The sequence below is a fragment of the Cupressus sempervirens genome, chromosome 5 (genome assembly GCF_028749045.1).
Source record: "Cupressus sempervirens isolate cs-2001-9-10 chromosome 5, ASM2874904v1, whole genome shotgun sequence".
NCBI lineage: Eukaryota > Viridiplantae > Streptophyta > Pinopsida > Cupressales > Cupressaceae > Cupressus > Cupressus sempervirens.
In genome coordinates, this window is record NC_143122.1 from 519,217,574 (window position 1) to 519,361,752 (window position 144,179).

The following is a 144,179-nucleotide window of genomic DNA, read 5'->3' on the forward strand; positions in this document are numbered from 1 at the left end:
TTCTACTTGTAAAGTTACCTCTGAAATTTCTTTCGCTTTGACTAGTTTCTTGCTTTATCTCCTTATGATCTTCGTGGTTTTGTCCTCTTCTTTGGAAATTTCCTCTTCCCTTTTGATTTCTTCCTCTTCCTTTGCTATTTTGTTCTTGCTTTCTTTTCAATTTGGCTTCCACCTTCAATGCTAGTTGATAACACTTCTGTACTGTATTAGGACACAATGAATTAAGTTCTTCTTGAATGTTCAACCTCAATCCATTGAGATATCTAGCAACTTTTACACTTTTACATTCACTCTGCTTTGCCCTCAGGTTTAATTTTTGGAATTCTTCAGTATAGACAGTGACATCTAGCTCCTTTTGTCTTAAACTTTGTCTCCTTCGATGAAGTTGGATTTCATAATCCTCAGATAAATATATTTCTCTCACCTTGGCACACATCCTTTCCCATGAAGTTATCATGTTCTTACCTTCTTTGACCCTTTCTCCTTGAGTGAAATTCCACCAAGTGAGGGCTGGTCCCTTCAACTTTGACTTGGCAATTCTTACCTTGTCTTTTTCTGATATATTTTCACATTCAAAATGGTTGTTCAAGGTTTCTATCCAATCCACAATAGTATCAGCATCCATCTTTCCCGAGAAGATGGGTAGGTCACCTTTGGGATCCTTCTTGCCAACTCTTTCAAGGGCTTCTATGAAGTATCTTTGGTTTGCAGGTAAGTTAACCACCTCCTACTCAGGGGTATCCTCTTCTTCCCCTTCTTCCTCTTGCTCTGAGGAAATCTTTGCTCTCTTTTCCATCTGGCCCTTTAGCTTCTCAAATTCATCCAATGACCACTTATTGATCTTCTCATGTTCTTGCATCTTCTTTGCTAGTTCAGCATTGGTGACCAGGTTTGATGTTTCAAATTCTGATTCTGATTCAGACATAAAATTTAATTTCCTCAGGAGCTTTCCCCAAGCTCTGATACCAAAAATGATGCAAAGATAGACTCAACAGAAGCAAAAACAAAAGGAACCAGCACCAGAAAGAGATAGATAATAATATTCTTCTAATTAATTCATCATCTGAACAATATACACACTTGCTCTCCTATAGATTTCTTCTCCTCATAATTTCATATCCAAAAACTTGACTTCAACCTAAACCTAAACCTAAAAACTCTATTTATACTTGCTAAGACGGTTTGCAAAACATTGTAGATTATTACAAAATAGGAAGAACAACTTACAGAATACTCTAGATCAATATAGAATAGGGAAGAATGACCCCACAATGGTCCGAACGAATCCCAAGAAAAGATCTTATCCTAATGACGAAATCGGGATAAATTCCTTAGGTCGGCTCGTGCAAAAATCACGTCCAAAATATTTTATGTGAGTGCTCCTGCACCACAATTGTTTCTAACTTTTTGTAACAATTTCCTAGATTGGTGATCATTGGTTTCTGAAAATTTGTTCTACATTATTTGTTAGTCACTCTTTCCTTTTAACAGAGGAAACGATAAAAGTAGATTGAATAACACTTTTTCAATGTGAACTTGGCAAGAGGGATCACAAGGATCTGAGCTGCAGAATTAGAGTCCTTGAATTGGTATGTTTGCTATGTTTTTTTACGATTTTCACGTGTAACATGGTTAAACTTGAATCACTGTTCACTTCTAAATGAGCCATAGAGTATGTCTATTGTAGAGAAAAGAATCTTTGAAATATTGAGTGCCTTCCAGGGGCATTTTGAATGAAATACTATCTTTGGTCACAAAATTCTCATGATGTGGGTGCTGTTCCAATATGTTTTTGGAAAAAGTAAGGGATGCATGTAAAATAAGTAAACCCCACCTTTCCAATTTATCTCATAATTTTCTTGTTTTGCAATTCTTCACTGATTAGAGCTTTGCATATGACCTAAGCCGGTATGAGTGATATATAATTTTTCCCCTGGTTTTGTATTGCAATGAAAAGAAGATTAATGCCCATTGGCATTAATGGTGGGCTCCTTTAGGCCCCTACATTGAAGAAGAAGAACATTATCGTAGCAGGAGAAAATCTTCCCCTTCGAGGATTGAATCCTCACCTTTAAATTCACAACCTCCACAATTGCCTTTTCAATCTTGTTAAGAAAAAGAAGGGTCATTCATGGGTTGGCCTTGAAATGTATAACAGTTTATTTCCCTCCGAATCTCAAAATCACAATAGACTAACAAATAACCACATGCATGGAAAGGTGGATATCTTCTAAATAATGTGCTAAGCTTTAAATAAATTTAGGATATTGTTTAGTAGTGCACTCACCCAAACAAGTTAATAGACACCCAATCGTTTCGTGGTTAAACTTTCCTTGAAGCTAAAATAAGCTTGGAAGAGGCTATCTACAAATTCAATAGTCTTGTGGAACTGACATCTTTTCCATTTCCATTCAAAGAATCCAATATTGTTTAAACAATTCAAGATAATGAATGGTGTTTGGACACCAAGCAAGTTGGAGGGTTTGGCCTTGAAAAGTTAAATATTTTGTTTCCTTCGAAATCACAATAGACAATCAAATGAACCATGTGATTTAAAAGGCAAATCTCTTTAGAGAAATGGACTTAAGTATTTAATAAATCCAAGATATCATTTAGGAGTACACTTGCCCAAGAAAGTCTTAACACATACCATTTGCAAGCATCCACCAAAGAAAGGATACCCTAGGAAAAGATGATTCATAGATTCTTCCTCATTCTCACGTGACGAAGCACACTTGGAGGAACCATTGTAATCTATATTAAATTATTTTAGCGTTAAACTTTCCTCAAAAGAGGCTATCTATGAATTTGATAGTCCTGCAGAAATATCTTCCATTTCCATTATATGAATCCAACATTGTTAAACAATTTAAGGTAGTATACAACCTTTGAACACTAATAGAGTTGGAGCAAAATATTACTTGTTTCAATTCTTAGAAAGAAGCCATGATTTGATGGCCATTGCATGAGTCCTCGTGAAAATAGTTGATTTACCATATAGGATTTTCCCATTTAACATTTTTTGAAATGATATGTCTGCATTGAAGTAGTCAGATACACTCTTACCCATCCTTTGGCATGCATATCGAAATGGACATGGATATGATAAGATACAGATAGACGCCAGATATTGTACCCATGCAAAGCTTAAAAGACCTTGATTTTCCAATTATGTTGAATACCATGCGATTTGGATCTTTTAAAATTTGACATAAATCTTCCTAAACTTACTTTAAAAAACTTCAATCATGCATTTTTTTTGGTATGAACAAAATCTACACCAAATGAGGAAGACATATGCAATGTTTTCCTATTTTAGTGACCCATATTTTTTTGGTTATCTTCCAATGCAACTCTAATAATTGGCATATTGTAAATTGTTAAACCAACTTTAATAATTTATTTAGTAATTTTGGGTCTATATTGCTTTTAATCAAGTTTAGATGGAGATGGGGTACTTAGGGTGTGGGTTAGGGGATGGGGGTACTTGGGTACATCAAACTTGTTTTTTAATATAATTTAATATTTATAGAAAAGTTGAAATTATGAGTCATGACAATGGTTTTTTCAAAACAAAAATAGTGATAAAGTTATAAATGTAATGTATTGTTTTCAGTTTTAGACTTGCAATATGTTTGTGATAATAATATATGATAAATGTTTAGGTACATAACAGAGAAGGCAGACTTTAAAACATGAACATGAAGATCATAAGTCATATAACAATGTCATTTTGCAAATGATAAACTTCTGACTTGAATAGTGATAAATTCAACAAGCTGATACACAACCAAAAAACCAAAACCAAAATCAGGAATCTTAATCAATGTCCTTAGCTATGATGCTCTTCATTGACTACCCAGTGCTTGGGGTACATGTACCCATTACTTGGGTATGTGGGTATGTGTATCAGGAGTGTGGGTACGTGTACCCATGCAACCTAGCTTTTAATGTATGAAAAACTCTAATAACTTCGAAAATTGTGTTAAATATGTATTGGGGTTCCTAAAAAATGGACATATCCATATCTAATATTATATGCGTATCTATTTAAATATTTGTGTCTATGCAACACAGGTCTACATCAAAGCAAGAAATTTCAAATATTAAACCCATCAGAAGGATTATATATTGGTTGGATTTTGACTAGAGTGAGAGAGACCATATATTTGCTTTGCAAAATTTGTTGAGCCTGCTTCAAGAGGAATCTTGAGAACATACCCCAAATGAACTTGGCCTTAGGTGCCTTATTGTTGAATATAAAGTTTCTAATGTTCATCTTGCTTGCTTCTCTGGGTTTACACACCATATCTCAGGCCACCAGATGAATCTTCTTCTCCCTGGATTTACCTTGCCCTAAAAAACTATGCATTTTCCAACCCACATTAATAATTTAACTGCCGAGGATAATCACTTCCCTTTCCAAGAGGTCAATTTGTTGAAACAAGAATCTACTAGTAGATCCAAAGTACATATTCTCACAACTTTGAACATTGGCACCCCAAGATGTTTGTTGCGAAGAATTCCAGATTTGAAGCCCAAATTATTTACAATTTCTGCTTGTGATAATTTCCGAAAAAGAAAAATATTTCAGATTACATTTATTTACCTCTTGACTGGAAGTTAGGGCATATTGTTTGAGAATTTTCTTCGTCATTCTTGCATCACCTTTGCTTGAGATCCCAAACCAAAATTTTCATCAGCATATTGCTGATGTCAGGAAGCCACTTGAGTATAATGATGGAGGGCATTAGCTTCTTCATTGTTCTTGCTTCATCTTTGCTTGAGATCTTAAACAAAAGAGTATCATCAGCAAATTGCTGATATGAGCAAGCCACTTGAGTAGAACGAGCCAGGACCTCAGTAGAATGAGCCAGGACCTCAGCCATGATCATAAGCAAGAATGCGGAAATGATGTCACCTTGGAGGGGTGATTTGAAGAAGGGAAAAGACCCAAAGGACTGTTATTGACAAAAAATGAATATAATGTTTTCTTACTATATATTTAATTTATTTTTATTTTCATTTATATTAATATTTTATTTTTATGGTATAATTTAATATTATTAGTTTGATATAGAATTTAATTATATTAATTATTACTATAAAATAATGGGACAGGCTAATCTTTAGAGAAAATGCACTAAAGACGAAACAAAGTCAATTTTTTTTTTCCAGATTCACGAAAATGGTGTGATTTTTTTCCAACATTTTTGCTGTTTTTGAATACAAACTATGCAGATCATGAAGATCAAATGCTGAAATTTTCGGAAAAATCCATGATGTTTTTGATTTTTTGAAAATTGGTCAACTATACAGTTTGTAGGGAGGATAGCTGCGTCCTAAAATAATTGGATAAAATGTAATTTTTAAATTGTAATATAATTGCAATTTAACCTTATTGCCAAAGATGACATGGATGTGGCCTCATCTTCCTAGGAATGTTCTCTTGGAAATGAAATCTTTGAGATAGTTCATATTGTGTACTGGAAGTACACTTTCAATATTTCTTTCCTGCTGTGCCTGGTGTGGAGACTTTGTTCCTAGTTGCTGCTCTGTCTGGGCTCTGAGGGTTTTAGATGATTATTTTGTGTCGAGTGTTTACACTCTAGGTTAGTACCCTCATGCGCAGACTAGTTATGCCTGTGTTGCAACTCTTGAGTAATAGTGTGGAGGAATGCTCAAGGGCTACTGCTAAGGGGAGCGTGCAAGGGAATGGTTCTAATGCTGCTTTCCTGCCCAAGCCATGAAGGAAGGGAAGATATTTCTTTCCTTGTTTCTCTTATGGATAAATCAATTGCCTTGAAACTATTGGGTTGGGAGATTCTGCTGTAATCGTTCCATTATTGGTGCTGTTAGAAGATGGGTGTCTTGGATTTGGAAACTAAGAGGCCAAGTAGAGGTTGTCATCGTGCTGAATAATTTTTTCTTATATTTTTTCCTTTCTTGGAGATTTCACTTTTTAAGGAAGGCCTTTGGTTTATGGGGTTAAGTTGCCTTTGTCTAAAAATTGGTCCCTTGGGATTAACCCTTTAAATGGTGACTCCATCAAGTTCCCTGTTTGGGTTAGATTGTCAGGTCTACCATTGGAGCTCATGGATGTAGAGGTTTTCATGCTTATGCCAATTTTTTTTGTTTTTGACAAGGTCACTAAATTCAAGAAGCATTTATTGTTTGCTAGAGTTTGTGTGATTGCAAGACCAAGGTGTTCCCTACTCAAATCACTTCATCTTCCAAATTTGGAGTTTGGCTGCAGGAAATTGAAATCAAGGGCTCTTCAGTTATTTGTCAATGTATTTGTAAAGTTGGTCTTGCTATTGCTAATAGCTTCAGCATAAAGAAACACCATCTTGTTTGGAGGAAAATGGAACATAAGCCCGCTGCTGGTGAGTGCACTACTTCCTTTGAGAATATGCACTAAAGGGCAAAATTAGTGAAATGGTTCTATTGATTGTACAGGAGAGGATTTCTCTTTAATGATTCAAGAGTTGGATAAAGGCTCTGTTCATTGTTGTTTCTCTTGGATTCTTTGCTGTGTTGTAATGTTTAAAACCTATCCTCTCTTTAATGATTCAAGAGTTGGATAAAGGCTCTGTTCATTGTTGTTTCTCTTGGATTCTTTGCTGTGTTGTAATGTTTAAAACCTATCTTTATTGTTTTTTGTTTTGTACAAGGGTCTCCTTTAAAAATTCATGCTTAATAAAAAATTTTTACCAAGCAAGGCTGGCCTTCGTAACAGTTTGGTTGACCATATTACCTCTCACTGCCACATATTCTACTATTATCTTTCTTTCGTTAGATATCGTGTTTGAAAATCAGTTTTTCAGTATTGGCTTTACATAGAAATTATTCTTTTGTGTATAGTCTTGGCTCTTCATATGTAGTTTAATGTCCATGCCATATTCTATTATAGGCTTCTTGAAAAACTATTTTATCCTGACAAGAGAGACTTTGCCAAGTTTGATGAACTTATTTGCTGCCTTGTTTGGATTGATTAAGAAGTAGAAAGTTGCTTTCTTGTACACCCTAAGAATTTTAAACCATCCATGCATATGTGACATGATCACGAGCATGCCATATGTTAAACACAAGTACAATAGAGCCTCCATAGTTTGACTGGACTTGAAAAACCTTGGAGGAAGACCATTGTCATTCACAAAAAGAATAAGAGAGCTTAGTTTGAAAAACTTCACCAAGTTTGATGAACTTAATTTCTGCTCTATCTGGATTGATTAAAAAAGTAGAAAAGTCAAGTCAGAAAAGCAATTGACATTTGTATTTCTAATTTACTATTTAGCATTCATTCCACCACTTCATAAGCTGAGAATATCTAACAGATCAACTGGTTCCATTATGCACTCTGTTTTTATTTGAGTTGTTATCACTGAGATCTGCACTCCCTGAAGAAAACTAGCTGCTAAAGAGAATCTGTCCTGTCATCACAAACCATTGAGCTAGGCAGGGACAACAGGCTTTGAATGTCTTTTACTCCACTCTTCAATCCATGATGGATACCAAGCCTATCAATTCAACTTCCTTGCATCTGCAGACAAATGGATAGGTAGAATTGATCAACTGTGTGATTTTTTAGCTCTTCAGGATGCTCCATTTAAGGCATTCATGCATACAGTACAAGAGCATGCCACACATTGAATACAACTAAAACAGAGACCTGGAGACAACTGCATATAAGTGTGTTTAAAGCTACAATCGCTGGCCATAATTGTTTTGCTAGGATTTGACCTTGGTGAAAGATAATCCTCATGCATATGAAGAATCAGAGAAAACAGAAAAGTTAATCAAACAGATGAGGAGCTCATAGGTATATGTCATTTTGCAATACGAGTGCCAAATACAAGCAATGCCATGCCTGGCATAGGTTAACATAGCACTATCAAGTCAGTCTCAATCACAAACATCTTAGAAATGGCGTGTTAAATCTTCATACCTCTTCTCATAGATTTCTACTCTTTTGCGTTTAAATCATTTTCAATGAAGCTCTCCTTACATTGCATTATCATCTTTGTTTATTGTCCTTTGCTTCACCTTTTTGTCTATCACCTAGTTTCAATAGAAATTTCGTTCTGAATTGCAGCATAATCCTTGGTTGTAACTTATTTTCCTTTGCCTCTGTTAATTTCATTTATATATCACTTGGAATTTTTGCAATTTAGTGCACTGTCCATGGGATTGTCAGTCAAAATCCACACCTTTAAGCTTTGATCAATATGTGCAAGGTTGATTAGTGCGCTTTAGCTACTCTAGCATTTGTAGTATAGGCTGAAAGCCTAAGAATATGAGTTTTGTTATGAAGCTTTTTATTAAAAGTTTCTTGCAGGAGTTTGCCAATTTTGTCAAATCTTATTTGCTAGAGCTTGTTACCCTCTTTCTATCCATCAAAGCGTAAAACCTCATCAAATGAGAGCAAGCCTAGAGAGAAGTTCAAAAGCACTTTACTCTGTCTCTAGAAGTGTTAATGTTACTTTGTATGGGGAAGTTTTCAATCTGTGTGGTCAGGCTCAAATCGTGCAAATGTTAGAGGTGTTAGCAACAACAAAGATCAAATCATGTATATAAAACTTAAATACACAAAAAATCCTCACAACATCTAATAGAGCCTAAACAAGTGCACTGTGAAGGCTTCTTTGATTTGATCCCTTTTGGAGATGTAGGTGTGCTCTCTCTGAAGATACGAATACTTAATCCCTAACTGGTTCTTGATAAATGAATGAAAAATGCAAAATGAAAGCTAATGTAAAGATTTGAATAGCTCAAGAACTAGTCTCAAGCTCCTCAACAATGCATATGATTCAAAGATTAAACACTAGTATGATAATGCTAGATAAGCTAAGATTGTTTCATTTCAACCAATATGATAATGTGATCTTAGAAGTAAACTAAGAACAAGACTTCTATACAAAATACTAAAAATGCTTAAGAAATTTCAGTGCTAAACTAGCATGATAATAATGCAATTCTAATTGATGGATTTGCTCTTGGCAAGGGCTCTATTAATAGATTTTTGGGAGAGGTTGAGGGTTTGGATGAGGGGGCACCCATGTGGCCTTTACATAGGAGCCAAATGGAAGACACATAGGCTAGAGGGGATGGCCATGCAAAGAAGTCAGCTTGAGAAAAGATGGGCATTTAAGGTTTGAATGGCTCAAGGTTGCTCACACATGTCAACAACTTTAGGGAAATGTGTGGGGTATAAAGATGTAAGAGGTGTAACAAGAATTTAAGGAAGCCAGTGACTTCCTTGGGTTGAGTTGCTCACGCAGGGGAGCAACCAACTAGGCACTAATAGCATTGGAATCACTGTTTTAGGGGGCCTAATATGGATCAGTCCAAAAAGGTAGGCTTAGTGGGTGGCGCGATGGGCGCAAACTAGGTTTTAGGTAGGGACTATTTAAAAGGGGATTTGGAAGGCGGGGGGGGGGGGGGGCGGGGGAGGGGGGCGGGGCAGGGACATGTATTACATTCAATTTAATACATTAGAGAGGGAGGTATATAAATTAGATTTAAATACTTTAGAAAATGAACTTTGATTTAATTAAATAAATTTACTTAAACAAGTAGATGAATATAACACAAATTATTAATTAATCAAAATTGACTATTATGCTATAGAAATTATTTATTAATAAGGTCAATTTGGATGTCTACAGTTACTTATGATCACGTAAAAATTGACTACAAAGAGATTCTGAATTTGGTTGAGACTTTTCAGAAAAGATGAGCTGAAGCTGAAAGGCTTTGGACCTGATTTTTTCAGCAACTATTTTTTTCAGACCAATTGTCATGCCAGGAGTCACAGACTTCCTTTTTTTTCAAAATTTCGATTGTTTCTCATAATGATCAGTTCATCTCAACTTGTATTTATTCAGGTCTTTGGTTCTCAGCTAGGTACATTCAGAACCCTCTGGAATATCTTGTTTTAAATTCCCCATTTGTTCTGTGTAATTTTTGCTTTTAATGTTTGGTCTGCTCTGTCAAATGTTTCCAAATTGTTTTAAGTCCTTATACATGTTGGGACACAACTCTGGCTGAGATCCAGTTTATTCTTTTGTCTTCTCCCCTTTCCACATTAATCCCACATAGGCTTTATCATAGACAAAATTTTGAGGAGTTACAAGGATCCTACATCAGATGATGGGGCATATATCGCTTATGTTGTAAGTAATCTATTAAAAGAATTTATCACACTCGGGGTCTAGTCCTTTTGTTAAACTTTTATAGCCTTTGATTAACAATCTCTCTCTCTCTCTGAACTTTTGTAGACAGGTAATGATCTCTAAACTCCATTTAAAATTCCTTATAATTCTTTGATCCTGTAGTGGTATCAACTCAATTACCAGAAATTTCGAAGCATCTGTTCCACAAGTTTTATATGTTTAGATCCTGATCAAATACACTAATATTATGACTTTATGTTCAGAAAAAGTTATAATTGTGGTTCTTGCAACTTGAATTGCTTATGTTTGGTAAAAAAGATAATTTCAATTTTCTTAATACCAAATTCTTATGAACATCATGATAATGATATATAGAACTTAAATTGAGCTATTCAATGGGAGGATGCTTTCTAATTGGGTTGTATCATAAGTGAGACAATTTTATATGCAGATTCAATCTTGAATCCATTTATTGAAGTGTAGATTTGAAGCATAATTTCTTGAAATGTGCCACTACTAGGGGAATTGGGAATTATTGTTTCATTTTTTTTGGAATAATTATCACATTCTAACATCAAGATGTCTTTTAGTTATAGTCAATTTGATAGATTCTGTGTAGGGCACATTCATGAACAACATTTACTTTATTATTTATTTAATATTGTACAAAATTACTTGTTGAAAGCAATGTAACTAGATTTTTTATTTCATTGAACCGAGATTCATCTTATAAAAGGATCTTTACTCCATACATTTTTACTTTTTAATATTTGGAATTGAAGTATAGAGTGAAGTTCTGATCTAGTAATGTGAAGATTCTGGATATCTATTGGTATTTGGCAATTTGTGACTTCTGATCTAGTCATGTGATCTGTGGGCCACTACAAATTGCCAGAGTGTGATCCATCTTATTTAGACTTGATTTTACCATCGGTTTATGTTGCACGAGATGTCTGAAATTGACTGCTGGTCATTATGTGAAATTAAATGTTTAATTTCAGTCAATACAAATGGGCAGTCGAGTACTCGGTTCATTCTTTTCTTTGAAGCTTTGGGCTTTTGTTTCTAATTTCTTTTACTAAATGTATGTGGCAGTCTTCTGAGAAGCACCTTTTTTTGGGCTTGGTTATTCACACACCATTACTGCTACAAATGCATCTTTTTCTGATTTGTAGTGTCTGCATATTTATTTGTATTGACGTGACTTTTGATCTAGTCATGTGAGTTAGTTCTAGTTTTCAGAGGCTGTGGCCCGCTTTAAAATTCAAGTGTTTGTTCATCTCATTGAAACTAGATTTTGAGGTGATTTCTGTTACATAAGATATCTGTGAGATTGACTGCAATTCATTTTTAGTTTCAGTCAATCTGAGTGGACGCTTTAGTGCTTGGTACATTCTTTTATTTGAAGACTGGGGCTTTTGTTTCTATTTTATTTTACTAATTATATACAACAGTCTTAAGAGAAGTGCATTTATTTGGATTTTAGTATTCAACCAATCATAACAATATAAGTGCATGTCCATTGTACAGAAATTTGAAGTGAAATTGTGATGCTTACAAAAATGCATGCAAGGAGAAAAGGTAGTAAGCGGCGTTGTCAGATGCATTTGTAATTGTGAATTTTAATGGAGATTGATCCTAAATATCTAATTTGCAAATATCTTAGCAAGTTTCTTTCACGATTCTAGTGATTATACATTTTTATTCTTGATATTATGTGTATTAACATGTCTTTGGAGATCATGCCACACAATGATGGCAAAGTCTCAATACATCTAGAGATTTGAAGTCTGTCCAAAGTCTGTCCATATATTTGATTCTCCAAATGTGTGCGTAGTTAGATTTTTTGATTATTATTTTTTGTTGAAAATTAATTGATTTTTGACTAGTTGCCCAAAACGTAAAGACAAACACTATCAACAGTTCAAGAATTCACTATTGCATTAGTAATCTTTCTTTGCGTTTGAAAGGGGCAGCTTTTTCAAATAACGTAATTAGATTTTCTGAGTATGCTGTTAACCTTAAAAGAGAAAAAGGAAAACTAACATTTGTACATAGCAATGCCATGAATGGAATTGTAGGTAAATAAATGGAAATCCACCAACATTTTTGCAGACAAACTAATAGACCAATGGATGGAGGAATAATTTTGATTTAAAAATTTACTAATCCCCAGAAGACAAGAATGGTGCTAAGACGAGTATTATGTCCACAAAGGGAAATGGCATAAAAATAATTACACAACTCATAGAATTGAAACAAATATTTAAACAAGAGATTCAATTTCATATATATAAAAGACAAATGAACTCTTTTAAGAAAAAAAAAAGAGCTCTTTGAGTCCTTGCTTCTACGGAAACAAATTGGACGTAATATTTAAAATTATGGTTTTGAAAGGAGAAGTTATAAACTTTAGCAAATTTAATTTAGATTTTTAATTAATATTTTTAATTTTAGTTTTATAGAATAATGTGGCGACTAACCATTGTCTAAAAATATACAACTTAATGTAATGCATTGTAAAATTAGGAGATTTGAATTAATAGATTCTTAACTAATAAATTTATTTTTTAAAGACTTTTTAAGAAATCTAATGAACTTGTGACAAATATGCAAAAGATAAAGTTGTAATTATTTTATAAATCTAATGAACTTGTAACAAATATGCAAAAGATAAAGTTGTAATTAATAATGAATTTGTCACAAATATGGAAAAGATAGAGTTGTAATTAATGAATTCATTAATGCATGTTAGAAAATATTGTATTTTTTGAAGTGGAAAAATAAAATAAACCCGACCAAAAATGCAACGGACCAATTAGAAAAAGGCAATAAATCAATATAAATTAATTTAAAAATATAAAGTTTGTTGAACTTTAGAACTTAGTATTTTATTTGAGTTGCACAAATTAGCAGGGTAAACAAAAACATTAGTACCCGGCCTATATATAGACAGGGACTAATAAATAAATTGTATTCTCTCTCCTGCATCAAAGTACAATGGGGATCCGAAAAAATCAGCCCCCCTCAATAGCATCTTGAATAAATACTAATAGCATTCAACTAGCTACCAATGTTATGTAACTAGCTATTTTAAAAGAATAAATTTTAAAATAGTCTTTTGAATTTAATAGTTTAAAAGAAATGTACTTTTTGAAATGTAAAGTATAGCATTTATTATCCATCTACTCTTGTGTCAGCCACTAATACATTCTATGCAACATGGGTAATTTCAATCATTTTGCTAACTTTTTCAGCCTCATAAACATGTTCTCAAACTTTCTCAAATCGCTAGTATTCACTTTCTTCGTGCTTCACTCTTCTTTTTCTTTGTTGTAACTCTACTTTCCGACATAATTATCTACCTCTCTCAAGCTTCATCTCGATTTCTTTTACTTTTGGAAGAAAAGTTCTTTGTGAAGACTTCATGAACTTCCGCGAATTTTATCAACACTTTGAATGGCCTCTCTCTGAAACATTTGTTAGCAAAACTTTCTCAATTACTAACAAAGTTAGCAAAACTTAGCCAATTATCTACTATAAGAAAAACTTTGAAAAGTGTAGACAACACGCAAGCAATCTAAAAATTATTTTTGTTGGATATAAATAAAATTTTAGAATCATGACAAAAATGGGTAACAAGCTTCAAGTTTCAATGGGCTACTCAAAGAACAATGCTTTTCATCCTCACTTTGGCTTACACCTGAGACACTCTTGCAAAAGAGAATTTCAATCACTTTTAATTAAAAAAGAATAGGTGAGGATTCATAGCTAATCTACATAGTACATCAACTTGGTTTGAAATCTCAATGCCCAATGAATTATAATCACACATTATGTATATGTCTATGTCTATATACATGGACACATTATCTCTCTTGCTTATATAAGAAAAAATGTGTATAGAAACCCACTCCTCTACACTCCATGGAGAATCTTGAAACAATATCAATTTTTCTTACACAACCTTAGAGACTTTGGCCTTAGTTATTTCTAGTTATCCAATGGTGACTTAATTTTTTTGTTGTAATTTCCATACAAGAGGTTGCCATGAGTCTTGGCAACAATGTATTTGACAATAGATATTTTCTTAGGCATCATATCATTGATTAGGTCCGTGGAGCCTGTTTTTATGCTCTAAGATCCATGGAAAGAGGAATATGCACCACTAAAATAGCCCACTAGCATTCATGCAGAAGTGGAAGAAAATAATAGATTTGTATGTTAATTTTGAAAGAATTGATATGAAGTTGTCAAGAAAGTCTCCATAGTTTGTAAAGTTGACTTATAAAAAAATATAAAACAGAAATACTAGTCTAAAATGAAAGATTTGGTGAAGATATGTTCCTTTAAAAAATAAAGATTTCCCTTCGTGGCATTCTTTTATCAGCTTCATAACACTTTCTAAATGAAAAAGAGAAAGCCCACTTTATTTTGATAATATAATGAAATTTATTACTCTGAGTATTTTCTAAGTTAATTTTTTCCCGAGTGATTATATTTTATAATTTGACTCAATTTCAAAGTAATTTATTATTTAGATTTGTGGATTAAGATATATAATAAATTTAAATATAATAGTTATACTTATTAGTGTGTTTTTATGCTTTAATGTAATATGCATTAAAAATATATAAGTGATTATAAACTTAAAATTTAACTTATGTTAGGCTCAGCAGTGAGCTTTTTGCTTTTCGCTCATGACTTTGACAAGCGCTTGTTGGTAGGTATGTTGCCTCTTTGGCTCCTCTAGGAAGTTGCATTCCATCCTCCTGGTCTGGTGCACTAAATATAAGACCATGACTCAATTTGAGAGAAATAACTATTTCTTTTCTTTGATGGGCGATCGTCCAGCTTCAACGAAGAGGAAATATACCTTGAATAATTTTCTTGATAATATGATCAAAGATTCAATGAATTTCAATGCTAAAAGGAGAAGGGTCGAGAGGGATGATGCCCATTATGGTAAATTTGGAAACTCTAATGGCCTCTCTACAAATGGTCGAATTTGGGTTCTTCCCATAAGTTCATCCATGAAAGTGACGGGAGAAAATGCTATATCCCTTTGGCCCCATCCAGGCAACATAAGGGCTTTCCCTCGGTTCCTCCTTTTCCATAGAAGGCCCTGATTCAATCAGTTCCTCCCCCAAAAAAGGAGGAGGGTATTAGGGTTAATCTCCCTAGGGTTCCAAGAAATTCACTTGCAAATGAACTTCAAACCCTAATCTTCAACGACATCTATAATAATGGGCTATGGGAATGTTGCCAATCAAATGACCTTTTCACCAAATGGTGTGATATGGATCCCTCTAGAACCCTTGCTCAGGATTAGAACCCTTGCTCAGGATTGGCTTGAAACCACTTTCGAGAATTGGGTAAGAATCTCTACTGTTAAAAATAATGTTCTTTTCCTAGATTGCTCTACGATTGAATTAAGGAAAAAATATTGTATGGAGATCCAATTTTTTTGAAAGGTTATAATCTAAAAATCATATATGGGAACCTAATTTTGATTCGGCTTCTTTTAATAATATTAAAGTTATGAAACGGGTTATGTTTAGAGATATCCCAGTAGAATTATTGCAGAGCGATATTCTTAGTCATATTGGAAACTCTTTGGGATTTTTTAGAGGTTTAGAGGATGATTTTGTCTCCTCTAACAATGTTTAACTTTTGATTCAAATGGAATTCTCAAAAGTCAATATTAAACACTTAAGGATAATAACGAATAATTCTTTATACTATCTAGAACTAGAGATTTTCACTGGTAAGATCTTTGATAATATCATATGGCAGCCTCAACCATGCAAAAAATGTAATAAATCAAAAGATTCTAAATCTCTGAATACATCTAGGGTGTTTATTTCCAAGCATGATCTTGAAATTTCCTTTAATCCCAAGGGTGGAGGTTTTATTATTTTAAATAGAGCATCCCCTCTTGCAGAATGTAATGCCTCACTCGGGAACCCAAAAGAAATAAACTTAATATGTTACAAAGTTTACTGAACTATTTTAAAAAAAGTTTAAACAACATCAAAGTATCAATAATGCGGAAGCAATATATACATACACATCAAGAACACATAATCAATTACAAATATAGTTTCAATTCCTCAAGGATTCCTTCACGTTGAGTCACATTTAAGAAAGTTTTATTAATAAGTTTAAGTCTCAATTACAATGTCCATAATCATAAAATGAATAAACACATGCATAGTCATATAAGAAAATGCATAAGTACAACTAATAATTTGAAAGCACATATAATAAATAACATCCATTGCACATGTCATAGGGTATGTGAAAATAGATACAAGTACATCAATATACAATACAATATCCCGTAGGATATCAAAACACATGATACATAGATACATCAAATGAATAGAAGTTTTCAAGATAAGAGGAAGAATGATAATGGTACCACTGTATCAAGGAGCATCCAACATCTGTCAATCTGAGTGGAACCCAAATGGTAAGAATACATTAACTCTCGACCACATGGTCACCTAATCAGGCTTCCACTCCCATCATGTAGGATAGATAATGTATAATCCACACAGAGATAATCAAATCATAAAATAATCCTAGGCAAGGAATCTTGATAGCCAAAACTACCTCAAAGGTAACACAAACTACTCAAGAAGAAGAGATAATCAAAATCAAACACCACATACCAAGTCAACATGCAAATTCCAAGACCAAAAATATACAACCACCTCAAAATCAATGTCAAGTGTCACAAGCACAATGACCAACAGATAACAATTGTCATCAATAAAAGTAAACTACCAATTGCTAACTCCAACAATAAAAATACCACCAATGAATAACTAATCATTCATTAATAAAAGTCAACTGTCAACAATAAATGACATTCAATCAATAAGTAACAATTCACAATAAATACACCATCAAAAGTAATATCCAACAAGTACACCACTAGAGGCAAATATAAAAAAACCATGAAGGAACCTCAGGCTACATACTATGGAGTGTCATCACATGAGCCAATTCTAGAGTTACCCTGGTAGTCTCTCAAGACCTTGATCCCCTAGTGACTCTATGTAGAACTAGAATACCCTCTCATGATGATGAGGAAACTAGTCATACCTCTCAAGGTATCATCTCTATCTTGTCCTTAGTCTGTACAAGCACTCAAGGCATGGACGAGGAAAAATCTCTAACTTATCTTTTTAATGTATCTCAAGGAAAAGGGCTAGGCAAGATATTTTAATTACTATGTTATCACTTGTTACACAACTTATAATGAGTTACCCTGGCAGCCACTTTGGGCCCCAACCCTCATTGCAAGCCACTCCCATAGACATGCACCTAAACTACCATCCCAAAAATCGCAAACCACAATAGTGTCCCATACGACAAAAAGTAATATTGATCGAAATTGGTTCCTTAACAGGCAACCCAAAAAATAACATTCACTAGTACATTTGACCCCATTTTTGACCCAAGTTGGTTGAAATTTGGACCAACCAATTTGTCGAAGTTTTTCCCATCAAAATTTTGACCATCTTATTGGTTGGTCAAAATTTTGACCAATACATTGGTCAAAAATATCCCAGAGTCGTAGCCCAGTCTACACTAGGCGTTGGTCAAATTTTTGACTAATGCTTGGTCAAAAACTACAGACACTGGTCAAAATTCTTGACCAATACCTGGTAGAAAACTTTTAGGTAGTGGTTGAAATTTTGACCAATGCCTAGTAGACAATTTTTAGGTATTGGTCAAAATTTTGACCAATGCCTGGTAGAAAAAATTTGGGTATTGGTCAAAATTTCGACCACTGTCTGGTAGAAACCTTTTAGGTATTGGCCAAAATTTTGACCAATGCTCGGTCGAAAACTAGTAGCTGATGGTCAAAATTTTGACCAATGCCTAGTAGAGAACTTTTGGGTTTGGGTCAAAATTTTGACCAATTCTTGGTAGAAAATTTTCAGGTATTGGTCAAAAATTTGACCAATGTTTGGTCAATATTTTTTGAGGCATTCTATAAAATAGTTCACATGTCTTGCCTATGATTTGACATTTTGCATGCATCCTACACTCTCTCATCCTGACGATGGATTACAAAGAGTGATATGAAACGATGATGCTAAAAAACACACACAATCAAATCCAAAACAAACTTGCATTACAAATGGATTGTGGAAATCTGATATTTTTAATTTTGCATGCATGTCTACTAGGAAAATCACAATTATATATCTTTAAGTTGTGATTGTCTTGGTAGACATACATGCAAAATTAACAATATTAGATTTCCACAATCCATTTGTAATGCAAGTTCGTTTTGGATTTGATTGTGTGTGTTTTTTAGCATCATTATTTGAAATTACTCTCTGTAGTCCATCATCAGGATGAGAGAGTGCATGATGTATGCAAAATGTCAAATCATAGGCAAGACATGTGAATTGTTTTATAGAATGCCTCAAAGAAGCTAAGAATATTGAAATACTTACAAGGGACTATTCTGTTGCTCTAAATATTATAGGCTTTTTTGTCTTCCAATCATAAGGATATTTATGTTTGTACACTTCTTCCATGATAAGACATGAGTGTTCATCTAAGATCTTGACAATTGTCACATTTAAGTCATGGGCCCCTCCTCAACTTTCACGCTTTTGGGTAGGTACAAGTACCTTCCTAAGTATCAAGGCATGTTAGACATTGTTGGTTATAATTTTTTTCATTAACAATAAATGTTATCACTTTTAGCTATATTCAAGATACTCAGGTACTACTAGGAACATCCTTTATAACTACAGACTGCCTACATACCCTATATCTCTAGAATTCGTGTTCACAGCAAATGTCAACTCATATTTAGTGCACATGTTTAAAAACTTTTGGATGTTTTGATTAAAAGGAAAATACATGTTGAAACAGATTTGGATCTTGGGTTTTTTTTTGCCCAATTAGTAGATTTTAGAGAGGAGGAGAAAAAGAGAGAGTTTGGCAAATTAATAAATTGCATGAATGGGAAGCAATACAAGAAGGAGATACCAACAATCAAAGAACAAACCTAGATCTATATACATGTTACATGTTTTTAGACTGGCAAGAAACACTCTATACATATCTAGGGATGGTCAAAAAATGATTATCGCAAATCAATACTAACTTACAAGAATCCTCCAAGAGGAAGGCTACAAGTACATAGTTCAATTGAATTCCTAAAAAAATAGTTCAATTGAATCCTCCTCCTGGAGGAAGGCTACAAAAAATACATAGTTCCATTGAATGGTCTATGAATACCATCAAGATCAGCATTTTGAACAATCCATGGCTGTTGTAAAAGCTTGTGTAAAGGCAACCTCTTTGAGGAATCTTTCTACAGTAGTTGTGTAACCATGATAAAGTGTTACCATGATAACCAATAATTTATATAAGTAGTGAGACAAACATATCTAACAAAATTGTCTTCAAAATATCAAGGCAACATATACTAACTTGAGATATTAGATCTTTAGCTGTAGCATGAACAAGTGGCTTTAAAGGAAATTTCAAATCCAGTTTCATGATCCTGCATAAAAAAGCTAGCCATGGTCAAATCCATGCTTGAAATAAGAAAATATAAGAACCCTTCAAATATAAGGCTTGAATACACACACACACACACACACACACACACACACACACACACACAAAGAACTAAAACATAGTATGGCTTCTCAGACCTTTTGTAAGTGTATGAATTCTCCTTTGCTTCAAAAGGAGGAACCCTATAAAGAAACTCATAACACAAGATCCCCAAACTCCATATGTCTACCCTAGAATCATGCTCCCTATTTTCCACTAGAATAGACATTTGCAAATATGTAAATAATCTAGAAGGTGGCAATGAAGAGAAAAGTAAATATTACACACTAACATACCCATTTGAGGAGGTAAGTAATCCAAGGTTCCACACATTGTTTGCCTTCTATCAAAAGTGTGCATAGACCAACAAACCCTAACAAGTGAATTTGTTAATAATGTAATGATCAGAAAGACATCCTTGCAAGTTTAAACTGAGTATCATTATAAATATATTCATCCTTGGCACTTACTTGTATGCCAATTAACAAGTTCTATGGCTTGATATCCTAGTGTATGACATGCTTTTCATGGCAATATATCAAAGCTTTTGAAAGAGACACAATGTACTGTACAAAAAAAGTCAATAGTTTCTAGACTAAAAATGAAAAGTAGATTATTATAAGCCATTTCAAATTGTACTTACAGTAGTTGACCGCCTTTCACTGAAGCATTTACAATGTTGGAGCTCTTTGTAGAACTCACCTTTTGTAGCATATTCAAGAATAAGATAGACCCTACTCTGAATAAATTGATGAATCAAAGAATCAATTAAAGAAATACCAGGGAAGGCTTTGATGAAAAGTAAATGTCACCCAAAAGATTAGAACATTACAAGATATGCACCTGATCATAAAAGTATCCAAACAATCGAAGTATATTTGGATGGTGGAAATGACTCTAAATTTCAACCTCCCTATGCAATTGGTGCTCTACCTGTGACTGCTAGAGCTAGTTCTTGAATAGAACTTTTAAAGCTACAACAAATTTATTCTATTCACACAAGTGAAAATAGCTAGTGAATAATTAAGTGATATTCCTTCACAAAAAAAAATTATGCCATTCAGAATCTTACTTCTCTTACCATATGATAAATGGGAATCATGCATTAAACTTACTGTGTCCCTTGGTTGTAAATGGGAATCTCACTATTTATGATAAAAGAAAATATAAGAAACATTTTTTATGGATACAAGAGAGCAAATATAACTCCATGGCTGGGATTAAGCTACAGGGATGTTAGTGTCACGCTGTGAAGCACCCCTCAGGCATATTTCTAGAAGCATTTTTTTTTAGCAAACAAACTGGGATCCAAGCTACAAGGATATCACTGTGGATTGAGGGTTATGTGTTAGCCTAGGCCCCATTTTGATAAGATGGCCATGATTAGCTCATTAGAAAAATATAAAGCCACTGAGGCTGAGGCTAGGTTTGAAACTCAGTTTATGTTGATTTCAACATGGGTATGGAATTGAGTTTCAGTTATGTGATAGCCTATACCGATTAAGATGGCCATGATCAACTTTTTAGGTAGAATCTTAAACCAATGAGCCTACTCGATTTCAAAGCAACATTCCCCACAAAATCACAAAAACATTAAAAGACGTTGGCCAATTTTACCATTGGATTTGGGATTTGCATAATGTAGTTCAAATAATCAAATGTCAAGACAAAAATGCATTGACAATAACTGAAAACTAAAAGTGAGCTAAAAATTTGACTATGGTTGAATCAATGAATTCTACGAAGAGATTCAAACTTTCACTAACACTGCAATTTCACCCATAGAAATAACTTGTTAGATAAAATCTAAAACCAATGATGCCATGTTTAAAACTCCATGTGATTTGCCTTTTCTTCTGTCAATGTCTATTTGGGCGGGGATTGAATTATGTGTTAGCCCAAGCCCCTCATACTGATAAGATAGCCATGATCAAAAGATTCCAGATGAAACAACATGCTTTACCTTACAGACCTAAGGAGTGCACATCTAAGTATCGTAGAAAAGCCTGCATATCATCAATGAGCATAAGTACTAGTACCACACATAGATATGAACACCTGAAAAAACTTGATTTTGTAAAATACACCAACAATCCAGGACCAGGTTGTATGTCAGAAATAAAATCTGTTTTAACCCACATAAGGAACAAACTAAGTACTATTTCACTGATCAACCATCTGACTACAAAATCACGAGAGATCGCAACACTGCCAGTTAACGCATACCATTTCCAACATAAAATTATAGTGTCGAGGCATGTTTAAATTGTAAACCCTCCTAAACCATAAAGAAATAGAAACAAGAAATAGAAAACAAGAAACAAAACACCCAAACATTAAAATTTCTTCATATCTTAGCCGCCACAAGCTATTTGTAGATAGAATTTTAACTTTCATCTTCGGTTGGGCAAGATAATATTGGCATAAACAATAGATAGATGTGAAGACCAATACATGGATCTATTTGCATTGTGTACTTGTTACAACAGAGATCATAAATAGATGTAAGCAATTATATTTACATAATATAATTGTTAACATTAGTGGATTGCTGCACAACCCTGTTTGCATTGTGATACTTGATACAACATAGATCATTTGTGAAGTATCTGACATCACAGATAGTTGAAAGCACTGTTACATGAATATCTTATGTTTCAACTAAGAGTTTATTTGTAGACTGAGTGCACAAGCATATTCTTTACAATGCATGGTGTTCTTCAACTATTATATTTTGAAATGAATGTGCCAAAATTTGGTGTTAAATACATTTTTATATTCATATCATCTTTTGTAATGTGCTGTTTAAGTTCCTGTCATAGAACTATATGCAAGAGACTATTAGCATTTAACTTGTTATTGAAAATTACTTTTCTAACAAATTATATATAAGATATTTGTCCCATTTCAAAGTTTTTTGACTTAATTTATAGTCTCTGAGCTGACCAAGGCTACTCAACCATACTCTTGAGCCAAGTCTCACCAAATCTTGGAGAGTACCCAGTTAAGTCCTACTCCAAAACTTTTGAGTCTTAGGCTTGCTCTGAGCCTTGAGATTGGACAATTCTGATACCTGAACATAACAGCCCTAGTGATTGAAATTTCAAATCTTGAGAGTTAAGGGTCATATGATATGAGTAAGATTTGAATTATATGACAAATTGATAGTCAAATTGGATTTTTATGCTCTCTAAATGATTTGATTTCATTTTGTGCTTAATTTTAGGGTTTTTGTTTTGTTGATTTAGTGCTGAGTTTTTATATCAATTCTATGTTGTGTCCTAAGTTTGAGTCAAAAATTTGGAATGCCAATCAAGTCTGAGTCCACATCTTCGAACTATGCCTTCTTGTGCATTTCAGATAATTTACATATTTGATACTGAACAAAGATCTACTGATTTTTACCTCAAAATTTGTGATTCAATCATGACTATGTGATGAGACAATTTTACATATAGGTTCCAGTAAAAATACTTGAGACAAATTGATGGAACCAAATTTCTTCATGCATTGACAATAAGGTGACTTAATGAAGAGAAGATGAATATTATCATTATGTTTCATAAAAAGACAACTAGTCAACAAACTTCCAATTGTTTTCAAGACAAGAATTATAAGAAATAGAAGTTCTAAATAATGCATTTTGCTTTAACTAACAAGCTATGAAAGTCACATTTCTTTGAAATGAAGACAATAATGGAGGAATGAATTTGCACAAAGCAGATATGGGAATCATATTTAAATTGGAAATAAAACACATTTCAAGCTTACGAATAAGGGATGTGCCTTCAACATTGTTATCATTTTTTCTAATATCCTGATTCTCTGCTGTCAAAATTGATGAGGGAGTTTTAACATCTACATCGTTTTGATCCAACTATGACCTTGATAACAATGTCTTGTTTTTAGCCCAGAAATGTAGTATGCATCACAACAACTCTTGCTGTTACAGAACACTGGGTTATTGCTTCCTGATGTATACAACCCTACTAGGAACATAACTGGTTTTACCAAATAGTTGATCAAGCCTATTTATTTATTATATTTATTTTTAATTTATACATTTGAAGAATGGCTAAGAGATTATTTCCTAAAATCTTAGAAGAATACCATGTTGCTCATTGATGAGGGTAGAATTAAATTGAAATATTTAATAAGCTACCAATTAAGTCTAAATACTATGGGGAAGTTCAATGAATTGAGAGCAATGAGAAAAACATCCCAATTGTTTAAAATTTTTATAAATTCAAGAAGGAAGTAAATGCTGATTTTTTAAAATAAGAAACATAAAAAGAAGTGTACTCTTATAAAACCTATATTTCAGGAAGCATCCCTGTATTATATGCAAAAACAAGATTTGCTGCAGTGCCAATTGAGCTAAAAAATTGGTTGCCTTTGTGCCATGAATCTTGTAATCCCTTGTCAGGCTATTGATACCTAAATATCAAGAGTAACAAAATATTCTTATAGATAATCCAAAGAGCCAATGATTCATATAGATAATCTAAATAAAACTACCATAATTCACCTCAAGAGTTTTCTTATTTCTTAAGGCACCTTAGAACATAAGCTTATACACCAACATTGACTTATTACAAAAGAAAGTATAAAGAATTTGAATCAAATGGAACACTTGGTATCCACTTGATTATTTTTTTTTATAGCTCTATCATGATTTTTTGTCCTTTTTGGTAGTCATTCTGGTTATGGGAAATTTTGTTTGCCAAATACTTGGACCACTTATTGTTTCCACATAAAAGACCACATAAACAAATACAATTAAAAAACAACTACTCAACTAAATCGGATTTCAAGCCCTATAAACTACAACTCACTAAGATTAGCAACTTACTAGTCAATCAGTCACTTATTATCCTAGACTTCTAACTAGTAATTGGGGATTTTAAGCTTATTAAGACCACAACAAGTCAGTTGGACTTGTGTTCTCAAAAAAAGAAAACCTTTAGAAACAAAGAAAAATGGAATGCAACTAAAAATAGCTCTGAAGGGAGAGAGAATCCAAATGAGCAAGGTCAAAAGAGTAGACACAAATGAATAGACACCTAAAATAGAAGAAAGAAGGATATTGTGTACAAGGGAAAGAGGGGGGCTCTAGATTAGATAGTTTTTAGCTAGAAAAAAACTACACTGACTGTTTATGTAAAGTCCACTCCCAAAATGAATAGTCGACAAGCAGTTGTGCAAGATCAATCCATTAAATTGTGTTCTTGTTTATATGAAAATGACTTAGGGAAAGTTGAATCTAGCTCAGAAATGTTACGATTTAAGATGCATACCTACTTATTCGATGATATTCCTTTTGATCACCACGAAAATATGTGCCTCTTTTAATTAGAAGCTAAGCATAGTCCACAACAACACACTAGTTTCCCCAATTCGAAGAAACAACCTAAACAACAAATAATGAAAGAACTATCAAATTAAGATCTTAACTTCTTATTACTCAAAAATTTAAGTCTAAAAGCTCAAAAAATCCCTAAAATAACTAAATCAATCGCCCAAATTAATGATTCAAAGGTTTGGCGAAGGAATTGTACTTGTTGTAGAATGATTTCAACTCGACTCATCTTGACTTGAAATAGGTGATGAAGATTGAGTTGAACTCTTACAATTTTCTTTCTTGCTACTATTTTTTACCTGTTGAAACTTTTTCTTATGATGGGTTCTCCAAAAATTCTTGATTGTATTGTCTGTCCTGCCTAATAAACTTTCTACTATTCGAGACCACCTGAGCTTTGAGAAAGAGATGTATAAAATCATCTAGTAATTTTATTAGAGGTCAAAATTAAGATTTATTATTATTATTATTAATAAAATTCAAATAGACTAGAATCCAAGACCTTTTGTATAAGAAACTCTCAAATTAAGATTGTATTATAGACTAAAATGTAACTCTTAAATGTTATACATTAAAAAAATAAATTAAATTTGAAAAAAAAATTAATAAACATAAGAAAAAATTTTGAAACAATTACCAACAATTTTAATGAGTTAAGTTAATACCCGTTTCCCCATTGAGCATGAAGGTCAAGAATCAAACATTCTTCCTCTGGAGTTATATTGGTGTGGTTCAAATCAGGGCAAAGATAGTTAAGCCATCTTAGTCTACAACTCCTCCCACTTATGTTTAGGTCCGCCTCATTCTCTAAGAGATTAGATAAGAAAAATTCAAAGGGATATAGAAGAAATTTAAACAAAGATAGAAAAAAAATTTCTTCAATATCATGCAACTCCATGCAAATAAGGAGCTCCTAGTTTTATCCTTATACATTAATGCCATAGGACATGGGAGGAATTACAATAATACTCAAAGAGATATAGATAGATAAGATTATGGCTTCACTTTACGTACCTAAAGCTTTGGCTAGAAATTCCCAACTCCCTTCACCATGGAGAGTGATATAAGAAATGAGATGAATGTCCTCCTCAAAATTCTAGGGTCCTCTCTTTCTTTCATCTTTCATCAACCCACCACCACTTCTGTTGGCCATTATATTATGATTTTCTACATATTTCACCAAATTAAAATTCATCTTTGTAGTTGATAAAGTTAAAATGAAAATATTAAATAAAAAAAATTATATATAAAATTAATATCTATATCCATCTATCAACAACCAAAAAAATGCATGATTAAAAGATTAAATTGTGCACAACATTCATATTTTAAAAGCAAATCATTTGCTGGAAAACAAAGTTGATGTAATGTATATTAGTTTCTGCATTTTTTTCTCTATGTTTATTTTTCATCCAGTCACACTCTATGATTTGTCATCACTATGATTTTTAAATTCATTCTAATGATGGATTACATGGTGTGATAAAAAAAAAGTTTATGCAAAGAAAATGTCTACAATTTAATCTTTCAAAGTTCTATCATAATATACTTGCTCTACTGTATGGTATGTCTGTGGAGAATTATGTATTGAGTAGGGTTGGAGCCCCAAACAATGCAGACTTGTTGCTAGAGTTGTTTGAGTTGGTACTCATGTAAGATTGTGTAAGTTCATACTTGTAGTGTATAAGAGCTAGAGTTCTCAAAGAGAGGGGTTGTCGCTCCTTAGGGTTGAAGCCCTTAAAAGTTGTAATTGGATTGAAGATTTGTGAGATTGGATTAGGGCAGTCGATCGTAGTAGCTATTATCATCATTGTTTTCTCCCTCATTGGGTTTCCACATCACATTATTGCATTTTGTACTTATTGATTTCATAGTGTAATTTTCTATTGTTATGGTTAGTGCTCTAGAGTACAAAACTGATTAAAGTGAAGAAGCTTGAATTTGATTATAAAGTTTATTCACTACTAATTAACCCTCCTCCGTAAGCCCCCCCCACCACCCCCACCACCCCCCCAATACTCTTAGTAGTGAGCACTATACACCAATGAAAGTGATGTTGAGTCGCTTATGACATGGATGATAATTTTGGTTTATAGCCTTACCATAGCATTATACCTTCTTTACAAAATTAGAGCTAGGAATCCTTCAATAACCCATTGCTTGAGATGGAAGTTGAGCAGTCATACCATTATATGAGATAGGTGGAATATCACTTGGTTCTGGCATTGCACTTAAAAGAGAATACATGGTATTAGCTTGGATAGATGACTCCGGCCACAGGTTGAAACATGATTGCAAACTTGAGGGTGATACCATTAGTTACTCTCCAAGGACACCACCACTTGTGATATATGCAAATGAAGAGGTAGACTAAGAGTGTATCACGCTTAGAAATGTAGTTTCTTCATGTGATGCATTGGTCTTGGGGATCAATCTTGGCTGGGTGTCAATGTTGGGATTTCTCAACAAGAAGTAATGGAACTAGTTGGGATTCATTGGAGTGACCTTGGAAGATATAAGGATGAAATTTTCAGATGTTTAGGTGTTATTCACCATTTTACTAGTCACTTTGTGTCCCCGTTTCATCTAGAGATTGATTGGGACAAGATTCTCAATAAGGATTGGAGCATTGATCAAATTGGTACACTTGAGATTGCTGCTTGGCAATCCTTGGTGAAGGAAGTCTCATTTCTTTAATTGTGAACTTATTGGTTTCTTATTGGTTTGTTGCAAACCAGCCACACCACTCTATGGTTTTCCCTAATCCTAGAGAGTTGGAAAGTTCTTCTTGGCCAAGGCAGGGAGAGTTCATAGTCTCAGACTCGTGCAAGCTTCTTCTAGCCACTTATGAGGAAATCTAGACTGAGGCATTACTCAAAATTCATGATAAGACTATAGGCCACTCCTATGCTTCAAATAGAGTGTTTAAATTGGTGATATTAGAATGTATTTCACAAATTCATGTTATGGACAACACTAGTCCTAGATCATTTTAGACATACCACATGTAAAGTGTCCATTTTATGTTAGTTTGAGCTTCACTTGATTTCAAGAATACTATAATATTCTCTACTTAACAAGGCCAACCGCGTGAAGGTGGAAGCTCATTTGGCCTCACCCCCCTTCCCCTAACATCAATCTAAATTATCCATTATCATCTAGTTATATACTTCATTCATTCATTTATGAACTATAACATTTAATCAATACAATCACATAACATTCATTAATATGATATAAAATTCATTAATACACAATACTAATCAAGACTTGATTAACACATAACAATATTCATTAACATAAAAAAAAATTCAGTATTAATATGCATCATTCATAGATAATTACTTAAAAAAAAGTTCTTTCATTATCCAACAAGGTATCAAAGAGCATTTTAAAAACATCATTTCTTCTTTTTGTTTTTCTTAGCTTTGTTAAGAAAAGCACTCATAGGAGCATCCATATCTGCGTCATTCTCCTCCTCTTCTGGTATGTGTAATGTCAAATTACGATGACTCCTTCTCTTTGGAGGAGTAGGAGGCTACTGCACTAAAGGGGGCTCTGTTGCAAGAACTAGTAAATGGGATAAATTGGCATACTCTTTTTCTTTTTTTAATTGTTACAAGTTTGTAATTAAGTACTAGTACAACATAACATGCATTTTTCCTACCTAACAATGCCACATCATTTACATTAACATTTTCATCCATTGCCATGTCAGTATGTTGAACACTTGGAATATGCTCCACTCCTTCAGCATGATGTTCAACATGCTCTAAAAAATTCAAAAAAAGGATACACGTCAAATTGAAATTGAAGATGTTAAATTGTATTCATAATTGCATAATTAATTTCCAATAGCAGATTAATACCTCCACCACTATAATGCACATCATGGCCTTTGTCATGAGCAAGTTTTGTGGTAGGATATGAAGGCTGCAATAAAATGTTATGCAGTCAATTTACGTTCAAAACTAATACCAAAACAAATCTTCTCAACTATTCAATTTCATTTACTTTTCATCTGACCAATTTATCTATGAGATATCATTTGGTGCACTAAATTCTTGGGCAAGGCTTTTAGATTCTTTGCGTAGGCATGCAACCATGACTTTATAGCCTTCCTTCAAGGAAAATTTTCTATCTTCATCTATTAGCTCCACATTGAATTCTGTGCCCTATATTTTTTTCTTAATATGATCAGTTTTCCATGTATGGTTTCATTAGACAAAATTGTTTGCAACATTATATATAAAAATAAATATGAAATTTCATTGCTCCTACTTACAAGTCGAGACTAGAGATTCATATAGCCACCAAAGCCAAGTTTGTGTTGGCCAAACTTTTCTAGTCTCGCTTTTGTAGCCACAAATGTGTCCTGCAATCTATGAACAATTTCAAACATCTTAGATTATATATTTAAAAATATCAATAATTAGTGCATGATTACAATGTACTTAATACTATCACGACATACCCTTTTTTGTCCTATGCTGCTTCATTTACTCTATTTTCACATAGCCTTTTCTCCTTTGTATCTTCTATTATTTCATTCTATTCCATTGGTGGAATCATAGGAAGACGATTGTGATTTGTGTTATCCTTAAGAGCCCTTCTATATTGATCTCTCACAGTCTTTATATGCTTTGGTGCTCATTTGAGAAGTAGGCTAGTGTCAAAAATGTTTTTTTTTCCAAAATTCTCCTCAAAAGATGCAATCAACTAATTTTTTAATTCCACAACTTTTAAATTCCACCCTTTTATAAATAAATAAATTGTTAGATCAATAACTTTAATATATTACAATAAATGGAAGAAAAAAAAGATTATGTAGCAATGATATGAAACTACGTACCTTTTACGTATGGTGGGTCCAAATAGTCTCAATGTCATATGAAAAACATGATCAAAGAAAGCATTATTACTTACAAAAACATAAAGGGTTTATCAATCCAAAATGAGTAATGTAAAAGTAAACTAAATTTACACTTGAAATAATAACAATTTTAAAGCACCTGAAAAATTTTGTTCTTTTAACGAAAACATAGTTTTCTTGTTCAGCAACAATGTCCCTTCATATGAACCAATACTAATCACACGGATTGCTCCAAGAAATGGATTAGCTTCAGAAGTACTACTCTCTGTTGCTCTATCAACTGAAACATCATGACAATTAAAGTAGACACCAAATGAAATGAAAGATAGAGAGATGCCACCAATCACACTTTTATCAAAATTACAATCTAGATGTACTAAATGATGAATTTTATTTCTTATTGCATTCATAGTAGTAAAGAACATCTATTGAGCAATAGAGAACACCTATGTGAAAGAAAGGAAATAACATTGTAACAATAATAATCAACATTTGCATCATGAAAAGAATCATAAGTTTAGTGCAACAATTAATGTTCGAAATTCACAACAATAATGAATACAAGTAAAAAACAAACCTATGCAGTGAATATCATGAAATTGAATGGGGCTATTGATGTTCATTTTGATCGTGAGGCCTAATTTTCAAAGTTCTGGGAGACTTTATTTTCAATGCTTTATTCATATAATTTGTTAATCACAACTAGTATAGTTAGGAAATTTTGTAATAAGGAGAGTAATGAAAAAAAGTGCCTTAGTGGAGGATATTATTTTTTTGAGAAATCCTCCATGCACTCTAACAATACTCTTGTTCATTTTAACATATAGGACATCAAGGCAACCACGAAGAATTTTCATAGAGATAATATTATTGGTGTTGGGGGGTATGGGAATGTTTACAAGGGGGTTTTGTTAGATGGATCAGTTGTTGCTGTGAAGAGGTCCAACAACCTTATTTTCGTGTTTTCTTCAAAGATTCTTGTGGTGTTTATGGATGATTAGCATTGACCTAATTTTCCAAGTGTTGATGCATAAGAATCTTGTTTTATTGCAGGCTATTTAAGAATATTTGATTTTACAAAAGAACAATTGATATGTGGGGGTAAAAGCTATTATGGTGCACTTCTATGCTGTGCTTGTAGGTAAAATAACTGTTAAAATGAAATAGATACAGTCAACTAGCATTAATCTAAATATCACCATGAAAAGATTTTGAATTAATTACTAAAAAAATGATTTTTTGTAATAAGCATTCTTTTGTGATCAGTGCTAATATTAAATTTTAGCAACATGTGTCAAACACCATTTGGGGTTTGAGAGTAGACAATATTATAATAACCTGGGTTTTGTTTTAATTCGGATTGGAAGTCTACTCTAGTTGTTCAAAGTGACTATTGTAGCCATTCATTTTAGATGGAATATTTGGCATAGAGTAGATCGGAATTTGGAAGGTCCCATCTTTTGCATATTAATTCTCTAGAGTCTAAGTGGAGTAGAAGAGAGAGGGTGGCATATGTTGCCTTATGCAGACACAATGAGTAGTGTGTCCTCTCACTGAGCCTTTTAGGATGTCCTTGGATTTTGAGATCTTCTTCTTTTTTCTTATTAATTGTCATAGAATTCTTTGCACTAGTCTTCCTTTAATCATTAAATGCCTTTGGGGTTATCATTCAAGTTTGAGACTCATAATTCAATGGGTTTGATTGGTTGGAGTTGAATGAGTATGGCCTGTCTCATTTGTGTCTATTTGTCAAGATATGACTAGGAATAGATGCTCTGCATCGGTCTTCCTTTAATCATAAAATGCCTTTGGGGTTATAATTCAAGTTTGAGACTCATAATTCAAAAGGTGTGATTGGTTGGAGTTGAATGGGTATGGCCTATCTCATTTGTGTCTGTTTGTCAAAATATGACCAGGAATAGATTTTAGCATAGCCACCTTGTCTTGAAACTGCCAGTGTTATGTTCATGATTTGGCTAGGAAAATAAGTGTCATTTAAGGAAGAGGATAAAGTTAACTGCAGAGCTAAATATAGAGGTTCTAGGAAGGAGTTGTGTCAAAAGGGAGAGTAGCCACTAGTTATCTTTTGAAAAGATGCCAGGAGAGTATCCAATAATCATCCAAAATATTCTAAATCAACAATTTGCAACCCAAAGAAGGAATAAGGCTCAAATATTCAACATGGGTCTATTAAATGTCTTTCCACATGACCTCTAGGAGCAACGTCTAGGAGAAATAGGGTAGGAAAATGGTAAGTCAAGGCACAGGAAAGACATATAGGCCAAAAAAATCAGGAAGAAACAAGAAACTTGTTAGAAATTTATCTTTAGGTGTAAAATTTTACAGGAGCCATGGAATGTTTTATGTCAACTCTATAGGTAGAAGAAAATGTGGTGTAAGTCTTGCAGCACATATTTTAGAAATTTAGGAAATGGAAGTCCATGTTTGGCAACATCTGATATAATCATTCAAGTTGCCTATGTTCTGATATGGTTGGCATGCGTGCTTCTGTAGACATCATTTAAGCACTGATATGCTAGTTCGTTGTTCATCAACTTGTAGAAATACCTCTCTACCTATCCCCATGTCTCTCTATGTGTGGGTATATGTATGTATGTATGTATGTATGCATGGTATGTGTATGCAGGCTTCTGCAGACATCATTTAAGCATTGATATGCTACTTTGCTATTCGTCAACTTGTAGAAATACATTGCAAAATATAACACATTACAAAATATAGAAAAATAATGTTTTACCAATTCTAATGGGCATAGACAAGGATGTTTGTATGGTCCTTAGTGCTGATAATGCACCAGGCAATACTGGACTGCCAATGAAAGGAGGAGTCTGCACTTCATCATGAGCTAAAGAATACAATATTGTTAGCAAAGAAATTTGCAATGGATAAAGATCAAATAAGATACTAGCTAGAAGCGTCCAACAAAAAAAGGTAAGTGTTATAATGTTGATGAAAACAAACAAAGAAAGTGTTACTTACACGAAGGTTGTGCGCAACAACCCTCACCATGTTCACCATGTGATGTCACAACTGGCACATATGTCTATACAAGAACACATAAAATTAGAGACCATGATCCATAAGATACTATAAAATATTAACATCTATTGAACTTCTATTATTGCTTTAGTCGAATTATTGCTTACCTTCAAAGATTGGGTTCTACGGTCCAATTCTTTTCTCAGTGACTCTTTCTCCTTGCTTCTACCACCCTCAATGATAATGTTAACAAGATCATCAATGTATCTTTGTTTAATTTTTTGGTTGATGAACATAGAGTCAACACTAAGGGTGATGTCATGTAGAAATGACGCCTATATTTCAAATCACATTTGATCAACGAGCATTCTAGCTTTTTCCTATCATTTATGACATCAAATATTAGTAAAATTTCATCAAAATAACTCCAAAGCTATAAATAAAAGAACATAATAATATGACATTTTTTTCTATATTAACATTAAAAATTACAATAATTAATGTTTGCCTCCACTGAAGGTGTCTGAGATGGTGCATCCATGTCACCTTGTGAAAAAAATTAGTAAGTCTTAGAAATCAATAGTGAAATTAAAGTAATAAAATTACCAAAAAAAAATATTAATAATAAATTAGATTGTATATGTAAATCATTTGTCTTAAGTTAGGAAAATTTTTGGAGTAACTAATGTGTATATCTAAAAAAATATTTGACATGTTCTACTGAATGTTTATATTTGCACATATGGTTTGGAAAGAAAAATTTGGTCGTACATGACCCCATCATAGTTGACATTGATCCTACTTGGACATTTCATTGATCATCATGATCTTCATCCATGTCATCATCACCATCACCACCATCATCGTACTTGTCATTTTGATCATCGTCGTCACCACCACCATCTTCATTGCCATCATCATCATCATCATCATCATCTTGATCACCATCATCATCATGACCATCATCGCCATGGTCTTCACCATCTTCATCACCATGATCATGATTGTCATCAGCATCATCATCATCATTATCACCATTATAGTCAGCATGACCAAAATCATCACCATCTTCTTCTTCTTCATCATTGGGTAACTGTCATTCCTGATAATCATTTACTTCGTCTTGTGCTTTTTCAATATCTTCTTCTTCCATCACATTATACTTTACTGACCTTCCTCTTGGGTCATGTCTAACAACAAATGACCAACTTGGTTTGTGTGGAACACCAAAGTAAAACACTTGCTTGCATTGTCTTGGAAGAACATAGGGCTCATCTCTAACTGGCTCAAATGACCTTGTATTAATCATAGTAAATCCACTATCATGTTCAATAATAGTTCTATCAGGATTATTTTGATTCAGTCATAACCTAAACCATTTGAGGACAAATAGAACTATTTTGAATGAATTAAAGTTGCATTCAAGTATATCATCCAAAATTCCATAGTATCATTTTTTAGATTTTTGAGGATGTATGTTAGTTCTAGATGAAATATTGGTGACCACAAAGACAAAACTTATCCTAGAATCACACATTTTCTTCATTTTGTCTAACTTTTTTGTGCAAAATTTATAGCCATGGTAGTACATAGCTTTGTGGTGTTTCACCTATATTTATTCAAACATGTCAAAATTATTTGCATCGATCTATGAGTTGATATTAAACTTATGTCTCATGATTAGTAATCTTATGCATACCTTTGTATCTCTTAAGCCATATATTAGATCAAGTACCATTGGCATAACATTGGGATCTTCATTACGATGAACTTTTTAAACCAACAATGCAACACCATCCCATGTTAATGAGTGACCATTTTCTTGAGATTATTCAATCCATAGCATCATTCAATCAATATTGTTTGCAATATACAAATGTAGTGCATTCCACTCATGACCAACTATAAAGAAGACAATTACACCAATTAGAAACAAATTATACATTTTGATGATGGATAAGAATTATTAAACTACAAAAAAATAACTTATAATTACCTCTCACCCTCCTCAATCTACTTTTCCCCGTCATGTACTCCCCTTCGAATTTGTCATTAGAGTTGGGATCCGAAATGTGATCTACATGGATATTTGCTGCAAACTTTGGAAGATATTCACTAATGTACACCATTTTCTGGTATACCATATATCCCTCTATCATAGAACCCTTAGAATGTGCTCTTTGTTGAACCAAGCCCTTCATAAATTTTAAGTGCCTCTCAACCATTCACATTGACCTAGTTTGTACAGGTCCACACAATTCAATCTCCTCAACTTGATGTATGAGGTAGTGTTCTTGAGCATTGAAAAAGGTTGGAGGTAAACACTTTTACATTTCACACATAAGCCGTGGAATTTTTCTCTTCCAATATTTTATATCTTTTTTATAAATTTATTTAGATGATAACCACTTAAAAGAGATTCAACACGCAAAAACACATAAATGAGATTTCAAATAAAATTATACAATAGATTTCAGATAAAAAGCTACAAATCTAAGAAAAAACACTTCTAACCTCATGTATTTTCCAAGATCATATATAAATTTTTTAATACTGTTGTCAAATTGGTGTGGAAGGGATAGAGGTAGGAAGTACTACAATCATTAAAAATTATTATTTCAATATATTATTAAATAATGCAATAGGTAGTACATTCAATTTTACAAATATACTATAAATAGAGAACATGACTTACCTTGATGAAGGTATGCCAATCATTTGTTTTCAACCTTGGCCCAAAATCACCTTTCTTTGATAGAAGAGTGCTTATATTTGCAGCAAATCCTGTTGGAAATTTTTCTTTTTTTATGACTTTTTTTAATGCATCACTTTGTTGCTCCATTAATAACCAAGGAAGGGCACTTGTATTTATGTAGTCTCCATTGCTATTTGATTCAATGAAATCTTTTAGTGCATGATTGGATTCATGAATGTTAGTACAAATTTTGACAATTTTTTCTCTATCACGCCTTCCATCCAACATTTTTCATAGTATCTCCGTTACATTCTTTTCAATATGCATAGCATCAAACAAATGCACGATCGGGATATCCTTGTAGTATGGTAACCTACTAAATTGAGTAGGATAACTTTTCATTCCTCTAGGAAGTTGGTCATTGATGCCTTGATGACCTTCACAAGTATCAATTACAACACTAGTAAATATAAGACAATATCAAAATACAAATTTTAAACTTCAGACGACAAATTGGATATTACCTTGATGATTTATGTAGTGCCTACCCCTAAGTCGCATTTCTGTCATCCTTGCCAAACTCTTTTAGGCCAATTTTATGTTTGATGATTAGTATTATTATTTTAGAGATTATCAGATGTTGTTTTACACTCAGTTTATTATATGATGAGATTACTTGGTACTCTATATTTCATGCATGTATGATGATGATTCAATGTTTTCAATTATCGATAATGATTAGTTAGATATTTTATTATCACATGTGCTTTCTTATGGATACTTACCCCATACTGCATGTGTATGGTGCGCGTGTTTGTTTTCTTTATGAATGGTGTTTCTGATGTGGTTAAGGAAGGGAGTCGTAGTCACCTGCTAGTCAGGATCTACACGATGCACCATTTCCTGCCATTGTCTGTTTAGCTTAGAATATTGTGTTTGTACATGCGTGGATTTTATGCAGGTTGCAGGTATCGGGTATCAACTTCCCTGAATTGCCAAGATGAGCGTACCCTATCGCATTATCTCAATGGTAAGAGAGGAGAGATAAACTCTTAAGTCCAAATCCTAAACCCTTTAGCCAATTGTCCTAATTGATAATTAGGACAAGTATCTGAGTTAAGTACCCTCTGAATGCATCAAATGATGTAATTTCACGATTATAACCCTTTTTGTTTGATTTAGTATGTGTTTTTCTATGATGGGTTTTCGTATGTTGCTTTATGAGTCTTTGATGTATTTTCTATTAATTAAGTCTAATTAAAAAGATTAATTAATAATTTAATTTAATGGAGAATTAATATGATATCTTTAAATATTTAATTAATTGAGAAATTAATTAAATTAAAGAATTAAAATTTGGAGATAAAAGTTTAAGGATAATTTAGGACATGATAATATTAATTTAATTTAATAATAATATATTTAGAGTTCATTTTTAAATAAATGCTAAATATTATTGTTATTTAAATTAATTAAATATTTTATCAATTAAGTTTCTAAAATAAATTAAAAGTTGAAAGATATTAATTATTAAAGTTTCTAGATCGCATGATGTGAGCTTGAGTTGAAAATAAAAGAAATAAATTAAAAGATAAAATAATAGAAAATAATAATGTTGTTTTAATTTCATAAAGTGCACATGAGATTAAAGTAATAAATTAATTTAAAATAGAAGTCAAGTGGAATATTAAATAAAGTTATTTAATAATTCAACTTAATGTGCATTAAAAAGATAAAGCAAAGATTAATACAAGTTATTTTAGAGTTAACTCAGTGGAGCAAAGAGTCCTCTCGGGTGAACGCACAATTAGTGCCCCAATTTGAGGAGAAAACTCCTTATCACAACTTTGGGGTTCATTTTTGGGAGACAAGAATTTTGGGAGACAATTTTTAGAAGCGAATTTCAAAAGGAGAATTTTAGAAAAGATTTTCAGAGGAAAGATATTGAGAAAGAGCGAATTCTCTCATAGGTTTTCGAGGACTTCGCATTAGCATTAGGATCAGGTAGGGTCTTGTGCTTTGATCGTAGATTAATTTCATAGTTATCCTTTCATGTCTTCTTCGTGTCTATGGATTGTAAATCCGAATTCTCTGTGATGAAAGTTTAAACTTTTCAATACTGTAAATTATTAATTGCTTGTCCATAATTTCTGTGTACATGAAGAATAGTAGAGTTATTAGAAACCCTCATTTTCTAGAATAAAGAAAATTAGGATTTAACTTGAGATGGGTTTGAAATTAAGAATGAAAATTCGGTTGGTTAATAATAATTTCTCTATTAGAGTAATGTTGAAAACAATTAAATTAAAATATACTATTGGAGATATGTTTTATTTAAATTTTATAATTGATAAAATTTAATAAAAATAAATTTAATTAAAATCGATATATAACAACTTAATAAAATTTATATTAATAATAACAATTATTATTATATATATATGTTTTAGAGAAGGAGGTTTTGTTTTGCAAAAATGTTAAATATAATATAATTTTAAAAATTATAATGAAAAGTTTATATTATATATATATATTTAAAAAAAAATTAAATAATAATAATTAATATATAATATAAGTGGGGAGGGGATTGACCCAACCCCCCCCCCCCCCCCCCCCCCCCCCCCCCCATGTACTTGCTTCTGGTTTGCGGCAGACTGTGCGCAGGTCTGTATTGCGAATTCATAGTAGTACTTGCCGCATATAATAAGTGCCAACAGGCTTATAAATAGCTGCACAACTTCCTTTATAAAAGGGCGCCAGTTCCATGTTTTATTAGATGGTGATTTGTTATAATTTTTAATAATATTAATTGTATTTAGTTATTATTTTAATTAATAATATTTATTAAAAGGTTTTAATGATATTATTAATTATTATTAAATAATATTATTAATAAGATTATTAATAATTCTTAATTATTATTTAAATGATAAGTATTAACAAAGTTTTATTATTGTTTATTTAAATAGTAATGTATTTAAATAAGTTTATTAATAAAATTATTAGTAATTATATTTATTATTAATAATTGATAATTGTTGAGTTAGTAAAATACGTACTTAGTTTGATTATCATTAGTTAATTTAATTAAATATTAGTTTAATTAAAATTAATCATTGATGAATATAGTTAAATGAAAATTGTAAATTTATCCTAATATTATTTTAATAATATTGTTTAGATTTAAACTACTTATTTATTTTGATAAGTAACATGTCTTTAGATCATTTTAGAAAATTTGATTAGGGTAATAGTACCTTTTTATTCAAGTACGGGATATGGGCTAAACTATAAGGATTAAAACGCACCTCTTTAAATTTGAAAATTCACACTAAAATGAAAATTGGAACTTTTACTATGAACTATGAGATTGTGATGCTTTCTATGTTCTGTTTATGTTTTGGGGTTTAAGGTTTGTCCTAGTGTTGGCCAGTTTAGGACGTTTACCAGAGGCTCGGGGGTTGTGTGATTGTGATGCTATGATGATGATTTGGTCTCGATTTTTCTAAACCCAACCATGGTAATGTGATGGAGTGCTCTATGATATGGATGTTTTTACTAGTTGTTATTGCTTTCCAGTTTCCTTGTGTGAAGCTGAGGTGTATGTATTTAAGTTACCTGACTTAACCATTTTTGAGTCATCGATCAGTTGTACTTGGGTTGCTTTCCAGTCGTCTTGATGAGACTGAAGTGTTATTGCTATGCTCTTGATGATGTCATGTTGTGACATGTGTGACTTGACCATTTTGGAGTCTTCGATCAGTATTGTGATTTATTATTGGGATACTTTCTGGTTACTTGTTGGAGAACCTTTGGATATTGTGATTTATCATGGATGCCTTCAGTTACTGATAGAGAACTGTTGTGATCATCATGATTATTATTTGATGCTTATCAGTTGCTCATGGAGAACTGATGTGATTATTGTGGATTATATTTATGATGCTTTCAGTCGCTTGTATAGGACTAAGGTGATTTTCAATTGTGCTGTCATGAGCCTAGGGTAGGTTATCTATGTGTAGTGTCGGAAAGTGGCTTGCAATGAGGGACACGAGACCCCAAGTGGCTCTGGGCATGACTCATTGTAAGTTATTTATTTTAATAAGTAAAAACATCTCACCTAATTACTGACTTAAATGAATCTAATAAGATATCTGTATGTTCTCTCCCATGCCTCGAGTGCTAGTATAGACTAGGATGGGGTAGAGAGAACGCTTGGTTATGACCTTGCATTCCGTAGTATGCCTCGTCAACATGAGAGGATACTAGTGGCCGTAGGATCACAGGGGACCCGAGATTCCTAAGGGATTGCTTGGGTAACTTCCAACGTGACTTTTGCGATGACACTTTCCCGCTTGCATAGCAGGTTTCCTACGTGTCTTTGTGTGCCTCTGGGTCTAGATGTCTATCTGTATTGGAACCTTTGAGTTAGTATACTTTTAGGATTTCCTAGACTTAGAGAGTACTTGTGATTATGTGATTTGATATCCTATTTGGGACTTGAGACTATCTCCTCAGCGCGGTGGGAGTGGACCATTTAGGTTCCACGCGGTCGAGTGGTAGTGCTTTTACTCTTACCATTGAGATCCGTCCGTAGTCGCCGTGACTGGAGCTTTCTTGGTTGGTATTTACCTTCACTATGTTTTTGGATTATTATGATGGATGGTTAGATTTTATGATAGATGTTTTGTCATTATGGATGTATGGATGTATCATGTATGATGGAGGATGTCATTTATTTTACTGTACTTTGTATCATGGATTTGACGATGATGTATCTTTATTTTTACATATGTATATTCTTTTAAGCCTTTCATACCCTGTGACATGTACAGTGGATGATTGAGCATTCCGAATTAATTTTCCAAAAGGCATTCATAACAAATGTATATTATGGACATTGGACTTTAGTATTATTCTTTCATGTGGATGTGGTAGTTGTTAGACTTAGAATTAATTAAATTTAAAAGTGACTCAACGTCTTGGGATCCTTAAGGAATGTAACTTGTTATGTATGATTGTTGATGATTACATGTTATTACTTCCACTACTATGTGTTTGTTGTGTATGTTATACATTCTTACTTTAAAAATAAAAAAAAATGTTTAGCAAACTTAGTAAAACTTTAGGTTAATTCTTTTGGGTCTCTTGGCGGGGCGTTACAATTTAGTTGATTGTTTTCCAACTTCCATAGATGTGGTGTCATTCTTCGTGGCCTTGATGATGTCTCTTCTTTCCCATTGAAAAAATATTTTTTGATAATTCAATACCTATGATTATTGTGGAGAAAGTGTCTAAACTCATTGAACACCTACTTTCCTAAACTTCTCGAATGACAAGATTTCATCTTCAGATCACAAACTAGACATGCAAAATTTTTCTTTGTTTGAAGACCTAAAAGATCATTTACAATTGAATCATGTACAATTATCATGCGCAACTTAAGCATACAAGAGTAACGTGTAAGCACTATAACAGACCAAAAATATGTGATCTTAACAATATAACATACCAAAAAAATGAGTTAGCCTAGGGGCATCATGTATTATCCATAAAAGCATTGCATGAAATTGAAATTGGTGATGTCCTATCAGTCTAGAGATGTCATTCTATAACTTCAACAACTCATCAATTAAAGGCTCAAGATGCCATTCTATAACTTCAACAACTCATCAATTAAAGGCTCAATATACACATTCATATCTTTAACTTGGTACTTACTTAGTAATTGAATGAACATAAACATTACATAATTATTATGACCATTTTCATGCTCTATTTATAAATTAATTTAGATAACTATAAAATGAAAAAATACTTGGCACAATCATTGACAACATTATGTGCTCCCTCTTTATGGACATCCAAGGAGGAATGTTATTGTTAATAATAAAAATAGGCCACACCGAGTAAACAGATCTCATATCTCCATATGGATTGACATCAGCCACTATCAATGAAAGCTTCATATTATGAGCTTCTTTGTTAAAGTGTGACCATGTTTCTTCTATCTCTTTAAATGCAGAACTATCGGTAGGCATTCACATAATGTCATCTTGACTTCTATTGTGTGCATGGTAATCCATAAATTATGCCAAGCTAGCTCACCTAAATAATCATTGAAGATGTGGAATAATGAGAATGCATCGAAGAACCTTGTGAGGCACCTTTTTTGTTATTTGATCTGATCGATATCTACTAATATGGAAATCAAGGCATTCTATTGTAAATTCATGTTGTTTATGATATAGAATGTGATAATTGGGACATGCATGTATTGTCTGATACTTCATTCCAATCTAATTCATAATGTTAGATAATTCTTGGTATGAACAAGGAAAAATGTTTGATGGTGGCAAGAAAAACTCACTAATCAACCTACAACAACAAATATGCATTGTTAATATAATGAATAGTAATTGTATGCTAACATTGAAGATGATAGAAATGGCATACCTTAGCATATGTGACATTGCTACATTGGATATACCATTCATAACCTTTAAGTTCACCAACAACACTATAGCCGAGAGTAGAGTTGTTTGGGAGCCTTCGTATAAGGGCTTGTGTGCCTTTTCAAGTAAAGGTATATCAAGACCATCTTCATCATCATTATCAGATTCAATAGTACCATCATTGTGAGCCTCTTCATCACTTGCCCCAATACCATCTTCATCAATCATGTCCTCTGGCACATTATCATCTTCTTCCATGGAAATGTTATCCTCAGCTTGGATATTCACACCTCCATGTTCCTTCAGTAGGAAATTCACATTCAGCAATGGACAAAAATTATGGCCTCCTTCAACGTGACCATGTTGCCTACAATGACTTTGGGCTGTTGTGATTAGAATTCTTCGATTCTATAAGCCCTTACACTTTTTGCAAGGACAATAACATTTATTAGGGTTTTCTTCAAAACTAAGCCCAAAACGCAGCCATTATCTCATTATTTTTTTCTGGATTCATATTGTCAGGTGTCATCTTTCTTCACAAGAAAATATATCTACAAATAAATTGGACATGTTGTAGTTAATGTATATATCTACAGTTATGGAAATTGTTGATTAATGTTTTTAAATGTAACTAAAATGATCCTATAATTTTTAGAAGGCCTAGATGTTTGCAAAATGTGGAGTTATAGATAATGTATCTTAATTATTTACAAAATGCCTCAAAGAGATGTCACAAGGTGAAAGTTACTTAGGTAATATTAGTAGCATGCCTTGACTAATCCTAATAGCAATGAATAATGTGATTAATACATCAACTAATGAAGATGACTAAAAGATCAAAAAATATTAATGTATAGCAATGTTTTTCTTGAGGAAATATATACTCTTCAATAAGATATACAAGGAAATATGAATTAGATGTGATCTATGTGTGCTCCAGGCAGATGGACATTACCTTTTGAAAATTGTTCAATAAGGGCAAGCGTGTTCTTAATAGGTATATTTATTCTTTATATGACTGTACTCTCTGATTATAAATAATATACTTCTTTTCTCAAGTAATACATCAAATTTACAAGGGCTGGTATATTACATAGCAGTAGTTAGCATTACATGGTGGTCATATTGGTGGAATACTTTTTGTAAATATCAAAAATTTAAAGCTACAGTACAAAAATTGTTTGTTATTTAGTTTCAAAATTACTCCATGCTTTATTTTAAAATAATCAAATGCTTTTCACAAAGAACCTATGCAAGTAACTAGCCTAGTATGACTCCTAACTCTCATGCAGCAAAGGACAAAGCTTGTGCTAACTAAAAAAGCTAAATCCTTAGATTTTATTTGAAGGAAAAATTAGTTGGGTTTTCACAATGGTAAAATAAAGCAAATTGTTTGATAAAATTTCTTAGAGTTTAGGTTACAAAAAATTCAATATGAAACAGAGCAACTTCCTACATTGGTATCAAAGCACAAAACATCCTACTAACCTGTGTGTAGTGATTCAATATTAGAGATGGCTAATGTGGGAATAAGTCTTTTAAACAATTAAGTGCAATAAATTATTCAGAGATGTTAAATCTGTACCTTCAAATGAGGTTCTTGAAGTGATTATTATGCTCTTCCGTTTGGGAACCTAGATGCCCTCTACAAAAATAGTTGGTGGTTCTGATCATCCCACAGGAATAGAGGACTCAAGATGTCAGTATGCTAAAAAAAAGTCTAAAATAATTCCAATTGCATTGCTTTAGTTTGAAGAAAATTAAATTTGGGTTGAGAAATCTACCTAACCCTTGTGTCAATATGAAAAAACCTTGAGAAATTTTGTGTAGCCATCCTTTGAGAGGCCTTGTGAGGACAAATACTTTTAACTATCATTCATATGTAAGTGGTAACATATGTGCTCCTCACAGCTGCAAGATCGAGGCCTCTTTGAAACACAATATCTATAGCCCTCCTAAAAACAAGATGCTTCAAATCATTGTGGAAGCAACACTTGTAAATCATTAAATTTTAATTTATTTGCTTTGTCATCATACTTGCATAAAAGAGATTGTGTTCCTAACAATGTAGGAAGGACTTTGTAGCTTACACTGAAGTTTTCTTTTAAGAGTTTGGTGATAGAGCGAAACACTATATCACTTTAAATGAACCTTATGCCTACGTGGCTATGGAGCCATTAAAACCATAGGAACCATTGAAACCATGAACCACACAACAAAATAGTCATTGATTCCTTTTTCTCTTGTACTTTGTAGGAACCATTGAAACCATTAAAGTCTGACAGTGAGTTATACTATTTAAACCATACTAAGCCACTATACAAGCATAAATCAATACAAAGTCACATTCGGAAAACATTATCGGTAATAAGTATTAAATCTTGGGAAGGTAAAAGATAATTTACATAATATAGCTTCTATTTTTAAAAAAAAGATAAGAGCACATTTAATGATCCCCAGAGAGGTGTAATAGAAAAGGATTAGGTTTAACTAGCTCGCTGAAGTTAGGCACAGTTCAAGAGGCAGTTACAATATTCCTCTAGTTTAATTCTTCCTTCTTTCAAATGCATTGCATGAGATGAATTTTAGAGACTTGCATTTATATGTTTCAGTTGCTTTGCTATCTAACAACATACTTGTGTAAATGACTAGTATGAACAAGTTAGGAAATTTGGTAGGCTGTAATGATAAAATATAGAACATATGGCAAGCTATAACAATAAAATATAAAACATACTTTCATTCTTTGTAATTTTTCCTTAATGATGTCCTACAAAATGCATATCAAGACACAATCGATAAGGTATAGGCCCAATCAAGATTGTAATAGTCTTGTTCAAGAGATAACTGTTGAATACTACTATTAATTGTTCAGAAAGGTCACTCTTGATTATTTTCTTATTCTCTTTTTATTTTATATTCAAGGTTTTCTTTTAACAATCAAGATTAAATAGAAAAGGGATAAGGCATTAATCTATATTGTTTTTTCCCAAAAATCATGTTTAGGCTTGAATCTATTGAATACTAAGGATCATTTATATTTTCTATAGCTAGTTAATTCTTCAATTGGAAGAAAAGACACTGAGGACTTACAGTATGTAGGTATTCACAAATCATTAATCTTAGTTTATGTTTAAAAGTATTGATTACCAACAAGTTATCCTTACAATATCCTTCTTTTTGTGTTGGCATAGTAGGGTTAGTGGAGGAACCAGACTGAGTTGTAGGATAAATATCAGGCAAAGACCATAAGTGACCAAGGCTACTAGCTGCAAGCTTTCATCTCTCAAATACAGCTAAAATAAATCTATATTTTTAGGAATTTACTATTCCTGTTGATTGTAAACTTCTAAACATTTGGCTAATGAATGCAAAAGATATCTAATTCCTATTTAAATTATTCTCTTATAATTTTCTTTTGAAAACAATTAAGATGGGTTTTTGGCTACATAGTGTTTAAAGTGTTTAACATCTTTTAGTAATTTTGGATATGGCATGGATATCATGATTCATGACAATGTTGTATCTACACAAAAAGGGCACTGTTACAAAAGAAATATTTTTGGGGTACAACTGAACACAATATCCAAGCCATATCTCATCTGTATCATGTCCACATCCATATTTGGTACAACAGAGAGGAGGTTGGCATATCATTTAACCTTGCTATTATCTCGACCTTAATTTAAATAGAGAAGAGGATTTTCTAAAACAATCTTTAAAATGAATATGAAATGTCTATCTATTTAGCCAATTTCATATCTCTGATAATTTGGGATACTTCAGTATACATGATAAATTTTGCCACAACTTCTTCTATTTCTTTGTGTATGGTATTATATTGCTGCATAGTTTTTTAATTACATCTTGTTTATTTATTGCACCCTTTGTAACCAGAAAATGGAAATGTGTACAGAAATAGAAATAGCAAATTCCCTAGTGACCTTCAAGAAACAAAGAAGTGCAAGAATGTCTATGCAAAAAGTATAATATATTTGCATTGCCAAGAATTTTTGTACAAAAAGTATAGAATACTTGCATAAAGAACTAAGTTATTTTTGCAAAGAATGACTAAAAATACCTTGGAAGATCTAAAAAAATCAAGAAATATCAAATAACGACTACGAATTTTTTCCCAAGCGCAATGACAAGTAACACATCAACACATGCAAACACACTTAAAAATTCTATTAGGTCTTTCAAAACCTGAATCAGAGTGGGCTTTTGATAGCCTAAAATTTTGCATGCCCTCAATAATGGATGTGAAAGATTCAATTCAACAAATGAATTTGCACTAAAAGAAGCCCCTTCTGATGATGCAAAAAAATCATTTGAGCCTTTCTTATAACTTCCAGTTTTTGTAGCTTTAGTTTCAATATTCTCCTGACATGAAAAAGAAATAAAATCTAGCAAATTTATCCTCAATTAAAAGCTTTCTTAGTAGATGAAAAAATAATCAGCACATTTCTAGATAAAAGAAAAGATTTACAACTGGGCAATCATAAAAGAAATAGTAATCAAGACCTGCCTTTGAATTTCAAGTTATCAAATCGAACTATTTTCTGTACAATTACAAAAAATAGTACATAAAAGGAAACAAAGCCAAAACACAAGAAATACCTTTAAGACGCAAAGAAACATAACAATATTGAAAGGGAAATAATTACTTCAAAGAAAAGAAACAAAATATTTTGCCCAAAAATTAAGATAAACAATAATAACCAAAATAAGAACTTTAAGATATAAAGAAACACAATAATTTATCCTAGGAAACCCCTCAAGCTTGAGGGATAAAACCTAACCACACCAAAACATATCTCTTTTAATAAATAGAAGAAGTTTGAGTACAATGTTTTCAGTTGAATACATGATAATCACACATGAGTACAATGTTATCAACTAAATACATGAGTACCATTTGCTTAAAAATCTTATTCTAGAGCCAAACTCTTTCCTTACCTAATAGTTTGATCTTCATGTTTTCATATTTTTCCTATTCTTGGCATTATGAAGCCAATATTCCAAATACATTTGCATTTTGAGACTCTTATGCCTGTAATTGTATGCATTCAGATTATTTGAAATGGTGCAAAATTGGCAACATCAAGCCAACTTTGTAAAAAGCATATAGAAGGATGGCAATACATAGTCTCCCCATATTACTATTTCTATTGTAACATTTGAAGGATTATATAAAGCTGCTCATAATTTAGTATATTTTTCAGCTAGTAAACCAAACAAACCTTACTTGTGCACCAGTTTTGGTGACAATAAAGAGATCTTAAATGATAAGCCAACAGTGAGCTATATGTTGTAGTAAAGTGTCAACTAGGAGCTCAAGGTCAATGGCATCCTACACACTCCATTTAAGCAACTCGATAGATTAGTGAAAAGGTTATAATATCATATTGAAAACTCAATAATTTGGTCCTTGAGGCATCAATTGCTCATCTATTCCATCATTGTGCAGAATATAAACTGGAAGATATTGAGAAATGCCTCAAAAGTATCAGAAGATGGGATGATGTTTAATTTTCTTGGAACTATAAAAAAAAATAGAATATCTTAAAAATTATAGGTAATGTCCAATAAATCAGTGAGAAGCTCTATCCAGATGGGCATAAGTCCTTTTCCTTATGTTTCTAGAATATTTTCCCCTAATTTCATTATAGACATTGATTTTCACTGTGGTCATGTTCACTATTCCATGAAGTACTATTTGTAGGCGTCCATAAGGCATATATCCTACTTTATGATGACAGATGCTTCCCTAGGTGTGTCATCTCTTACACTATATTTCTTGGTGTGACAATGCAAAAAAGGCATTGGCATGACTAGGCTCCAGGATCTCTTAGCTCACCTTCAATAGACCTCCACAAGCTTTCCCTTTCACACATACCACTTGATACCTCCCAGTAAACTTCACTTTCCCTCCCACCCTACCATCTACATGTTTGACCATGGTCAAACACATCACAACCTCTATTTTCACATTGAGAAGATGCAACATAGGAGATGACAAAATAAAGGAATTAAGTTAGTATTTATCTTCATCAAGCAATAGGCATACACATGATAGTTTCTAAACTGTAAATTATGTTGTCTTCAATCAGAGGTTGATGTGGATTTTGTTTATGAATTACAGAGCATTTTGAGTATGGTTGGATTATCACTGACAAAGAAGACTGAATTCATAATCCTTAAGAGTGTCAGTGGAATGATAAAGCCATCTAGGTGAAGCAGCTTAGAATTTACAATTGACTAATAGAAAGAATAAAAATAGGAGAACCAAATCTCATTACTTTTGTAACTAATTGAGTATTTGGTGCAGAATAAACCTATTATTAGGTCCACCTAGAGCTGGAAAGACTACTCTATTGTTAGCATTGGCTGGAAGATTGGAAAAGGATTTAAAGGTTTGCTCTAGTCACATTTATAGGTATTAATTTAAGATAGTTTCTTTCTTTTTCTCCTTACTTGGTTATAACTGTCGATGCATGGTTGTATAACTTATAATGGTCATTCAATGGAGGAGTTTGTCCCTCAAAAAATAGCTGCTTACATAAGCCAGAATGATTGACATGTGGCACTGATGACTGTTCAAGAGACATTGGATTTCTCTACAAGATGTCAAGGTGTTGGAAGTAGATATGGTGAGAAATCCCAGCCACACCATATTCTTAGAACATTAGTAGTTTTTTATAGCTTTTAATTGCGCAGGATTTTATGTCTCTAAACATAAAATAACAAATCTTATTGGGTTGAATTTGCGAATAGACTTGCTAAGTGAAGTGGTTAGAAGGAGAAATAAACTAGAATTTTACCAGAGGCTGAAGTAGACCTTTTCATGAAAGTGGGAATTTTCATTGCCTTCTTGTGCTTTTAAAATTGCACAATTAATCAAATAGAATCTTTTGATTGCAGATAGAAAGAAGAACTAGAATTAGTTTGTGAGATTTTGATTTCCTATATGGCTGCATAAAATATTGCTTAGCAACTGTGTTGGTAGTGATGTTGGGCCGAGGCCTAACAAGATTGTATAATTTTCCTCTTTCCACAACACTTATTTTAATTATATTATTCTTTGTATTTGCAAGCAACATCCCTTGGAGTCCATAGTAGTCTTCAGACTGATTACACTCTCAAGGTAGGTGAACTTGTCATCGAGGTGAATTGTTGGAATAAGAAATTGGTACAATCATTTTTAATTTGATGATTAAAATTATCTTCAAGTTCAATATAGGAGTGACTAATTAGATCTTTAGAAGGTCTTGCAAAGAACCAAATTAGTAAATTAATATTCCTTTCCCTCTTATTTTTTTCTCTTATTTCTCGTGTCACTCTCCTGACTCCACATCACCTCTACACTTTTTAGTTGGTTTAGATTCACTTCTCTTTTCTAGTTTACTATCCCAATAATAGATCATAAAGTATGATCTAAAAATTGATTCAAATAAGATACACAATTTAAATCTAAATCTAGAATCCTTCAAGCATATTATGACTAGATTAATATCATATAAACTTATTCTTGCTCTCCTTACCAAGTTAGAATAGAAAAATATTATTCTCTAGGCAGCACATGTTTGACCTAGTTAATTCTTGGTATCTTTACTGACTCTGAATATAAGACCTAATTTTCTGAGTTACGAAATATAAGATTACTTTTAACTAATCCCAATTTGGAAATAGATTTTTGGTTTGGATATTTGTGTAGGTACTATTGTAGGAGATGAAATGTTTAGGGGAGTTTCTATGGACAAAAGAAACATGTTACAACTGGTATGCACCTCAAGCAATGTACTCAATTGTAACTTCCAACGTTTTTCTCTGTTTTAGATTGCAATCTCTAAAAAAGTGATTAAATCTTGTTTGATTGTAGGCAAGATGATTGTTGGGCCAAAAACTACTCTTTTGATGGATGAAATATCCATAGGCCTAGATAGTTCTACAATGTATCAAATTGTGAAGTGCCTATAGCAAATTTGTACACATATGAGTGCAACTATTCTCATGTCTTTGCTTCAGCCTACTCTAGAAACATATGAATTATTTGATGACATTGTGGTCCTTTCAAAAAGGAAAATTGTCTATTATGGACCAAGAGAAAATGTGCTTGAGTTTTTTGAAAGTTGTGGATTTAAATGCCTTAAAAGAAAGGGCACAACTAAATTTTTATAGGAGGTATACATATTTTTAGAACATCAGTATAGTAAAATTTGAAATTCATAAAGAATAATTTTTTTAAAGATCTGATTCTATCTAATTTGGTGATGGATTTCCATATCCCAAATCAAATTTTATTTGTTTATGGATTGTGTGCCTTTTTCATTGTTGATATGAATGCTTAACCAAAAGATCAAACTAATCCTTTACAAGGTTTTCACTTCCATTATCTTTCTCTAATGTGTGCATACATGACATACATGAGCTTTATAGGTAACTTCATTAAAGGACCAAGAGCAATATTGGGTGGACAGAGATATAACATATCGCTATATCTTTGTGGTGGAATTTGGGGAGACATATAAGAGATTTCATTTAGGAACAACACTCTCCAGTGCATTAGCTTTGTTGAATAAAAATCATTTACCTTGTATTATAGTAGCTGAAGCTTGCTTTGTTCAATCTCAATCTTTATCATTTTGAAGTGTAAATTTCCTATGAGCAGCAAGGACTCCAACTTGAGACAACCTGTTCGCATGTTGATGCACTCTTCTACTGAGCTACTATCTATTGTGCTATATAGAGTGTGGATTGTTTTGCAAACATCGAGATTTGATTTTAGCTAAAAATTGATTACTTTATTTATTGTTTGATTTTACATCTCTTCAGAGTAGAGCATTAAGCTAAGCCATTAAAAACCCATCTGAGTGCAAATAACTACTTTAGTTTATGAATCTTCAGAGGTTGAAAGCTTTAGGGAATGTTTGAAAGTAGCATCGAGTAGGTGAATTGGTATTTTAAGTCTAGACGACACAAATTTTTTATGGTTAAAGGGTTTGTTGGGTTGGAGTGGTTTGCAAAGAACAAAATATTTTGAGAGTATATGATTATGTATGGAAATAATTAGCTTAGATTTAAAGTAGTTATGGATATGGCTAGGTCCAGGTGCCACTTTGCTTCAATCATAGTTGAAGATTCATATGCTCCTAGTAGTCAAATCATGGAGAAGAAGTTAGGATTGAATTTCACTAGATTGTTGTGCATTTCCTTTGTTTGCTTCCTTGTGTTACTAGCTCTTGTTACATTGAGCTACAATGATATTTCTCAAGATTCCCCATCAAGACCTTCTTAGATATAATAAATGTTGTACAATGTAGCTTGCTTTGTCAAGGAAATAGATGGCATGGGGACTCAAAGTGAAGAAATTGAATTAGATGACGAGCAAAAATAAGAAATTTAAGTGTTGGCTTTAGAAGAGGACATTCAAGACATCATGACAATGAACCAAGGTATTATCACTAGATCCATGTAGCTATTTTGTTCATCCATATGGTTTTGTATATCTACTTTGAAATATGCATATGAGAAATCCTATTCTACAGTAGTCTTGGTAGTCAATAGGATATTAGTAATAGGATTGTTGCATTTGAAGTTTGAACCTGTAGCCCCTCTTACAACATACAACTTAGCTTTCAGCTCTTCTCCTTCATGTGGTCATAATGTAAAGGACTCTTTATTGTGCACATCTTTCATTCTTTGGTTATTGCACCAAATTTTATATTATTGCTAATATTAAATGAGAAAATTGTGGAAGGGCATTTTATATTTAGTTATAAACTAGAATGGTTGTACCTGTTTGTTAGTTTGATAGGCACTTTTTATTTTTAGTTCAATTTTTAATGTCAAGGAATATTAAAGCTTTAGGCCTTGTACTTTATTTTTAATCATAACAAAATTTTTATCTTACAGGGTTGAATGATAGCTCTTCTCAGGAGAGTGCTTAGAATATGGATCCATCATTAGATGGTTTGCTTGCTGGATGGGTTTAGTTCAAGCAGTTGCAAGAGAAGGGATTAGGTTTATTTTTAATCATAACAAAATTTTCATCTTACAGGGTTGAATGATAGCTCTTCTCAGGAGAGTGCTCAAAATATGGATCCATCATTAGATGGTTTGCTAGCTAATGGGTTCAGTTCAAGAAGTTGCAAGGGAAGGGATTAGGTGTATCGCTATTGAAAAGATTCCAAATATAAGCCATAAACCTATTTTCTAGAGAAGCTTCAGAACTATGAAGCACTCCATAGGAAATGTGGCCCCAATATTGAAATTTTTAAGAGAACTTTGGATGATCTTAAGTTTGGAAAAATAGTAGCAGATGCATACTGCTAATATGTTGTGTGGGTTTCATACAATGGACTTAGGCAATAGGATAGTGACAATAGCTGCTACATTTCTTTATGCCTTCCTAACCAATAGAGCACTTCTTATAGACAAAGGTGTAGATATGACTGATCTTTTTTGTGAGCCATTCCCTAATACATCATGGTTTCTACCTCCAAGTTTTCCCATGGCTTGGTTGCAACCTTTAAATAAAAAATATATGCATAAAAATCATTACAATTGCCAACAAGAGGTTTCAACATTAGATCCTTAGAGAGAAATATTAATTGAAAACAAATGGTAAATATTTTAGTTTTTAAAGCAAGAATCCAACTTTGAAACCAAGATCCAATCCTAGATACGATGAAGCCAAAACAAAAGGGACCAAATGAATTTGGTGCAAAAGAAAACCCTTAATTATGGCAACGAAGCCAAGGGTGTGTTGTTTTTGTGGTCAAAAGAAGATCAATTAAAATTTTAAAAACAAAAACACATCTTCAAAATATCAATCTCTCAAGCATGATTTAGGGTTCAAATCCCCAAGTTAATATGGTAGTATACTCCATGAATAAAGGTTGATTGCATCACGTGATTACCTATTACATTCATCTAATTCAACACCTAATTTTTGAAACCCTAGCAAAAATATTAGTGATTACCTATTACGTTATGAAGCTCCTTGTAAGCATTCCATGCATAAAATGAAAATTTCGTGGTTTCTACCAAACAATTAGTAGTTGCAATAGCAAATTATTGACTCCAAAGCATTTACTTGCTCTCCACAACAATAAATTTGTCAAGATTTGCAAATCTCTTGCACTGCTCGACAAGTAGCAGCATAATTCCAACGTCTACTAAATAATAATAATATGGAAAGAAAAATTTGCATGCGTAATAATTTGGGGCTTCCTACTATGCTTCTAAAGCTAAAATAGTATAGATGACAAAACTTACACGGCTCAAAAACACGATGGGGACTTGCACATTTCTTTCTTGAAACCCTTCGAACTGTAATTCCTCATTCACCATTTTCACGTGATCAATCCATGAAAGAGAAGAGATGGACACCCAACCGCGCAAAGCTAATATACCTTTGCACCAGTGCCCCCAAACAAATTATTGAGGGCCCACACATGTGTCTCTCAATCAATGATAGAATAATCGACCCTAACTTCCTAACTCAAAAACAATATTCATTCCTCAAAGCGGAGATGAAGAGATTGATTACTGGTCCTCTGCAGGAAGGCCATGTTCACAATGTTGAATGGAGTGTTCGATCATGACCATCCTATTTAGCTCGATCTAGTACAATATAGAGAAAGGGCTTATTATAGGTTTTCCATGGAGGTATATGGCATTCAAGGCTGGATCATCAATTGAAGTTGGCTAGAGAAGGACAGACAAAATGAAATAGGGCGACCTACAATCTTTTTCATTTTAACATTATGAAGCCTGTGTTGGTCGAAATTTCAACCAATGCGGGAATGGATTTTTAAATTTATTTTTTCTTGAATATTGTGACCAATCTAAAACATTTAAATAGAAGGTCAAAAATTTTGGTCTAAAAATGAGGTCAAATGTACTAGTGATTGGTTCTCAAAATTGCTCAATAGCATAAAACTCATAAAACATTAACCTCAATTCAAATAACAAAGTTTATCATGACATTTAGTCAAAAAATCATAAAAGAATCTCAAAAACTACCTCTAGTTCACATCCTAACTTGGCCAACTAAACAACCCACAAAGAAAAACCATCATAAAAATAAACATCACAAGACTATAAATAGAATATTAGAAAACACAGTTTTCAACCACATGATTTAATTCCACCAATTTCTCTTGTTTAGTTTGGTTCATAAGGATGTGTTTATAAATTAAATAAGAATATATACATTAATATAAATTGTTATGCTGATATACTCAATTAAAATAATAAGTATTTAAATATCCAATCTTTTTGTGCATGTAAAATATCGTACAACATTATCATGTTATTAATTTAAATAACCTTAAATCATAAATGATCTAATTAATAACATAAATGTATATTATTATATTTAAATATTGGTATTAATTTCAATTTCTAAAATATTAATAGGACTTTTATTTAAGTCTAATATTAATATTTATTTTCTCTTTAATTCATAATGCAACTATACATAAAATTATAAATTATAAATTTCTCTCATAAAGTCAAATAGTTATTAACTAAATGATTACAAAGTGAACTCTAACATAAATTCTATTAAAATATAATAAAATTATAAATATATATTTATTAACTTCTCTCTTGTATTAATAAATATTAAATTATTTATATGCAACTAAGAGTTTAATTTGAATTAAAGAATCACTAATATTACTAACATTCACTTTAACTAAATGAATAATATTTATTTAAATTTTAGAAATTAATAAATTATTTATTTATTTATTTTTGATTAATTAATTTTTTTAAATAAATAAATTTCAAAATTAAATTATATAAAATAAAAATACATCTTCAATTAGTATTTTCGCATGTCTTTGATCTCTCAAATCATCCAAACATACTATACTTAGTTTTCTATTTTTAGAATATTTATTTTCACGTGCATGTAACCTTACTATACTTAGCTTTTATTTTTAGCATATTTGTTTTCACATGCATGTAAACTTACTATTCTTAGTTTTCTATTTTTAGCATATTTTATTTTCACATGCATGTAAGCATACTATACTTAGCTTCTATTTTTAGCATATTTGTTTTCACATGCATGCATAAGTTTAGTTACAACATGTTTTCCTCTCAATTAATCTTATGCTTTCCAAATAATATTGCAATTAAATTATTTTAGATATAAGAATAATATTCATCTATATTTAGAAAATTCATGATAATCACATAGTTCTAATAACAAATTTAAAGTTGAAACACTAACTATTCAATTTATTATTTTCTTCCAATTTTCAATAATCAATTTTTTTGTTATATTAGAAATGGGTTTATAAGAATACAGTCACAATAATTTTTTACAAATTTTTTCTATAATTTTTTGCTTCCTTTTTAAAAATCTACAGTATAATTTCTTATTCAACAATCACTACAATAAATTAATAAGCAATAAGAAAACACATAGGAAGACATCAAGTAGACAGATCTTTCAATAAAATTCTACAATGGGTTTTCAAACTCTACCTCAAAATCACAACAATAATCTGAGACAATCTATGAATGCATGCAAATCCAAACCCTTTGAAATTTTCAACAATTCTTTTTATCCAATTCTGAATTTTGCTCCCCAAAACCTGTGCATCTAGAAATGAGCTCTAATTTCCCCAATAAAGAGTCCCCCCCCCCCCCCCCCCGCCCCCCCCAAATCAAGGCTTTGATCATGCAATCATGCAAAAAACCCTTTGTCTTCAATTACTATACTTTAATTTTCATGGACACACTTTATACAATTTAATTAAAATAAACTTTATTAAATTAAAGCTTTCTCTCCCTTATTAAATCATGTGATTTTTTTAATATAATATTTATATTAATTTAACTAATAATATTATTTAGAGTTTATTAAAAATAAAACTCCTAAATAAATTATTATTAAATTAAATAAATATAAATATGCCTAAATTATAACTTTAATCAAATCTTTTAAATTTAATTCTTTCATGCACATTTAAAGAAATTTTTAATTAAAATATTCTTTTATATTTTATTTTCCTCCATGCAAGCACTAATTAAAATATAGTTTATTATTTAAATTAATAATAATAATCAAAGCTTATTGTTTAAACGCAACTCTAATTTAATTATTATTAAATAAATAATAATTATAATAAAGCAATATTAAATCTATAATATTTTAATATTTTAATTCTTTTTTTGTCCAGCTTCTTAAATTAAACTAAAGTACATATTTAATTAATTAATAATTAATTAAATATCCTCATACTTTAATTTTTTTTTAATCAAATAATATTTAATAATTCTTAATATTATATGATTAACTTAAATATTATAATTAAATCACATAGCGAAATCCACATAAAAGCAACATTATCAAAACATACCAAAACTCAAAATCAAACAACATAGACAAAGATAAATTCATAGGTTTTAAAAAGGGTGGAAAGTTAGTTAGGAGTCCTCCTTGCAAGACAAGTATTTAGGCTATGGCTGGGATTGGACCTAAACATTATCTCCCCATTCTTACCATTGAGTTATTATGATAGGGCATGCTCATCTTGGCAATTCAGGGAAGTTGATGCCTGGTACCTGCAATCCTACATAAAAGATGAGCATGCACATATGCATATATATCTAAAATAAATAGATAATGGTGGAGAGTGGTACATCGTGTAGGTCCCAACAAGTAGGTGACTACGACTCCCTCCCTTAACCACATTAAACATGACAAAAATAAAAGTAAAACACACACACACACACACACACACACACACACACACATGCAACTATGGGGTAAGTACTATAATAAATCTTGGGTATAAATCATCACATATTCAAACATGAAAACTCATCATTTGATATCATCCTGAAAGCAACCACATTTATTAAATAAGAACCATTAAAGCATTATTAATGTGCTAGTAATCATAATCAATAATCAACATGTGAAATATAATTAACTAAGTAATCATCGTTGATATATCTCTAGTCCAAGTTATGAAATAATATCCTTGAAACTAACACATCCATAAAATAGGCATAAAAGAGTTTAATAAATATAATAGAAAAATAAACTATGGATGAGCATTACACAGAAGGTTTTGTGGGTCCCCCTTTAGAACCCATTATAGAGGAAGGAGAAATTGCTGAGGATTGGACTAGAAGAAGTGACTCCCTCGACCCCACCATCCATGACCAATAAGGATCAAGGGTCATAAAAAAAAAAATAAACACTATTCTAGAACCTGTTCTGGATAACAATAATGGACTTGAAAGGGATTTTTGTGCTATCCCTTCTCCTCTCCAAGTCCAAAATATAGAGGAACTTGCCACTTCAATTTAAAAAGTTCTCAAATTCCTCCTATAGAATGGGGTGTTATACCTAAAAATAGTAATAGATCAACCAATAATAGAATGAGCAAGGAAGAGAAAGAAGCCTTTTGTGCACAACTCACAAAAGATTTAATCAATACATTTACTGAGGATTTAGTTAACGATGGCCTCACTATCTAGAAAGAAAAATTAATCGAAAAATTCATAGTTCTTGGGGGTAAAGGATACACACATGAAAACCTATGAAAGATTTAATAAGATTGGAGGGAATAGACAATCTTAAAGGATTAGAACAATATCAAGAACTTTTGACTTCTCTGAATTTGATCAAGATTCCTAAAGAAAGAGGAAAAAAATATTTAAATGAGATTAGAACTCAAGATGTAGTGGCAAAAGGCCAAACTAATGTAACTAATCTATTTGATGTAGGGAAGGGGAAGTTCCTTCCCTTAAAGAAATGAAGGTCATTACATGGAATGTTATGGGCCTTAATCCCTCTAACAAACAATGCTTGTTGAATTGTTGTCTAAGTAAATATAAACTAGATATAATCATTATTCAAGAAACTAAAATGAACCACGATGAGTTAAATGCTTTTAGGAAAAAATTGGTATTCAAAGAAATCTTTGGAAGCTAAGTCATAGGGGCTTCTAGAGGTTTGGAAATCATCTAAAACCCCCATTTGATCAATATCACTCCCCTGAGGAGTGAAAGGTATTGGTTATCTATTCATATCAGGAGTCTAAATTCCAATCTTCAATATAGTTTGATAAATATTTATAGTCCCACTCCTACAGTAGAGAAAAGAACTTATTGCTAGAAATAGATTATTATATGCAATCAATCCAAACCCTATGTAAACTGGTAATGGACTTTAATGCACTATCATCTTATTTAGAAAAGGGAGGTTTAGAAAAATTATCACAAGCTTCAATGGATTCTAATAATTGGATTGATCGATCTTCTCTCTTTGAAATTAAATTTAAGGATAACTCTTTTACATGGAATAACAGAAGACAAGGCTTAAGACAAACAACAAAAAAACTAGTTGGATTTTTTATATTAGGAAATATTCCCAATGAAGTCTCTCATATGGTATTTGAAACTCTTCCCTTCTCTGGGTTTGATCATTGTCTAGTTCCCATAGAAATTGATTTAGGAGCTACCCCAACCAAATATCCATTTAAATTTAAACTTCTGTGGTTCAAATATTAATAATTATTGAAATAACTTAAAGAATGGTGGATGAACTTGAAGGTTGTGGGCTCCAAAATGTATAAGGTAGTACAAAGACCTAAAATCACAAAGAAAAATCTTATTCATTATAATAAACCTAAATTTTGGAAACATCTTTACCCTCAAGGTTGAGATTGAATTTGACTTAGCCAATGTCAACTCTGAAGTCATCGAGAAAGGTATGGATGAGAGCCTATATCTCAAGGAAAAAGATTTAAGACTGAAATTGGAGGATATCCTAGCCGAAGGGGAAATATTCTCCATACAAAAATCCAGGGAGACTTGGTTCAAGGAAAGGGACATGAATACCAAAATTTTCCTTAATAGTACCAAAAAAAAGGAGCTAGTAATAAAATTGCAAAGATTAAAAATAAGGATGATATCATATTAGAAAAGTCCTTTGAAATTGCCTCTGAGGTAGGTTTTTTCTTTGAAAATATGCTCAAAAATATGGAACAATCCTCTTTGGATTTTCAAATAATCTTCCTTAATAATATTCTAAAACTGGTAACAAAAGAGGTTAACGAAGTCTTATTAAACAAAATTTCTAAGGAAGAAGTCACAACAACTCTCTTCCAAATGTACCCTAATAAATCCCTAGTGCCTAATGACTTCCCAACCTACTTTCTTTCAAAAAAAATTTCATTTTATGGATGATGAAATTATAGAGGCCATAGAGGGTTTTAGAAACTTGGTTGGTCTTCTCAAAGAAGTTAACCATACTTTTCTTGCACTTATTTCTAAACAAGATTTTGAAGAAATTTTTAAGGAATATAGGCCAATAACACTATGTAATACTATTTATAAAATTTTATCCAAAGTATTGTCCAATTGAATGATAAAGCTTCTTCCCTATCTTATTAGTGAGGAAGAAATAAGCTTTGTTCTAGGAAGATCCATTTATGATGGAATAGTCATTGCAAGAAGCTATCCACTCTCTTCAGTGTAATGGGTCTTTAAGTATGCTTATCAAACAAGATAATAGTAAATCATATGAAAAATTAGATTGGAGATTTTTATATATATGTTTGCAAGCTTTTGGCTTCTCTAATCAATGGATTAATCTGATATTTGAATGGATCTCCACTCTCAATTTTTCAGTCCTGGTGAATGGGACCCCAGAAGGTTTCTTCTCACCCTCTAGAGGACTTAGATAGTGGGCCCTATATCTCCCTTTCTTTTCATCCTCATGTCTAAAGCTCTTGGAAGAGATTTTGGTAGCTATAAAGAAAATCATTCTCTTAAGGGCATTCAATTATCTTAGGAGGAAGATGCTACTAGTCACCAACAATTTGTCGATGATACTATATTATATGGGGAAGCTAGCATCAAAGAGGCAAAAGCATTTAAATAAATCCTCTAGACCTAAATGTCAACTTTTGAATAGGAAATAAAATGATCAAAATAATAAATATTCCTCTTCAATGCCAAAGATGCTTTGGAAATTGAGATCCATAAATTGTGAACATTAAAAAGGGATCTTTTCCCTGCAGATATTTGGGTATCCAATTAGAACAGGGAAAGATAAATTCTTCTAGATGGGTTACTCTTATAGATAAAATCAAAACCAAGGTTTAGTCATGGAAAGGAAAGTGGTTGTCTTTAGAAAGAAGAATAACCATGCTCAAATTAGTATTGTATACTATTTCAATGTACCAAATATTAGTTCTGGGCTTGCTAACTCAAAAGAAGGATAATATAAATAAAATATCAAAAGAATTCCTATGAAAAAGCTCAGAAAATAATGAGAAAATATCCCTCATAGCTTCAAAAAAATTTTTTTTGACATACATCAGAGGGAGGCTTTAGGATCAAAAATTTAAATGAACAAGCTATGGCTCTTGGAGCCAAACTAATTTGGAGAATGATAAGATAAAAAATCCTCTTAGGGAGTCCAACTTATGGAGCTTTATTCTTAGTTGTAGATCTATCATTTTGAATAAAGTAACATGGAAAATAGGTAAGGGGGATCAAGTCCAATTCTAGAGAGATTCTTGGGGAGGGTATCAAATTATTATAAACATGACCAACTTCCAAACTACTAGAACCATTCTAGAAGGTAGTCTTGGTCCTTATCTAATGAATTATGTATTGAAAGATGACTCCTCAGAATGATGGAAATGGAAGCTATTTTCAACCTTCAATTTACCCCTAAGAAAGAGGAAAAACTTATTGTAGTATTAAATGAAAGGAATGTCACCTTCATAGGACATGAGGATATATTAATTTGGGATAGTTCCAAAAATATCGAATATAATTCAAAAGATGGTTATAACTACATCTATAATTTAAGCATCATTGTAAGGTGGTTATTCCCTAATCCCTATGTTGACAACCCTACATTTACCCAAAGAAGGATATTTCTCATAGTTAGCCCTATAGAAAAGAATTTTAATTGCAGATAGAATTAGAAGGATTGACTTTGAAGGATCCCCTCAATGTCTCTTATGTGAATAGAATTGAATCAACTGAGGAAGATATCGATCATATCCTACTAAATTGTTCATATGCATCAAATGTTGGGTACTAGTTTTGAAATAAAATAAATTATAGACTAGCATTGCCTTTAAATCTATTATGTCCTTTCTACTATCTTGGCTAAGATGATTTCAAGATGCATCTATTCCAGACTATGGAGAATATGAGAAGTAGTTTTGGCCATATAGTGACCTCCACATACTCTTGAATGCATTTCAGTGAGTACTTTTGGTGATTATTTATGGTCAATACACTTCAATAGTATTCCTTCAAAATTTCTCCACTAGAGGTTCTCACCAATGATAATATACCTAAGAGCTTGTAGCTTCATAGATCTCCTTTCATTATCGGTTAAATGAGATGGAGCTTCCATATGTTGAAAATAATAAATAATATTCTTATACCATTCACAGTCATCCATATCACAAGACGGAATTATGGAAGGAGGGAAACAAGATAATCTTTAAAAATGTGAGTGTGTCTTTGAATTTCTTATATCTAAGATAAAGGTTTCCATTATTGAAACCCTAAACTGTAAAATCTTGAGTCTTAGTGGGACAAAAACAACAATATCTCCCTGGGATGAAAAAATGCAGAATCAATGGCCAAGACTTAAAATTACCCTTTTTATGGCAAGGGGGAAAGGTAAGAAAGGAGAAAAGGGCTTTGTGTGTTTGGTCCCCTCCCATGTAAGGAAACTTGCAACAAAGAATATAACTATTTCCACATAGCCCATAATAGATTTGAAATAAATATGTAATTGAAATCCACATGCAAGAGAATAGAAAACATATCCACAAAAATGTGACACAAGATGTACCTTGGGAAACTCTCATTGAGGGAAAAACCTAGCCCCCAAAAGCATCTATCACCATGTACTATTTAGCAAAAACACCATTTCAATAGAACCATGGAAGCCTTCAAAGCCATAGCCACTACTAAGCAATCCATGTGAACAAGCATGAATCCACACATACCATGCCATGCTTCCAACCTTCACAAATGCTCCCTTGGCTAACTTGTCAAGCCTTGTCTCGTTTGACTCTTTCCCTTTTTTCCTTCTATCTTCTCCTCCCAACAACAACTACCCTTGCAACAACTTATATAGTAGCAAGTCCCACAAAACCACCAAGTGGTATTACATAAACCATGTGCTAAAACCATTTTCTACCTAACCCCTTGATGCCATATTTAATATTGGAACATTAATTCTTTTCCCCAATTTAAATAATTACATGAAATATTATCACAATGTTACAATAAAATATCAAGTATATCCTATGGGATTCTTTACATGTTGCATGCCCATCTAGGTGAAATATTACATAACAAAATAAAATAATACAATATAACAATATTATGCAATCTTTGTACTAGAGTATCATCAGTGATGATGTTTGTGATGGGGTTAAGGAGTTCTTTGGCTCTAAGAAAATACTCAAAGAATTGAATGGTAAACTTGCACTAATTCCCAAGAAGTTGGGTGCTGATAGTTTGTATTAGTTTTGACCAACTAGTCTTTGTAATTCTTTTTATAATTTTTTTCTAAACTACTTACTCTTAGAATTTTGTCCCTTCTCCCTAGTTTGATCTCTATGTAGCATAATGGTTTTGTTCTGGGGAAGGCAGATTTTGGATTCAATTATTTTGGTGCATGAAAATATTCACTCTCTCAATGCTTCCAAGAAAGAGGGGTTTCTTCTTAAGTTAGATCTATCCAAAGCTTATGATAGAGTGGATTGGGCTTTTCTTCTAAGAGGTCTTGAAGATTTTGGGTTTAACAAGAGATTTAGGGATCTAGTATTTATGCTGGTCTCTTTGGTTACTTTCTTAGTTCTTGTGAGTGGTTCACCTATCCCTTTTCTCTAGGCTTCACATGGTTTAAGGCAGGGGGATCCGCTTTCACCTATTCTCTTTATTTTGATGGCTGAATGTCTAGGTAGATTTGTGGAGAAATTGGTGAGTGTGGGGGATTTTTTTGGTCTTAAAACCTCTTCTAAAGAGTTGATTTGTTCACATCAACAATTTGTGGATGATTCTATAGTTACGGGACAAGCCTCAGTTAGAAATGCTAGAAATTTAAAGAGTGTATTGGATGATTATGGGCAAGCTTTAGGTCAAATTATTAATTGGAGAAAAAGTGTGATTTATTTTGTCAATGTGAATGAGAAGAGATATAATAAAAATAAAAGGATTATTGGATGTGAGATAGGTTACTTATTAGGTTCTTATCTAGGGTTGCCTCTTTGTTTGGACCCACCTTAGACCTTTTGGAGTTTGCTAATTGACAAAATTCACTTGAAGTTAGCAAGTTGGAAAGGCTTCCTCCTTAGTTAGGATGGTAAGATTATTTTTCTCAAATCCATTTTATAGAATGTTTCACTATATGCTTTGAGTGCTTTTAAGATCCCTAGAAAGTATGTGTTGGCTACTGAAAAAATTAGAAGCTTTTCTTATGGACAGGTGTGGGAAAAAAGAAAAGGCTACCTCTAATTGCTTGGGAGAAAGTTTGCATGCCTTATTATAAAGGTGGCCTTGGTTTGATAAGAGTTACTACTATGAATGATGCTTTTCTTGCCAAATTGTTATAGAGGTGGAAGAAAGAAGAAGGAGAATGGCATAAAATCTAGAATGATAAATATAATAGGGAGAACCAAGATCTTAATCACTTTCTCAATAATGAGTCGGTACAAGGAGGTTCTATGATTTGGGAAAATGCCCAAAAAATAAACATATTATTAAGAAAGGGGTTAGATGAAAGATGGGAAATGGGAGGACTATTATTTTCTAGGATGATATCTAGATTCTTAATCATACTCTTACTCCTGATCAAAGATGGAATGCTTATATGGAGCAATGTAAGCATCTCTTCAAAAATTTTGTTGAGGATTATTGAGAAGGGAATAAGTGGCTGGACCTCAAAAGGGTGGACAAAAACTCGAATGATCTCAATAAGATTCTAAATGTGATCTTCTTAAGCCATGAGGAAGATGCACTAATCTAGAAATTCAATCCCTATGGTCTCTTCTCAATGTATTTGGTGTATGCTAATGATTTTGAAGAGCATCTAGAGCCTTGTTTGGCTAAAGCATGGTTTAAAGGTATGACTCCCAAAGTTAATCTATTTTTTTGGATACTCTTGCAGGATTTTTTTAAAAATTTGGATAACTTATTGAAGAGAGGGTTCAATATTGTTAATAGATGTTACCTTTGTAAAAATGATGTTGAGTCGGTCAACCATATGACCTTGCACTACTCCTCTACTAAAATGGTGTGGGATAGGGTTTGTGGTCTGCTAAATATTTCTTGGGTTTTTCTTGAGACCATTCAACACTTTTTCAATGGTTGGAAGCCACTTTCTAATAATGCCTTAGTTTTGTGATTATGGGATTTTATTCTCCCATTCCTTTGCTGGGGTGTTTGGAAGGAATGAATTGATAGGGTGTTTAGGGGAATCGAATCAAGTCCTAATCAAGTTTTCTATAAGATTAAGAATTTGGTGATTGAGAATATTAGATCCAATGGAAAAGGTCAACAACCTCAGAATGAATGGGAAGATTTGGTGAATCAGAATTGGAATCTTAAGGATATTAGCTTGACACAAATTGGTCCTAACCTTAGGGACCTAGCTAGATGGGATTGTCCCCCTATGGATTGGTATAATATAAAATTTGATGGGGCCTTAAAGGACAACCTAGGAATTATGGGTTGCAGATTCATTATTAAGAATGAGAATGGAGATAGAATGGGGGGTATGGCCATCCCTATTGGTATACAAACTAATCATTTGGCTGAGGCTAATGAGACCCTGTATAGTCTCATCTATGGAAAGAGTTTGAATTTTAATAATATATGGCTTGAGGGGGATTCCCTTAATATTATCAATTTCCTTAATGGAGTTTCCAATTCTTCCTGGACTATTAATAATATTATTTGTCAAGCCAAAGATCTTATCAACTCCTTTGAAAATTGTATTGTATTTCATAATTTTAGAGAAACCAATCATGTTGCTAACTAGGCTACCAATGTGGCTTGTAGGAGTGAGAAAAAGGTAATATGGAACAATAATGATACAATACCCATAGAGGGGCACTTATTGATCAAACATGACAAAGTTCTAAGTAAGCACAAGGGGTCCATTAATGATTACCATGTCAGAAAAATTAATTAATTTTTTTGACGGATTTGGGATGCAGTGGGCTTTTATGAGAAGGAAAAATTTCTTTCACTTAATTCCACATGGATTATGGGTCTTATTTGCCACTGCGTGTTTTGGTTGTGATATTGATTTCTACATTTAGTTGCAGAGGGTTTTTTTGGAGAAGATAGGATTTTCATCTTTGAAACAAGAAGATGGGAGGAAAAAACAAAATAATTAAACTAGCTAGTTGTAAAGAATGAAGGAATAAGAAGGATATCTGGGAAATTCTTGAGCAAGGAAACTTTACTAGTTATATTGAGAAGTTAAAAGGAAACAACCCTGCAATAACTTGACAGTTCATTAAGACTTGGAGAGATGGGATGGTTTTACTAGGAAATGAAAGAATGGGGATGACTAAAGAAATCATAGCTGAAGCTACAGGTTTGGAGATGGAGGGCATCATTTTATATCAAGATATAAAGTTGTCTGATAGGGTGGTCAACAAGTTTGCAGATTCAGCCAAAGAATGCAACATAATGGTTAAAATAGGTAATTCCTACTTCAACCTAGCTTCCATTTTGCACCCATGGTGATTTGTGGTGTTTGTGATTATTGAATATCTCACTCTGGATGGTCGGTTTACAAAAAATTATGGCTACCATTTCATGTTAGTCAATCATTTTAGGCATGGGATTAGGATAAATCTACTTGTTTATCTTAGACAATATTTGGGTAATTCCATTATGGCCTTCCAAAATAACCTAGATGGTGAGCATTTTTTCCGTGAGGGGTTAATGTTTCTCATTATGAACCTTTTGAAGTCCAAAAAGGTGGATAGGACTAGGTAGAGTAAGAAAGAAATTAATTATGAAATGGAGGGAAGTGATTCAGAGGAGGACCTAGACAAGGACACTAAGGATGAAGGGGATGAGGTGGATGTTAAGTAGAGTATGAAGGGGATTTTGGTAGCAGTTCCAAGAAGAAAAAGAAAGGAAAGGGTAGTGAGTTAGGTCAAGACAGTGACTACGAGGAGGAACTAAGAAAGGGTTCTCAGAAGAAAGGAATTGTAGGGAAGGGCTTGGGTGATAAGGGTTTGAATGTGGATAGGGTATCAATTCCCTCTAATGATGAACTATTGATTCAAAGGATGGAAAGAAGAAGAAAATTGGTGTCAACTCAGCATGAGGGTGAGGACAATGTCCCAAAAGAGGTGAATTTAGGCATCGACATACTAGGGGAGCAGGAACACTATAATAGGAAGGAGGTTGAGAAGAGATTCCTAAAGGGAATCATGGGTAATCCAAGGTTAATTTTGAAGGAGATTGGGACCCTTAAATAGAAAATGCAGGTGATCTCAACAGATTTTGAGCAGCTCAATAAGATGGCAAGGGGGAAGCACACACTAGGCCAACATATTGATAGGCTTTCAGAAGTCATTGATAATACAGAGAAGGTTAAAAACTTAATGAAAAAGGTGCCTCCAATTAAAACTAGAAAAAAGAATTTGGAATACATTAATAAAGCTATCCAAAAAAGGATGGAGAGCCTGGAAGCTAAAGTGAGCAATATGGAAAAAATAATCAAGAATTTGGGTGATAAAAATTGTAACATGCTAAAAACTATGGCTAATAATTTCACTACATTGCTAAATAAGATGGATCAGGCTAGAGGACTTGACTCCTCTATTGTGAATGAGGATTAGGGGCTAGGCAAGTGCACTACAGCCAACTCCAGGAAGAGTGTAGGTGGGGGAGCAAAAAAGATGGAGGAAATGAAAGCCACTATAGAAAATATGAAAATTTTGGCAGATCAAGTAGTGGATCCATTGAAAACTCTATAGCTGTCCAGATGCTATCCTTTTGCTTTTCTTTTGCTATATTTTTATGCATAGCTATACTTGGCCTCATATTTCTGTATTAGTTTTCTATTTACTGAGGCCTTTTATTTTTTGAACTCTTTAGTTAGTTACTCTTTGATACTTTGTTAAAGGTTTTGGGTCCTTTAAAACCTATTTTTATGTAATCAAAACAATATTATGCAATGTGTGCAACACCCATTATCTCAAAAATTTCCCACTTGTTGTATACATTGGATAGGGTCAATCTGTAGCCACATAAATAAATAAGGAAACAATCCCCCCTAGCACATCCACCATCATGGACCAAAGTACACCATATGCTTCATCTTGGTAACCACAACAAAATCAAAGTATGCAATATCTCAAACATGAATGATCTTACGTCCTATTATGCCACTACCACCAAACATACATAGAAGCCATCCAAAGAGAAAGCCACCCAATCTGTCACATTAGAAAATGATAAAATCCTATACTAACTAAAATTTCAAGCATAAAAACCTGATCCAAAGGTAATCACATGTATCTATAGTTGTCAAAATATCCATAGCTAAAATAGCACCCACAACAAGTGCCAAACCCATCCAACTATCCATGCCTCCAAAGGTATACTAAGTGAATCTCACATTATCAACATATCCAATCTGTAACCTACAATTGTAATCCTCAAGAGCAATACCTACCACATATATACTAAGAAGCTCTTGCTGCAAAATATAATGTCAAGTTTATAATGAATCCACTTACAACATCAAAAAGAAGTGAATCCATGTAGTCTCAAGGACATCTACAACACAAACTAATAACTTGCAAGAACAACTCTCATAAAAAATCTCCAACAATCTCCCAAGCTCTCCACAATGAATAGAGAAAAGAGATAAAGGTATAACCATGTCATTTCTTACATGACATACATGAGCACAAACTAGTGATCACAATCTCTAACCAATCTCAAATCCAATGTAAGCAAAATTGAACATCTAGGAAGATAACCAAGACCAAAGAGAACCCATGGAAATCATAATTTGTATCATGTCCTTCTACACACACCTCCAGATTTAAACTGTGCAAGTATGATCTCCTCCATAAAACCCCAACATGAAGCCTCAACAACACCCAAACTATACCATATAACCAATCATGCATGTAAGCCTCTCACAAGAAGATCAAACTCATAAACTATTCCCAATCCAAGGAATCTGGCCAATATAAAACCATCTCTCAAACTCAACCAGCATAATAACATATGAAAATGGAGATAACCAATGCTAAACCATCTCTCAAATTAACCATGTACCTAGCAGAAATAATGGCCTATACTTCTCAAGTAGAAAACTATCGAGTAGACCAAGAGTACGGAATGACAATGCTCATCAAGATTTCCAAGTCTCCAACCAAGACTCATCTAGGAACAATCTCCTCTCAAGTCCATATTAGGTGAATTCCCCTTAGACTTCTTGTTGAAACCAAAAATTTTTCCTAACAAATAATTCTCCAATCCAAAAGAAATCAACATCACCACCATCTCTAAGTATCCATGAGAATCTGTAACCAATCAATCCATGCCAACTCCAAATTCAAAATAACAATATCATGAAGTATCTATCTTATGATCAATTTAATCAATAACATGAAACTAAAACAAGGTCAATGTCAAAGTTCCAACCATGGCCTTGAGAACATAAACATGACAACATTATCTAACCATCTCAACCAAAGAGATAACATGCTCCATATGAACATATTATAACATGCCAAAAATCTAAATTCATATCAAGAGTATATCATGACATAAAATGAAACCATCCTAACTCCAAGGATAACATACCAAACGAAAGCATAAACCACACCTTTACCAAGAACCACATGAGTTCTCAAGATGCAACCATCTCCACACACCATGAAGAAGACCATCTCCACACACCATGAAGAACAATCTCCACACAACATGAAGATAACCAAGAACCCCATGAGTCCTCAAGATCTAACCATATTCACACACCATGAAGATAACAAGTGCACCATGCAAATATTAAAGACAATTCTGTAGCAACATGATCTAAGAAAAACCTCCAACATCTACAAACACTCAATAAATATATCAATGACACAAAACTCCCACTCAACCATGGTACCAAGGCATCATAAAGTTTGTCTCCTACATGAAGATCCTCCAAGTCTACACTCACACAACCAAAGTGTTAGTACCAAGTGAAACCAAGATCTCCAACCAAAAAGATACAAACTAAACTAGGAACTAATCCTACACAGTCACCTCATCACTATCACAAGATACCACTAAACCGTGTATCCAAGCTATGATCATGACATCATGATGAAAAAAAAACTATCCTCAAAAAAATGAGAGTCAACCAAGAAGACAATATACCACCATAACCATATCAAGAATCCAAACTAATGAACATCAAGGATGTACCTATATATCCAATCATGTCATGCCAAACTCTATGGCACCATGACAACATCTATGAACCAAGCAACTAACTCTTAATGTGTCCAACCTATCAGTATAAAATAATCAACCACAATTCTGCACCATTACTTTACTTGGTGACAACATCTTATCCCTTCTATATGAAGAAAATATTAGCAAATCATGTGACTTAGGGCATAGACAACCCAAATCCAAGCCACGAATATGAATATGTATCAATAATGATTTAGATCAATAGGCAAAGACAACCCATAACCAAGCTATAAATGCAACCTATAAGTATAGACCTCTTACAACATTACACAATTTGTAGACCCAACAAGTCATCATATATATCCAAACCAAATACTGATAACCATATCATCATGAGACCAATCTAAAATATGAACTGAGTATACAATGACATCAAATCTTAAATCTTCAAACATACAATGTCATAAACTCACAATGTTACTATAGTTAATATATATCATAAACTATTCAAATCAATAGATCACCAAATAAACCATGCCAAACTTGACCCAAATCTAAACCAATGTGTAGAGCTCTCCAAGAGCTTTCTGTTGACTACTCGAAGTCCAAAATTCAACTATGTATGCCCAAGTTATGCCCTAATTTGTACACAAAGTAAACAACATCTAACTTTTGAGCTCTTAAAACTTGACAAAATGTCAAAATCACAGAACTAAACCTACACCAAGTTGTAGTGCTCTAAATTAGGTTTACAACACCTATAAGAAGTCTAAAATCTGATATCTTGAGAGAAAGTTATGGCTATTTTACTAAGATAGTTTTTTTATCGTTTTCACTACGATTTTTTTTGATAAAAATTTTGATGGGATTAAATTTGATGGCTATCATGGGATGAAACTAAAAAAACTCTTTCATTTCCTTTGAACATGGCCAAACTAGGCCATATTATATATCAAAATTTATGGAAACATCAACTTGGATCCAATGGTGAGGTTTATTTTTTCGCAGGAGGTCATTTTTGTAAGTTCCCCTTAAAACCATCATTTAAATGAAACAGCTGAAAAACCCTTTTGTCCAATAATTTCACATGCCCAAAATCTACCAATATCCCATCATAACAACAAACCCAAAATCCTTAGATCTACAATAAACAACTCATATATCTTGCCCTTTCTTTTATCCTCTCATGCATTGCCATAGATTCAATCTATGGTTACAATAATAAAACCACAACTCTGATACCACTTGTAAGGAAACTTGCAACAAAGAATATAACCATTTCCACAAAACCCATAATAGATCTGAAATAAATATGTAATTGAAATCCACATGCAGGAGAATAGACAACATACCCATAAAAATATGACACAAGATATACCTTGGGAAACCCTCATTGAGGAAAAAACCCAACCTCCAAAAGCATCCATCACCATGTATTATTCAACAAAAAACACTATTGCAATACAACCATGGAAGCCTTCAATGCTATAGCCACTACCAAGCAATCCATGTGAACAAGCATGAATCCACGCATTCCATACCATGCTTCCAACTTTCACAAATGCTTCCTAGCTAACTTGTCAAGCCTTGTCCCGCTTGACTCTTTCCCTTTTTCCCTTCTATCTTCTCCTCCCAACAACAAATACCCTTGTGGCTACTTATATAGTAACAAGTCCCACAAGACCACCAAGTGGTATTACATAAACTATGTGCTACCTAACCCCTTGACCCCACATTTAGTATTAGAGTTTTAATTCTTTTCCCCAATATTAAATAATTACATGAAATATTATCACAATGTTATAATAAAACTCATCAAGTATATCCTATGGGAGACTTTACATGTTGCATGTCCATCTTTGATGAACCTCCTTATAGCAATATCGTGAGAATGCTCGAAATAACAGAATACAAAGTGATAGCAGAACTAAGAATGAATCTACTGATCGCAGGCCACTTCGAGGGGGTAACCTCCTTTGAGCAAGCTCAATACAATAAATTCGTCCGTGCCCATCAAGGGCCTCAACCTATTCTTATATACTGAGTACGATCTAGAAAAGTAATACTACCTATGCATGTGGGATAATAAAATATACTCACGGGATGACTTACAAAGCATATGCGTCCAACAACACTACTCTAACAAAATAAACAGAAGGAACACACAGGTTCCTAACATCCCCTCTCCCTTAGAAAAAAGCTTTGTCCTCAAAGCTTAAGGTGTGGAAATTGTTGTTGAATCTGAAGAAGGGGTTCCCAGGTAGCATCCTCTGGTTGCATGCCATGCCACTGAATCAAGACCTCAGAGATGGAGCGAGAGCGAAGCTGGCGAGTGCACTGGTCAATGATTGCCACCGGCTCCAGGATAATGGATCCTTCCGTATCCATTTCAGGGAGAGTAGTTTGTGCTCTGACAGTGGTACCCAGAAATTTCTTTAGACAAGAAACATGAAAGATTGGATGAATGCGGGAAGAAGGAGGAAGTTCCAGTTTATAAGCAACTGAACCAATCTTCTGCAGAACCTTATAAGGCCCATAAAATTTTGGGGCCAGCTTATGACGCCCTTTCAGCTTTAGGGAGGATTGTTTGTATGGCTGTAGACGAAGAAAAACCATATCCCCAACTTGAAATGAGCGCTCAGAACGGTGTTGATCTGCTTGCTGTTTCATCCGATTACGGGCCATGTGAAGATTATCCTGTAAGGTACGAAGAATCTGATCCCTGCTGCGGAGAACTATGTCAACTGCCTGGACTGGTGAGCTGTTGGGAGTGTAGGGAAGGAGCACTAGAGGTGCCTGACCATAGACTGCTTCATATGGAGTCATTTTAGAGGCAGTGTGGTAAGAGGTATTGTACCACCATTCAGCTAAAGGGAGCCACTTGGCCCACTGATGTTGCTGTTCGGAAGTGAAGCAACGAAGATAAGTTTCCAAGCATTTATTGACAATTTCAGTTTGACCATCAGTTTGTGGGTGATAGCCCGAACTCATCTTCAGTTTGGTGCCAGTTTTCTGAAACAGTTCAGTCCAAAAATGACTGGTAAAAGTTGCATCACGATCAGAGACAATGGAAGAAGGGAGTCCATGAAGACGAAATATCTGGTCCATGAAGATTTGTGCAACAGAGGAGGTAGTATAGGGGTGGCTGAGGGCACAAAAATGACTATATTTCAAGAGACGATCAACCACAACCAAGATCACTGTCTTGCCACCGGATTTAGGAAGCCCTTCAATGAAATCCATAGAAATATCAGTCCAAATCCGTGTAGGGATGGGCAATGGTTCGAGCAAGCCAGGAAGGAGGGTCGTTTCACCCTTGTGGCGTTGGCAAGTATCACATTCAGCCACCATCTATTGAATCGTCTATTTCATCCCTTTCCAAAAGAAGTTTCTCCTTGCTCGCTCATAAGTTTTGAGGAAGCCTGAGTGCCCTGCAGAAGGAGAAGCATGGAGTTCATAAAAAATAGCCTGATGTAGAGCTGGGTTCTGAGGAAGCACTAGCCGACCCTTGTATCGAAGAGAAGCACCATCCCAAGAGTAATGTGGTATAGCAGAAGGATTATTGGCTAGCTGGTGAATGATTTGAGATAAAGAAGAGTCACTGTCATAGCCCTGCTGAACAGACGCTAACCAATTGGGAATGGGCATAGAAATAGCGAAAAGGGAAGCTTGATTATCAAATGTGCGAGAAAGAGCATCTGCCACAATATTCTCCTTACCCTTCTTGTAGGTGATCTCATAATCATACCCCATGAGTTTGCTGACCCATTTCTGTTGTGTAGGAGAGGATACCCATTGTTCCAGGAAGTATTTCAGACTTTGGTGATCGGTTCTGATGCAAAAATGACTCGCTAAGAGGTATGGCCGCCACTTCTGTACAGCATGCAAAATAGCCATCATTTCTTTTTCATAAGTAGAGAGGGCTAGATTCTTACCAGAGAGGGCTTTGCTAGTGAACGCAATAGGATGGTCATCTTGCAGGAGAACAGCACCCAATCCATTGCCGCAAGCATCACTCTCAATAGTGAAGGGTTTGGAAAAATCTGGCATTGCGAGAACAGGTGTACTGCACATAGCCTGTTTCAGTTGTTCAAATGCAGTCTCAGCAACAGGGGTCCAGGAGAAGGCATCCTTTTTTAACAGAGCTGTCAATGGTGCTGCAATTTTCCCGTAATCTTTGACAAACTTGCGGTAGTAGCCAGTCAACCCCAAAAAACCCCGAAGGCTCTTGAGAGTTTTAGGATGCGGCCAAGTTTTCATGGCATCTATTTTTGTAGGATCCACCCGCACTCCATGGTGTGCAACAATATGCCCGAGATACTCCACTTCCTTCTGGCCAAACACACATTTAGATAGTTTTGCACAGAGTTGATGATCAGAGAGAAGTTGCAAGACAAGCTCCAGATGATGGAGATGCTCAGCCCAAGTTTTGCTATATATGAGGATATCATCAAAGAAGACCAGAATGAATTTCCGGAGGTATGGTGGAAATATGTTATTCATCACTGCCTGAAATGTTGAAGGAGCATTCGTGAGGCCAAAGGGCATGACTAAAAATTCATAGTGACCATCATGTGTGCGGAAGGCAGTTTTAGGTATATCCTCCTCATTAACCCGAATTTGATGATACCCAGAACGAAGATCTAACTTGGAGAAAAAATGAGCCCCATGAAGTTCATCAAGAAGTTCATCAACAACTGGAATGGGAAACTTGTCCTTTATAGTGAGATGATTAAGTGCACGGAAATCAATGCAGAGTCGCCATGACCCATCTTTTTTGCGAACAAGCAGAACTGGAGAAGAAAAGGAACTGGTACTAGGGCGAATAATACCTTGCTTCAGTAAGTCACGGACAAGTATCTCGATTTCGGTCTTCTGATGAAATGGGTAGCGGTAGGGCCTGATGTTGGGCGGAACACTGCCAGGAAGGAGCTGAATACGGTGGTCCTCTGGACGAGAAGGAGGTAATCCCACAGGTTCAGCAAATACACCAGAATACTTGTCCAAAATGTGTTGGAGATCGGCAGGAGTGCTAGAGACTGCTGATGGCTGCATCTGAATGGAATGGAGCTGAGCGATGACACCATGTGAGTTCTTCTTAAGAAGTTTTTCCATACGGTGTGAACTGATGATGCTGAGAGACCCTGGTTGTAAGCCTTTCAAAGTGTGTTGGTGCCCCTCGGCTGAAAACTGCATCCAAAGTTCAGCAAAATCCCAGAGAATGGGGCCAAGAGTGCGTAACCATTGGGCACCCAAAACCACATCACAGCCACCTAAGGGTAAGGCAAACATGTCAGAGCACATGTTATAATCGCCAATAGAGAGACGCACATTGCGACATTTCCCTTTACAAGGTAAAGTGCCCCCATTGGCAATCATGACTTCAAAGCTAGAGCAGGGATGGATAAAGCAATCAGCCTGTTTGGCTATTCGTGGATCAATGAAGTTATGAGTGCTACCAGAATCAATGAGTATAGTAAGAGGGATCTTCTTGAAGAAACCCTGGACCCGCATGGTTTGTGGAGTAGTGACTCCTGCCAAAGCATGGACAGATATCTCTGGTGGAGCTTCTGGTGAAGGAGGTTCAGGCTGGTGAGGCTCAACCTCATCATCCACTGTTTCCTGAGCATCTACATATTCTTCCAGTTCCAGTGGAGAATCCACATCCAAGAGATAGAGCTTTTGCTAAACACATCTATGGCCTCGAGACCATTTCTCATCACAATTATAACAAAGCCCTTTGTCTCGCCTGACTCGCATCTCTGTTTCAGACAAGTGCTTGATCGGAGTAGTTCTGGGAGCGGGTATGACTGGAGGGTTGTGAGAACCTGTATTTATGAATGGAACAAAATTAGATCTGGAGCGTTGTAGAGCACTAATCTTGTCTTCTGCTAACTTAGCCAACCCAAGGGCTTCCATCATTGTAGTAGGTCGAAACATTTTGACTTCTGAGTGAAGTGCATCCTTCAGACCACTGACAAAACAACTACGGAAGAATTCATCAGACAAGCCCTCTGTGTGATTAGCTAATTTTTCAAACTCTGTCTGGTATTCTCTTACAGTGCCTGTTTGACGCAGTTTAGTGAGTGCTCCTGTGAAATCATCAAAGGAACTAGGGCCAAAGCGCTCCAAAATGAGGGTGCACAATTCTCTCCACGTTGGGCCTACATTAGCCTTGATGTACCAACGGAACCATTGAAGAGCTTCATGTTCCAAATGAAAAGATGCAAGGGGGACTTTGTGGTTATCCAAAGTATTATGCAAGCTGAAATACTGCTCTGCCCTATAGATCCATCCAGTCGGATCAGAACCATCGAAGCGTGAAAAATCAAGCTTTGGTCCACGGAAATTGCCAGAAGAGGACCCAGTATCTCCTGAATGGTTTCGGCTCATGGCTGACTGCTGAAAGTTAAGACCCAGAATTTTGTCATCCAGATCTTGAAGTTTGGTTTTGAGGGATGCCATTTCTTCTTCCATGATTTTTGCTCCTGTACGCGTAACAACCATAAAGCAAGGGTTTTTTTTTTTTTTTTTTTTTTTTTTTGAACAGTCGACTTAGAAAAATTCACTCACAGACAGAACAACTGAAAAGAGTTATTGCAATAACAAGAGATATTAGAAGTGAGAGGAACCTGAAGGCCACGACAGAAAAAAAATTTGATGTAATTTCCACCCAGCGAGCCCAAGAGAGTGCTCTGATACCAGATGTGATGAACCTCCTTATAGCAATATCGTGAGAATGCTCGAAATAACAGAATACAAAGTGATAGCAAAACTCAGAATGAATCTACTGATCGCAGGCCACTTCGAGGGGGTAACCTCCTTTGAGCAAGCTCAATACAATAAATTCGTCCGTGCCCATCAAGGGCCTCAACCTATTCTTATATACTGAGTACGATCTAGAAAAGTAATACTACCTATGCATGTGGGATAATAAAATATACTCACGGGACGACTTACAAAGCATATGCGTCCAACAACACTACTCTAACAAAATAAACAGAAGGAACACACAGGTTCCTAACACCATCTAGGTGAAACATTACATAATAAAATAAAATAATACAATATAACAATATTATGCAATGTATGCAACACCCATTATCTCAACATTCCACTAAGAATTGGGTTAAATTGAACTTGGATGGTGCCTCAAAGGGAAACTAAGGTGCAATAGGTATTGGTTGTTGCATTAGAAATCATCAGGGTAGACTATCAGTAAAATGTTTGAAAGTAATAGGCAAGATGACAAACAATAAATTTGAAATGGAAGCCCTAATAGAGGGTTAGTGGATTTTCTCTAAACTGAACTTTAATCAGGTAGAAATTGAGGGTGAATTAGCCATAGTAATTAATAATTTTACAAATCAATCTATGGCTTACTAGAAATTAAACTCCTTGTTAGTAAAAGGCCTTGGAGTTAGCAAAAAAATGAAGAAAACTATCATTAATCATATTTATAGAGAGGGAAATAATATGGCTGACAAAATTAGCTAACAAGAGGGTAGATGGGAATTGAGAAACTTTTATTCCCATCCATACCCTCCTTAACTACCTAGGCCTATAAAAACTTGTGTGTGTGTGTAATAATCATAATCCACCATTTTTAAGTTCAATTATTGTAGGTTTTGTAAAGAGCAAGTATAAAGCTTGATCAAATATGTGTAATTTCCTTCATTTATTTCCCACTTTTTCCTTAGCTTGGTTGGCACATCCTTTTATTGCTTTATTTACTCCTTCTAATGTGCAAGTCTTAATTTCTCATTCCTCTCAGTTAGTGTTGGAATTTAATTTTACCTGTTGGCCTTAAAAAGAAGAAGGGATGTGTTTGTGTTTGCATTCAGTAATCATGGATACACCCATCAAGCTTACTTCCTCTTCTTAGCTTATGATTTTTGATAACCTAATTAAAATAGATGGGATTAGGCAAATTGTATCTATTAAAAACAATATTATATGGAGGGTAGTTGTCCATTTCTTGGGTACTAAATACATCAATAGCCCTAATAGGTCCCACTTCAATGTGGGCATTGTTGCCATCTTTATTGTAGTTACTAAGCATTCTAAGTAGATAATGCCCTTATTGCCCATTTATGTCAAGAACTATTTGATCATGATTTATTGGGAAGTCTAGATGTGGTCCCCATGAATATTAGAGGGGATCTCATCATCTCATTGGAAAAAAATTATAACATGTTATACATTATGTGGGAGCCAGTGCCTACATACCCAATAATATTTACTAAAGACTTGACTGTCTTTTGGGAGGAGAGAGAGGCTTATCAAAGGAATATGTGTTTTCTCCTCTTCTTCTTCATCATTTTGGACCCAATTGAGGAGGACTGGTAGGAAAGATACTTTAAGGAAGAAGGTACCTTACATGAGCGCTCTCTTCATGCCACCATTGAGGACATACAAGCAACGTTCAGGGAGGAAAAGTGACAATTGGGTTTAGTTCATGAACTTTTTAAACTACTTTTTTCGTTAAGAATAAACTTTTCCTAGTACTACATCCAAATTTTTGATAAACTAATGACTATAGTATGAACACACGTCTAAACTTTTATAAGACATAAATCATATGATATTTCATGGTAATTTTAATTCTCTGATAAGATTGCTTTATTTTCTATTAAGTAATTATGACTACTGGGCTTGTTTTGATATGGTATGTGGTCCGAAATTACTTCAGTAGAATTTATCGTTTGAAAAGTTCTAATTTCTATGAAAAAAATTTAAGGACTTCAATTTATAGTACAATCATGGTGAGAATATGATTTGAAGCCATATACTTGCTTAAATAATTTTTTTCTTTTGAAAAATGTATCATTGTCTTGGAGAAATTGAGGCTCTCACTAAGGAGGGTCAAGAAATTTAAAGTTTAAATTAAATAGAGGGTCATAAAATGTATTCTCAATAATCTTTATAGAAATGGATGTATGTTGGCTAGGTTGTTGTTCTCATGAATAATAGAAGGACTCAACAAAATAAGATGGTTGAACTCTATTTCACTATAATGACTATAATTTTTATTCAATTGTCTACTAGGATAATTATGCATCCCTTAGAATTGTCCTTTCAACAAAGATTTTTGCTATTGGAAGAATCTAAGCATATTTATGGGTCTAGGTTGATCATTTGTGGGAAATTAGTGGGAATCTTCAATTATTGTTTATTCATATTTTTGTAGCCCAATGACTCTCAAGTAGTAGTATTTTGCATCCTCTATTCTATTTGGGTTAGATTCAAGTGAAGGTGGACAAAAAAAAATTCAGTTTGGAGAAAGGTTTGTTTTGGTTTTTCATAATTTGGCAAGTTTCCCTCAACATGGACAAAGCCTTTAGATCAAGAGAGATCCTTGAGCTTTCATCCTTTGTCACCAAAGTCTTATTCAGAATAGATGTTAACAGGGATTTCTAATCCCTCTTATTTACTGTAACACTCTCCTCCAATAGACCTCTATAATATGTTTGTATTAATATCCAATATATTTTAAGGATAAAATTTTTAAGCTTTGTTAAGAGGGTATGCCCTCTTCAAGACCCTTGTTTTGGGTACATGTACGTGAACATGACTTTGGTCCCAGACTACACAGAGGGTTTTCTTAACCCTGTTCTTTTTCCCTCAGTGCCTACACTTGAATAGAGTAATTATAAATATTTTAAAATTAATAAAATGAGAATTTCCCTCTTACACACAGACACATATAAGTGATTTAATTAGTGGAAATTGGGAATTAATTTTTTATTAATTTTTTTAGGTACAAGTAATTGATTTATTATTGTATGTATCAATTTCTTTTAAAGTTAAGAGGCTCATATCAATTATTTTGAATTAGATTAGGAGTCCCTTTTCAAAAACACAACTAGTATCTCTTAAGGATACAACAACACCACAATAGAAGTGATGGGAGACACCAAAAGGCCACTAGGGGCACACTATCAGTAGAATAATCAAGAGGTACTAGGATTTTTCAAGGCCATGATTGGCCACTTAGAGGCCATTGATAGCACATGTTGTCAATAAGCTATGAAGTGGGGCATATAGGATAATAAAGTGAGAATATAACCATTACAAGGCCAAAGAATGAAACAACCCCACCAAAAGGTTTTTTCCCCCCCAACACAACTCCATTCAACCTCAATAATGGATAGAACCTCTAAATTAGGAGAGGAAGAATCTTAAATTTCCCTATCGAATACACAAAGTTATTAGGATCCAACTTATGGAAAATGACATCACTTTGACTATGAATCCACTCCAAGATACAAAAGCCCTTTTCCACCTCAAAATAAAAAGAGCCCATCCATTAAGAGAGTAGAGATAGACCAACAATGCAAGGAGCATACCATATAACTACCCTTCATCCAAAAATCCACAAAGGATAGCTCACATACAAATTTAAACCTCAAGCTTCTAGAAGAAAGCCTCTGTTAGAGTAATAATATATTGCCTTATTAATTAAATCATTTTGATTTAATTATTAAGTCATTTGTTATCTCTAGTTTACTTAAGCTAAACTTTAGGTATATAATAATTAATTATTTTATTAATTATTATCATGCAACCTAGGTTTTACCTATTAGGGTTTTGATCTCCTTTTATAAGGATTGATTTCTTTGTAATTTTATTCATTTACTTTTGATAATTGCAATCTCACTTTTTTCTCATCTAGAATGTCTCATCTATGGATCTAGGAATTTTAGTCTCCATAGCTTTTGCTTCTCTTTTTTAGTGACATATGTTTGCATGCAAGTTGATCTTTCATCAATTGAACATGTTATCAGAGCTCCATATCTTCATGTCCCTATTCTATTTATGAAATTTTTTTCTTGGCTTTCATATCTGTGCCTTTTATTCAGAGGGTTTTATTTTTAGAGTTTCTTTTGTATTGATTATGGGGGTCACCTTTTTTTGGTACACTTTGAGCTAAAATAGACATCATCGTTGAGCTCAGAGTGCCCAAAGATTGCTATTTTCATACAAAATTTGTCAAATTTGGACACGGTTGAAATTTGAGGCTAAAAAATATTGCTCCCAGATTGGGCACATTTCCTGAGGTGACAATTTTTTTATTTTTTTGGCATGTTTCCCAAGTACTGAATTTTTTATTTTTGGAAAATTGATATTTTTGTTAAAAAATTTATATTTTTGGCACACTTTCCAAGGCAACAATTTTATGATTTTTGCACCAAAATTTGAGATTTTTGAGCATGCAAATTGAGCTGGTTTTGGTACAAAATTGGCATGCTTCCCAGGGCAATATCAATTACATGTGGGCATGCTTGGAAGACATTTTGGCATGGATCCAAAGATAGTAATTTTTTGTGTGCTTTTCCAATGCTTTTTGACTTGCATGTGGTTTTTTGGCCATAACTTGCTCATCAAGACTTCATTTTTTGATCTGAAAGAAGTGACAAAAAGCTACTTCTGAGCCCATCATGATGGTATACTTTATTTCAATTTTGTATGATGTTTAGTGGCCTATTTTTCTTATCAAATTTAGAACTTCATTTTTGTACTTTGAGAGACATATTTTGAGACATTCTATTTTCCATATTCTGCTCCAAGCACATCCCATTCATTTTTTTTTTGCTTTTTTGCATTCTAATGGATATCTTGGTTATTTTAGGTATGGGGATTGATTTTATTGTTTGAGATGATTTTTCATGGGTTGTACTATCTATTGTATTAGCCTTATGTCTCTTTTGATCTTTGTTGACATCCTTTTGTAGTATATTTGCAAACACACTGAGATAAAGTATCACTCTATTGCATTTTAGGATCTTGCACATCATTGTGTTTTATTGTACTTGCACTACATTATAAAGTACCTTGGGGGGGTTTTATGTTGTCCATATTCACCATCTTTCTTTGTCAAGTGAGTTTTCCTTCTACGATATTAACCTCATGATGTGTCATTGACACGTACCAGTATAGGTGTTTATACTTCTTTTGCACTCTCAATGTTCCTAGTTCTTTTTTCTACATGAGATATTGCATTTAGTTTTAGTGTTAAGGGGGGTTATGTTGGTTCTATTACTTTCTTGGTTTGATGGAGTGAGCTATGTATTCAATATTTAATCCTATGTACTAGGCAATTGTAGTGGCTAGATACCTATGCATTTTGGTGAGATGGATCATTTACCATATAGATATTCTTTCTTTCCTATTTTTGGAGGCCATGAAGATACCTTCCATCTTTGATTGATCAGCTCTTCAGACTTAATCTTCTCTACTTGTTCATGTTCTATACAGTGGAGGTTCTTTAGATCAGTAGTTTGGTAGTATTTTTAGCTTCATGCTTCAGTTGTGTTCTTCATGATCATCTTTTGTTCCTATCTTTTGGATCATTCTCTATTTCTCCTCTTTATAGAGATTTTCTTGTGCTTGGGTACCTCATCAGGCCTTATTTCCAAAACCCAAAATTCCTTTCAATAGTAGTTTCTAGGTTTTAGCTACTCCCTAAGTTTATCTTAAGGAGGGGTGTTAGACTAATAAGATACTACCTTATTAAATAAATCATTCTGATTTAATTATTAAGTCACTTATTATCTCTAGTTTGCTTAAGCTAAAATTTAGGCATATAATAATTAATTATTTTATTAATCATTATCATGCAACCTAGGTTTTACTTGTTAGGGTTTTGATCTCCTTTTATAAGTATTGATCTCTTTGTAATTTTATTCATTCAATTTTGATAATATCAATCTTTCTTTTTGCTCATCAAGAATATCTCATCTATAGATCTAGGAATTCTAGCCTCCATAGCTTTTGCCTCTCTCTTTCAATGATAGGTGTTTGCATGCAGGTGATTCTTGGGAGTTGTGGGGTTGATCTTTCATCAACTTCAATAACCTCTATATCAATAATAAATCCATCCACCCCCATAAAAGTCATGAAATAAGAACACAACAAATATCAAGCTCACCTTTTAATCACAAACTTTCCTCAACCTTCTAATTTGAACAAAAAACCCAAACCAATAAAAATCTTAATCCAAAGAAAAAGGAGAGACCAAGAGTCACAAGAAAAAAGAAATCAGTGTCCTAACCAAACAAAGGATAGTCTGATATAGAACAAAAGAAAAGTAAAAGTGAAAAGACACTTGTAACAGTTTAAGTCTAACAAAATAGTCTCAATCCTGTCAACCATTCTAAATTTCTATGTTGAAGAGTTATCATCTTCCTAATTAAAAATATGGTAGGAATATCCAAGCCATAAGCCCACTATCCAATCAATATTCTAGTTCTCCAAAAGGTTGAAAAGCCATCATACTAGTGTTAGCATTAATGCTGATGATACTACATTGGGGGAGTATCCTAAGCATTGGAAAGTATTGATATGTTACATTCATGACTCTGTTTGTCATTGATGTCAACATAGAATTATTTCTAAAAAGACTGGCTGAGTAGTAGACAAAGATCTTGATGGTACAAACAATGGTTTAATTTTCTAGTGATGCATAGTTATGGACATGTTTGACACTATGGTCTGATGATGTAGTTAAATGCATAGAGTCTGAGTTGAAGACGCACAAAAGTTGTATCTGATTTATAGAGAGTAGTTTCTGATGTTTGTTAGCTATCTTTCATCTGAGATGTAATGAAGAGATGTACAATCAGCTAGTGATCAATGACAATCAGATGATGATGTCAATGAGTGCACAAGCCTTAGTATTGCACGTGTGAAGTTTTGTATAGACTGTGAGCCGACAATGGTATTTTAATTATAATTAATTAATTATCTTATTTTAATTAATTGGGAAAGCCTCAAGATTGACTCAAAGAATTATTATGAAGATATGGTATAAAGGAAAGATGTTTTACTTAATTATAATGCAATGTGATCATTGTATGAAGTGTGGAGTGCTCATTGTGATCTAGTTACAAGACCAAAAGGAGAAGAGGTCTAATTGATAAGATAGAGAAAGAGGAAGGAACAATATAGTACCAATTCTAATATTCTACAAGGAATAATATAGAGATTATTTGGAGAGTAGGTTCATTGGTTTTTCCCTTGAAGCTATTTGGGCATTGGGTCTAGTTATCTTCCACAACTCCTAATAGGGTTGGAATCTCCTAACAGGGACTCATATGTACTGAATGTATTCATAGACTTCTAACATGATCCATCCTCTAACAAGGAATATTTATATTAGTACATCATCTTGTGGGTACCATCCCCACCAGCGGTTTCCCTTTGATCAAGGGTTTCACTAGTTAACATATCTGGTGTTATTGTGTATTAGTATCTTGTTGTGGTTTCAGTTTATATTTCTCATATGGTTAAACTTGTTTAAGGTTGATAATTTTGATATTAGTTAGATAACTGATTTAGTTTTATCAGTGGACTATATATTCTAACAATTGGTATTCGAGCATCAAATCCTTGAAGGATAAGCTTAAAATCTTTGGGAGATTGATGGTGAATCTTTTTAGAAAGGATAGTTCTAGATTTGATGGGGCCAACTATGACAATTGGAAGGAGAATATGAAGAATCATCTATTGTGCATGGGTTTGAGATATTGGATCTTGAAGAAGAGTGAGAAGACAATCATTGAAGAAGAAAATATTGAAGGATGTAGTGAAGAAGATAGAGATCTATTCATGTGTAACCTAAGAGCAAGAGAAGCTCTATTGAGAACTCTTCCAAAGAATGATTACACTCAGGTAAAGTCACTTGTAACTTCTCATGAAATTTGGAAAGTATTAAAATCTACTTTTGAAGGTGATGATCATGGAAACAGAATGAGATTAAAGAATTGGATATGTGCATTTAAGGATGCTAAAATGATGGAAGATGAATCTATAAGAGGTTATGTTAGTAGAATATCAAAAATTATTACAGGAATTTGGTTTTATGGTCAAACCAAAGAAGAGATGAAGTTATGTCTTGCACTAAGGATTTTACAAAAGAGATGTTGCTTGAAAGATTAGAATCAATAGAAGAATATTTGAGATATTCTAGAGAACTTACAAGAGTCAAAATAGCTTTCAATGCCCTGAAAATTCAATGCAATCTGGCATGGAGTACAAGCTCACATGGAGATTTTGCAAGTAGTAGCAGATCTGATGAAGACAAGAAAATTAAGGAAGGAATAGCCTTTCTGGTGAGAAGAGAAAAAGATGGTAAGAAAATCTTTAAATGTTTGACTTGTAATGAATTTGGTCATTATGGATATGAATTTCCTAAAAGAGAGAAAAAGTATAAGAGAAATTTCAAGCCTAGAAGAGATAGAGATAGAAATTGTTTGCGTGTAAATGAAGATGAAGAATTTGGTGAAAAAGGTCAAAGTGAAAGTGATGATGAATTAGGATTTGTGGCTATTAAGGAAGATGATCTTGATAGAGAGACTAGAGAAGAAAGAGCTCTAGTTTCCCAAGTGGAAAAGAAATCTAATTGGATAATTGATAGTAGTTGTTCACATCACATGATTGGTGATATGAATAAGTTTATTAAATTCAAGAATCATGATGGAGGTATTGTTAGAATTGGTAATAATGCAACCTATCATATAACAAGAATTGAATCCATTACTCTTTATAGTAAAAATAACACTAATGATGTCTATTTTTTTGATGGATTGAAGAATAACTTGTTGAGTGTTGGTCAGTTGGTGGAAAAGGGTTATTAGTTGCATTTTACTAGGAAGACTTGCATTATCAAAGATAGAGATGGTAAGTTTATTGAAACTAGCAATAGATCTAGAGGTAATGTATTTCAGTTGAATCTTACTAAATTGACATGTTTGGTAGCTAAAGTGGATAACAATTGGTTGTGACATAGAAGATTCTGTCACATAAACTTTGATAATATTGTGAAGGTTACTAGCACTTTTGTAGTCAGAGACTTGCCTAAGATTGTTAAACCTAATAATGTTGTGTGTAAGGAATGTATCTTGGCTAAGCATAAAATGTTAGGATTAAACCTTAGATAGAAATAACAATTACATGCAAATACAAAAAAAAAAATTAGAAAATAATAGATCACAAAAAAAATAACACAATACACCAAGATTTAACATGGTTCACCCAATCCTTGGGCTGTGTCCATCAAACAAAAAGTCCAATATTATTATGATCCAGTGATTGCAACTTGATTACAATTTGTAATGCCTTACATCTCAATACCACTGTGAGAACCAATTTTCACATCACACCTTATGAAACAATCCCTAACCCTAAGCCATTTTATACAAGTATTTTTTCCACTTTAGGGTTAAAATTAGTTACAAAATGTCAGCCATAAATTGGCAAATAAATAATAGCCAATTGGTGAATAATAAACCAAAAATTATCAAGTATGTACAATACTACCCTAATCAAACACCACAAACTAGCAAAAGATAGTATCATTCCCTAGTAAAAAGTTCACTACCATAGATCTATAAAGTTGGAGATCATTCACATAGATATGAATGGTCCTTCTAGAACAAGAGGATTCTATGGTGAAAGGTATTTTATGAGATTTTTTGATGATTTCACTAGAATGATATGGGGCACATTTATTAAAGAAATTTTTGAATCTTTTGAGAGTTTAAGATATTTAAGGATAGAGTTGTGAATGAATCTAGCATTAAGATTAAGTGTTTGAGATTTGATAGAGGAAGAGAATTCATCTCTAGAGAATTTAACATATTTTGTGAAGAAAATGGAATCAAAAGACAACTATCTACACCTAGAAGAAAAATGGGATTGGTGAAAGAAGAAATAAGTCTCTAGTAGAAGTAGCTAGAGCAATGTTATTTTAGAATGATGTTTCTAAGACATTCTAGAGAGAATTAGCTAATGCAATAGTATATAATTTGAATAGAGTACATATCAAAAAAGGTATGGATAAGACACCTTATGAATTATGGTTTGGACATTCACCATTAGTCAAGTCTTTTAGGATATTTTGGGAGCAAATGTTATATTAAGAAAGATGATGACATTGGCAAGTTTAATCCAAGAAGTGATGAAGGTATGTTTCTTGGCTATTTGTTGAAAAGTAAGGCTCACAAATTCTTTAACTATAGAACTAAGACAATAGTTGAATGCACAAATGTAAGGATTGATGAGAAGTTTGGAACCAAAGAAAAGATGGTAGACTATAATTTTGATGAAGAAGAGGATAATTTTGGAATTGTTAGATAGAATGTTTCATGAAGTTTTCTTTAAGACTAATAATGACTTGTAGAATGATGTGCTAACTTTTGAGCATAGAGGAGAAAAAAGTTTTGAACTTAGAAAAGAGATGAGAGTTGAGATGTCAACCCATACCCCTGATAGGAATCTAACAAAGAATCACCCTCTGCAGCAGATAATTGGAAGTGAATATAAAAGTGTGATGACAAGGAATAGAGTAAATGAGGAGATATGTCTAATATCTCAAGTTAAGCCCAAAAGCGTAGATGAATTAGTTAAAGATAATCATTGGATCCAAGAAATGAAGAGAGAATTGGATTAGATAGTGAAGAATCATACATGGGAGTTAGTTCCTAGATCGAAAGATAAGAATGTGATAGGAACAAAATGGGTTTTTAGAAATAAGATGAATGAGCAAGGCAAAGTTGTGAGGAATAAAGCTAGACTTGTATGTAAGGGATATTCATAGCAAAAAGGCATAGATTATGAGGAAACATATGCACTAGTAGCCAGAATGAAAGTAGTAAGGATGTTCTTGGCTTATGCAGGGATCAAGAAGTTCAAGGCTTATCTGATAGATGTTAAATCAACCTTTCTAATTGGAGAACTTGAAGAATAGGTTTATATTGAGTAGCTTGAAGGTTTCCCTTTATCAGAACACAAAAATATGGTATGCAAATTAAAGAAATCCCTTTATGGTCTGAAGCAACCACTAAGAACTTGGTATGCAAGGTTGGACAGTTACTTGGCAAAGCTTGGATTTGTTAGAGGTACGACAAATAGTAACTTGTATTTTAACAAAGTTGAAGATGGATTGTTGATTATTGTAATATTTGTTGATGCCATAATTTTTGGAGATAATGATGAAGCTAGTGATAAATTGGATGAAGAGATGAAGAATGAATTTGAAATGAAGTTTTTCCTAGGATTACAGACTATGCAAAATAATGATGGTATATTAATTTTATAAGTTAAGTATTTGAAGGATTTGTTAAAAAGATTTGGTTTAGAAAGTTGTAAACCTATTGGTACACCCATGATAACTGGTCACAAGTTATCCAATAAAGATGAGACACCTATAGTGGAGAGGAAGAAGTATATATCAATTATTGGAGGTTCACAGTATCTGACTCACACCAGACCTAATATAGAAAATACAATTGGGATTGTAGCTAGATTTCAAGCTAATCCAAAGAAATATCATTATGCAATAGTAAAGAGAATATTTAGATATTTTAAAGGGACATCTAATTATGGAATTTGGTATGATAGATCGAGTGACTTCACTCTATGTGCATATACTAATGTGGATCGGGCAGGTAGTATGGATGACAAAAAGAGCACTAGTGGTGGAGAATTCTTTCTTGGAGGAAGATTGGTTTATTGGTTAAGCAAGAAGTAAGATTGTATCTCATGAAGTACTGTTGAGGTAGAGTATGTTGCAGCAACAAATAACTATAATCAAGTTATTGTGGGTGAAGCATATATTGAAGGATATTAGAATTGAGATTGAAGAACCTGGTAATTAAGTATCAAGTATTGAGAGAGAAAGCAATATAAAAGAAAATTAGATTGGAATGTGTAAGTACTAAAGATCAAATTGCAGATATCTTTATGAAGCCTTTGCCTAAAGATACTTTTTAGTACTTGAGACGTATGCCCCTACTTACTTCTGAATGGATAATGCAAAGAGTGCATCAATCCAATGGTATACAGAACTACTAATTGACTAGACTAAATGCTAATGCTTGCTTCCTATATGGGGTAGTATATATGATGGACCGAGTCATTAAGGACTCTTGGTATTTGGTATTGAAAAATATCTTTGGACACTCAAGTTGATTGAATATTTTGTGTAGCATATTAGCAATTGGTATTTAACAATTGCTATGTTGTAACATTGAGATTGAGGCCTTTGAAATTGATGTCAATGGGGGAGATTATGTATGAAAATAAATCCTAAGTTATGGGGGAGAGATATCTCTTTAAAGAGATTTAGAAAGATTCATGTAAGGAAGTAGGAATTTGCACTTGATGTATTGAGAATTATTCAGTGTAAAGTAAACAATTGATGTCTAAGAAGGAGTATGCACCTGTTGTGCTTGAGATTCTTTTTAGCACGTGGATAGTTGATGCGATCTCTAGATCTAGAGGATTTTAGACTTGCTTGATGATAGTATTTTAGAAGATGAGAACAACAACAACAACAATAGGGTATTATTTGATATTCTTGGAACTTAGATGTTTTTCATCTATGTTTCCATCAATGCCAAAGAGGGAGATTGTTAGCATGAATTTTGATGATACTACATTGGGGGAGTATCCTAAGTATTGACAAGTAATGATATGTTTGTTGCATTCATGTTCGTGTTTGTCATTGATGTCAACATAGCATTGTTTTTGTAAAGACTAGCTGAGTAGAAGACAAAGATCTTGATGGTATAGAAAATGGTTTAATTTTATGGTGATGCACAGTTATGGACATGTTCAATATTTTGGTTTGATGATGTGGTTAAGTGCATAGAGTCTAAGTCAAAGATGTACAAAAGTTGTACCTAATTTATAGAGAGAAGTTCAGAGATAGAGTATTGGGAAAGTAGTTCCTAATGTTTATTGGCTATCTTTCATCTAAGATGTAATGAAGAGATGCATAGTTTGGTAGTGACAAAGGACAGTTAGTGGATGGCATTAATGAGTGCACAAGCCTTAGTATCACACGTGTAAAATTTTGTATAGACTGTGAGTAGACAATGCTATTGTAATTGTAATTAATTAATTATCTTATTCTAATTAATTAGTAAAGCCTCAAGGCCAACTCAAATAATTATTATGAAGATATGGTATAAAAGAAAGATGTTTTCCTTGATTGTAATGCAATGTGATCATTGTATGAAGTGAAAAGTGTAGAAATAAGCAGAGTGCTTGAGGAATGCATGTAAGACATCCAAGGGATTATTGGATGTGAGATTTGTGATTTGGTTACAAGATCAGATGGATTAGAGGTCTGGTTGATAGGACAAAGAAAGAGGAATCAATAGAATAATACCAATTTTTTTTATTCTGCAAGGAATAATACATATATCATTTGGACAATGGGTTCGTTGGTCTTGCCCTTGAAGCTATCTGGAGAGTGGGTCCAGCTATCTTTGACAACTCCTAACATGGTTGGCACAACTCCTAATAGGGTTGGAATCTCCTAATAGGGATTCAAAGTCTCCTAACAGGGACTCATATGTATTGAATGTATTCATAGACTCCTAATAGGGTCCATGCTCTAACAAGGAATATTTATATTAGTACACCATCTTGTGGGTACCATCTCCATCGAGGTTTTCCCTCTAATCAAGAGTTTCCCTAGTTAACATATCTAGTGTGACAACACAAGCACCATTTAATGTGACAACACCAATATAGTGCATATGTCTAATAATCCTATATTGCATTCTAAGACTAAGCATATATCTATTAAGTATCAAGTATTGAGAGAGAAAGCAATATAAAAGAAAATTAGATTGGAATATGTAAGTACTAAAGATCAAATTGTAGATATCTTTATGAAGCCTTTTTCTAAAGATACTTTTGAGTACTTGAGAGGCATGCCTCTACTTACTTCTAAATAGATAATGCAAAGAGTGCATCAATCCAATGGTATATAGAACTATTAATTGACTAGACTAAATGCTAATGCTTCCTATATGGGGTAGTATCTATGATGGACTGAGTCATTGAGGACTCTTGGTATTTGGTATTGAAAAATATCTTTGGACACTCAAGTTGATTGAATATTTTGTGTAGCATATTAGCAATTGGTATCTAACAATTGGTATGTTGCAACATTGAGATTGAAGCCTTTGAAATTGATGTCAATGGGGGAGAGTATGACATGAAAAAACATCTCCTAAGGCATGGGGGAGAATATGTATGAAAGTAAATCCTAAGTTATGGGGGAGAGATATCTCTTTAAAGAAATTTAGAAAGATTCATGTAAGGAAGTAGGAATTTGCACCTAATGTATTGAGAATTATTCAGTGTAAAGTAAAAAATTGATGTCTAAGAAGGAGTATGCACCTATTGTGCTTGAGATTCTTTTTAGCACGTGGACAGTTGATGTGATCTCTAAATCTAGAGGATTTTAGACTTGATTGATGATAGTATTTTAGAAGATGAGAACAACAACAACAACAATAGAGTACTATTTGGTATTCTTGGAACTTAGATGATTTTCATCTATGTTTTCATCAATTCCAAAGGGGGATATTGTTAGCATGAATGCTGATGATACTACATTGGAGAGTATCCTAAGCATTGAAAAGTAATGATATGTTGCATTCATGTCCGTGTTTGTCATTGATGTCAACATAGCATTGTTTTTGTAAAGACTGGCTGAGTAGAAGACAAAGATCTTGATGGTATAGAAAATGGTTTAATTTTATGGTGATGTACAGTTATGGACATGTTCAACATTTTGGTTTGATGATGTGGTTAAGTGCATAGAGTCTAAGTCAAAGATGTACAAAAGTTGTACCTAATTTATAAAGAGAAGTTCAGAGATAGAGTATTGGGAAAGTAGTTCCTAATGTTTATTGGCTATCTTTCATCTAAGATGTAATGAAGAGATGCATAGTCTGGTAGTGAAAAAGGACAGTTAGTGGATGACATTAATGAGTGCACAAGCCTTAGTATCACACATGTAAATTTTTGTATAGACTGTGAGTAGACAATGCTATTGTAATTGTAATTAATTAATTATCTTATTCTAATTAATTAGTAAAGCCTCAAGGCCAACTCAAAGAATTATTATGAAGATATGGTATAAAAGAAAGATGTTTTCCTTGATTGTAATGCAATGTGATCATTGTATGAAGTGAAAAGTGTAGAAATAAGTAGAGTGCTTGAGGAATGCATGTAAGAGATCCAAGGGATTATTGGATGTGAGATTTGTGATTTGGTTACAAGATCAGATGGAGTAGAGGTCTGGTTGATAGTACAAAGAAAGAGGAATCAATAGAATAATACCAATTTTGTTATTCTGCAAGGAATAATGCATATATATCATTTGGACAGTGGGTTCATTGGTCTTTCCCTTGAAGCTATTTCGACAGTGGGTCCAGCTATCTTCAACAACTCCTAACATGGTTGGCACAACTCCTAATAGGGTTGGAATCTCCTAATAGGGATTCAAAGTCTCCTAATAGGGACTCATATGTATTGAATGTATTCATAGACTCCTAACAGGGTCCATGCTCTAACAAGGAATATTTATATTAGTACACCATCTTGTGGGTACCATCTCCACCGAGGTTTTCCCTCTGATCAAGGGTTTGCCTAGTTAACATATCTAGTGTTATTATGTATGAGTATCTTGTTTTGGCTTCAATTTATATTTCTCATATGGTTAAGATTATTTAAGGTTGATAATTGTGATATTAGATGGATAATTGATTCACCCCCCCTCTCCGTTATATCAGTGGAATATATATTCTAACAACTACTACCATCAATTAAAATAACTACTTCCACCAATAATAGGCATTGAGAATCATATCTATGATTATCTATGGAGGATAGAGCTCCCAAGAAGTACCCATCATTACAAAACACATTGTCAAAAAATGGGGGCAAAGCTCTATTAATCAGTTGACCTATCTCCATAGAAGTACAAGTCATCTAGTAGGATATTGAAAACTCAAGTCCCTTCCATAATTACTATAGCCTCATCATACACCCAATCTTGTCTATTCCAAAAGAAGTGGTGAGCATAAGGATGAAACAACAAAGCCCAACCTAGCCAAAGCTCCTCATAGTTTTGACATCAATACCAAAGACACAACCATCCCTTTTGCAGGAAGGGCTACACCCTAATCAGGGATGCCATATAAAGGCACCAACACTTTACACACCTTGCCAATGACTATAAAGCACTAAAAATACATACCACCACCATAGACAAACCCATCCTAAGGATGCCTACACTATCCTCATCACTTGCATCCTCTACTCTTGAGAGTTTAGATTTCAAAATCCACCTATGCTCTGCTTCCTGCTCATTAGCTCATATACAATATATGATAATATAGATATTTATTTAACATGTTGATGGTAGGAATTTATCTCCACCATTTTAGATATTTTCATTGTTTTTGATAAGATAAACAAGTTTTAAACGGACCTTGAAACCCAAAAGTAGCTGCAAACCAAGGATGATAATAAGCAAAAAAGCCCAGCTAGAAAAAATGAGTCTAAAGGCAAGGCCTAGCCAACTATAAAGGCCAAAAAAAATGCCAGATCAAACTATTTTTAACAAAAATAAGAAAAAGCCAAAATGAAAAGCCAATAGTGAAACAACAAAAACACAAAAGATAGAACTAGAGGACTACTCTTCATTCTTCTTCTCGAAATCCTGCATGGTCTGGGTAGCCTCATAAATATTCTGGTGCTCCTCGGCCTTCTGCTCCTGGAATTTCTCCATTTCCTTGTCCAAATTGGTAAAGATGATGTCAGTACCATATCATCATTAGACCCGATTCTTTCTCTGTCCTTTACATCCTCACCTACCAGTAGACCTCTATCTTTGATCACACTGGTTAAAGAGAGCATATTGTCATTGATCAAATTGAGTAGAGAGATCATCTAACTAGCCAAATTGTGATTGTAGTTTTCAAGATTCTTAATTCTCCTCTCAACTAGACTGGCTCTATTGCTCTGATCCTCTTGGTTCTCATTTTTAGTCTTCCTATTGTTGCCCTCCAACTAACACACCTTCTCTTTGACCTCTTCCAACTCATGGTATAACCACTTGATTGATATGAAATTATCAATCGTGCTATTACAAGCATTGTTCAAAATGTTCATTCCTATCTTCCTTGAATTGTTGGAGATGACCAAAATAGCTAGATCAATGAGCTCTTCAAGCCAAAGCTCTTCCTAATTCTCCACCAAAATCTAAGGATTCATAGCTTCTCTATAAATTCCTAATGTTGCAGTCTTAACATTGAAATTTCTCCAAGATTTTCTCTTATTTTTGACAAGAACTTCTCCCTCTTTAGCACCAAAATTATCCTTTTCCTTCTCCTTAGAATGAGATTGAGGGTGGGGATGAGTAGGGGAAAGGGGGAGAATTGAAACATCCGATTCTTGATTCAAAACCCTCTCTTTATTTGCATTATCACTCTTCTATTTTTCCTCGGCATGGTCCTCTTTAATCTCCTCTTCCATCTCCTTGTCTTCATCCTTAGAATCCATGTCCTCCTCATCCTCATTGTAATCCATATCCTCTTTTCTAGAGGTTTGGCCGTGGTCCCTAGGGCTCTTTCTCCTAGGGGTTAAATCAGAGGATACTTCTTAACATGACCCTTAATTTTATTTCTAGAAGAAACATTCCCCTCCTCCAAGCTTATGCTCTGAATTTCATCAGAGTCAAAAGAATAGCTGGAGCTACCATTTTCCTCATCTGCATCTAGTGAAGGATTTTTGCTAATCGTCTGAGCTTTGAAGTACTCATGGATTAGCAGCAACAATCCCTCGTGCAGAGTAGGGTTGACAATGGGCTTCTTCTTAAAGCTAGTGATAGCCTTACTCATGGAATTAAGTAAGTAGTAAGGGAAATAAATTTTCTTATCATGGCAAAAATGATTAAGAAGAACAAAATGATGGTTTCTTACTCGATCAAACCTAGGGTCTAGAGTTATATATTCAATGATAGCATGCAATACATACCTCTAGAGCTTTTTGATGGATTATGTCACATAAAATCTCTCATTCTTAATCAGTCCATTCATTTCTTTGGTGCTCTTCACAAAATCCTTCACATCATTGGTAGAGAGGTTTTTATCCGTGTAAAACTTGAAACCCTCCATAGGAATCTCTGTGACTATAGTGACAACCTCCTTAGTGATTAAAAAAGAGACACCATTCACTTTCGCCTTGCCATCTTTCCATGAATTCACCATACTGTTGGTGACCTTAGGATCAAAACCATGAAGTTTGGCAATGTAACTAGCAATCCCTCCCCTTTTCAACTTTTTCCAGACTTTTCCCCTTTTTCTCCATTTCTCTAGATCCCCCACTGGCTCCTTTTTGCAGCATTCTCCCACCATCTCTTCAGTATTTGCTCCAACATTTCTCATAAATTCTAGGCTCTACAAATCCTTTGCAAACAAAATTTTGGCACTATTTCTCTGATGCGTTCCAAGAAGATATTTAATATTAATACTTAAACATATCCATTAATATCAATGATATTAATAGATGCATTATTGAAGCAATTCTTATTATTAGAGAAGAAATTATTTAAATGAATATGTATGATAAAAGTAATATTGATTGTAATAATAATAAAAATATCTAGTTTGAATAATAATTATCTAAACTATAAATAATAATCTAGTATGGAAACAAATATTAGTATTCCTTATAGTAAAAATATTAATATTAGGGATACAAACTCTAGATTAATGTCATCATTAATAAGTATGCCAATTTTTTTTTAATGATAATAATGTTCTATCTATGTAGGAAAACTATGACTATTATATTAAATACTCTAATAAGAGAGAAAATTATGCTTTTTACATAAATCTTTGGTGATATTGAATGAATCCAAACTTAGTAACAAATATATAGGTAAGAGAGAGTTTTAAATACTACTTTAAAGTAAATTAAAATCTTGGTAATTGCTTATTAATAAACATGGAGAATATTGAAACCAATTCAGCTATGTTGTATAGACCTAATTACAACATCCATACAAATAGTATGAATGATGTTAAAAAGAGTACTTTTTACTAGCGTGGAAGTAAGTAGAAGGTATATTTCCACTAATGATAACTTTGTATGACTAAAAATGTATTCATTAAGGATAATTTGGTTGTTGGAATTAGAATGAAATTGGCATACAAAATTCTTAAATTTATAATCCATTGTTTGGGTCTGCTAAATTGAAATTGGAATTGAAAAAAATAAGAATTTGGTAATACCCATTTACCCCCCAAAATTTGGATTTGGTATTCCACCTAAATAGGTGGAATTGGTCTAATGCTCATTTTTATTCTAATTTGCATCAAAATGAGCATTATAGAAAAATTAAAATGAAATTTGTTTGATGTCTCGTTGACCTATTTTTTTCTTGCTTGCTCTGCCTTATTACTCTTGGTCACACATTGGTCTTAGAATTTTTTCTGCCTCTTAGACAAGAATAAATTTGGGATTATTGGTGTCTCATTTGGGCTGTATCCATTTTAAGGCTTCTATCCATCTTTAGTCTCTTTTTTAGCTTTACAATAATAAATTTTGTAGTTTAGAGCTTTACAATAATAAATTTGGGAAATTAGATTAGAAATTAATGTTCAAGCGGCTAACTTTGTTTTAGAAAATGGAAGTCACATTCATTTTTCTATTTGTAACTAAATTATTTCATAGATTTATATTTACCATCTTAGTCTTGACCTAAAGCGGAATGATCTTTTGAGAACTTTGCCTTCTTTGTCATCTTCTCTAAAATATCTCACCTTTTCTAACAACTAGTTCACTAGAAGAATATAGAATTTGGTGCATTTGAGTTCCTTGATGCACATTGATCTTAGTGTTATTTATTACTTTTTAATGCCTTGGAATGGTTTAAAAGATGGTTTTTAGGAGTGTTATTGTCAATTTCTTTGTGCAAAATATTAAATTTAGGGTATACTTTAATGTCATCACTAGAGTAAGAGTAAATTTTGATTTTTGCAATGCATTTGCTGCATATTTTATACAAATCTAATAGAGTGTTCAATTATTTTTGATATATGTGTTTGAGTTTTTGGTTCATTTATTATAGTATGTACATTAAGGCATATTGTTGATTTGGGGACTCTTCTTGTCTTTTGCAGATAATTTCAGTTTTTCTCAATGACATCAACAATATTGGTAGCATCTCAAGGTAAGTCCCTTGATGTGGCCTCACTTTTGTTATTTCATGTTACACACTCTTTGGAGGATTCATATTCATTTCTTGGAATGTTTTTGATATTTTAAAAATAGCACAATAGATATTTGAGCCATAAGTTATTTGTGAGATAGTAACATCTTCCTTATTGCTCTAATTAATAAAAAAAAACTTGTGTGATGGTGACACTAGAGAAAGAAAGAATTCTTGCTATGTTGAGTTTAAGATTTGTGAGCTTTGAATTTTGAGCATAGGTGAATTTAAGTGTATATGTATCTTTGTGTTTCTCAATTTCTTGAAAATCTTCTTGGTGCATGACAAAATTAGTTTTACAAACTTTATTTGAAAGATCATGAACCCCCCTATTTTGTTTCCTAGTTAGTCAAAATAGAAGGGTTAGTTGCATCATTATTTTGGTCTTTCAAATTAGTGCTTCTAAACCATGTGAACCACTCCAGCCTAATTTATTCCACACTACTATTACCTTGATTTCTCTCTCTCCAATAAGAAAACAAGCTATATCCAATAATATTTATCTCTCTTCCTCATCAAGCCCATAGTAGACAACTTGCAAATTTTGTTTGATTTTGCGTAATATTCTTCTAATTTTATGCAATTGGGATTCCTTGTAATATTTACACTTTCTACCACATAATTGTTCCCCCAGTAATATGAATGACAAAGGAAAACCATTTCTAGTCCTTAAGAACTCTTGAGTGAAGGTTACAAATTTAGGCGATGGAGAGGGTTGCAAGAAAGTGTGACGATAGAATAGTTGTTGGACATATGACATGCAGAGTTCTGGAATGTTATAAATGTAGGAGATAGCCATGATATAAGAACACTTAAATCCCAGGTAGTCACAATGACCATACTATGGTATCTAAGGTTGTCTCAATTTGGTAATTGAGCGTTCAATTGGTAGATGTGATCTACATCATCAAAGATGATGAGTGAGTGATGGGAGTTCAAATGATTTGCAAGAATTGTCATGCCTTGATCTACATTATCCAAAGGAAAATGATGGATGCTAAGGTAATCTAGAAGAATTTTCTTCTTGTGTGGAAAAGCACTTTTGGATACTGAATATTGCACATCGAAAATACAATTAAATCTCTCAAAGAAAGAGAAGCTCTTGTTGAACAAATCTTTGGCCAATTTGGTCTTACTACTTCTCCCCATACCCATGATCCCCCTAATTTTCACTCTCTCTTCTATACCAACTAGTTTGAATCCTCATATCACCTCATCCAATCCAATTGGATTTTCAACTACCCATCACAAAGCTTTTTTCATTATTTGAAATATAGAATTCACAATAATCCTAAAAAAAACAACCTCATCTTTACACATTTTGGAATGGAAACAAAACACAAAAAGAGCACAATAAATAGAATGGTTGGTTGCATCACTATTTTGGTCTTTCCAATTAGTGCATAAGTCTGAGAGGGATAAGTTTTTGGTTTTATCCTTTCTTAATCATTAGTGGTGATACTAGTTGGGTACTAGTCAACACAGACTAGATTGCTAATGGCTGTGTTGACTTTCCTTATGAAAATGAAGTATCATGTTTATTTGAGTAGCATGTTTTGTGGTGTTTTGAGCATTCTTCCAATATTTCTTTATGCTAGAATATATTATATTAGGATTTCCAAGTTATTAGTTTTTTGTTGTTTTTATCTTGTTGTATTTCAATAGATATATGTTGTACATATTTTAGGATAGAACTTTTGAGAAATTTGTTGCCTTTATTCATCATTACATGTTGAAGGAAAGAGGGGACTTGCATGATTTCTCTATATTTATAGGCTGTAGAGATACACTAATTCGATTAAAAATTATGTTAATGTTACAAACAAGGGGAGAAGATGTTTTAAAAGGCTCTCATCTTATACTAGGGTTTTTCTTGTATCAAAAGTTTTTCTATTGTGATGTTTTGGCTTAAATATTGTATAGCACCTAACTCATTCAAGAGTTGCACCTAATCTCTTATGTTATTGTATAGCACACTACAAATGAATTTAGTTTTTAAGTTGATTAATAATTGAGCAGTTAAGATGTGATATTATTGAACAATTAATCCCATCCAATTTTTAGTCATATAATAAGAGTTTATAACAAGCCGAGCCTCTAGTACCTACCCCTAGTTTACATTTTTTCTTATTATTGTCAAACTCTTTTAGGCCAGCTTTATGCTTATTGATTAGTATCATTATCTTTTAGATTATCAGATATTGTTTCATATTCAATTGATTTTATGATAAGACTACTTGGTACTATTTACTTCATGTATGCATGATTATACCTTGATGATGATTGTTACAATGATTTCAGTTATTTGATGATGATTAGTTAGATGGATTATTATATGTGTTTTCTTATGGATATTTATCCCATACTACATGTGTATGGTGTGCGTGTATATTTTCTTTATGTATGATATTTCTAATGTGGTTAGGAAGGGAGTCGTAGTCACCTACTAGTCAGGATCTACATGATGCAACACTTCTTGCCATTTCTATTTAGTTTAGTATATACGTGTTTGTACCCTTTAGTAAAGGAAAAGGCTAACAAAAGTATAGTTGTTCACCTTCAATGATATATTTGGTATTATTATTTTGAATTTGAAAATAAAGTAAACTAATGAAATGTGTAGAAATGGATGAAATTTAGGATTATAATTTTTTATTAATTTTTTTGAATAACAATTGATATATTTTCCTAATTTTTATAGATAATTCTTTAGCTACTGAAAAACACTAAAAATTTGGGGTCTAGTTCCTACCATTAAACTATATGAAAATAAACTTATTTCCCTTTGATCTCAAACTATGTTATAGATAATATATATAGCTAGAACAATCAAAAATAAAAATAAGCTTTAGATCTATATTTTCTCTTTTATAATGATTCAAATTTCAACTCACCTGAAATTGATAGTTTTCATCTCCCTCCACATCTTTCAAAACAAATCTATTCTAACCAGGAGAAAAATTATACATTCTAGAAGATGGCTCTCTCCTCTAGAATGCCATATAATTTTAAATTTTTTTTGATATGATTTAATATTTTTTTCTTTCCCTAAATTGATAACTTTTTTAGTGTTGAAATACATGCTTTTATAATTTTTTAATTACAATATACTATATCTAATTAAAACACTATAAACTCTATATGAGAACATTCTTGACTTTGAACTCTATAAAATGGTATTTATATGTTATTAAAAAATACCATAAAAAATAGTAAGATTTATTGAAACACCAAATTTTTGAAATAATTTTATTTCTTTAGTAATTGGATACAAACTAGTATAAAACATACATTTAATAGATATTTCCAATTGGAAAAGTGTGAGACCATATATGACTTAGCTAGAATGAATTTATTAAGATCATATGTTTGGACAATATTGATTTTTAGATAGAAATACTCAAATTTAGTCATTTTGATAAGTCAACCTAAAAGGTGACACAACTTTGTACTTTTACCCACATGCATGGATTTTATGCAGATTGCAAGTACGGGTATCGACTTCTCTAAATTGCTAGGATGAGCGTACCCTATCACATTATCTCAATGGTAAGAGAGGGGAGATAAATTCCCGAGTCCAAATTCTAACCTTTAAACCCAGTTGTTATAGAAAATTAGGACAAGTATTTGAGATGAATATCTTTCGAATGCATCATATGGCATAAATTTGTGATTATAACCCTTTAGTTTGATCTTGTATGTAGTATTTTATGATGGGTTTTCGTATTTCATCCTATAGGTCTTTGGTGATTTTTCTATTAAGTAAAATTAAAAGATTAAATTAATAATTTAATTTAATAGAAATTACTATGATATTTTTAATATTTAATTATATTTAATTACTTGGGAAATTAATTAAATAAAAAGAATTAAATTTAAAGATAAAATTATAGTTTAATTTTAGAGCATAATAATATTTATTTAATTTAATAATAATATATTTAGGAGATCATTTTTAAATAAATGCTAGATATTATTATTACTTAAGTTAACAAATATTTTATCAATTAACGCTTTGAAAATAAATGAAAGAATGAAAAAAGATATTAATTTATTAAAGAGTTTCAAAATTGCATAAAGTATTTATGAGATTAAAATATAATAAATTAATTAAAAAGAGAAGGCAAGTAAATTTAAATAAAGATATTTAAAATTTCATAAAGTGTACATGAAGTTTCGAAAAAGATAATAGAGAGTTAAAAAGATGTGATCAAGGAGTTCCCTTAGGTGATCGCACAATTAGTGCACCAAATTTAGGAGAGAACTCTTTATTAGCAATTGAGGGTCCATTTTCGAGGGACTATGGAATTTTGGAGAAGGAATTTTCAAAGAGAAGGTTTTGAGAGAAGAAATTTCTCTCACAATCTTTTGGATGTTTGAAATTTTAGCATCAAGACTAGGTAGATTCTTGTGTTTTGATTCACCTAGTCAATTATGTTATTTATTATTCATGTCTTCTTTGTGATTGTTGAAATCTATTTTCCAAAGTTCATTGTATGAATTTGTCAATCTTTCATTCTGAATCTATTGATATACATATCAAATTCTATCTGTATATCAGGATTAAAAAACAATTAGAAACCCTCATTATCTAGATGAAAGAAATTTGTATTTTAATTAGGAAGGATTTGAAATGAAATCGAAATTCTAGAATATAAATTTGATAGGTTTGTTGTATTCTCCCTATCAGAGTATTGTTGGATTTTTTATATAGAAAATATATCATATAAAAGAGGAGTTTATATGTATTTTTGGGGAGGACTGTTTTTAAAAAATAATTTGTATAAAATAAATAAATAAATAATTTTAAAAAAGGGAGGGCATTTTACCCCACCTCCCCCCTTACCTTTTTGGGTGGCTTTAACTGTCGCTGACCATAGGGTATTGCGACAGCGTCAGTACTCTGTATTGCCACAGTCATAAGCCCCTGTGGTAGCCACATAATCTAAAGAGGCCAGAGGGCCTTTTCAAATAAATGCTTTCATTATTATTATTTTTAAGTTATTTTTATTAAATATTAATTTTATTAAATTTAATATTATTAATTATTATGAATTTTATTGATAATAATTATTAATATTTATTAATTTTATAAAAAATAATGAATGTTAATATAGTTATTTTATATAATTATTAATTAATTTAATTTAATTTAATTTAAATAATAATGAAAGTTATTTAATGAATTTATTTAAATTTATTTAATTATTATTATTATTAATATATATATATATATATATATTTAAAGAGGGGTAAATGCTTTGCCCTGGAGCTATGAACCAGTGAGGCCACAAATGGGGGACGTCATCCCCATTAGATTTGAACCTTGATGGCAAGGATAACAATGCAACAACTTAACCATCACAACATGCCACTATTGGCAATTATTATTATTAATATTGATTTTAATAATTGTAAATTATTTTACTTAAAAATCAATAAGTATTATTTTAATAATTTAAATAAATAATTACTCTTAAGGTATCTTGGAATAATGGGCTTAAAATGGAATAGGGGTAATTGTGTATTTTGTTCAAATATAAGAACGGGTTAGGGGTAAAATGTAAAATTCATATGTTTGAAAACTTACACTGAGACAAAAACTTGACCTTACTGTTAACTCAACTTTGTGCTTTCAAATCAAACCAAACTATGAAACTACTTTGTTATCTATATGTTGTCTATGTTTTGGGTTTGGCTTGACTAGAGTGTTGACTAGTTTTAGGACATCTACCAGAGGCTTGGGAGTTCTATGATTGTGGTATTATGATGATTTGATCTTTATCTGTTAAACTCAACTGTGGTAATGTGTTGGTATGCTCTACGATGAATTTTGTTGGTTATTTCTTTTAGTATCCTTGTGGAATAACGAGATGGATGTTATGACATATTTGACTTAACCTTTTTGAGTCTTCGATCAATATTTTTGGGATATTTTCCAGTTGCTTGTAAAGAACTATTGGGTTATTGTGAATTATCTTTTGATGCTTTCCAGTCATTTGTATAGAGCTGAAGGAATTACTATGATTCTTTGATTTGTGATTTTATGAGCTTAGGGTAGGTTATCTATCTATAATGTTAGGAAGTGGCTTACAATGGAGGGCAGGGCCCAAAGTGGCTACTAGGGTAACCCATTGTAAGTTGTTTAAAAAGTGAAAACACTACACTAAATGAGAGTAAAATGAACCTAATAAGAGTCTTTATATGTTCTTGCCCATGCCTCGAGTGCTAGTACAAACTAGGATGGGAGTAGAGAGAATGCTTGATTGCAACCATGCATCATTAGTATGCCTTGGTAGTATGAAAGGATACTAGTGCCACATAGAGTTACTAGGGGGTTAGGTCAAGTTAGACTACCAGGTAACTCTAGCATTGATTCATGTGATGACACTTGCCTACTTACATAGTAGATTTCCTATATGTCTATGTTTGCCTCTGGGTCTAGATGTTGATTTATCTTGGAACCTTGGAGTAAGATTACTTTTAGGATTTCCTTGACTTAGATATTACTTTTGATTTTGGGATTGATATCCTATTTGGGACTTGAGACTATCTCCTCATCGCGGTGGAAGTAGACCTTTTTGGGTTACCACAAGGTTGAGTGGTAGTGCCTTTTACTCTTATCATTGAGATCTGTTTGTTGTTTTCATGGCTAGAGTTTCTTGTTTGCATTTCTTTTCATTCTATCTTTGTGTATTTGATGGATGATTATATCCTTATGATGGATGGTTATATCTTCATGGTAGATGATTTTTACTTATTATATTGTACTTTATTTCATAGATTCAAAAGGGATGACATAACCTATTTTATAAATGTATATTCTTTCAATCCTTCATACTCTGTGACATGTATAGTGGATGATTGTGCATTCCAAATTTTATTGCCAAGTGGCAAATGGAACAAATGTATATTATTTAAATGGACTTGGAATTGTAATTATTCTTTTATGTGGATGTGGTATTTGTTAGACTTAGTATTGATTAAATTAAAATGTGACTCAACATCTTGGGATCCTTAAGGAATATAATCTATTATGTTTTCTTATGTATGATTGTTTGTTATTGCTTCCACTACTTTATGATTGATATGTATGTTGATCTTTAAAAAAAATAAAATGTTTGAAAAACTTAGTAAAACTTTAGGTTAGTTCTTTTGGGTCCCTTGGTGGGCCGTAATAGAGCTAACTAATATAAAAACTATACAAGTGCAAGTCTATATGCTATGGTCCAAGCTAGAGAATTTTTCATTAGCCTTTTGTTTTCGTCCTCATTTAGGAACCTATTGTAACATCCTATCCTATTATGCTTATTAACCATAGCCCAAGTATAGTTAGCACCATGATTTGTGACTTGCAAGAGAAAGACATATAATAGTATTTTGGAAGTATGAATACTGATGATACTTTTATGGGGGAGTATTGTAGAAACATGATTAGATCATTATCATGATATTGTGTTACATTAATGACAATGTTTGTCATTGATATCAACATAGCAGTTTTCTGTGGTATTTGACAAAAGAACAATGGTAAAGAACAAGTTGATATGGACAAATATTTGAGAATTTTCACTAAGTGAGGTTAAAGGGAGATAATACTAAGATACTAATTTTGGAAGAAGTTATGAAATTTTTGGTGAAGACTAGTTTGAGATAGAGTTTATAGAAGCATGTTCAGGTAAACTTGTTATATCTCTTAGCAGATTTGTTATTCTAAGAGGCTGAAGTTAAAGATGTGAAGAAGACATTTTGGAGATGATGTAGCTGAGATTGCTCATCATAATGTTACACATACAAAAAAGTTATTCAAGTTACAAGGAAAAAGATTAATGTTATCACTAAGTGTATCTTGTTCTTAATGAGGTCCTATAATAATTAATTGAGAAGGTGTAATAGCTAACTCATGGAATTGTTTTATGGATTCAGTATAAAGGAAAGAAATTTTCCTTTATCATGAAGGAATGGGATGAATTATTGCAAGAAGCATAGGGAGCAGAATGCGAATATAAGAAAAGTAGAGTGAAGGTGAAGAACACTTTATTATGGAGGTTTTATTATGAGATCCAAAGTTTGATATTTGGATCTAAGGTTTGTGACCTAGTCTACAAGGTCTAATAGTGATTGGTCCAGTTGACAAGATAGAGGAAAGAAGTTAAAGTATAATATAGGTAATTATTCTACAAGGAATAGTTGAAAGATCAGTTGGACAGTGATTTTAGGTCTTGTCTCATAAGCTGTTTGGACAGTGGGTCCTTCTGTCTTCTACAACTCCTAATAGGGTTGGAATCTCCTCATAGGGACTCATATGTACTAAGTTCTATAATAGAATCCTAACATGGTCCATCCTCTAACAAGGAATGTTTATATTAGTACATCATCTTATGGGTATCATTCCCACCAGGGTTTTCTCTTTGATCAAAGGTTTCCCTAGTTAACCAATCTAGTGTAATTATGTATGTTTATTTTGGTATGGTTATTATTTACTTTGATTGAATGGTTAAGATTATTTAAGGTTGATAAATATTGGATAACTAATTCCCCCCCCATAGTTATCTTTATGGACTATTATTTCTAACAATTGGTAACAGAGCATTAGATCCTTGAAGATAAAGCTTGACAACTTTGGGAGATCTGTGGCAAACACATTCATAAAAGATAGTCTGAAGTTCTATGGAACAAACTATGATACTTGGAAGGAACAGATGAAGACACATCTGTTGTGTATGGGTCTAGGATATTGGATCTTAACAAAATTAGCAAAGACAATTATTGCTGAAAGCAATTTGGAAACTTGTAGTGAGGAAGAGAGAGAAATTTTCGTGTGTAACATGAGAGCTCTACTATTGTTTGCACTTCCTAAAATTGAGTACAACTAGGTAAAATCACTTAATACTTCTCATGATAGTTGGAAAATAGTTTTGAAGGTGATGAACATTCTAAGAAATTGAGGCTACAAAGATGGATTTGTGCATTTCAAGATGCTAAAATGATGGAAGATGAATCTATAATAACATATGTAGGTAGGATATCAAAAATTAATGTAGGTATTAGATCTCAAGAAGGAACCAAGCAAGATGATGAGGTGATCTAGAAGATATTGAAGAGCTTAACACCACCATTTAAGAAAGAAATTCAAACAATACAGTTGTTGATCTCTTGTACCAAAGATTTCACAAAGAAAACATTACTTGAGAGACTTGAAGTAGTTAAGAATGAGCTTAGGCATTCTAAAAAATTGACTATAATAAAAATAGCTTTTAGTGCCCTAAATATATTACCTAGTTTATTGAGGAGCACAAGTGCTAGAGGAGACTTTGCTAGCAGTAGCAAATCTGATGAGGATAGAAAGATAGAAGAAGGAGTAACCCTTTTGGTAAGAAGAGAAAAGGATGGTAAGAAAAATTTTTAAAGTTGGACTTGTAATGAGTTTGTTCATTATGCATCTAAGTGTCCTAAAAGAGAGAAAAAGTATAATGAAAAGTTCAAACATAGAAGAGATAGAGAGTGTTTGATTCAAATGAATATGTCATGCCCAAACTACGTGGGAAAAAACACACAATTTCTTTTTTTTTTTTTTAATTATAATTATTAGAATGCTCAAAGTTCGATAAGGTTAAATCACATTTCAAGAAAAGATTCTCTTCATTACATCTTAAGTTACATATCATGTGAAGGCATACATCGTTACAATTTGATGTGCTCGCTATTAGGTTGATATCGACAAAAGTTATGTTCTTACATTTTTTATACAACATTATAGTTAAAATTATTTAAATTAAAAAGTGTAGATGACTTCGAGTTAGTTGGGTCAAAATATCTAAGAAAATAGAATCTACTTTTAAACTTTTTTTAATTAGCCAATAACCTTTAAATTAAACTAATTAATACTCAAAAAATTAAACTAACTATCTTTAAAATTTAAACTAAAAAAAAAATTCAAAAACTAAATTAACATTAATATTAAAAATAACTAAACTTTAACTAATCAAATTAAAAACTTAACCAATTAATATTTAACTATATAACCATTTAATTACTAAGCATTAATTTCAACTAAATAATAAAGAAAACTTTATTTAAAATCTACTTACAAAACTAATCTTACTAAACTAAACTTTAATATGAACTAACTAAATTATTAACAAAAAAAAATAAAAAATTATATAAATCTAAACTAACATATACTTAAACTTTAATAAATTTTAAAACTAACTCACTAAATCTATTTACAAATGAAAAAGTAACTAACATAATAAAACATAAACTAAACTAACCTAACACTAACCTACTTACTAACTAACACCTAAAACTAACTTTCCTAAACTAACTTTTTTCCCCCTCCCCCAAAACTTTCCTAACACCCTACCCAAGCGCTTGTCCAAAAGGACATGCGCATCCAAAGGATAGCGCTCTGCCCAAAGCAAGGCAGGTGCAGACAACGACTAAGGAAAAAAAGCATGCGTAGGCCAAGTTTTAAGAAGGAAGGTAATCAAATTTGCAAAAGATTTCAAACAAAATTTAAACCTTTTTATGGTCAGAAAACAATGATGGAGGGGACAGAGGGTGATGTCATCCCATGTGATGACCAAAGACTTTGCAAGAATTAAAACATTTTAAAATTTGCCCTCCAAAACTGACGTCCAAGGGAGAAGTTAAAGCATTGATGTTATAAATTTTTATAGGTAGCAAAATAGATATTTAGGATATTAGATATTAGTCTAATGTTTCTTTAGTTATTCATATTCATTTTATTGATTATTTATTTTGAATTTAAATTTGAAATAAGGAATCAACAGAGAATATTCTTTGTTCCACAAATAGATTAATTTCCTTCCTCCATGCAAAATCCAGAGAGTATTTTTCTCTTGGGGTAAAAAAAATTTTGAAGCTTTATTTTTCTAAGTATAGATTACAAAGTGATGTATATTTTTTATTTTTATTTTTACAAGGAGTATATAAATTGAATGGATTTAAAACATGGAGTTAATAATTGTGTCACAACAATGCATGATTTAATTTGATTTCCTAAACAAACTTGAATTAAATTATATCAACCATATCCATTATTTTCTTTCCTTAACATAATTTTCATTTTGAACATATAAGGAAACTTGAAAATTTTGCTCAATTAAACCATCATCAAATCATCTTATTCCTGATGTGCATCCATCTAATTTAAAATTACGATTGAATCACATGATAACTAAATATACTCAATCACCAACTTTATTGGAAAACCTGATCCAAAGGCTCAGCCGGGAAAGAACCAGGAAGAAAACCCAGGTTCGTTGCCATTACAACAAAGTTTGAGATACAAATTACATAGGATTTAAATCCTTAATTACAACAATAAAACTGAATTTCCTTCATGACCCTCATCAAGGGATTCATAACAATTTCTGCAACACATTTCTAAGAACTATGGAGGAAACAAAATCTATTTAGGTGACAACAAGCATAACCAAGAAATAATTCAAACATACATATTCATACAAGGTTTTCACAATAGGATTCACAATGAATCAAAACTAGGGAAAGGTGGATTTTTCCAACAACAGATGTCAGACACAACACCAAACCAGGTGCTCAATCAGGGCTATAAATCAAGAACTTCCGTTCTTCCATTCTTACATGCCAAAACTCATACGTGATTTGTGCTGACAGGTAGGGGCCCATAACACCCTACCCTCTCTCCCTCTTCTCATCCTGAGAAGAGACTCTACACTATTGGAGTCCAACTAAAAGGACCTTTCCTGAAATTGGCCACTTCTGCCCTCTCCAAGGGTGAGTAATGCCAAAACACCCATGCAAGAAAATCTCAAAATTCAAACATAAACATGAAAGGAAAACATTCAAAAAGCATGGTTTTCAAACCTTCCCAACATACCCACATACATGCAAGCATTCAAACAACAACAAGGTAGCATAAGCATGAAACAAACATGAAAATCTGAACAAGGGAGATGAGAATTCCTACCTGCACAAAGAGGTAATGACAAATGAACAAGTTTGAGTAGAGCTTTTCCCTTCCTTCCTTCACTCTTCCAAGATTCCTCTCTAAATGTAGAAATTGGGTAACAACCTAAACTACTCCACGAAAGGCCTCTAAATAAGCCTCAAACTCAACCACCTAAAAGGAGCAATAACTTCTCCCACCCACCTACAAATCTAGAAGCTCCTAACTCAACCCACACTATGGTTAACCACTAAGTGGACTTGAGGTGATGCAACTTATGTTAGCCATAGTCAATTTTCGCACAAAGGCAAAAAGAGACTTTTTGAGTGACCTCAAAAGTCAATAAAAGGGGCTTAGGGGTTGGAAAAGACCCCTAACCCATACCCATACCCCTTGGGTATAAAAATTTCATGTTTTAAAGCTTTAGGAAAAGGTTTAGAGCCAAACAAAAGCTAGGAATTAAATAGGACCATCTAACAACTCAAAAATGTAGATTAAGCACTAATCCAGATTAGTGATGACTAAACTCGATTAAGAACCCAATTAGCAAAAAGACACTAACTTAATCCGACTTAGGTCCAAAGGTTACACAGCTAACCCTAACAAGCATGCTGAAGAACATAAACAATTCATGAGTGTCAAGTGACACTAAAAGAACACAGTTATGAACATTAACATTCACTGAACACAGAAAGAAAAATACATACATCTCAAAGTTAAAATACTTGAATTACGAACAACAAGGTTTCCAAAATTAGCACATAGAGATCAGTTCTGTTCCTCCGTCAATTTTCTCAGCTAAAATATCTGCACACTCATTGCAAACATCAGTAGTCCCGTAAAATCACATGTACATATATATATACGTATCAGAAATTCGCATAAATTGAAACATACATCAATTAGGGTTTCTTTCATCCTACTTATATCGTTAGTCATAAATATTCAAAAAAATCAATGTGTTAATCCTACATTTTACTTAATTCATCAACATACATATACCTAAAACCTTAAATGATGAACATCAAATATCTGGAAGTAACATCACATAGCATGAAATAATATAATATGTTCTAAGCATCAGATAATGTCTCAACATCTCGAGTCATGAGTATCAAAATAATAGTGTAGCTATGAAGGGTTGGGGCGAGGCCTCACAGAATAAGATGATTCTGATGAACAAATAGTAAGTGCTAATGATGATGAAATAGGATTTGTAGCTATTAAAGAAGAAAGTCCAAGAAAATGGCTTTGATATCACAAGTTGAAAAGAAATCTTATTGGATAATTGACATTAGTTGTTCACATCATATTACGGGTGATATGAACAAGTTTGTTGACTTCAAAAGTCATGATGGAGGTATTGTTAAAGTTGGAAACAATGCAACATACCATGCTAAAGGTATTAGATCCATAACTCTTGATGGTAACACTAACACTAAGGATGTAAATTTTGTTGATGGATTGAAACACAATCTTTTGAGCGTTGGACAACTAGTGGATAAAGGTTATTAGTTACATTTCATAGAGAAATCATGCATGATTAGAGACAAAGATGGAAAGGTAATTGGAATCGGAACCAGATCTAGAGGTAATGTATTTCAGATGAATCCTATGGAAATGACATGTTTGGTTGCTAAGGTAGATGATAGTTAGTTATTGCATAAGAGATTTTGTCATATAAACTTTGACAACATTGTGAAAACTATTAGTATGTTTGTAGTTAGAGATTTACCTAAGATTTTAAAGCTTACTAACACAATTTGCAAGGAGTGTGTATTGGCTAAACATACTAGAACTTATTTTCCTAACAAGAAGTCTACTACTACATCAAAGTTGGAGATTGCACATATAGATCTTAGTGGTCCTACGAAGACTAAAGTATTCTATGGTGAAAGATATTTCATGATTTTAGTTGATGACTTTTCTAGAATGATGTGGGTTGCATTTATTAAAGAAAAATTAGAGGCATTTGATAAGTTCAAGATATTCAAGAATAGAGTTGAGAATGAATCAAGTGTGAAGATTAAGTGTTTAAGCTCAGATAGAGGAGGAGAGTTTACTTCAAATGAGTTTAACATCTTTTGTGAAGGTAATGGAATCAAAAGACAGTTATCAACTCTGAGAAGCCCTGAACAAAATAAGATTGCATAGAGAAGAAATAGGTCAATAATAGAAGCAAAAAGAGCTATGTTAGCTGAGAATGATGTATCCAAGATGTTTTGGAGAGAATCTCTAAATATGATAGTCTACACTATGAATAGAGTGCAAGTCAAGAAAGACACAAACAAGACCCCTTATGAATGGTTTGGTCACTCACCTACAGTTAAGTATTTCAAAATTTCTAGTAGCAAATGTTACATCAAAAGAGATGGTGATATTGGTATGTTTGATGCTAGAAGTGATGAAGGTATGTTTCTTGGTTATTCTTTGAAAAGAAGAGCCTATAGATGTTATAATTTGAGAACTAAAACTATTGTGGAAAGTACAAATTGTAAGAGTTGATGAGAAATTTAGGATACAAGAAAGAGTAGTTGATTACAACTCTGATGATGAGAATGTTGTTACTAAACCAAGGAATGATGAAGTATTCTTTGAGACTAATAATGATTTGTAGAATGAAGGAGAGCAAAGGCATAAACAAAGATTAGAACCTTCAATAGAGCTAAGAGTTCAGACAAAAATTCTTACTTTTGGTAAGAATATAACAAATAATCATCTGCTAGAGTAGATCATCAGAAGTAGAGAAAAGGTGTGATGACAAGAAGAAAAATCAATGAAGAACTATGTCTGATATCTCAAGTTGAACCAAAGAATGCAAATGAAGCATGTAAAGATGACTATTGGAAGCAAGCTATGAAAGAAGAATTGGATTAGATAGTGAAGAATGAGACATGGGAATTGGTCCCCAGACCAATAGACAAGAATGTGATAGGAACAAAATAGGTATTCAGGAACAAGATGAATGAACAAGGTGAAGTTGTAAGGAACAAAGAAAGATTGGTAAGTAAAGGTTACTCATAGCAAAAAGGAATAGAATATGACAAAACCTATGCTCTTGTAGAAAGAATAGAAGTAGTAAGGTTATTCTTAGCCTATGTAGCACATAAGAAATTCAAAAGTGTATCAAATGGATGCTAAGTCAACATTTCTAAATGGAGAGCTTGAAGAAGAGGTATACATAGAACAACTTGAAGGTTTTCCTTTAATAGATGACAAGGACATAGTATGTAGATTGAAGAAATCATTGTATGGCTTAAAACAAGCACCTAGAACTTGGTATGAAAGGTTGGACAAGCATTTAACAAAGCTTGGATTTAGAAAAGGTATGGTGGACAATCTATACTAGAAATAAATAGATGATGGATTAATGATTTTGGTAATATTTGTTGATGATATAATATTTAGAGGAAATGATGATGAAAGTGACAATTTTGTAGAAGAAATGAAGAAGGAATTTGAAATGAGCATGATAGGAGAAATGAAATACTTCCTAGAATTATAGACTTTGCAACACAAAGAAGGAATCTTTATTTCTCAGACTAAGTAATTGAAAGATCTATTGAAAAGGTTTGGTTGGGAAACATGTAAACTAGTTGGAAGACCTACGGTACTTGGACACAAGTGATGGAAATATAAGAGGAGTAACTGGGGCGTGGGGGGGGTGAATTAGTCACCATAAAAATAAATTTTAGATCCCTTAGATGTCAATATAAACCAAAACTAAACTCTAATGTAACTCGGTAACCACATAGGAAAAATGTTGTAATTTGGTAAATACTAAAATAAGTCAACAAATTCTTAACATGAAAATCTTAAGATATTATCTGTGATTGATGTTACTTTAACTTAGTTGCAAACACATGAAATAAATAGTATGAACACAATTGAGACCAAGATTTTAACATTGAAACCCAATTTGGGAAAAACTACCAATTACAATTAGTTACTGATTTTCACTCTTCTAAAGTGAGCACCATTAGGAACCAACCCTATTAAAGGTTACAAAACATACTGCTAGGTGTGACCCTATTAGAGGATTTAATCACCCTATTAGGAGTAGCCTTGTTAGAAGTCTTTAGACAATTTAATAGAAATACCACCTTGTTAGAGGATTTACAAATAGTTGTTAAGCCAACTCTGTTAAGAGATTTAGATCACTCTTACAATTGTTAGAGTGTAACAAAGAGATGACCTAATTTTAGATGCAACTGAATTGCTAATTAAAAATCTCAATTCTAGCTTGTATACTTGATCCTTTTTGATCGAATGTATCTTTGCATCTCAACAAAGATATTTTGCTTATCCTTCCAATTCACTTCCTCTAAGAATCTTCAAATCTTCTATTATGTTCCACACATTCAATTCTCAACTTGACCTTATATATATCTTACACATTGTTAAGTTGGCTTGAATATAACTTAGAATAATTAATATTCATCTTCTCAGTCGACTAGAACCAACAAACAAAACTATTTAACTCAATATGCCAAAGCAAAAAAATCCTTCACTAGCCAACCTTGTTCAGTAGATACTAACTCAAAGCAATTTTCCTATGTTAACCAAGTAAACTTGGTCAACACTACATATTCACAAATTTTCATTGGTCACTCGAGTGAATTGAGTGGAATTCTCAACAAACATAGAAAACTATCTTCAATGACCAAGTGAGCTCGACATACACTAACTAGCAATGATATGACATTTTGTGTAACATCAAAGACAATACATAATTAATTAATTATTTCCAACAAAAAGCTATCTACAAAGGATGAGACACCTACTATTGAGCAGAAGAAGTATAGATCTATGATCAAAGAGTTACAATATTTGACTCACACAAGGTTAGATATAGCAAATGCAGTTGGAATTCTTGCAAGATTTCAAGCTGATCCTAGAGAAGCACATTATGTAGTAGTCAAAAAGATATTTAGATATGTTAAAGGAACACCAAAGTTTGGATTGTGGTATGATAGATCTAATGATTTCACTTTATATGCTTATACTAACATTGATTGGGCAGACGATATGGGTGATAGAAAGAGCACCTTTGGTGGAGCCTTTTTTCTTGGAGGAAGATTTGTCTCTTAGTTAAGAAAGAAGTAGGACTATACCTCACAAAGTACAATAGAGGCATAATATGTTGTTGTAGCAAACAATTGTAATAATTTTTTTGGATGAAGTAGATGCTAAAGGATATAAGGGTAGAATTTAGTGAACCTATTGTCATACATTGTGATAACACAAGCATAGTGAATATGTCTAAGAATTCAGTGTTGCATTCTAAGACTAAGCGCATTTCTATCAAATATCACATGTTGAGAGAGAAAGTTGTAGAAAAGGAAATTAGATTGGAGTATGTAAGAATCAAAGAGAAGATTATAGGCATTTTCACCAAGCCTCTTCCCAAAGAGACTTTTGAATATTTGTGAGGTATGCTAGGGGTTATGCCCCTTCCTATATCAGAGTAGATGTTACAAGAGTGCATCAGTCTAGTGTAACAGAGCACTATTGTTTATCTGGATTGAATATTGATGCTTCCTGTATGGGGGAGTATCTGTGATGGATAGAGTCATCTAGGACTCTTGTTGGATCTTATTTTGAATAGTTTCTTTGGATACTTGAGCAAGTCAGAGACAATTCTTGCAGAGATTAATAGTTGCTGAAACCTTTGACATTGATGTTAATGGGGGAGAAATTACAACATGAAAAACAATTTAATATAGAGTACATTGAAGGGAGAGATTGTGACTGATATAAGGCACATTGAGGTATATCAATGGAGGAGAATGATTGATGAAGAGGATTTAAAAAGAAAGGTTCTCAATCTTTTACAGTTGGTATTTTTGGAACTAGATGTTTCTCATATATGTTGCAATCAATACCAAAGGAGGAGAATGTTGGAAGCATGAATATTGATGATACTTCCATGGGGAAGTATTGTAGAAAAATGATTAGATTATTATCATGATGACATGTTACATTCATGACTATGTTTTTCATTAATGTCAAAACAACAATTTTCTGTGCTATCTAACAAAAGAACAGTGGTAAAGAACAAGTTGGTATAAGCAAATAGTTGAGCATTTTCACTAGGTGTGGTTTAAGGGAGATAATACTAAGTGTCTAGTATATGCAACTAACCTCAAAAGCATAAGATATTACTTTTGGAAGAAGTTATGCAAGTTTCGGTGAAGACTATTCTGAGATAGAGTTTATAGAAGTATGTTATGGTAAACTTGTTATATCTCTTAGTAGAGTTGTTATTCTAAGAAGTTGAAATTAAAGAGAAGACATTCTAGAGATGACATAGCTAAGCTTTCTCATCATAATGTTACACATATAGAAATTTATTCAAGTTATAATGTGAAAGATTAATGTTATTACTAAGTGTAAAATGTTCTTAATGATGTCCTATAATATAATTCAAAAGGTGTCATAGCCGAATCAAGGTATTGTTTTATGGATTCAATATAAAGGAAGGAAATTTTCCTTTATCATGAAGGAATGGGATGAATGATTACAAGAAGCACAAAGAGCAGAATGTGAAGATAAGAAAAGTAGAGAGAAGGGGAAGAAAAATTCATTACCGAGGTTTTATTATGAGATTCGAAGTTTGATATTTGGATCCAAGGTTTGTGACTTGGTCTTCAAGGTCTGACAGGGATTGTTCTAGTTGATAGGATTGAGGAAAGAACTTAAAGTATAGTACAACTAATTCTTCTACAAGGAATAGTTGAAAGATCAATTGGATAGTGAGTTCAGTGGTCTTGCCCCAAAATATATTTGGACAGTGGGTCCTTCTACTATCTACAACTCCTAACAAGGTTGGAATCTCCTAACAGGGATCCAAAGTCTCTTAATAGTGATTCATATGTACTAAATATTGTAATAGACTTCTAATAGGGTCCATCCTCTAACAAGGAATATTTATATTAGTACATCATCTTTTGGGCATCATTCCCACTAGGGTTTTCCCTCTAATCAAGGGTTTCCCTAGTTAACAAATCTAGTGTAATTGTGTATGTGCATTTTAGTATGGTTGTTGTTTACTTTTATTGAATGGTTTAATATTATTTAGTTTGATAATTATTAGATAACTTATTCACACCCCCCCTCTCAGTTATCTTGGTGGACTATTGTTTCTAACAAAATACACTTGGGTTTATCTTAGAAGGTTGGTTACACTCTCTAGTGAGCCTACAATGGAGTTCAACAAAAATGTGAGTTACGTTAGTACACTCTCAAAAGAATGGGGGAGTATTGTTATGCTGAAATAAAACCTTTCTACTAAGAATAGAGGAGTATTGGTATGCTAAAATAACACTTTTCTACTATGATTTAGATGCTTGTCACCAAACTGTTACGTTATAGAAGAATGTACAATGGTTAGATTTAGACAATGGTTATTACTCTCAAATTATACCTAAATTAGAATCTTGTTACTATTTTGTCATATGGTTTTTAATTTAGTATTAAAAGTCTCTCATCTTATATATAGATGCATTATAAAACGTAATTTATTGGATTGTGTTTATGACAACATCCTATATATTTATATGTTGGTCAATCAAGCCTTTAGCTAAAATATGTCGAAAATATGTCAACTCTTAGATGTTGTTCATCATAGGATTAATTGTATTTAAATAATTCCATAGATTTAATGAAATGTGTTTCTAAAATGGTTTTAGCTTGTTGATGGATGTACTGAAAGATAAAAACATTCTAGGACACATTGCTAGCAAGAGAAGAGTCATTTGTGCTCTTGTAGTTGTTGGAAATCTTTTAGAATAACTTGGGGGGGTGGGGGGGGGGGGGAGGTCGGGAGGGGTGAATTAGTTATTCAAGGTCTAGATGTACAAATAAATCTTTTCAAAATTTAGTGAACCCATATAACATTCTCAACCATGCATGCATTCATTGTGTGTTAACCAAAACTGATATGTTACTGTTAAATCAACATGTAGAGATGTAAAGCATAAAACACAACATATCCATCAACACACTTGACACAATGATTTAACGTGGAAACCCAATTTGGGAAAAACCACCAGTAACATGCTACTCCTTTTTTACTCTTCTAAAGTGATGCCCTACTAAAGGCCAACCTTGTTAAAGGTTACAACACACACTGTTAAATGTGACCCAGTTAAGGGATTTCAATCACCTTGTTAAAAGTGAGCCTTGTTAGAGGACTTTAGGCCATTCACTTGGAATGATACCCTATTAAAGGATTTTCCAATCACTATTAAGTCAACCTTTCTCCAAAGGATTTACCCTAATCTAATACAATTGTTAGAAAGTAACAATAGAGCTTTGATCCTATACAACTTACAACCTTACTTGTAGATTATAGATCACTATTCAGTCCTCAACTTTACTTGGCTTTCAATCTTTGCAATTCTGATAGCTTGTTAATACATCAATACATTATGTTAATACCATCTTAACTAATTCTTACACGTCAATACATAATCATAACTCAACCTTTCCTCTAGGTACTTTTGTTACATCTTATTGATCAAATCCTCCTCATCAATCAACTAAGTGATAGTGCTTGAAACATATAAGAAATTGTCTTACTAGCATATAGAAGATTTGACATCAGTGACAAAATAATGATTGAAAACACATAGTCTTCTTTCAACAATCTTTCCATTTGAATGATCTTTTCAATCATATATCAACAATCTCCCTCTTTGGCATTGATGGAAAACCAAACTTATCAACTAGTCAAACAAATGATGAACATCTTGTTCCATCAAACCAATGACATTAAAATAGTAAGACAATACCAAAAAAGAAAGTTTTTGAATAAAACTTCTCCCTCTATCAGTAGCTCCCTCTTCTGATTATGTTACAAAATATAACATTCTCTTCTTCCATGGATCAGCAGAATATCTGAATATCTCCCTCTTTCTTCCTTTCAGTCTTCTGGTCTTCTGATGATGTACTCTCACTTCATTGTTCCTCCTTTGCACTAATCAGTTTAATGCACTTTCTCCCTTGATTTTCTTTGATCATCTCCCTCTTGATCAGTATGCACTTAATTAATTCAATGTACTTTCTCCCTCTTTAACAACAATGCCAAAGACATATACAAAACACTTGGCATCCTGATATATGCAGACATAAGCTTTTGCAAGCTCTTCAATTTTCTCCCTCTATCACCTTGCTTGTGACTAATTTGAAATTCTAGCTCAATGATTACTTTAGGCAATTTCCTAAAGTAAAATCCATTGCATCAATTTGTATGAAATGAGTGTCAGCTTGTTTGACACAAGGTACTCCATCTGTCTTTTATATAGCCTTTAATAGGGGTATCACCCCTAGTTTACCTCTCAGATACTCATAAGCATCCTTAGGTAATGCTTTGGTGAAGATATTAGCAATTTTCTCCTCTGTGTTAATATATTGCATCTTCACCTCTTTATCTTGAACCAATTCCCTTACATACTGATAGTTTGTCGCAATGTGCTTTGTCTTTGTATGCATTACAAGATTCTTTGATATATTTATAGTACTTGTATTATCACAATAAAGTGTCACTAGTTTAGTGATCTCTTCCTTCATTACCTTTAGTAGTTGTTTGATCAATTAATAGTAGTAGCAACATACTCTGCTTCAGTAGTAGATTGGGATGTACAACTTTGCTTCTTGCTTCTCCATATAACAAGTCTTCTGCCTAAGAAAAATGCTCCTCCATTGGCACTTTTTCTATCATCAATATTTCTAGCCTAATCAGCATTAGTGTAGGCTTTTAGTTCAAACTTTTCATTCTTCTTATACTATAAACCATACTCTTCTATTCCTTTCAAGTATCTCATTATTCTTTTCATTCCATCAAATGATTCTCTCTAGGGTTAGCAGAGAATCTAGCAACTATCCCCATAGCTAATGTAATATCAAGTTTGCTATGTAGTACATATTGCAATTTGCCAATCATGGATCTATATAATAGTTGATTAATCCCAGCTGAATCATCATTCTTTGATATCTTGAGTGATGTTATCATAGGTGTACTTATTAGTTTTGAATCCTCAAGTCCAAATGTCTTCAATATCCCCTTGACATATATTTACTAAGTGATATATACACCATATTTCATTTAATAGACTTGTAATCCTACAAAGAATTTGATCTCACCAAACATTGACATTTCAAACTCTTTCTTCATCTGATTTGCAAAATCTTTACACAAGGCATCTTGTCCTCAAAATATGATGTCATCAACAAATGTTTTAGATAACAATATACCCTTTTCTTTATCTATCTTCATGTACAAATTGTTGTTATCATCTATCCTTTCAAATCCAATCTTAACAAGATAAGTATGAAGTCTCTCATACCATGCTCTTGGTGCTCATTTCAATCCATATAGGGCTTTGTGTAGTCTACATACCATGTTCTTATTATTTTTATCCACAAATCCTTTTGGCTATTCTATGTAGACCTGTTCTTCTAATATGCCATTCAGAAATGTAGACTTAACATCCATCTAATAAACTTTGAAACCTTTGTATGCAGCATAAGCAAGAAAAATTCTTACTCCTTCCATTCTTGCAACAAGGGAAAATGTTTCACCATAGTTAATTCCTTCCTCTTGTGCATACCCTTTGCAAACTAGTCTTGCTTGGTTTCTTGTCATTTCACCAGTCTCATCTAGCTTTTTTTGAATACCCATTTTGTGCCAATCACATTCGTCTTCTGGTGTAGGAACTAGGTTCCAAGTCTTATTATTTTCTATTTGCTAGATTTCCTCCTCCATAGACTTGTAGCAATCATCATCTTGCAATGCATCTCTCACTATCTTAGGTTCCTTCATGCTTAACAAACATGATTCACTTCTCAAGCTATTTCTTGTCACTGGCCTTGTATCTTTGTCTCCAATGATTTGATTTGTAGGATGGTGTCTTTTGACATATTTGGATAGTCTATGCTCAGTTCTTGTGGCTGCATTTTGTCTCTCAGCTTCAGTATCACTATGTGCATCTCTATCAGGTGTTTCAACATCACTTTCATGTGTGCTAATCTCAGAGTTAGATTGTGCATTCTCCTCATTCTGCAACTTGACATCTGAATGCAACTTGACATTCATAGGATGTGACTCGATAGTTGTTGTGACTTGCTGTTGACTTGCTACATGATTTGCAACATCTTCCTCAATAGGCATTCCTTCATAATATTATACAAATGTCTTGTAATCTTTTGGTTCTTTTGTAGTTTCAGCCTCATGTCCTTCTATAAACTCATCAAAATTCACATTTGCACTTTCCACAATTTTGTTAGTGTTAGTAATTAAACACTTATAAGCTTTACTTCTTGTGGAGTAATCAAGGAATATACCTTCTTCACTCTTTGCATCAAAATTTCCACTCCTATAATCTTTAAGAATATAACATTTTCTTCCAAATATCTTAAAATAATTTACATTAGGTGGATGACCATACCATAGTTTAAAAGGTGTTGAGTCAGTACCTTTCTTTACTTGCACATAGTTCAAGGTGTATAGAGTAGTACTTACAACTTCTCTCCAATATTTCAATGCAACATTTTTCTCCATCATGAGTGTTATGGCACAGTCCATTATTAATCTATTTCTTCTTTTAGCAATTCTATTTTGTGGAGAGGTCCTAGGTGCTAATGTATGTCTCTTGATTCCTTTGTCATTATAGAACATCTCAAACTCATGTGAAATGAATTCACCTCCTTTGTTTGATCTCAAACATTTCAAATTCTTACCTATTTCTTTTTCAACTCTGGTCAAGTACCATTTAAACATTTGAAAAGCATCTAATTTTTGTTTCAGAAACATGACTGTCATCATTCTAGAGTAATCATCAACAAGTGACATTAAATACTTATCTCCTTTGTAGCTTTGCACTTCAATGGGTCCACACAAGTCAGTATGAAAAATTTCAAGTATTTCCTTAGAAATATAAGCTTTAATTTTAAAACTTGACTTTGTCATCTTGCCTAGTTGGCATTGTTTGCACATTATATTTTTTGGTTTCTTCAACTTAGGCAAACCTCTAACTCTTTTCATGTTGCCAAAACTAATCAGATTATCAAAGTTAACATGACATAATCTCTTGTGCCAAGGCCATACATCATCAAATTTTGCAATAAGACAAGTAGCATCTTCTATATCTAAATTAAAAAAATTACTCCTAGTTTGATCACCTTTTTCAATCAAATTTCTATTTGTATCATATATCTTGGCTGATTTCTTTTCAAACTCAACTTTGTACCCAAAATTATTCAATTGTGACACATTTAGCAAGTTATAATTCAATCCTTCAACATAATAACCATTATCACAGGAAATCTTTTCTATGAGTTTGATGGACCCTATTCCTTTTATCAAACATGGTGCATCATTACCAAATCTTACACTATTTACATCATAATAGGTTAAGGCAATGAACTTACTTTTTTCTCCAGTCACGTGATGTGAGCATCCACTATCAATGATCTACTTGTCATTCTTATTCACACAAGTCATAAGTGCAATTGCCTTATCCTCATCTAATTCATCCTTTATTGCAACATATACCATTTCATCATCATTTTCATCCTTTATTGCAACATATACCACTTCATCATCATTTTCATCAGAGTTATGTTCATCAACAATGTAGCATGATTTCTTGCATTTGTCTCTGTAGTCTCTTCCATCATCTTCTCTTCTATTTTTGTGCTTATTTCCTTCTCTAAAGTTCTTCTTATGTGTACATCTTGCTGCAATATGACCAATTTCATTGCAATTAAAAAAAATGATAGGTAGCTTACCTTTGAATTTACCTTTCCTTTGTGAAATCTTCTAGCGAACAATGCTTTCAATTTTTCAATGTCTTCCTCATCTATACTACTATCATGAGATGCATACTTTATCTTTCTTTTCTTCTTCTTTGGCTTTACCTCCTTAGAATCCTTTAGTAACAATTTTTCTTTGAAAGTTGATTCAATACTCTCTAGTCTATAGTTGTCAAAATCAGATAACTCAAAAGCAGTGAGTTTTTCTACCAGACCTTCAAGGGTTAGATCATTTCTTGGCATACATTTAACTCTTGAATTGTAGATACTCTAATGGCATATACAAGCAACAATGTTCTCAAGACTTTACTTAGCACAATATCATCATCTATTTTACCAATAGCACCTTTTATTGCACTAACAACTTCTTTTATTCTAGCAACATATTGAGCAATATTTTCACCTTCTTCCATTCTCATGTCATCAAACTTACCTTTACAGCTCTTTGACTTCACTCTTTAAATATTTTTGTCCCTCCATAGATAGTGGCTAGGGCATCCCACATCTGCCTTGCAATTTTAAGGCCTTTGATATCATCAAACTCAACATAGCTTAGGGTAGAGGCAATCTCCAACATTGCCTAATTGCGCTCTTTCTTTTTCTTCAAATCTTTAGTAGTTACAGCTCCTGCTAGATCAACATGTTCTACTAAAATGCAAGATTGTGCATAATCTCCAAGTCCTCCAAGGTGTAGCTATATCAAAAAATTTCATGTAGAAAAGTTATCTCTATTAAGCTTGGGTACCTCACTTTTTGACATCTTGAACTTTGTGCTTTTAGTACCTTAAAACTAATCCTCTTAAGCAGATGGATCTAATACCAATTGTTGGAATTCTTTTAGAATAATTGAGGGGGGGTGGGGGTGTGGGTGAATCAGTTATTCAAGGTCGAGATGTACAAATAAATCTTTTCTCAATTTAGTGAACCTATATAACATTAAGATCATGAATGCATTCATTTTGTGTTAACCAAAATTAATATGTTACTATTAAATCAACATGCAAAAATGTAAAACATAAAACATAATATATCCATCAACACACTTGACACAATGATTTGATGTGGAAACCCAATTCTGGAAAAACCACCAGTAACACGCTACTCCTTTTTCACTCTTCTAAAGTGATGCCCTATTAAAGGTCAACTTTGTTAAAGGTTACAACACACACTATTAAATGTGACCCAGTTAAGGGATTTCAATCACCCTGTTAAAAGTGAGCCTTGTTAAAGGACTCTAGGCCATTCCCTTGGAATGCCACCCTGTTAAAGAATTTTCCAATGACTATTAAGTCAACCTTTCTCTAAAAGATTTACCCTAATCTGATATAATTGTTAGAAAGTAATAGTAGAGCTTTGATTTGATACAACTTACAACCATACTTGCAGATTATAGATTACTATTCAGTCCTCAACTCTACCTGGATTTCAATCATTGTAGTTCTGACAGCTTGTTCACCCTTCAAGCATTCATCATCTTTAAGCCTTCTTTCTTAGCTCACCATTGCAATCATCTTCTATTGGGTCACTTGATGAAGCAAACTCCTTTCCTTCTCATTGTCAAATTTTTCGCATCAAACTCTCTAACCTCTTTGCTTCATGACCAGACATCCTTACATATAAGAAATTAGAACTCTTTTCTTGCTCATTATCCATCATCAAAATTAGGATTTTTGATGGATTAGGTAGGATATAATGTATCTACCCCATATCTTGTCTTCTCTAGAAACTTCTCCTAGAATCTATTTGAATTCATCTCCAAAATGGTTTACATAAGATTCTGTGCCTCCAGCTCATCAACCTTATCTTCCTCCTAATTCACAAGTTCCATGAAAACAAACTTGTCAACTTTTATTTGGCGAATCTTCAATTTTTTCATAATGTAGTAGCTTGGCATTATCAATTTATTGATGCTCAACACTTACTATGTTACTCTACATCTATTGTAAAATCACTCGATATCAACTGGATTTTACTAGTGCTCAACATCAATTGAAAATCACTCAGCTTCTACTATCTTGCTCTACACCTATTAACTTTCTTGGCATCCACTAGAATTTCTTTCACTCGGCTCCAACTGACCTTTTTCTCAGCTTGCACTAACTTTTCTCGACACCTATTAACTTGGTCAAGCTTGGCAAATAAACTTTGTTCAACCTTATTCTTCTAAACTTTCTAATTGTACCCAATCATTTGTAACTTTAAGTAGATCATTAATGCATTATGTTATCACTATCTTAAATAATTCTTACACTTGAATACATAATCATAACTCAACCTTTCCTCTAGGTACTTTTGTTACATCTTATTGATCAAATCCTCCTCATCAATCAACTAAGTGATAATGCTTGAAACATACAATCAATTGTCTTACTAGCATATAGCAGGTTTGACATCAATGAAAAAATAATGATTGAATACACATAGTCTTCTTTCAGTAATCTTTCCTTTCAAATGATCTTTTCAATCATATATGAATAGTAGTTGCTTTGGCTGCCTTTGCTACATTTATAGTAGTGTTTGCATAAGAAGGTAGAAGATCAATATGTAAGTGCAAAAGAGTTGAGATTACCTTTTATAAATGTATTATCTATTCAAATGAGATTGATTACCATGAACATATTTAAATGAGTAGAGGATCTTTCTTTGACCTAGCAACTATTCTTAGGGGAAAAAGGAAGCATCACAAATATGATGCACTTAACATTGGAAGAACAACTAGTGATGTTCCTCCATACCCTTGGCCATGATTTGAGGAATCATAAGATTGCTTGTAACTTTGGTCTCTTAGAAGAGACAATCAACTAATACTTTGACAAGGTTTTGAGAGAAATCTTGGCACTCCATGGTGATTATCTTTTGCCACCTAGTCCAACCACTCCTCCAAAAATTAGGGGAAGGATTATTTTAATTTGTACTTCAAGGTAGATATTGTATTTGTAAAATTTGATTTTCTTAACTCTAAATCTTATTATTGCATGTTTGTTTGATTATAAATTTGTCTACTGTAGGATTGTGTGGGTGCAATTGATGAAACTCATATTCTAGTCATTGTTTATGTTGACATTCAAGCTCCATATCATGATAAAAAAGGAAACTTGTCACATAATGTTATGAGTGTATCTTCATTTGATCATAAGTTCCAATACATCCTTGCTCGGTGAGAAGGGTCTATCATAGATAGTCATGTTCTAGCATCAACTTTTTCATAATTTGATCCATTGGTAGTTAGCCCAAGTATGTCAAATATGTTATATAATGTTGCATATGATAGTTGTTACAAAGTTATATAATATACTTTTATTTTACGTAGGTAAATATTATTTGATCGATGTTGGAGATCCCAATGTACCTAGGTTTCTTGCACCTTATTGCTGTACAATTTACCACCTAAAAGAGTTCTCAAGAGAAAACCCCATAAACACTCTAGAAGAGTTGTTTAACCACCACCACTCCTCGCTAAGGACTGTAATAGAACATACCTTTGACATTTTGAAGCAACAATTCCCCATCCTGAGGCATGCAATATCATAATGAATCATCACCCAAATGAAGATAGTTTTGGCATGTTGCATATTGTACAACTTCATTACCATAGAAGATGATGTAACAAAAAATTTAACCATGCAAAATAGAAAAACTTATAATGACTAGATGAAAAAGATGATAGCTGTATCAATTTCCACCTTAATATTGATATATATATATATAATGACTCACACATTTATTGCAAATACATATCCCATTTTTGCATAGTAAGGTTACAAAAATCTTGGAGAAGAAACTGGGCGTATTGTATGTGCCAATTATCATTTGTCTAAAAAACCTATGGAGATTGAAGTTCCACAATCCATGCTTCATGGTATCATTTTTGAAGGAATTGTGAAAATACCTTATGATAAGAAAATAAAACAAGATCTTGCTAATGGCAAGAAAGGAACTTTAAATATAGGATTTGTTCTTATTTTACCCAAAGGTTTCGAATTAGCTCCTCCAGATTGTGTTTCTCCCAAGATTAAGGAAAAAATAGGTGATCTTTATTTTTTGAACTATCATCCCAATCAATTTTTTTAAAATAAAAGGTCCTATTCCTGGTCAAAAATATGGTGTAATTGTGTTTCCCATCCTTTCACCAAATCTCACTAATAATAAAATAACTCAATTCCTGAAAGATCCCATATGTGAAGGTGGTAATAGAGGAAGAAGACAAATTTATCCTGATGGAAACAAAAACAACAATACAATGTGCAACACTTCAACAACTGGTAAAATAAGTAAAATTGTACGTAAAGAAAAAGGTGGATATTAAATAACTATTGATAATCCATTAGATGGTCGACAAGTGCTAGACTTTGTATCTTCAGGGTTGGAGCTTCTTGTTTTAGAAGGTGAATTCATCAAGGTAGATCAATCATTAATGAATAAACCTAATGTAGGTGGATTTGGTTAGGAAAATGTAGAAAGAGTACTTCAAGATCCTTTACATGTTCAAGGTCTTTTATTATTCTTAGTGTTAGCCTAGTTTTTCACTTTTAATAATTTTGTTGCATTTAATGGTAAAAACCCAGTGGATTACATGATTTTAGAAGTAGGGTGTGTTAAAATCCCTAGATAAAAACCTTAAGGTTTTTATGAAACCCTTATTGTTTATAAAGAAACCTGTGTCACTTTTTATAGAGAAACAGGATATCAAAATGTGACAGTTCAACATTAATGACAAAAAAAATGGTATTTGTGTTTAAAATATGAAGATGATGTAAACTAATGAAATGTGATGCCTATAATTTTTATAATTTTTTTGAGTGAGAATTTATTCATTTTATTTTATTTTGAAGTTCCTTTTTTAACTGTAAAAATTATAGGGTGTAGTTCCTATCAAACAAGTATATGCAAATCATATTCTTTTGTTTTGATTTGAAAATATCTTATAGATGACATGTATAGATAGTGAACAAAAAAATAAATAATTATTTTTGATGTATATTTTATTTTTTATAAGTACTCAAGTTTGACCTTATCAGAATCCAACAATTGTTTGCTCCCGTCAAAACTTTGCTATCAAATCTATACCTTCTTGAAAAAAAATTACATATTCATGAAGAGGATTCTCTCCTCTAGAGATAAATAAAAATTTTAATTTTTTTTTATATGATTTACTATTTTTTTTCCTTTTTTGAAGGAGCATCTTCTAAAATGTTGAAATATTGACTTATAATATTTTGAGATTATAACATTATATAACTAACCAAAGCACTCAAAAAATTATATAATGATGATATTGAATTTGAGATCTATAAAAGGGTAATTTTAGTTTTTGAAAAAAATTGAGTTTTGATAGAGAAATGAGATTTGACCAAAATAGGTTTTGGTATCATAAACGGTGACACAGATCTGTGCTTTTACCCATAGATTAGGAAAGTATTGGTTTATTTTAAAAGTTATGTAGGAAACTTTTAGCTTTAGAAATTTCTTTTATTTTCTCTGTGTTTATTTTAAAAATACTTTCCCAAAAATCTTTTTGCTATTAACCTTTGCTTTAAATCATGGTTTTAACCTCATGTTGACCCACTGAGTACTGTTTGAAAGCATTTTTAAGTACAATAGAGACTACTTTTACAAACCATTGATCAAAGAAAGATCAACGCTAAGCACCTTCCTACAATATGAAAGTGTTTGAGTTTTAGCAAACGCAAGGAAGTGCCTCAGTGACACATAGCCCCTAATGATGTTATTTCCTTAATGAGCTGAACAAGTTTGACTTGTTAGAATAGTTCAGGGTTGTCAAACTCTTGTTAGGACACACTGGAAAGTTGGAGCCATTTCATTGGATAAAATGGGTAACTAGGATTATTTTAAACAATATAATTTTGCACTGTAGATCATCCAGGGATTGACAATAAGCACTTTCCCACAACTTGAAGATGTGTGAACTTTATGGAATGTGGGGAAGCACCTACAAGACACGTATTTGATGAAGTCAATTTTTTTTATGGGTCGTCATGTTAAAAAAGTGTCAGAATAGTTGGAAGGTGTCAGAACATATGGTAGGTTAACTCATTTTCATTACTTGTTGTTGTTGACTAAGTTTCAAACAAAGTAAATCTTATAGAACCATCAATCATTTGAATATTGACAAAGAGTTTTTTCCCACTTTATGAAGATGTTCAATGTCTAAAGAAAGTGGGGAAGCACCTTCATGACACATGGCTAGGTGGGTTTAGTCATTCAAAAAGTTTCTTGGTAATGATAAGTTGGGATGCATGCCAAATATTTTATGCTGATTTATTGAACAACCTACATGTTTAATGAGTTGGAGGGTGCGTAGGCCAAAAATATTAAAGGAAAACATAGCAATTCCAAAGGTTTTTTGTGATCGTCAATCTCAACAAGATCAATGATTGATGCTTTCTCACAATTTGAAATTATTCAAACTTTAGCAAATGTAGGGAAGCGCCTTGTTGACATATGGCTAGTTTTACAAGAGGGTAACACAGTCATTTGGGATTGAAGCTAAGTCATTCAATTTGTGAAGATCGATGGTTGAATATTAAACTGCATGGTGTGACATAATATATGATTGTTGGAGCATTAATTCTGATGAATTCTATTTTGTGTGAGGTTAATTTTGCAATAAGGATTGCAATTTTCCATTATTGAACACTAAGAGTTGTAGAATTCTCATAAAGCAAAGATTTTCAGAGCTAAGGGCAAATTTTTTTGAGGGTTTCAATTTGCTACTGACAATTTTCAAAGATGATAAATAGGAAAATAAGTTAAGTATCTAGATCTCTTGAAACTTGAGAAATATTTTTTACAGTAAGATAATTATTAAACATGCCTCCACGAAGGGATTTCTTAGGGAAAGAAAATTACTTAAAAAGGGTTGTACATGATGATTGTTTAGAAAAAATGCCACAATCCATGAATGAGCTTGCTAAGGGAAAATAATTAATATGGTCAGTGAGGGTTTTTATGGCAAAGCAAACTAGTTGAGAGATTCCAAGATATCTATTGGAGGATTAGAGCTTTTCCATAAATGGATTGTAGAAAGAAGACTTGACACTCCCCTTAATAATGTATGCAAATTCAACATTGGCAAATTAATTATCCTAAGATTTTTCTTTGATGATGATTTTCTTGCAATAATTTGAAAGAAATATGATCCAATAACTAGGATTGTGAAGAATCATGCCAGTGATAATCTTTGTAGGGTTTCACTAGAGTTGATTAGAGAAGTTTTCAAATTTAACCCTAACCATGCAGTTCATGAGAAGATAGATATGGATGACCTCCAAGCTAGGTATGATACATAGAGAGTATATTTAAGGGGAGGACCACTACATGAGACTTTTGTCAAGATGGGACAATTATCCTTGGTTACTCCAAATACCCCAGAGCCTATGTTGAGAAAACACTTCAAACCTAGAGTACAAGCATTATATTTCTCTCTTTGCAAGATATTTGGCATAGATAAGCAAGACACACATCCTAGGTTCTATTATCTTCACAATTTCTCAAACTTTTCAGTATGATATGAGTTTTATTTTTGACCTTTTTTACTCTCTTGGTAGAAGAAATTCATATTGGGTTAATGGGTATTGCAAAGGATAAAGTTAATAAGCCCTTCTATTGGTACTCCATGCTAATGTATACATGTTTCTATAAGGGAGTTACCTTTTTGTCTGTCATGAACCCTTTTTGGGGGTCCTGATTATTCATGACTTTTTCTTTTATATATATCCCTTTCTGCCATATTTTCTTCATGAATTTGATAATCTTCTCCTGATCCCCCTTAGTCTATCATTTGTTCTCCTATTTATATATATTATTACTAGTGAATAGTCATGAATGGTTGCATCCCTTCAAATAATAATTAACTAGTTGTTATGGTTAAAGTTTAATAGTTATTAATTAACATATATTTAACAATATATGTTAATATATATTATATGTATACCATTTATTAATTATTAAATTCCCATATTTGTAGAGTATCCTTAGGATTATGGATAATATAAGCATAATAATGTTATCACCATTTATTTAGTACAATCCTATTTTATTATCATTATTACATATATCATAAGATTCTTATATTGGTAGATATATGTATTCTACTATATTAGTAGAATTATATTATCATTAGTAATTGATAATATATTATCATTATATTTAAATATATCATAAAATGTATTAGATGATTTTATATCGTATATTTATCTATATAAATGTATTAAATTAATAGAATATTATTGTTTAACTCTTATTAAAACCTAGTCCAAAACTGGGGACATCACAGTCCTCCCCTCTCAAAATTTTCTTGTCCTCAAGCAAAATTATTTGTACACAACTCTTTCATAGATACAAACATATTTGCATACATCTTTAATGAATAAAAATATGAAGCAGACATGATGCAGACAGATGAAGACACGAAGCAAACACGGTGCAGACACATCATACGTAGCCTTGATTAGAGTCTAAAATTAATAATGCACAATGACTATACTTCTTCATTAGGCTTATGAACCCTACAACCACAAAATAAGCATCAGTACATGCATATATATAAACTTCAAATAAATTTGAATGATAATAAGTTAATCCAAGCCAAATCCATGCTAAGCCCAAGAGTGGAACTTTTGGCCCCCTTAGCCTCAGTGGTAGGTGTTAGGCATCCACACAAGGTGGTTTACTTAGTGGATTTCTTATTTGGCTAGAAAGGTTCTTGTGAAAAGGAGTCATTACTATCTTTCCCTTAACTAGCAATACAATAAGGTGTCCTAACTACTCTCCCTTGATTGCAAACTCCATAGGAAAGTTGATAGGGTGCCCTTACTATCTTCCCCTTAACTAGTACTACAATAGGGTGTTCTCCCCTGATTGCAGACTCCATAGGAAAGTGGTAGGATTTCCTTACTATCTTCCCCTTAACTATTACTAAAATAGGGTATCATAGTAGCTCTTCCCTGATTGTAGACTCCATAGGAAGGATAGATGCCCTTATAGTCTTTCCCTTAACTAGTACTACAATAAGGTGTCTTAACAGACCTTCCTTAATTGCAGACTCCATAGAAAAGTTAAATATGGCCTTTCCCTTAACTGATACTACAATAAGGTGTCTTAATAGACCTCCTTTAATTACAGACCCCATAGGAAAGTTAAATATGGCCTTTCCCTTAGTTGATACTACAATAAGGTGTCTTAAATGACCTCCCTTAATTGTAGACCCCATAGGAAAGCTAAATATGGCTTTTCCCTTAACTGATACTAGAATAAGGTGTCTTAACAGACCTTCCTTAATTGTAGACCCCATAGGAAAGTTAAACATGGCCTTTCCCTTAATTAATACTACAATGAGGTGTCTTAATAGACCTCCCTTAATTGTAGACCCCATAGGAAAGTTATATACAATAGGGTTTATATATAGTCTTTCCCTTAACTAGTACTACAATAAGGCATCTTATAGACCTTCCTTGATTGTAAACTCCATATGAAAGCTACTTGAAATCCCTGAATCATTTCTCAAATAATCAATTTTACACCTTTATGATTACATTAATTAAGAAAACTTAAAATTTCATATTTTAACTATGGTTGAACTTCCTTGAAGCTCCCTCTGAATCTTAATCTTCCTCTTTTCCTACAAGAAATTTCTTGAAGAAAAGATCAAGGCACATAATTCTAATAAAAAATAAAGAATAAGAGAGAAACTATAATGAATAGATTATACTCAAAGGATAATATATACTTATTTTCATATCAACAAAATTTTATTTTATCCTTCATTTCTTTTGACATTAATATTGTAATTGAAAATAACTGTCTATTAATTAATTCCATTATGCTAGCTAATTAGCATTCTACATGACTCTCCAATATAACCATGGATCATAGGTATTTGAATGTTCACCATTTGTAATACAAAATATGTTAATAGATCATTATAGGCATGATGGTATTAATATTTCATAATTATATAACATACTTACTTACCTTTTATGAAGAGGTCCTTGTTATTCAAATGCCTTTGCAAATTAATATGAATGATTCTCCATATGCTGATGAAGAAGATTTAGGGTGTATTTTTATACTTTGTACAAATAAGCCCTACACAATGTTTTTCCAAAGAAGAATGCTTAAGTCCATATTTGAATGCTTGTATGAATATTATTGTTCATAGTTGTCACTCTTATCCAACTTAGCCAGACTATTGAACTCCTTACATTCAAAAGATCACAGAATAACTTGGAATCCAATTCACATTAGAAGTTCTTTGCTTAATCCTTAGTAAATGCCATGCAGAGTGGATAGAAATGGTAAGAATTTTATCTATATTTCCCACGTGGCCTTTTCCTATGGCTTCAAATGTTGTATATTATCTTTGATGTTTCCTTGATCATATCTCATCTTCTTAATTTTAGGGTTGGCGTCAATCCTCTCCCTTCTTTCCTACGTGGGTACTGAGGTTGTGAGTGGCAGTTGGAGTGATAAACTTATTAAGGCTACTGCAGCTCTACTTCCTTGGCTTTCATGTATCATCACCTCTGATCTGCACTCAATCTACTTCCATAAAAAAAGTCTCTATGATTAATGAGTTTTCCATTGTAAACTTCTTTCATGAATAATTGACGATATGAAAGTACAAGCACTTTCCATTCAAAAGGAAATTGAGCACTTAGCTATGGTATATGAATCATCTTAGAATTGCCTTTGTTTGTCACCATATCCATGTGCAGCTATTTGATTTGCACTCCATGGGTTTTCCTCCTTTTCAATAATTTTGGTGATTAGTATATGTGTTTGTACATATTCGCATCTATTTGTTCGGTATACATATTCAATATTAGCATCAATAATAATAATAATTGCTCTATGACATGAATTCAACATTTGCATGTATTACGACTTATAGGAGGGTCGTCTCTCTCATAGATTTTATTTTTATGTTGATATTTCCAAGCACACATAATCATTTGTAGATCAAACCATTGCTTATAAGCTTTTCCTTATACATCATACACATTCATGTGTAGTTGATGTTGGTGTTCTCTTGAGAATCACTAGGAAGTTGGTCATTACTTCATGCTATCAACTCATTTAATTATTCACTGCCATTTGTTCTAGCTTGCATTGTTTATAACTGCAACTCTGTTGACTTCTCATTCTGTGAATGTTGTCTTTCATATGATCACTTCTAAATCGTTGCTCTCTCTTTTCTATTCCTTGTAGTCTGGATTTTTATTTATTTATTAAGATCTTCCTTTTTCTTTCAATTTCCCTTTGCTCCCTCTGATTGATTTTCATAAACTATTCTTCATAGGTTGGCATGATTTCTGCTCTGATACCATTTGTCATGAACTCTTTTTGGGGGTCCTGATTATTCATGACTTTTTCTTTTATATATATATCCCTTTCTGCCATATTTTCTTCATGAATTTGATAATCTTCTCCTGATCCCCCTTAGTCTATCATTTGTTCTCCTATTTATATATATTATTACTAGTGAATAGTCATGAATGGTTGCATCCCTTCAAATAATAATTAACTAGTTGTTATGGTTAAAGTTTAATAGTTATTAATTAACATATATTTAACAATATATATTAATATATATTATATGTATAACATTTATTAATTATTAAATTCCCATATTTGTAGAGTATCCTTAGGATTATGGATAATATAAGCATAATAATGTTATCACCATTTATTTAGTACCATCCTATTTTATTATCATTATTACATATATCATAAGATTCTTATATTGGTAGATATATGTATTCTACTATATTAGTAGAATTATATTATCATTAGTAATTGATAATATATTATCATTATATTTAAATATATCATAAAATGTATTAGATGATTTTATATCGTATATTTATCTATATAAATATATTAAATTAATAGAATATTATTGTTTAACTCTTATTAAAACCTAGTCCAAAACTGGGGACATCACATTTTCTAAAGAAATGAAATTGGAATTGTAAAGAGATGGAGAAAAACTCTCTGTCCAATTATGGAGTACAAATATGACATGGGAAGTAATTGATGTAGGCTTTGTTAGATTTGATAGGTATTTTGCTTCCAAGCTTAGAATATTGTTAGTAGGGGATAGCCCTAGGATACCTCAAGCTCTACTAGAACTAATCATACCAAAAGATCATGCCAAAGTGTTGATGGTAAGTCACAACTAGGGAGACATCATCCCTTATGTAGTGTCTACTATATTTAGAGTTTATGGTTTTCTTGGAAAAACACATGTGCTACCCTATCAAGTGCCTTTGAAATAGGACTTGTTGAGCTCCTCTAGAAAATAGGATCAGTGGAAGAAAGAGAATTGTTGGAAAAATCCAAAGGTACTTTCTTTCGCCAAGTTACTATTTTACACAATTTTATTTTTTTCAAAAAGGGGTGAAGGCACTTGAAAGTTTTTTTAGATAAATATCAAAGGGCTCAATCCCATGCTCATTTTATAGACCCAAAAAGATTTTGTGACCTATTCAAAGAAATTACTAAAGGCAAAGCTCATAAACATATGGTATACTTTGCCAAGGATATAGTTACGAATAAGTTCTCATTGCAAGAACCGGATGTTAGGAAAGAGAAATAGAAAGTATATAGCATAGTCCTAGATTTTACAAATTCTTTTGAGCTAGACTATGACCCCCTTACTGATAGAAAATACTGGGGTGTGAAAATAAATTTGTTAATGGATAACTTTTTTGGGTTTATGCAAACTTTGAATGAGAAGAAGGAAATTCTAACCCAAGTATACCCTAATAAGGCCATTGAAATGGAGAAGAGATTGTCAAGTAAGATGAATTTGAACCCAAGATAGCACAAATTACAAAAGAAAACTGAGTATATAGTGGCCAAGAGTGTACAACCTGTTCCTCAATATAAAAGACCATGCTTTGAAATCCCACCTACTGCACATGCACTAAAGATACAAAAATTGGAGCAGGGATCATCTTCTAAGGTTGAAGAATACTCCCCTACACAAACCCCCCTCTAGATAGATTATGAAGTATCCTTGATAGGGCAGTTGAGACAAGTGTGAGGGAGAGAGATATTATAGTTACAACAATAGATATAGAAGAAGGAGTGCCTGAGGAACCTCCTATGCTAACACTAGCTCTCACAGTGGGAAATTACAGAGGTAAGGAAATAGATTATGTAATAGCATAGGCCTTTAAGAAATTTATTGATGATGAAAGTTTTACCAAGTGAAGATAATTTTCTTAATTCTTGTGGAGGAGAAATATTGAAAACTTTGAGGCCAAGTATAAAATGATCAAAGCAAAGGAACCTGAAAAAGGACTTTGAAATTGAAGAAGTTAAAGCCAGTTTCATGGAGGAGTTTTCATAGATAACATCTAAAGGGGGAAGATAGTTTTGAAAGTATTTAATAATTTTGATATTACTTGAATGGGATATTAAAAATGATGCAATTTTTGATATTATGAGAAAATCTAAAGATGCTTAGTTCAAAAATGAAGAAGAGGTCTTGTAGGCCCATAATGGGTTGAAATATAGTAATGATCATCAAGCATTGGTGATATGGTCTTTTTAGAAAATTGATCAAACTAGGATGCAAGAAGCCTCAAATGCTCAACATGCAGGCAACCTCATGGTTTAGAGGGAAAAGGAGATAGATAGTGAAAAGGTGTCCCAAATGACAAAAGAAATGGTGGACTTTGGGGTTTTTATTGCTATGAAGGATAAGAACAAATTCTTACAACTTAATGCTAGGTTTGAAGACATGCTATAGGCTTATGAGGAAATAGGAAATAGAATGCATCAATTGGAGGTTCAGATGACTCAAATGGTAACTTGGAAAAAGAATAGTGGGAGAATCCAGCCAACCCAAGATTACTCATCCTCCTCATCCTCTAATTAAACCTTTAAAGTCAACTCCCCTCATAGAGCTACTAGATAATCCATTGAGAGTTCAATTTTATACAACCGAGGATTTTGAAGAGGAGATGAATAAACTTTTCCCATTGCATGTGGGATTGGATATCTAGTATGAAGACAAAATAAGGAAAAAAATTATGTATTTGGTAGATAAGATTGGATGGCCTACATTTTAGGAACAATTGGTAAGGATAATGAACATATGGAATGTGATGAAAAGTAGTGAAGTTGCTCTAAAGCCAATTGTGAATAAAGGGAATAATAGGGATAAGGATATAACTCTTTTATGTTTTGTAGTTATTAGTTTGCCTTGTGAGAAAATAGAAGAAACCTTTGACATAAATAATGATCTCTTTGATTTTGATGAGAAGAGAATCATAAACTAATTCTCAAAGTATCTTAGTAAAACTTTGATCGTGTTGAAGATCTGATTGAAAAGATCATTATTGAAGAAGGGAGATTGTTGATAAAGAATATTTTCAATCATTGTTTTGTCACTGATGTCAAACCTACTATTTGTTGGAATGAAAATTGCTTATAAGATCCAAGTACTATCATTTAGTTGATTGATGAAGAGGATTTAATCAATAAGATGTAACAAAAACACCTAAGGCAAAGGTTGAGTTATGGTTTTGTAATGAAGTACAAGGATCAGTTAAGATAATGGTAAAATGATGTATTTAAAATAGACTTGAAGATACAGAGGTTGGTTGCACTTAGAAACTCTAGAAGAAAAAGTAGTAACAAAGTTGTCTACAAAGCCTGATAAAATTCATTAGTGGGTTCTGAGCAAGTTAGTTCATGTCGAGTAGATTATTAGTAAGTGTCAAGCTAATGAAAAATCTAGTGTGTGTCGAGTAAAACAACAAGTGCCAAACAAGTTCAGGTGCCAAGTGAATCCACAGTAGGTGTCGAGTAATATAGTATGTGCTGAGCAATAGAAAGTCAATAGTGTTGAGCTACTACATTATTTGAAAGACCAAAAATTCACTAAATCTAAGCTAATAAATTTGTTACCTTGAATTTTTTGAACCAAATGGAAGATAAGGATGATGAGCTAGTGGCACAAAATTCTAGGTAAACCATTTTTAGGTGAATACAGGTGGATTCCACAAGATGTTTCTAGAAGAAACAAGATTAAGGGAAGATTCATTGTGTCTTACCTAATCTATTTGAACCCAAAATAAGAGCAAGAAGATTAGAGTGAGAAAGGTACTCCAAACTTCTATTTAAAGAGTTACAGGTCAAGGAGTAGATAGGTTGGAGAGAGTGTGTGATGTCAAGGAGAAGGCATCAAGAGGGAAAAATAGAGCATAAAAACTTTGCTTCAATAGGTGACCATAAAGGTGATTGCACTGGCACAACGAGCATGAAGACTCAAGGAGACAATGATTGAAAGGAGGACAAGCTATCATGGCTATAGAGACTGAAAGCTAGGCAAGTTTGTGAACTGAATTGAGATCTAAAATATGCAAGTTATGTTGGTGACATTCCAAGTGAATGTTCTAAAGTACTTTAACTAGGCCCACTTCTAATAGGGTGGTTAAAATCCCTTAATTGGGTCACATTTAATAGTGTGTTTTGTAGCCTTTAATAGGGCATGCCTCTCATAGGGCATCAATTCAAAAGAGTGAGAAAGGAGTAGCATGCTACTGGTGTTTTTTCCCAAATTGGGTTTCCATGTAAATCACTGTGTTATGAGTTGATTTTTCATGTCTTATTCTTGCATGTTAATTTGTCAGTAACTTGCTAAGAAGAATGTTTAGCTTGGATGCATGATTAGTTTAAATGGGCTCACTATACTTAGTGAAAAAAATTTATTAGGACATTTGGACCTTGAATAACTAATTCACCCTCCCCCCTCTCAGTTATTCTAAAGCATTTCTAACAGTTGGTATAAAATCTAGAAGTAGAAAAGATCAAGATGTCTAAGAGAGAAGTTCCCAAGCTCAACAAAGATAACTTCGTTGCATGGCAAAGCCCAATGAAGTAGCATCTTGGATCAATAGGCAATCATGCACAAACCTCAATTAAAGTGGAACATGTTGATCCAACTAGTGTCCCTACTACAGAAGATATGAAGAAAAAGAAAAAGCACAATTAGGCAATGTTGGAGATTGCCTCTGCTCTTAGCTATGCTGAATTTGATGACATCAAGGGATGTACCTCTAAATTCAAGATGTGGAAAACCTTGTTAGATATTTATGGAGGAGATCAATAAATCCAAAGAGAAAAAAGGGAAAGCCTTAGAGGAAATTTTGATGGCATGAGAATGGAGGAAGGTGAGAACATTGCTTAATATGTCTCTAGAATAAAGGAAGTAGTAAGTGCAATAAGAAGTGTGACTAGTCATTTAGATGATGAAACTATCATTAGCAAAGTCTTAAGAACCTTGCTTCCCATCTATGCTATTAGAGTATCAACCATCCAAGAGTTGAGATGTACACCATGAAACAAACTAACCATTGAAGGATTAGTGGGAAGACTTACTACATTTGAGTTATTCAAATTTGATAACTATAGGCCTGAGAATCTTGAATTTTCTTTCAAGGCCAAGTTGTTGTTGAAAGACACTAAAGAGGTGAAACTACAGAAGAAGAAAAGAAAGATAAAATATGCATCCAATGATAATAGCACAAATGAAGAAGATGTGGAACAATTGGAAGCATTGTTGGCCAGAAGATATCATAGAGGCAAAGGTAAATTCAAAGGTAAGTTGCCTATCATTTGTTTTAATTGCAATGAAGTAGGACATATTGCTACAAGATGCACATGAAAAAAGAACTACAGAGAAGGCAACAAGCACAAGAACAAAAAGAGAAGATGATAGCAGAGATTACAAAGACAAAGGAAAATAGTGCTACATTGTTGAAGAAGAGAATTCTGATGAAAATGATGATGAGGTAGTCTATGTAGCTATGTAGGATGAGTCAGATGAAGATAAGGCAACAACATTGGTAACTTGTGTAAACAAGAATGATAGATGGATCATAGATAGTGGATGCTCACATCACATGATAGGAGATAAAAGTAAGTTTTTTACCTTAACTTAGTATGATGGAAATAGTGTTAGATTTGAAAATGATGCTCCATGTCTAATAAAAGGAAAAGGTTTCATTAAGATTATAGAGAAAATTTCATGTGATAATGCATATTATGTTGAAGGATTGAACTACAATCTATTGAGTGTGTTACAGTTAGGCAACATAGGATGCAAAGTAGAATTTAGAAATAAAACTTCCCAAATCTATGACACTGATGGAAATCTAATAGGAAAAGGAGACCAAACTAGGAGTAATCTATTTTACCTAGATATGGAAGATGTTGTATGTCTTATTGTGAAAATTGATGATGTGTGGCTATGGAAAAGGAGACTATGTCATGTCAACTTTGATAATTTGATTAGCATCAGAAAAATGAAGAAAGTTAGAGGATTGCCCAAACTGAAGACTCCTGACAATACAATATGCAAACCGTATTAGCTAGGAAAAATGACCAAGTCAAGTTTCAAGAGAAAAACCTATACTTCCAAAGAAGTACTAGAGCTAATCCATACTAATTTATGTGGCCCAATAGAAGTGCAAAGCTACAAAGGATATAGATATATAATGTTTTTTGTTGATGACTACTCTAGGATGATGACTGCCATGTTCTTAAAGAAAAAATTTGATGCATTTCAAATGTTTAAGTGGTATTTGGCTAGGGTTGAGAAAGAAGTAGGAAAGAATCTAAAATGCCTAACATCAAAAAGAGGAGGAGAGTTTACATCAAAATAATTTGAGACATTTTGCAATGATAAAGGAATTAAGAGACAAACATTAGCACGTAGAACTCCCCCATAGAATGGAATTATAGAGAGGAGGAATAGATCAATGATGGATTGCACCAAAACATTAATGATAGAGAATAATGTTGCTCTAAAGTATTGGAAACAAGTTATAAGTACAATTGTTTACAACCTAAATTGAGTACAAGTCAAGAAAGGTACAAATGCAACACCTTTTGAATTATGGCATGATCACTCACCAATGTAAACCATTTCAAAGTGTTTGGTTGTAAGTGCTATATTCTTAAAGATTCTAGAAATGGAAAGTTTGATGCAAAGAGATGAAGGTATATTTCTTGGATACTCCACTAGAAGTGAAGCATATAAGTGTTTAAATACTAACACTGACAAAATTGTGGAGAGTGCCAATGTAAAATTTGATGAGCATGTAGAAGTTCAGGTTGATGAATCCACTAAGAAACTAGAAGAGTATAGATCCTTTGTATACTTCTATGAAGGAATTTCTATTGAAGAAGAAGTTTCCAATCAAGTTGGGATCAGCAACAAGTTTTAGTATCTACTGAGTCACAACCAATGAATATCAAGTTGCATTTAGAAGCGAAGTTGAAAAATGAAGAAAATGCACATTCTGATTCTAAAATTAGTACACATGAAAGAGATAATGAGCTACCTGAAAGAGATGTGCATAGTGACTCTAAAGCTAAAAGACCAGACATGGAAATAAGGAAAGAACCAAGGCTATCCAAGTATGTGAGAAGACATCACCCTGCTGAACAAATTATTGGAGAGAAGGAAGCCAGACCAATGACAAGGAACAAACTAAGAAATGAATTATGATTGTTAAGCAAGATTGAGCCAAAAATGGTGAAGGATGCACTACAATATGATAATTGGTGTAAAGCTATGGAAGAGGAGATTGAGTAGATAGAGAATAACAAAACTTGGACCTTAGTCCCAAGACTAGCTGTAAGAATGTGATTGGTACCAAGTTGGTATTTAGGAACAAGCTAGATGAGAATGGTGAGATCACAAGAAATAAGGCCAAACTAGTCTGTAAAGGTTATTATGCCCAAGAAGGACTAGACTATGGGGGAAAATTTGCCCCAGTTGCAAGGATGGAAGGAGTAAGAACTCTACTTGCATATGCTACCTACAAAAGTTTTAAAGTCTACCAAATGGATGTAAAGTCTTCTTTTCTGAATGGTATACTGGAAGAGGAAGTCTATATAGAACAAGCAGAGGGATTTGTTGATAACAACGACAAGGATATTGTTTGCAAACTGCATAAAGCACTCTATGGTTTGAAACAAGTGCCTAGAGTGTGGTATGAGAGATTTCACAAATATCTTGTGAAGATAGGATTTGAAAGAATAGATGATAACAAAAATCTAATTATCAAGATAGAAAAAGGTAAAGACATTCTAATATCTGAAATCTTTGTTGATGATATAATATTTGGAGGAAAATATACACTATGCAAAGAGTTTTCTGATAAGATGAAACATGAGTTTGAGATGTCAATGTTTGGTGAAATAAAATTCTTTATTGGATTGCAAGTATATGAACTAAAACATGGCATATTTGTGACTCAATCAAAATATATCAAGGAGATACTCAAAAAATTTGGCTTAGAGGATTCAAAATTAGTCAATACATCAATGGTAATAGGACATAAGTTATCTAAGAATGATGAATCAACCGAAGTAAATTAGACAATGTATAGATCAATGATTAGAAAGTTACAATATGTTGTACATAGTAGACCAAACATTTCATTATCTATTAGAATAGTGGCAAGATTTTTTGCAAACCCAAGAGAAAACCATCTTATGGCAATAAAAAGAATAATGAGGTACTTAAAAGGAATAGATTACTTTGGCTTATACTACAAGAGGGCTAAAAAGTTTGAGTTGAATGCCTACACTATTGTAGATTGGAGACGTAATATAGATGATAGAAAAACACTAGTGGAGAGGAGCACTCTTCTTAGGTAAAAGATTAGTCACTTGGATTAGCAAAAAGCAAAGTTGTACCTTATAGTCCACATCTAAAGCTGAATATGTTGTTGCTACCATCAACTGCACCAATATTATATGGATTAAGCATATGTTGAAAGGTACGAAGGAAGAGACAACTGAACCTATGATACTCTATTGTGATAACACAAGTGCCATCAACATATCAAAGAATCTTATGATGCATGCCAAAAAAAAAGCACATTGCAATTAAGTGTCACTATGTAAGAGAATTGGTGGAAGACAAACAAGTGAAGATGAAATATGTCAATTCAAAGAAACAAATTGTTCACATCTTCACAAAACCATCACCCAAAGATGCCTTTGAGTATCTTAGAGGTAAGTTAGGGGTGATATCGCTATCCAAGGTTGTTTAAGTAATAGAAAGACTACCTTGCATGTAATGAGTTGATTGCTGAAATGATATAAATTCATGTAGAGGATACTTACTTTAGGTTTTACCTGAAGTAATTAAAACACTAAAATTCCAAATCAATCATAGGAAAGGTGATAGAGGGAGAAATTGGAGTTCCTCCAAATGCTACACTTGCATGACAAGATACTAAAATAATATGTCCTTGGCATTGTTGACAAAGAGGGAGAAATAGGAAAAACTGATCAAATCTATAGGATCAAATGTGTAAAAGGAAATAGCAGCTAAGAAAGTGAAGACAACACAAATATAAATCAATCAAGATGACAAGATTAGAGAGGGAGTAGAACAAAAAAGGAGAAGATAGTGTATCAAAAAAATAGATATCCCTAATACTTTAAAAGAGGGAGTTACTTACAAAATTTAGAGGGAGTCATAAGAAATTCAAAGTTACTGATAGAATGAATAATTTTGGATACAAAGTTTTCTTTTTGGCATTTGACTTACCCTTTTAACCTAGTTAGCATTTTGATAACTTGGTTGATCAGTTTGGTTTGCCATCAATGCCAAAGAGGGAGATTGTTGAAGATCTAATAGAAAAGATCATTATTGAAGAACAGATATTGTTGATAAAAAATATTTTCAATCATTATTTTGTCATAGATGTCAAACCTACTATTTGCTGGAATGACAATTGCTTATAAGATCCAAGTACTATCACTTAATTGATTCATTAAGAGGATTTAATCAATAAGATGTAACAAAATCACCTAAGGGAAAGGTTGAGTTATAGTTTTGTAAGGAAGTACAAGGATTAGTTAAGAAAATGGTAAAATAATGTATTGATAATACACTTGAAGATACAAAGGTTGGCTACACTTAGAAACTCTAGAAGACTAAGTTGTAACAAAGTTGTTTGCAAAGCCTAACAAAATTCATTAGTGGGTGCTGAGAAATTTAGTTCATGCCAAGCTAATTATCAATAAGTGTCGAGCAAATGCAAAATCTAGTGTGTGCCCAGTAAAATAGAAGGTGTCAAGCAAGTTCGAGTGTTGAGCCAAATAGAATGTAATAGGTGTCGAGCATCGATAAAACTTAGTTGATGCCAAGTGAATCCATAATAGGTGTTGAGTAACAAAGTATATTCTGAGCATTGGAAAGTCAATAGTGCTGAGCTACTACATTATTTGAAAAGTCAAAGATTTTCTAAATCTAAGCCGATAAGTTTATTACCTTGAATTTTGTGAACCAGATGGAAGATAAGAATGATGAGCTAGTGGCATAGAATTCTAGGTAAACCATTTTTAGGCAAATACAGGTGGATTCCACAAGATGTTTCTAGAAGAAACAAGATTAAGGGAAGATTCATTGTATCTTACCTAATTGATTTGAACCCCAAATATGAGCGAGAAGATTAGAGCAAGAAAGGTACTCCAAACTTCTATTTAAAGAGTTACAAGTCAAGGAGCAAATAGGTTGGAGAAAGTGTGTGGTGTCAAGGAGAAGGCATCAAATAGGTTGGAGAAAGTGTGTGGTGTCAAGGAGAAGGCATCTAGAGGGAAGAATAGGGCATAGAGACTTTGCTTCAATAGGTGACCATAGAGGTGATTGTATTGGAAAAATGAGCATGAAGACTTGAGGAGACAAAGCTTGAAAGGAGGACAAGCTATAGAGGATTAGAGACTGAAAGCTAGACAAATTTGTGAAATAAATTAAGATCTAAAATCTGTAAGTTATGTTGGTGACATTCCAAGAGAATGTTCTAAAATAGTTTAACTAGGCCCACTTCTAACAAGGTGGTTGAAATCCCTTAATTGGGTCACATTTAATAGTGTGTTTTGTAGCCTTTAACAGGGAAGGCCTATCACAAGGCATCACTTCAAAAGAGTGAGAAAGGAGTAGCATGTTATTGGTGGGTTTTCCCAAATTGGGTTTCCACATATATCACTATGTTATGAGTTGATTTTTCATGTCTTATTCCTAAATGTTGATTTATTAGTAACTTTCTAAGAAGAATGTTTAGCTTGGATACATGATTAGTTTAAATGGGCTCACTATACTTAGTGAAAAAGTTTTATTAGGACATTTGGACCTTGAATAACTGATTCACCCCCCCTCTTAGTTATTCTAAAGCATTTCTAATAGATCTTTTTCCCCATGCACTCAAGAAAATAGATAAATTAAAAGACAAGGAGGATTGGGCCAAAGAATTAGATGATTTCTTATGCCTTAGAATTAATAGGGTCATAAATTAGAAGGGGCATGCATGGTTGGCAAAAATAATTGAGGAAGTTGTTAAAGTTCAAATATTCTTTTACTCTTTTAAGGAGGAGTATGTTGAAATAGATAAACTAGGAGAATATGTTTTAAAGAAGAAACATTAAATATTGAGTTTTAATTGGTTGGATGACACACTTTTCAACAAGTGGATGTCAGATTTTGTTCATTCAAAACAATTAGTACTCGATGAAATTGATGAAAATGAGGTGGACCAAGATGACCTAAAAATAATTGATGCATAAATTAAAGAAGAAGAAGACAAAGATAAACAATCAACTGTAGTAACAAGTACAAAAATTCAAACTAATGA

General features: G+C 32.9%; 1 pseudogene; it reads right to left on the reverse strand.

Moving 5' to 3' along the window:
* Positions 1-7,313: 7,313 nt before the first annotated feature.
* Positions 7,314-53,512, reverse strand: LOC149556982 (serine/threonine-protein kinase Aurora-2-like; annotated as a pseudogene).
* Positions 53,513-144,179: the final 90,667 nt, after the last annotated feature.